At 42.9% G+C, this 111,840-nt stretch overlaps 5 protein-coding genes across 7 annotated transcripts; 2 read left to right on the plus strand and 3 right to left on the minus strand.

The window, feature by feature from the left end:
* Positions 1–395: 395 nt before the first annotated feature.
* LOC120020378 (armadillo repeat-containing protein 1-like) lies at positions 396–13,586 on the minus strand. Of its 2 annotated transcripts, XM_038963980.1 has the most exons (8): positions 13,266–13,586; positions 10,563–10,640; positions 9,821–10,020; positions 9,225–9,316; positions 6,137–6,323; positions 3,671–3,787; positions 3,097–3,171; positions 396–2,821 (listed from the first exon to the last, which is right to left on the minus strand). In XM_038963980.1, the coding sequence occupies exons 3-8, from the start codon at positions 9,980–9,982 to the stop codon at positions 2,630–2,632; spliced, it is 825 nt and encodes a 274-aa protein (XP_038819908.1). In that variant the 5' UTR covers positions 9,983–10,020; positions 10,563–10,640; positions 13,266–13,586; the 3' UTR covers positions 396–2,629. The 2 variants fall into 2 exon arrangements, with proteins under 2 accessions (XP_038819908.1, XP_038819909.1); XM_038963981.1 differs by lacking the exon at positions 10,563–10,640.
* Positions 13,587–19,443: 5,857 nt separating this feature from the next.
* Positions 19,444–50,897, minus strand: LOC120020379 (high affinity cAMP-specific 3',5'-cyclic phosphodiesterase 7A-like). Of its 2 annotated transcripts, none has more exons than XM_038963982.1 (13): positions 49,918–50,897; positions 30,048–30,108; positions 27,619–27,708; positions 26,083–26,237; positions 25,912–25,975; positions 25,494–25,589; positions 25,233–25,333; positions 24,822–24,953; positions 24,444–24,535; positions 22,162–22,306; positions 21,792–21,888; positions 21,582–21,662; positions 19,444–21,285 (listed from the first exon to the last, which is right to left on the minus strand). In XM_038963982.1, the coding sequence occupies exons 1-13, from the start codon at positions 50,053–50,055 to the stop codon at positions 21,059–21,061; spliced, it is 1,479 nt and encodes a 492-aa protein (XP_038819910.1). In that variant the 5' UTR covers positions 50,056–50,897; the 3' UTR covers positions 19,444–21,058. The 2 variants fall into 2 exon arrangements, with proteins under 2 accessions (XP_038819910.1, XP_038819911.1); XM_038963983.1 differs by having other exon boundaries at positions 27,619–27,705; positions 49,918–50,896.
* Positions 50,898–58,462: 7,565 nt separating this feature from the next.
* On the plus strand, positions 58,463–63,873 carry LOC120020756 (dnaJ homolog subfamily C member 5-like). The gene is made up of 4 exons (XM_038964499.1): positions 58,463–58,569; positions 61,103–61,316; positions 61,474–61,645; positions 63,788–63,873. The coding sequence occupies exons 1-4, from the start codon at positions 58,463–58,465 to the stop codon at positions 63,871–63,873; spliced, it is 579 nt and encodes a 192-aa protein (XP_038820427.1).
* Positions 63,874–67,720: 3,847 nt separating this feature from the next.
* On the plus strand, positions 67,721–73,361 carry LOC120020333 (E3 ubiquitin-protein ligase TRIM63-like). Its single transcript, XM_038963909.1, has 9 exons — positions 67,721–67,888; positions 68,230–68,405; positions 69,636–69,816; positions 70,152–70,247; positions 70,446–70,679; positions 70,938–70,960; positions 71,053–71,177; positions 71,361–71,740; positions 73,266–73,361. The coding sequence occupies exons 1-9, from the start codon at positions 67,721–67,723 to the stop codon at positions 73,359–73,361; spliced, it is 1,479 nt and encodes a 492-aa protein (XP_038819837.1).
* Positions 73,362–73,965: 604 nt separating this feature from the next.
* Positions 73,966–74,823, minus strand: LOC120020271 (corticoliberin-like). Its single transcript, XM_038963820.1, has one exon. The coding sequence runs from the start codon at positions 74,610–74,612 to the stop codon at positions 74,100–74,102; it is 513 nt and encodes a 170-aa protein (XP_038819748.1). The 5' UTR covers positions 74,613–74,823; the 3' UTR covers positions 73,966–74,099.
* Positions 74,824–111,840: the final 37,017 nt, after the last annotated feature.

The following is a 111,840-nucleotide window of genomic DNA, read 5'->3' on the forward strand; positions in this document are numbered from 1 at the left end:
GATTGCAGCAAAGATAAGTCTGTGGAAAGAACCGTAGCCTAAACCCATAAATGAGGCTCTTAGCATAATTCTCATCCTGTTCTCCTCTACAGGGCCCCACTGGTTTCAAATGTGGGAGGTTGGACATTTTCCAAGCCTATTGGGTCCAAAGTAATAGTGAGACAAGCATGCATTATGGGAAGGAGCTCAAAGACAAGGCCCTTTAGTAATGTCCCAGGGGAACAACATTCTGTTTGAATTCCCCAAAAAGTGAAGAGAAACACAAGCAAATCATACAGAGGGAAGTCAAGCAAGTGGGAAAGAAAGTGAAACAGTCAGACACTTCTCAGTAATGTGTAAAAGACATCAGTTGTCAGTAAAAGGGAAATTCATTCATTCATTGAAACCAAACCATGTTATATTGTGTACATTTTTAATTGTCATGTTGAACAAACTGTCATGTCCTCCATTCAAGGCAGTACCCTATCCCATCAGCATCCATAAAATGAACAATTGGACATTTCATATAATAACATTGTTTTTTAATATTCTTTTATATAACTCTTAGGAACATACAGCTCACTCACAATGGCCCATAACACTACAGACAAACTGACAGGCAGCAAACATCTCCGTGATGTGCATACATACACACAGAACATTCCTCTGTGATTGGCGTTCATACATTATCGGTGGAAAGAAACAACAAACATAAATAGGTTGTAAATATTTCATCTTTGGGGGTTAAGCGAGTGATTAGACCGTGGATTATATGATAGAAATTTCACCTGAGTCGAATAAAGCCGGCAAACAAAAAGGCTGACCTGATTAATGTTAGTTGATCTAATAAATGGTTTCTGGGGGGAAAGAGCGAGTCAATAACAAGACAAAGATATTAACATATTTCTAGTGAATGACTTTGTTGGTAAACAATGCACATTGATTGAGTGTGAACAACTATACAGTATTTGCAAATAGGATGCATTCTGCCCTGGCATGACGGTCACAATCTAGTCAGGTGTGATTGTACGAGGTGGGAGAGTCTATAGGACATGTTAACGCAAGCAACACATACAAGGAGAAGACAACAGTACATTTCTAGACAATTCTATACAATTATTTTCTCCCTCCAGAGACAGAAAATGACACTTTCAAGAAACACTTGGCAGAAACTGAACTTTTCCTTGAGGCAGTGGGTGAACTTTAAAAAGGGATTGTCATCTGTACTATAGGTGGTCCAAACTGAAGACTTCTCATGTGGAGATTTACTTTGAACAGTAATAAGCTCAGCAAAAACATTTCCCATTCATACACTGTAACATGCACTGATAACATAACCATTTCAGAGGCTGGGCAATGGCAAGTGATCCATTATATTGACCGAACAATCCAAAACATTCACTGTTCAACACTTACAGCTGACCCTGACAGAAAGCAGCACCCACATGAGCTCCTTTTAACCACAGGTTTAAGGACACTGCTGGCCAATCCATTTCCAATTCAAATCTAACACTGTGTATTTCCATCTACATATATTTAGAGAAAAATAATGTTAGGTTTAGCCTAATCTCAGTATGCCCAGAACTAAAATCTTGCGTAATTTGGTCAAATGCTCAACCATTAATGTTTATGTAGTCAATCTCTCAAAGACAATGTTTAGCCTTGTATTCTTTTTAACTATGCGCTAAATCATACAAGACATTGGGGAAAGGAATGTTGTTCCCAAAAAATGTCAGAGGCTGTACCTTAAAGAGGAACAATGCTCTTCCTTAGGAAATATATCCTAATATTGTTCTGTAATGAGTAATACTCAACATAAACCAAGCTAATAAAGCATGCCAGCATATTGTTCGAGAATACCACAGTGTTCAGACTGTGCAAAATATTCATGCTTTTACTGTAGATAAAACATCTCTTCTCCAACCAGCCACACAGTCCTTTAAACATTGCTCATAATCCTCCACATATATTTCATGAATGATTTAAGTTGGCATTGGAATTTAAAGAGTACCCACACGAGTTGATACAGTGTCTGCATCAGTAACCTTTGGTATATTAAAGTAAGGAGCCTTACAGGCTTCAGAACTAAAGCAGACAGTCAGTCATGCAAGGGTATCCATGTAAACAGAATGAAACGAAAGGCACGATAACTGGACACATGCTGATTACTGCATATTCTACAATACCCATTGAGAAAAGAGGGGAGGTCTGTTATTGTTCAAAGATCGGTCAAAAAGACCCATAATGATTTCAGATCCTTCAAATCATTCTAACTACAGGAACTTCATTTTGTGGCAACGTTTCTGATGGATCAAGTCCTATTAATGTTGCCACAATAAAGCTCCTCACAATAAGACATTTTGGTTTTCAAATACATGGCCCCATTTACATTTGCAGAAAGAATAGTCTAGCTCTCAATCAAAACCCAAAAGATAAGAAATAAGAATCCATTCCGGAAGCCGGTCCTCTCCCTCAATGGCTTGGTGATTCTGTATGGTGCCAGGTGGGAGTGTGTGTAAGATTGTGGGTGCGTGCATGTGTGTACTGCATACCGTTGGAATCATTTGTTGTTACACATTGCCTTTGGCAGTCCAGCTCTTTGACAGCTGGGAGCCTGATTCTGTCTGAAGAGGTGTAAGTGGTCTGGGAGTCACCAGTAGAAAGAGCGGGACAGAAAGTTAGCAGCAGTGCCTAGCCAGCCTGCTCCGTCCTGCCCTGTGCCCACGCGGGTCACAGCCTTGTCTGGCTCCTGGGATGGGCTCTCCTCCTCTGGAAGATAGTCTGGAAGATCCACATTCTGCTCCACTGCTACAGAACCATCCTCTGGGAATGGGATGATTACCTATACAGCAAAAGGAAGAGCTCAATTCAATGTGCACTACAAGATAGATGATATTCCTGGCATAAAAGGTCAAGGACCATGGTATTTGAATTTAGATTCTGATTAGATACCAAACTTCTTTTTGTAAGCTTTGTCCTTGAGAAAAGATCATTCCTTAATATTTGTAAAGACCTTCTCTGGGAATCAAATTGACAGACTAGAAAATAACAGATTCAACCAAGGCTCTGTTAAGACAACAGAAACATAAAACTGGAAATTAATTCAGAAAGACAAACCTCATTTCCATCCTCTCCCCTGACCACCTGTTGAGCTTTCATTACTTCAGTTGATGCGATGGCAGAACCCAGAGCCTACAGAGGAACCAGATATTTGATTTAACAACGACACACATCAGCCATGATTCCCTCCTCAGCGTGTGTTACAGGGCCGCAGGTGGTTTAACTCACCTTAAATCTCTTGTGGACATACGTTTAACATTTGTCCAAGGACTCTGGGATTTGATGAATAATGAGGAACAATTCTTCCAGTGTGCAGATTTTTCAAGGCTGGTTATTTGGATAAATCAAGATTTCTCAGGGTGTGCACCTACACCTGGCATCTTTCAACTTTGGGAAGGAGAGGGGACTTTTGCCCCATACACTTGCCCGAGACTTGCAGAGAGAGTTGGGTTGAGCTACCAAAGAGGATCCATCCAGGTTCTGACACTCAGTGTTATATCTCATATCTCCCCCTACCTAATCAAGCAGCTGCAAGATATTGGTTCTGGGTTGCCGAGATTAGACTCACCTCTGCCCTCCTCCATCTCCTCCCCAGAATATAATGTAATAGGACAGACAGAATGTGACTAACCTCTGCCTTCAAGTCTGAGCGGATTCTGATGATGCATCTCTTAACGGCCATCTGGAATGTGAAGCTGATGACACCTCGAATCTTCAACAGGGCCTCTTCACAAAGGCTCCTCCGGCTCTGGAGGAGATGAATGGGAATAACTGTATAAACTCAGCTTACATCAGGTAGTGGACTACCAGAACTGTCACCTTATCTAATAACTATAGCATAATGTATTACAGAACCCATCATTCTTTGTGTAACATATCAGGTTTATCTTAGTAAAGAAGTTACTGGAGCTAGCATGGTGTGCCGTTGATAATGGGATATATTTTAATAAATGATTAGAATATTACACTCTGAAACCATAACTCTGAAACCATATGATTGTATGAAATTGATTAGAATCATTAGATTATTTTAATGCTGTGTGTGGTTTTAGTCAGTAGAATAATACACTGCTCAAAAAAATAAAGGGAACACTTAAACAACACAATGTAACTCCAAGTCAATCACACTTCTGTGAAATCAAACTGTCCACTTAGGAAGCAACACTGATTGACAATAAATTTCACATGCTGTTGTGCAAATGGAATAGACAAAGGGTGGAAATTATAGGCAATTAGCAAGACACCCCCAAAAAAGGAGTGATTCTGCAGGTGGTGATCACAGACCACTTCTCAGTTCCTATGCTTCCTGGCTGATGTTTTGGTCACTTTTGAATGCTGGCGGTGCTTTCACTCTAGTGGTAGCATGAGACGGAGTCTACAACCCACACAAGTGGCTCAGGTAGTGCAGTTCATCCAGGATGGCACATCAATGCGAGCTGTGGCAAAAAGGTTTGCTGTGTCTGTCAGCGTAGTGTCCAGAGCATGGAGGCGCTACCAGGAGACAGGCCAGTACATCAGGAGACGTGGAGGAGGCCGTAGGAGGGCAACAACCCAGCAGCAGGACCGCTACCTCCGCCTTTGTGCAAGGAGGTGCACTGCCAGAGCCCTGCAAAATGACCTCCAGCAGGCCACAAATGTGCATGTGTCAGCATATGGTCTCACAAGCGGTCTGAGGATCTCATCTCGGTACCTATTGGCAGTCAGGCTACCTCTGGCGAGCACATGGAGGGCTGTGCGGCCCCACAAAGAAATGCCACCCCACACCATGACTGACCCATCGCCAAACCGGTCATGCTGGAGGATGTTGCAGGCAGCAGAACGTTCTCCACGGCGTCTCCAGACTCTGTCACGTCTGTCACATGTGCTCATGTGCTCAGTGTGAACCTGCTTTCATCTGTGAAGAGCACAGGGCGCCAGTGGCGAATTTGCCAATCTTGGTGTTCTCTGGCAAATGCCAAACGTCCTGCACGGTGTTGGGCTGTAAGCACAACCCCCACCTGTGGACGTCGGGCCCTCATACCACCCTCATGGAGTCTGTTTCTGACCGTTTGAGCAGACACATGCACATTTGTGGCCTGCTGGAGGTCATTTTGCAGGGCGCTGGCAGTGCACCTCCTTGCACAAAGGCGGAGGTAGCGGTCCTGCTGCTGGGTTGTTGCCCTCCTACGGCCTCCTCCACGTCTCCTGATGTACTGGCCTGTCTCCTGGTAGCACCTCCATGCTCTGGACACTACGCTGACAGACACAGCAAACCTTTTTGCCACAGCTCGCATTGATGTGCCATCCTGGATGAACTGCACTACCTGAGCCACTTGTGTGGGTTGTAGACTCCGTCTCATGCTACCACTAGAGTGAGAGCACCGCCAGCATTCAAAAGTGACCAAAACATCAGCCAGGAAGCATAGGAACTGAGAAGTGGTCTGTGATCACCACCTGCAGAATCACTCCTTTTTTGGGGGTGTCTTGCTAATTGCCTATAATTTCCACCTTTTGTCTATTCCATTTGCACAACAGCATGTGAAATTTATTGTCAATCAGTGTTGCTTCCTAAGTGGACAGTTTGATTTCACAGAAGTGTGATTGACTTGGAGTTACATTGTGTTGTTTAAGTGTTCCCTTTATTTTTTTGAGCAGTGTATATCCTGGAGTGTAGTTCTTAGTCAGAATTAATGTTTTGGTGACAATATGTCTAGTATCTTGATAACAGACTGTCTGAGCCAGATTCGGTGCCGACCTTGGCTGGGGCACTGAGAACTTCCCAGGTCTCTCCCTATCTTGGGGGAGGGCGGAAAGAAGCTATTCTCACGGGCTCCCCTAATCTCTGTCGGCTGGGTAGATACCTGATGTTGTGTGTGGAAGTATGTGTGTCACTATAAAATGAAGGTCTTTGTACTGTGCACGCCAGAACGTTCCCGTGAATAAACCTTTTTGACTATTTTAGCTGGGCCTCCGTCTGTTTCATTCGACCAGGATCTTACAAATTCTGGTTTGCAGACTGAGTAATATAATTAAATTGGGTTATGTACATTGAGAACATAATTCTCATAACAGCCGTCTCCTTATCAATATACTTATTGATCAGTATATGGGCACTCACAGAGTCATCCAGGCCATCTATGTGGAGGACCACTGTTTTGGCCTGCTTGTTGGTGGAGCCCAGGAAGAACTGGGACTTGCGTCTGCAGAAGGGCTCCTCTGGCTTGTCTGCATCCTCACTGTTAGAGGCCTGGAGGAGTTCATAGATTTCTGAGGCCAGCAGTTTGGTCTCTCCCGGGGTGGTTGTCCTAAGGGGGAAAGAGATGGAAGATTTTAGTCATCATCTCAAAATAGTGTTAACGTACTGGCTCTTAAAGGCCCAATGCAGCCGTTTTTATCTCAATATCAACTAATTTCTGGGTAACAATTAAGTACTTTACTGTGAATGTTTTTATAAAAAAATAAATAAAGACAAACATATTCAAAATAAATTGCTCTCTGCATAGAAGTGATTTAAGTAACACTTTTCCTAGGACTGTCTGGGAGTGGTCTGAGTGGGGAAAACTAAAAACATAGCTGTTATTGATATAAACATGTTATTCCTGTATTATACTTATGCTAAAATGTTTATTTTATTCTACTGAGCCATTTACTTTGTTGGTATTTTTATCTTTTTTTATTTCTTATTGTTTTTGCATTGTCAGAAGGAACCTGCAAGTTTTAAAATGTTTAAACCTTCAGACAATTGAGACATAGATTGTGCCTTTGAACACGGTATGGTAGTAGGTGCCAGGCGCACCAGTTTGAGTGTGTCAAGAATTGCAACGCTGCTGGGTTTTTCCATGCTCAACAGTTTCCTGTGTGTATCAAGAATGGTCCACCACCAAAAGGACATCCAGCCAACTTGACAACTGTGGGAAGCCTTGGAATCAACATGGGCCAGCATCCCTGTGGAACGATTTCGACACCTTGTAGAGTCCATGCTCTGACGAATTGAGGCTGTTCTGAGGGCAAAAGGTGGTGCCACTCAATATTAGGAAGGTGTTCCTAATGTTTTGTACACTGAGTGAACATTACAGCAAGTTATGATAGTCAATTGAAACAATTGCAAACTTCAGCGAACTCATTTAACTTCTCTAGGGTAGGGGGCAGCATTCAGAATTTTGGATGAAATGCATGCCCAAATTAAACTGCCTGCTTCTCGGGCCCAGAAGATATGATATGCATATAACTGGTAGATTTGGATAGAAAACACTCTAAAGTTTCCAAAACTGTTAAAATAGTGTCTGAGTGTAACAGAACTGATTTGGCAGGTGAAGACCTGAGAAAAATCCATTAGGGAAGTATTTTTTTTTGTTGGTTTTGTAGTTTTCTATTCAATGCCATTACAGTATCCATTGACTTAGGACTCAAATTGCAGTGTCTATGCCTTCCACTAGATGTCAACAGTCTTTAGAAATTGTTTCAGGCTTGTATTCTGAAAAATGAGGAAGTAAGAGCAGTCTGAATGAGTGGACCCTAAAGTGTCACCTTTTAAATTGACGACGTTATTGTCCGGTTGAAATATGATCGATTATTTAGGCTAAAAACAACCTGAGGATTGAATATAAACATCGCTTGACATGTTTCTATGAACTTTACGGATACAATGTTGATTTTTTTTGTCTTCCTGTTTTGACTGTTTGAGCCTGTGGATTACTGAAGAAAACGCGAACAAAACGGAGGTTTTTGGATATAAAGAGACTATCGAACAAAAGGAACATTTATTGAGTAAATGAATGTCTGCTGAGTGCAACCATATGAAGATCATCAAAGGTAAGGGATTAATTGTATCTCTATTTCTGACTTGTGTAACTGTTCTACTTGGCTGGTTACTGTTTGTAATGATTTGTCTAGTGGGCTATGTTCTCAAATAATCGTACGGTATGCTTTCGCCGTAAAGCATTTTTTAAATCTGACACCGTGGTTGGATTCACAAGAAGTTAATCTTTAAACCCATAAAGGCGGTTTATGGTCAAGAAATTAACATTCAATTCTCTGGCAACAGCTCTGTTGGACGTTTCTGCAATCAGCATGCCAATTGCACGCTCCCTCAACTTGAGACGGTTGTGTGACAAAACTGCACATTTTAGAGTGGCCTTTTATTATCCCCATCACAAGGTGCACCTGTGTAATGATCACGCTGTTTAATCAGCTTCTTGATATGCCACACCTCGCAGGTGGCTGGATTACCGGGCAGATGGCAGATGCCGTCGTGTAGGCGAGCGGTTTGCTGATGTTAACATTGTGAACAGAGTGCCCCATGGTGGCAGTGGGGTTATGGTATGGGCAGGCATAAGCTATGGATAACGAACACAATTGCATTTTATCGATGGCAATTTGATCTGTAAACAATTCCTGAAAGCTGAAAATGTCCCAGTTCTTCCATACTCACCAGACATGTCACCCATTGAGCATGTTTGGGATGCTCTGGATTGATGTGTACGACAGCGGGTTCCAGTTCCCGGCCAATATCCAGCAATTTCTCACAGCCATTGAAGATTGGGACAACATTCCACAATCAACGACCTGATCAACTCTATGTGAAGGAGATGTCTCACACTGCATGAGGCAAATGGTGGTCACACCAGATACGAACTGGTTTTCTGATACACTCCCTTACCTTTTTTTTAAGGCATCTGTGACCAACAGATGCATATCTGTATTCCCAGTCATGTGAAATCCATAGATTAGGGCCTAATTTATTTATTTCAATTGACTGAGTTCCTTAAATGATCTGTAACTGTGAAATTTTGCATGTTTCATTCATATTTTTGTTCAGCATATAAAACACAGACTGCACTGGGCCTTTAACTGTGAGACCCAAGCAAAATTGCAAATGCGTTTTTGCAACAAAAATACCTGTAGCTCTTACTCAGAATGTTTGTTTCTCTATTTATTTTATGCATACTCACTATGAGAAGACAGAACACACACAAAATGCTACTTAGAGAAACATCTGGGTCTAAGGAGATGAACTACGTAATGTTTGACATGAGTTTAGGACCTGTTGCATTTTGCAACTGTGCGTCTCACACGGAAAAAGAAGAGATGCAAAGAAACATTTGCAAATAATTAAACATATTTTCTATTTGATAATGATATCAACAGAGAAGATGAGTGAGACAAGACCATCATGATTTGGGCTTCCACAAGGGCCATATACTCACTTTTGCATGACATTCTGAAGACTTAATATCATCCCAAGCTCTCCTCTCATTTTCTCCTTGTTTTGATGGCATTCTGCGAGGTAGCGCACAGCCTGAAGGAGACACAATCACAATTTAGGAACATAAGAAATGCATTCATCCCACAGCAAAATTACATTTCCACATCCAAGGTTAAGGAGCATGGTATTTGAATTAAGATTAGAAACAGACAAGTCACTTCAGTAACCAGGTCATTGACCAGCTCGGCCCGACTGTCTGCAGTGCACTACTACTTTTTCAGGCACATTTTTTTCACGAGAAGTACTGCACCAAATAGTTTAGCTAGATGTAAAATTGCACGACTAAGACCTACCTGGCAAAAATGTCAAAGTTAATGATAGATTTCTTGATCTCATATTACTTCAGACTATTTTGAGGAAGTGTTACTGTGTTGCTGCAACGGTGGCTCAAGAGGGACAGTAATATTGCAGCTTTTCTCTTGTTATTCAAGCGAAAGTCTTTAGGGAGTATGCCTAGCCGAGATCTGCTAGTAGCAAACCAAACGTATGTATGCAGACACTTTTAGAACGCAATGCATCCGCTACTTGGGGCCTTACCAGGAGTGCTGAGTAGACAACCTGGGGGTTGGGGTGGTCCAGAAAAAGGATGAGTCCCGGTAAGCAACCTTGGTCCTGAACGATGGCTCTTCTGTTCATGGGATCTGCAGCAAGATCCCTCAGCTGGTTCACCACAGCCAAAGCGTCTGGCTCCCCACTCATGATGCTGCCTCTTACAGACCCATACAAGACTGAATCGACTGAGGGAGAGGAGAAGAGATGGAGGGGCTGACATTAGGAAACATGTCATCTGCTGCTGTTAAATGTCTTAGCTAACGCAATACTCCAGCTACTGTAACCCTAGTATGGAGCTAGATAGCTACATTCCCCAGAACAACAGCGTATGACTTACTGCAATATAAATAATGTGTGTTTAGTAGACATACAGTGTCTTCAGAAAGTATTCTCACCCCTTGACTTTTTTCACATTTTGTTGTGTTACAGCCTGAATTTGTAATGGCTTAACTTGAGATTTAGTGTCACTGATCTACACACAATACCCCATAATGTCACAGTGGAATTATGTTTTTAGAAATGTTTACAAATTAAAAGCTGACATTTCTTGAGTCAATAAGTATTCAACCCTTCTGTTATGGCAAGCCTAAATAAATTCAGGAGAAAAAATGTGCTTCACAAGTTACATAATACGTTTCATGGACCGACTCTGTATGCAATAACAGTGTTTAACATTATTTAATTTTTTATGACTACCCCCATCTCTGTACCTAAGACATACAATTACCTGTAAGCCGAGAAGTGAATTTCAAGCACAGATTCAACCAAAGAACAGGGAGATTTTCCAATGATTTGCAAAGGGCACCTATTGGTAGATGGGGGGAAAAAAAGCAGACATTCCTTTGAGCATGGTGCAGTTATTAATTACACTTTGGATGGTGTATTAATACACCCAGTCACAAGAAACCAAAAAAATACTGCCGCCCTTCTTAACTCAGTTGATGGAGGAATGAAATCATTCAGGGATTTAAAACAGAGTTTAATGGATGTGATAGGAGATTACTGTGGATGGATCAACAACATTCCACAATACTAACATGAATGACAGAGTGAAAAGAATAAAGCCTGTACATAAAAAAATATTCCAAAACATGCATCCTGTTTGCAATAAGGCACTAAAATAAAACTGCTAATAATGTGGCAAAGAAATGTACTTTTTGTTTGGAATACAAAAGCGGGGCAAATCTAGCACAACATATCACTGATTGTATCACTAAAATATTTTCAAGCATGGTGGTGGCTGCATCATGTTGGGCATGCTTGTGTAACAGTATAACTTTAGACCGTCCCCTCGCCCCGACACGGGCGCGAACCAGGAACCCTCTGCACACAACAACAGTCACCCACGAAGCGTCGTTACCCATCGCTCCACAAAAGCCGCGGCTATTGCAGAGCAAGGGGAAACCCTACTTCAAGTCTCAGAGCAAGTGACGTAACCGATTGAAACGCTATTAGCGCGTACCCGCTAACTAGCTAGCCATTTCACATCAGTTACACTTGTCATCAGCAAGGACTAGGGAGTTTTTTAGGATAAAAAGTGACGAACTTGGTTAAGTCTGCTTTCCAACAGAAACTGGGAGACAAATTCACCTTTCAGCAGGACAATTACCTAAAACAATGCCAAATATACACTGGAGTTCCTTACCAAGATGACATTGAATGTTCCTAAGTGGCCTAGTTACAGTTTTGACTTAAATCAGCTTGAAAACCTATGTCAAGACTTAAACATGGGTGTCTATCAATGATGAACAACCAACTTAACAGAGCTTGAAGAATTAAAAAAAAAGAATAATGAGCAAATATTGTACAATCCAGGTCGTGGTCTTAAAGACTTAACGTTACCCAGAAAGACACAGTTGTAATCGCTGCCAAAGGTGATTCTAACTCAGGGGGTTGAATAAGATATATTAGTGTTTTATTTTCCATTAATAATAAAAATAAAAAAATCTGAATTTTTCTTCCACTTAGAGTATTTTGTGTAGATCATTGACAAAAAAAATGAAATCAAGTTTATTCCAAATTTGTAATAACAAAATCTGGAAAAAAATCAAGGGGTGTAAATAATTTCTGAAGGCACTATACCTATGTTAACTGTTACTGCCAGGATCAAAGTTAGACAAGAAGAGCTCTTGGTAGCTAGCTATCTACCTAGCCCTCGACAACTAGGTGGCATTCTACATTCTCCCTACAGCTTTCAGCCATTAGTTCTCCTTCTTCGATGAGGTTTAACGGCTTCCAATAAATGTTGCATTACTGCCACCTACTATATTTTCTTTGCTTAATTTTTTCTCTCAAAAGAAAAAAAAATACAACAAATACCCTACCATCTAACACTACACTCACAAAAAAAATGTATAAATACCATACTATGCTATTTAAATGTATTTAGTCCTACTTCAGGCCAACAGCCTGAAAGGATGGGACACCACCACTTAACACACCCTGTAACTCTTCTGATTTTAAGTCTCGCATACCCAAATACCTCTCTGCAGCTGCCACCACAACCTCTATTTTCTGCGACTTACGTTCCATCCCTGCTGTGCAGTTGATAACTATTACTATAAATGCCAAAATTCCAATCTTACTGAAATATATCACTTGTTGGTTTATCCCTCTGTACTAGTACAGATCTACTACTCACCACTCCTCTCAGGATCCCTCCACCTTGACCCATCGTCTACTTTCTCAGCATATGACAACTTCTGCACTACTCTAACCCTGGAAACCTCAACCTGCCTCTCGCACGGGTCTGCCATTAGTTTCGCCCCCGACTACCTTATGTGAATTACAATCCCGAAGTTATGTTTTAACGTTTAGAAAACGTCAATAATCATTGCTTGGGTACAACATTCTAAACATATGGCCCGTATTTAAAAACAAAAACACTTACGTAGCAGTTTTGCACAGATCCATACAACTAGATGCCTCCATCTGATTAAACTTCCCATCCGCTACACTTGACGAGTTCATTAACACCCTCTTATATAAACAAGCACTGTAACAGAGATATGGCCGTGTGTGAACACTAACCCATTTGAAAATAATTTCTCGCTGATATGAAAGATCGTTCCTAATAATAAATGTTAAGATTGAGCATCGGTGCTTCTAACAAAATTCCCCCCGCACAGAAGACGCCTTCGTCCAATGAGTCTTAGGGCTAGCTACGTGTTGAGGACAGGCGAGTGTATTTATAACATATTATTGTGGAAAATATATCTAGCTAACGTTAGTACATTTAGTTACCTAGATACTGTTAACTATTGGCTGAGTGTAACTTAATTGTTACCAAGCTTGCAAGATTATTCACCATTGTTCTGCATGCAATTCCAACAGTATTTAGCAAAACAAGGGCTCAAATCATTGAACACAGCGAACATCTCTAGTTAGCATTGCCAGCTAGCTAACATTTTCTAGCAAAACAGCCGCATACCTTCAAATAAATGGCTCTTCCGACCAGCACAATGTGCACACAGCGCCCGAGAAAGACAGCATGAAGCAAATCCGACGGGTGAAATAACACATGTAGCCAAAAGCTTATTTTTTTGTACATGTTATTCCATTACAAAAATCTGGTATTCGGCAAGCCACAAACAGGACCTTTTTTCCTTGGTGAGCAGGGTCGTCAGTAGTTAACGCAACCACACAGTCATAAACCGTGCCTATTTTTTTTAAATGTATCTTCTTAAAATCTGATTTTAGAGCTAACATTAACCACACTGTTAACTTTAAATGAAGACCAAAAAGTACATTTTTGTTTTCATATTTTGTTTAAAGATATATACATTTTTACGGTATTTTGCCTTTGTTGACGTGTTGTCGAAGCGGCCACTCTCCACTATAAACGTCTCTGATTGGCGGTTGGAGGCGACATGCCATTCAGCTGCATTGTTCTTGAAGTGAAAAAGCCGACGCCCTGTGCTTGACGTCAGATGTTGGGCTTGTTGGAAGCGGATAGTGCAGCCGACTTCCGATGGACTAATCTGCGAATCACCTTCCATTATAAATAGCTACTAATTTTTATTTGTAGATCAGTCAGTCACATGATACATCTATATGCTCTCATTCAGTACTGTATGGTGCTGCCTGACAAAAATGCATACAGTTACACGTTTTTTAATGTTGTGACTATTGTAATCGGCTCAAGGAAAACAAGTGGGCTCAGACAGCGATTTTTTTGGGGGGGGTCCAAGGTTCCTTAAAGGATGTTCAAATCAAAGTTTATTTGTCACGTGCGCCGAATACAACAGGTGTACTAGACCTTACAGTGAAACGCTTACTTACAGGCCCTAACCAACAGTGCAATTTTTAAGTAAAAAAATAGCTATTAGGTAAACAATAAATAAGTAAAGAAATAAAAAAAAAAACAGTGAAAAGACTGATAAATAACAGTAGTGAGGCTATATACAGGCACCGGTTAGTCGGGCTAATTGAGGTAGTATGTACATGTAGGTATGGTTAAAGTGACTATGCATATGTGATAAACAGAGAGTAGCAGTATCGTAAAAGAGGGGTTGGTGGGTGGCGGGACACAATGCAGATAGTCTGGGTAGCCAATGTGCGGGGGCACCGGGTAGTCGGGCTAATTAAGGTAGTATGTACATGAATGTATAGTTAAAGTGACTATGCAGATATGATCAAGAGAGAGTAGCAGCAGCGTAAAAGAGGGTTGGGGGGGACACACAATGCAAATAGTCCGGGTAGCCATTTGATTACCTGTTCAGGGGTCTTATGGCTTGGGGGTAAAAGCTGTTGTGAAGCCTTTTGGTCCTAGACTTGGCGCTCCGGTACCGCTTGCCATGCGGAAGTAGAGAGAACAGTCTATAACTGGGGTGGCTGTAGTCTTTGACACATTTTAGGGCCTTCCTCTGACACCGCCTGGTGTAGAGGTCCTGGATGGCAGGCAGCTTAGCCCCAGTGATGTACTGGGCCGTACTGACCCTCTGTAGTGCCTTGCGGTCGGAGGCCGAGCAGTTGCCGTACCAGGCAGTGATGCAACCAGTCAGGATGCTCTCTGTTGCAGCTGTAGAACCTTTAGAGGATCTGAGGACCCATGCCAAATCTTTTTAGTTTCCTGAGGGGGAATAGGCTTTGTCGTGCCCTCTTCACGACTGTCTTGGTGTGTTTGGACCATTCTAGTTTGTTGGTGATGTGGACACCAAGGTACTTGAAGCTCTCAACCTGCTCCACTACAGCCCTGTCGATGAGAATGGGGGGGGTGCTCGGTCCTCCTTTTCCTGTAGTCCACAATCATCTCCTTAGTCTTGGTTACGTTGTGGGATAGGTTGTTATTTTGGTACCACCCGACCTCCTCCCTATAGGCTGTCTTGTCGTTGTCGGTGATCAGCCCTACCACTGTTGTGTCGTCTACAAACTTGATGATGGTGTTGGAGTCGTGCCTGGCCACGAGGTTGTGAGTGAACAGGGAGTACAGGATGGGACTGAGCACGCACCCCTGAGGGGCTCCAATGTTGAGGATCAGTGTGGCAGATGTGTTGCTACCTACCCTCACCACCTGGGGCGGCCCGTCAGGAAGTCCAGAATCCAGTTGCAGAGGGAGGTATTTAGTCCCAGGATCCTTAGCTTAGTGATGTATGTTGTATCCTTAGCCCCTAGTCTTGAAATTAAATCAGGGGGGCATCACAGATTATCTTTATATTTTGCCTCAAACCGAATATGGCGTCAAAAGTCCTACATGGGTGCCATAACAACATTTGATGTCGGGTAAACGATCTGTAAGTAGGAATTGTGTACACAAGAGGCATTTTTACAGAATTGTGTACAAAACACTATACACTCTTGGTATATCTAGGACCAGGAATGGCACGGCCATGCCTCCCTTGTTTGAATAACCAAAGCCAACTGGTTTTTCAATGCGTGTTCATATTTTAATCTCATTCACACACTTACAGCATATCAACAATGGGCAATTGCACAAAATATAATAAGCCTGTCATGACACAAGTATCAATCAATCAATCAAATGTAATTTATAAAGCCCTTTTTACATCAGCCTATGTCACAAGTGCTGTACAGAAACCCAGCCTAAAACCCCAAACAGCAAGCAATGCAGATGTAGAAGTACGGTGGCTAGGAAAAACTCCCTAGAAATACAGGAACCTAGGAAGAAACCTAGAGAGGAACCAGGCTCTGAGGGGTGGCCAGTCGTCTTCTGGCTGTGCCGGGTGGAGATTATAACAGAACATGGCCAAGATGTTCAAACGTTCATAGATGACCAGCAGGGTCATATAATAATAATCACAGTGGTTGTAGAGGGTGCAACAGGTCAGCACCTCAGGAGTAAATGTCAGTTGGCTTTTCAAAGCTGATCATTCAGAGTTAGAGACAGCAGGTGCGGTAGAGAGAGATTCCAAAACAGCAGGTCCGGGACAAGGTAGCACGTCCAGTGAACAGGTCAGGGTTCCATAGCCACAGGCAGAACAGTTGTAGCTGGAGCAGCAGCATGACCAGGTGGACTGGGGGCAGAAAGGAGTCATCAGTACACAGTAGTGTAACCAAGTTACAGGAAAGCAACCGTAATACAACAGTCAGCTACTCTAGTAGTGTATATGTACAGCCCTCTTTTAATCCACTAAAACTAAGTGTGAAAGGCTGATTTAACGTCTTTGAGGTGACCAGGACATGACCCACTGGGAAAAAACGGATAAAATCAATGTTGTTTCCAAAGAATTTCATCCCCCAATATTAAATGTGATGACGTTGAATCAACGTGGAAAACTGATTCGATTTTTTTTAAAGTAATCAATGTATGGGAATTCCGTCTTTTTTTAACCTACATCCAATGACATGGTGACATATTTTGTTGATTTCACATTGAATTCACGTTAGTTGACAACTTAACCAAATATAATCAAAACTAGATGTTGAACTGACATCTGTGCCAAGTGGGGAGTGTGTCCTATCAGGGTAGCCAGGGGTGGTTGTAGTTCTGGGGTTTGACCAGCTTGCACAGCTAACTGGTCATTCTGGGCAAGCTGCAGAAACAAGGGCAGTATCCTTCATGTATGACTGGATGGGTATTGGGGCTGTGGGGTGATCAGTTTCCATTTCTATAGTTCGGTATAGGCAGTTAGTAGATGCAGCTTGCATGCCAATGAGACCCATTGACCAACTGGAATGTTATCACAGCCTTAATTATGCTGGGGATACTCCAGTTGTGGAATGGTTGGTTGTCTGTTTGTGAAGGAAATTCTATGAAATGGCTGTCACAAACATACTTGCTTTTAGATCTTTCCAATGCCTAATGTGTAGTAACCTTTATTTAACTAGGCAAGTCGGTTAAGAACAAATTCTTATTTATGATGACGGCCAAACCCGGCCAAACACAGACGGCGCTGGGCCAATTGTGCGCCGCCCTATGGGACACGCAATCAAAACCGGATGTGATACAGCCTGGATTCAAATCAGGGACTGTAGTGATGCCTCTTGCACTGAGATGCAGTGCCTCAGACCACTGCGCCACTCGGGAGCCCTTATTGGCCTGTGAGTGGAGTTTTTTATGTTGAATGTGGCAAAAAGTCCTGCAGGTCACGTCCTACGTATTTCTTTATATTCCTTTGGAAGTCGGGTAGGATTATAATTTGGCCAATATTAATTGTGGGTGGTTGGCATTGATTACAGACTGGAGCACACCCAGCAGGAGATGTGGAGAGTGACAGAACCTGTGAGGGTGACAACAGGTTACTTAGAGGTTAGTTAGTGTAGCGAGGTCATATACTATGACTAAGAAGTGTTGGTTGTGAGGGAAATAGCACAGCCCCACACACATATACACTACCGTTCAAAAGTTTGGGGTCACTTAGAAATGTCCTTGTTTTTGAAAGAAAAGCAAATTTTTCGTCCATTAAAATAACATCAAATTGATCAGAAATACAGTGTAGACATTGTTAATGTTGTAAATGACTATTGAAGCTGGAAACGGCAGATTTTTTATGGAATATCTACATAGGCCCGTTATCAGCAACTATCACTGCTGTGTTCCAATGACACGTTGTGTTAGCTAATCCAAGTTTATCATTTTAAAAGGCTAATTGATCATTAGAAAACCCTTTTGCAATTATGTTAGCACAGATGAAAACTGTTGTTCTGATTAAAGAAGCAATAAAACTAGTGTTCTTTAGACTAGTTGACTATCTGGAGCATCAGCATTTGTGGGTTCGATTACAGGCTCAAAAAGGCCAGAAACAAATCATTTAGCAAACTATTTTTTGAGGACTTGTGAGTTGAGGACTTGTGAGGCGTCTGTTTCTCAAACTAGACACTCTAATGTACTTGTTCTCTTGCTCAGTTGTGCACCGGGGCCTCCCACTCTTCTTTCTATTCTGGTTAGAGCCAGTTTGAACTGTTCTGTGAATGGAGTAGTACACAGCGTTGTACGAGATCTTCAGTTTCTTGGCAATTTCTCGCATGGAATAGTCTTCATTTCTCAGAACAAGAATAGACTGACGAGTTTCAGAAGAAAGCTTTTGTTTCTGGCCATTGTAGAGCTAGGGAGAGTGTCACGAGTCCAGGGTTGGATTATTTTTCCTTTCATTGGAGCCTCCCAGTTGCCTCATTGATCCTCAAAGAAGCTTGTGACATGAAATGCTTGGACTTTCCATGCCAAGCAGTCTGTTGCCTTTTTATATATCTAGACAAAGATGTTTTGAGTGTATATGGTGGCCATTTTGGATTCCTAACATAGTTGAAGTACACAAAAATATTGAGTACAGGTACACACAACAAAACAAATCTAATTTAAAACATTAAAACAACCATTTAACAGTATTGTAGCAGCCATATTGAATTTAGAGAAAAATCTAATGGGGGCTCCTAACACATTTGCAAGACTAGGGGCTGAACATGTAACAATCCAGAGGAACCTTAGAATGAATTTGTTTTAGTTTTCAGTGTCTGAGCCCACTTGCCTTAGAGCTGATTGCAATAGCCACAACATCAACACGTGTAACTGTATGCATTTGTTGTCAGGGAGGACCATACAGCATTGAATGAAAGCAAAGTTCATCATAAATATTCATAGTTGATATTTACACCTATTGTATCTGTGTGCTTACAGGTCTATATTCCTAAAATGATCCATATTCCCAAAATGCTTAATATATCCTAATGCTGTGTGTATATCTATCAATTGAACCACTTTTGTAGTAAAATATTTGTTTACAACCATCCATTTCATATATATTCACAGTTCCTAGGCCATCATTGAAAATAAGAATTTGTTCTTAACTGACTTGCCTAGTTAAATAAAGGTCAAATAAAATTAAATAAAAAGAGAAGTTAGATATGGGAAAAAGTCAGACAAAAACTAAAGTCCTTTTTGAGGATGGATATCTAGCCTACTAGATCTGTATTAATGGCAGACCTCTACAAAGTGATATGTCGATACAATAAAACCACAGATCAAAGGGAAACCTTTATCAGTATCTTTAATAAAAAAAATCTAAATCGACACTATCAAAACCCAATCATGCCTTTGCACTCTTATTTATCCCTCCTCTATGCAAAACCCCAGAGAGAATAGAACATTCTTTGTAGAACTGTAAAGAATGGCTGGGGCTTTAAACTGGACAGAGGAAAATAAATCAAACGCATAAGTGTGACAAGTTGTTTTATTAATGAAAATGTAACTGCAACTGGCATGTATCAAAATATCAATTTGTCAAAGCTTTTCACAAAATAGTTTGCCACAAAAGTTCCTACCCAAAAATGACTTACATCAAAATGGTAAACAGTTTTATCAAACAGTCTTGCAATAGTAACCAGAAAATACACATTTTTGCCATATGAAAAGCACCGGTTTTCATTCGATATACTGAAAGTCCAACCAGAGACACAATCGTGTCTTGTGTACAGAATCAAAAAACAATACCAAAAATAAATTAAATATGGAATGTTATGTTATGACTGGATCACTGTCCAATCTACTAATGCCAAGTCATTTCCTTTTCACACCAGAGGCAAACAGTTGGACAATGCATTGAGAGAAGACGATCGACCTTATAAAAAAAAAAAATATTAAAAAAATAACTGGTTTGGTCACTTAGTTTTGTGCATAGTTTAAAGGTATCTTTTGCCAGTCTTAAAAGTTGTCTGTTTGCATTCTAGAAAGGGCTTCGACTCTCTAAAATAACATTGTAGATCATGGCATAGCCCTACCAGAGGCAGACCACCTAATATCAACTTGAATAAGTAGTCATGCTGTTTATACCCTCAACTCAGGTCATCTGTTACTAGTATGGAAGAGTGGTTATTCAAGTGTTGAAAGAATGTTAATGCCATAAAAAATAGAATCTAGATTCTATGGTTAAGGCCACACGCATGCCCCGTTTCCCCATTACAAAACATTGTTATTAGGCTACGGTTAAATCCCCAACACTGTACACCATATCAGTAAAGAAATACATTGATTTCATACCACATCCAATGGCCTTTTGTCACACAAGTAGTCTCTGAGCTGACTGACTATTGGGTCATAAAACCCGTTATAGTTCACAGTGCAAGGAGCAACGAACGGACCATCACAGTCCTTTCAGGGCATTTGTGTTGTTCTGCAATCAGATGTTTGTTCAGTGTGTTGTCAATAGGACAAGTACTTCATGTGAGTGGTTATTCACATACAGTATGAGCTTTTCTTTACAGAACCAATGTTTAATATGTGAAATGCAGCACAAAAGACGCTTGTAAACAGTCTTCAGAGGCACCAGTGAAGTGGGCTCGTCACATTTCTTGTACGAGGAAGTATTACTATTAGTCTGAAATGCAGCAACACACAGAAGCTTGTCTCATTCATTCAACATGAACCTCTCTCTTTGAATACAAGGTTTCCCCACTTTAAAAACATTAACAAAATGTTTGCAAATGGCACTTTAATCAGAAGGGTCTTGTTGAAAACATTCCCTTCAGGTCTCTGTTAAAAGGGTGACGTGTCAAATTAGTGATGTCAGAGCAGAACTACAGTACAAAATTAAATAAAAATACATACAGCAGAAGCAACATGAGGTATATATGTATTGCTCTATGTTAAAGTAAAAGGTCCAAATTCAATAAATTAAGTTAAATTACATAAAAAACAAAAACAGTGGTTAACCTAGATGCGGAGCGTGTGGCTGAGTTGCAGGGAGTGCTGGGTAATGTCGTTTCTGTCGGATGCGGAGATTCATTTCACTCTTTCTCACCTCACCGTGGGCGCCAGTCATGCTTGGCATGTCATGACCCTTTGCTTCCCTGAGGTAATACTTTGGAGTTTGAGTCTTTGGTGGGAGGAGTCCTCTGTTCCTCTGAGGCCCTACTAGAGCTAACCTCCTGCTTGTCCCTCCCCTCCTTCCAGCCGTGCTTGTTCAGGCTCAGGTGGCTCATCATGGTCTGGGACAGCCGTGTGTTGGAGAAGCGTGACCATTCCACAAACAGAGGCTCTACCACGTACGCCATAAAGCCTACAGGAGAAGACATCTCTCATTCAGAGCAAGTTCTGACAATAAATCACACAATGCTGCTAAGGTCAGAAGCAGAAAAACCCAACCACAAGCAAATGTATAAATATTAAGTAGGAGCACATTTGAAATCATTGTCAGTAGCCTTATCCGAGCCAGAATCGGCCAGGAGGATGACTGTAGCATGAGGCAGCTTGATGTACAAGTACACCCCTGGACAGGTCACTAAATCATAGTAAAATATAAATTAATTATATACTTAATCATATGCAGACTTAGATTAAGAGGGGTAACCTTACCAATCTGTATATTGGCAACCGAGTTGGATTGCCTGTCACAGAGTGGGGTTACTTCAAGATTATGTTTCCGCTCAATGTCACCTGATGAAAAGAAGGATTGGTTAATACTTAGTATATAAACCGCACTGTCACGCTTGTGTGCACTCTTAATAAACACCTGGATTAAGATCAGAGAGGATTAGCCCAGTACAGAGTTTCGGGGTATAGTACCTTGGTGGAAGAACTCCTCTGTCACTTTCTCGCTCCACTGTTTGCTGAGTTTCCACGGTCGGCAGGGGTTGCAAATGTCCGCACACTTCAGAGCCATCTTACAAGGTCAATGAGGAAAACAGAGTGGAGACTCAGGAAAAGGACAACATATAACTCAGTTTGTCTCGGTCTCTCTCTTTCCTCTCCATCAGCCTCAACTACATGGATGATTCACTTTTACTGTTTCAAGCTGCACATTTTGCAACACTTCAGTCCCTCAGAGATTCACATGATCTCTTAATGCCACAAATCACATCACAACAGTTCAAAAGGGTGATGGATAGTACAGTCATTTATGCTGCTTTTGTTTGGTGGGAAACACCTTGCTCACCTGAAGGATAAAGTGTCGATGTCCTCCGTTAGTGAGGCAGAGGTCTCCCTTGTCCAAGTGTGTCCTGAACTCTGAAAGATAGTCATTCTGCCTGCTGATGTCTGTAGCCAGAATCAGGGATCCAAGCCGCTCCTCCATGTTCAATCTAAATGACAACAACATCCAATCAATATTTATTAGTATATACAGTAATGAAACAGTTATTTTCATAAACAAACGAAAAGGCCTTTTTTACTGCAATGGGTGATTACACAAGTCTGAAGATACATTTAAATGAGCTAAATCTGGGACCCCATAGTTAGTATTACACTACCGGCAAAAGTTCCAGAACACCTACTGATTCAAGGGTTTTTCTTTATTTTTTAAACTATTTTCTACATTGTAGAATAATAGTGAAGACATCAAAACTATGAAATAACACATAGTAACCAAAAAAAGTGTTAAACAAATCAAAAGAGATACTTCAAATAGCCACCCTTTGCCTTGATGACAGCTTTGTACACTCTTGGTATTCTTCTCAACAAGCTTCATGAGGTAGTCACCTGGAATGCATTTAAATTAACAGGTGTGCCTTCTTAAAAGTTAATTTGTGGAATGTCTTTCCTTCTTAATGCGTTTGAGCCAATCAGTTGTGTTGTGACAAGGTAGGGGGTATACAGAAAGCCCTATTTGGTAAAAGACGAAGTCCATATTACAGTAAGAACAGCTCAAATAAGCAAAGAGAAACGACAGTCCATCATTACTTTCAGGTCAGTCAATACGGAACATTTCAAGGAATTTTAAAGTTTCTTCAAGTGCAGTCTCTAAAACCATCAAGCGCTTTGATGAAACTGGCTCTCATGAGGACCGCCACAGGAATGGAAGACCCAGAGTTACCTCTGCTGCAAAGGATAAGTTCATTAGTTACCAGACTCAGAAATTGCAGCACAAATAAATGCTTCACAGAGTTCAAGTAACAGACACATCAACATCAACTGTTCAAAGGAGACTGTGTGAATCAGGACTTCATGGTCAAATTGCTGCAAAGAAACCACTACTAAAAGGACACCAATAATAAGAAGAGACATGCTTGGGCCAAGAAACACAAGCAATGGACATTAGACCGGTGGAAATGTGTCCCTTGGTCTGGAGTCCAAATTTTTGGTTTCAACCGCTGTGTCTTTGTGAGACGTGGTATGGGTGAACGGATGATCTCCGCATGTGTGGTTCCCACTTTGAAGCATGGAGGAGGAGGTGTGATGGTGCTTTTCTGGTGACACTGTCTGTGATTGATTTAGAATTCAAGGCACACTTAACCAGCATGACTACCACAGCATTCTGCAGCGATACGCCATCCCATCTGGATTGGGCTTAGTGGGACTATCATTTGTTTTTCAACAGGACAATGAACTAACATACCTCCAGGCTGTGTAAGGGCTATTTGAACAAGGAGAGTGATGTGTTATTGACTGTACGTTTGTTTATCCCATGTGTAACTCTGTTGCTTGTGTCGCACTGCTTTGCTCTATCTTGGCCAAGTCACAGTTGTAAATGAGAACTTGTTTTCAACTGGCCTTCCTGGTTAAATAAAGGGGAAATAATACATTTTTTAAAAGATGGAGTGCTGCATCAGATGACCTGGCCTTCAAAATGCCCCGACCTCAACCAAATTGAGATGAGTCGGACCGCAGAGTGAAGGAAAAGCAGACAACAAGTGCTCAGCATATGTGGGAACTCCTTCAAGACTGTTGGAAAAGCATTCCAGGTGAAGCTGGTTGAGAGAATGCCAAGAGTGTGCAAAGCTGTCATCAAGGCAAAGGGTGGCTATTTGAAGAATCTCAAATATAAATACATTTTGATTTGTTTAACACTTTTTTGGTTACTACATGATTCCATGTGTTATTTCATAGTTTTGATGTCTTCACTATTATTCTACAAAGTAGGAAATAGTACAAATAAAGAAAAACCCTTGAATGAGTAGGTGTTCTAAAACTTTTGCCAGTAGTGTACATAAACTAAATGTCTTAGTGGATGTAGATGTAGTTTTAAATAGACTAGATCTGATCACTGGCAGTAATCACATGCATCTCATATATCCAAATCAAGCACATTACATAGCGATCCTAATCCAATCAAACTTTTTTCACGGCACACATCAAAACACCAGATTTGAGGAAACTAAATTCAGAGGATGGCCTCTCATTCTCTGTATCCAGTAACAAAACAAAAATGTCTCTCTCTCTCCCCCTAAGGGGACAAATAAAGTTAGAATTTAATATAGCAGGTGCCCTGTCTGAACTGACCGGTCTTCAGTGGGGAGGTGGGACAGCAGGTCTGATTCGCGGAGCAGGCCCACCGCAGACTTCCAGTGGTGATTCTCCAAAACTGAGCTATTCTACAAAAGGGCAAACAGAACCCCAAAAATACTTGTATTACTCATTACAGAGGTCAATATATTGTACATGGGCTAGTTGATGTCTGATGCCAGCTATTAACATGTACTTCAAAGTCATTCAACATTTGATGGAAAACTACATCAGCATTTTATCCATCAGACTCTCAAATAATAACGAGTAGAGAGAGAGTAGAGTAGTACTTTATTGACCCCAGTTTGGGAAATTGCTTAATCACCACAAGCATCAGCATTGAGCCCCTGTGTTATTTCCAGTATAGGGCCTTACCTTGTACAGTGCTGCTAGGTAATGGTCCGTTTTGATGAGGAAAGGCTGGTTGACACCTGGATGGTCCAGATCATGGGTGGCAGCAGCCAGCAGACCCAGCAGGAGATCACAGGAGGTCAGCGTCTCAGCAAGCTGCAAACACACAGAACCCTCCTCATCAGACTCCTCACGAAGAGTCACAGTTGGAACAAACCTCTCCAGGTGTACTTGTAGAGTCATATTATTTTACTGAAGGATACAAGCTCAAATGTCTTACCAGAATCTACACATCCTTCTACAAAAACAAACAAACACAAAAACACATACAGGGTTTCGAGTATCGATATACTTTATGCCCTTATTCTTACAGAGTATATAATTCAGGTGTAGATGAGCAATTTGTTAGTGGTAAACCATGTCATTTTTTCTCACCTTGGGCTCCTGCAGGTAACAATACATGGCCTGAGTCACATCTGCAGCGTGGACTGCATTGTGGTAGGGGTTCTGGCAGCGGTAGTCCTCTTGAATCATGACTAATAACAACACAAACACATTGGTTATTCAGTTCATTTGCAGATGGTTTCAACTACGCATCACCACTTCATTCAAGTAGACAATATTGGGTTTAAATAAATCCATGTCCAAATGCAATATGGTGCATTTAATCATTTCAAAATGTATTTATTTCCTTACCTAAAAATCTTCTAAGTTTAACCATGTCCAACTGGAAGAGCTCAATTAACCCATAAGTGTTGAATAAGTGAAAGGTCAGGTTGACGAGGCTGTTCCCTGTCAGAAAGCAGAACAGAAACAATGAATTAACAAATGCACAATAACACTAGTCTGTAATAACAGACAAGGAACACAGTCTTACTCTTCAATCTAAAGTTGAATTTCAACCACATATAATTAGTCTGACTAGCAAAACGCCATCCACAACAAAATCACATTTCATTCTCCAAATTTATACAAACTATTATGTTTCATGACTGAACATTTTCCAAATAGAGAATGGAGAGCAATGTGTCAAGGTGAGCCATAAAGCCAACATGTATTGCATCTGCTATTCTTAAACAGCAGAGGGCAACAATCACCTAGGAAAACACCGTACCGTTCGTAAGTCTGTCAAACAGGAAAATATCAAAGTTCCAGTTTCCAACCTTCTGCAGCATTAACTGAAACATATGAAATATTATACAGTTAGGCCTACTCAGTGATACTACAACACTAACATCTACAGAAAAGATGTACTGTTGCTAGAGAGATTGGCAGTGGCACTGACCTTGGCTTGACCTGTGAAGTCATCGTCAAGGATGTAGCCTAGAGGGTTGGAGGCTGGGATGCCGTGAAAGAACCGTGACGAGTGGAGGTACCTCTGAAAGCTCAGCAGCCTTCGGACATTCCTGGCAGACACAGGCCACGCAGCCTCAGGTCGGGCTATGGAAACATAAGTACAGAACCATTTACATTAGCTATGGTGAAATGCACCGACTCTCTTTTAAAGCTAAGCCAAGTTTATATAGCTAACAACTGAATCCATTTCAAGTAAGAGTAACATCATGCTTTGTTGCATTATCTTTCAAGAAGATTTCAGGAGATGTCCATATTTTCTTTCTTTTCCATAAAGTCTACTTTCAAGTTGCAGTTAGCTAGCTAGGTCACATGTTGTTAAAACAAACACCAGGATTTGTCTGTTGGCTTTTTGAGGTCTTGAACACTAAAAAGTTTTCAAACAAAATTCTATCACAGAATTCCATACTCTTCATCTGCTTGTAAAACAAAGGAATGTACACTCTCTGTATTAAAAGCATAGCACTGCATATCATTCAGGACAACGTAAAATACACACCAATACAATAAGTCAATAACAAATCGGGCTAATACTGTTAGTTGGTTTATTGTACTAACATCAATATACAACAGATGCATTTGACAGAGTGTGAATAACCTATGTTTACTGTGAAACTTGATGAAAAGACGAATGAAAACTACCAAGCCAATTCAAACAGTGAGTAGCCCTAAAACTCCATCTGCACGGACAGAGGACAAACAGAGGATTTGAGCCTGCCATACCGTGGCCACCCCCACCACTGTGACTAGTGCAAAGGGGTGTGAGTGTGCAGACATGCTGCTGACACAGCAGTCCATTCTCTAGCCAGCTGGCAGCCCACCAATCTCAGTCCTGCATTGTCAACGCTCACTCACCAACCATGGCAGACTAGCAAGCCTCAAAAAGCTTTTTGCAGCAAACTAGCATTCTAGAAAATGATTCGAAAGATCAAGGCACCTACAGACAGAGCCAGAACAAATTAATGTCTAATGTCTAACAGGCGATGGTCCCCAACAATTCTAAAATGCAATATCGATTGCTGGAAAATGTTGCACAGTCAGCAAACACAATACATAAGATCACATCAATAGGACAGCCAGCTGGATGGCTTCCATTTATCAATTTGTTAGAGACACTTTGAACAATGGTATTTTTAGACCTTTTCAGACAATTCAATTTGACAAGTGACTAATATCATAAATGCTTTCATTTCATTAATTCAAGCAGATGACAGTTTAAAAGTAGCAAGAATAACACTCAAGTTTCATATCCATTAGATGCACTACCTACATTTACATGAGTGATGTTTAGTGTTTACTTCATACAGTATCTGCCATTTAGTTCATACGTCTATGTATCAGACAAAGGGTTACTTCTATCATAAGAGCAACAAATCATGGATTGCAAAAAGGTTCAGCTTCTTTATTGATAGAAGATATTTCAAGGGATGGTGGCACATTGAAATGGGAGTTTTTGTTTCTTACTTACAGTGCAAAGTTCGGAAATCGACATATAAGTAGGGATGAGACCCTCTTCGCTCTGGTTCAAACCCCACCTGGCTTCTGACTCTCACATCTCCTAGAAGGAATGGGAAAACATAGTCCTCAAGGTACTTGCAATAATGAGGGGTTTTATTTAGTAAATCATTGGGCCTGTTAAGACTGAGGCTCTGTCCCAAATGGCACCCTATTCCCTATGCAGTGCACTACTTCTGACCAGGGCCCCAAAGGCATCTGATCAAAGGTTGTGCACTTTATAGGGTGCCATTTGGGAAGCAAAGGCTGAGGCGACACAGACAAAAGCTAAGCAGGAAGCCTGGCTGTGACACAGTGCCAAAGTGACTATTAGTATTCACACTGGTGTCAGTGTAGAGCTGGAGAAGAGGCAGGCCTCTCTATTCAGACTAGATCAAAACAGACTCTGCAGTTTTACCAGATAAGAGTTATGTAGTTAATAGGTAATACAATATGTTATCTAGTTAGGAGACATCTTATATCTTACATTCCTCACCTGTGATATAACATATATTTAAGTACTGTTATCCATACGGAATAAGAAAGAGTAAGTGTTTAAGAACCTGTATTCATAAGAGACCATGAATAAAGGATCTTAAAACAGAAACACATACCTAGCTATACTGACTGAGAAAGGGTAAGAATACCCACACGTCTTTCATTTCCAATCTTTTGTGTACATTGCAGCAGCAGAGAGATTGCTTACAGGGGCTTGCGAAAGTATTTACCCACCTTGGCATTTTTTCTATTTTGTTGCCTTACAGCCTGGAATTAAAATGTATTTTGGGGGGGTTTGTATCATTTGATTTACACAACACTTTGAAGGTGCAAAATATATATTTTTATTGTGAAACAAACAAGACAAAAAAACTGAAAACTTGAGCGTGCATAACTATTCACCCCCCAAAGTCAATACATTGTAGAGCCACCTGTTGCAGCAATTACAGCTGCAAGTCTCTTGGGGTATGTCTCTATAAGCTTGGCACATCTAGCCACTGGGATATTTTTCCCATTCTTCAAGGCAAAACTGCTCCAGCTCCTTGAAGTTGGATGGGTTCCGCTGACGCACAGCAATCTTTAAGTCATACCACAGATTCTCAATTGGATTGAGTTCTGGGCTTTGACTAGGCCATTCCAAGACATTTAAATGTTTCCCCTTAAACCACTCGAGTGTTGCTTTAGCAGTATGCTGAAATCTCTGGAAAACTGAAACAGGTTTCCCCTCAAGAATTTCCCTGTATTTAGTGCCATCTATCATTCCTTCAATTCTGACTAGTTTCCCAGTCCCCGCCGATGAAAAACATGCTGCCACCACCATGCTTCACTGTGGGGATGGTGTTCTAAGGTGATGAGAGATGTTGGGTTTGCGCCAGACATAGCGTTTTCCTTGATGGCCAAAAAGCTCAATTTTAGTCTCATCTAGCCAGAGTACCTTCTTCCATATGTTTGGGGAGTATCCCACATGCTTTGGGGAGTCTCCCACGTTTGCTTATTTTTTTCTTTAAGCAATGGCTTTTTTCTGGCCACTCTTCCGTAAAGCCCAGCTCTATGGAGTGTACGGCTTAAAGTGGTCCTATGGACAGATACTCCAATCTCCGCTGTGGAGCTTTGCAGCGCCTTCAGGGGTATCTTTGGTCTCTTTGTTTCCTCTCTGGTTAATGTCCTCCTTGCCTGGTCTGTGAGTTTTGGTGGGCGGCCCTCTTTTGGCTGGTTTGTTGTGGTGCCATATTCTTTACATTTTTTAATAATGGATTTAAATCGTGCTCCATGGGATGTTCAAAGTTTTGGATGTTTTTTTATAACCCAACACTGATCCGTACTCCTCCACAACTTTGTCACTGACCTGTTTGGAGAGCTCCTTGGTCTTCATGGTGTCGCTTGCTTTGTGGTGCCCCTTGCTTAGTGGTGTTGCAGACTCTGGGGCCTTTCAGAACAGGTGTATATATACACACTGAGATCATGTGACACTTAAATAAAGTCCACCTGTGTGCAATCTAACTAATTATGTGACTTCTGAAGGTAATTGGTTGCACCAGATCTTATTTAGGGGCTTCATAGCAAAGGGGTTAATACATATGCACACACCACTTTTCCATTTTTCATTTTTTGAAACAAGTAACTTTTTTCATTCCACTTCATCAATTTGCATTATTTTGTGTATGTCCATTACATTGAAATCCAAATAAAAATCTATTTAAATTACAGGTTGTAATGCAACAAAATAGGAAAAACTCCAAGGGGGACGAATACTTTTGCAAGGCACTGTATCTACTGAATAACAAACACACATCAAACCATTTCTTAAATAATCAATATCCTTATGGATGGTGAAAAGGTAGGTGAAGGTCATACGATATGTTAAAATATTCATGGAGTGCTAAAAAAATATCATACCATACGTACCGAGCATCCGAATGTAGAGAGCCGTTTGATCCTCACTGTCATAGGAGATCGCCCCTCGTCTCTGCAAGAAAAGGATCATTTAGACAAAACTCTTAGAATAAAACAATTGTTGGGGTGTTTTGTTCCCCTCTAGGAAAAGGATGACGCAAACGTTGCAAATTCCCCTGTATTTCAAAAGCCCTCCAAATGAATTTACATAACTTTAATGACGTACATTTTAAACAGAGGGGTGGTGGTAAAATAAGCAGGTTAGCATTTTTCGTCACGAATCTTGTTCTTGCCAGTCACAAGCTGGCACAGCCAAAGTCATAATCAGATTTTAAACCTAACCTTAACCACACTGCGAACCTGCATGTTAATTAAGTCAGCCCCCTGCACCTCTCTGATTCAGAGGGGTTGGGTTAAATGCGGAAGACACATTTCAGTTGAATACATTAAGTTGGACAACTGACTAGGTATCCCCCTTCCCCTTTAACCCTAATGCCTAACCCTAACCTTAAAGACCAAAAAGTATTTTTATTTTTTTTGCCAATTTGGACTTTTTGGCTGTGGAATCTGACTTTGTGGATGTGCTATCTAGTGGAAACCAGCACACCCCAGTCAGTTCCTCTCCGCTCTCCTCTCCCTCTGCAGCAAATGCTGGCTCAGTGCCACATCTGGGTGTCCCCAGATGGCATCAAATTCTAACTATGACGTCAATCTGCGCAACCTATTTGTATAAATGATATTCCTCCATCAGCCCATCCCTAGCCGCAAAAGTGTTGTTGAATGAAAAGGCATAAAAAATAAAAATGCCATACGGACTTCTATGGCCAGTGGCTGTATTTATACAGTCTTGCATGTGACCTTGCATTGAAGTTAGATTACAAGACCTAATATCAAATTAACTGCTGGGCTATACCATACCAGTATACAACTGTAAGCCAAGTCAAAAAAGATCAGAGAGGACTGACAGTGAGCAGGGGTGATTAGAGTAATATGCTCCAGGGGGTGACCATGGAGGGAGGCCGAGGAAGGTTGACCTACAATATAGGAGCTGGGCCATTCAACACAAGATTGGCCCAAGGATAATTATGATGTTTTGGATCTTCCTGAAATGAAATCCATAGAAAGACCATTTGGGGGAAGGAGGTTTGGCATAACTTTGAAATCTGTATCCAAAATAATTATTGAGAAATAACTAATTCAAGTTGGGAGATGTGACAATTTGGCCTGCTTTCAGACACTACAACAATGAGTCTGTATTTGCTTTAAAAATATCGTTTTGGTGTCATGTGAAACTTACCGTGTGCTCTGAAATAGGATTAGTGTTTAGATTAAGAATACCATTTCTGTACAAACATTTATGTATAATAAAAACTACATATACAGTCGTGACCAAAGGTTTTGGCATGCTGTCAATTAACTTCTGGGCCACGTCCTGACTGGTGGCAGCCCATTCTTGCATAATCAACGCTTGGAGTTTGTCAGAATTTGTGGGTTTTTGTTTGTCCACCCGCCTCTTGAAGATTGACCACAAAATCTCAAATGGGATGGGGTCTGGGGAGTTTCCTGGCCATGGACCCAAAATATCAATGTTTTGTTCCCCGAGCCACTTAGTTATCACTTTTGCCTCATGGCAAGGTGCTCCATCATGCTGGAAAAGGCATTGTTCGTCACCAAACTGTTCCTGGATGGTTGGGAGAAGTTGCTCTCGGAGGATGTGTTGGTACCATTCTTTATTCATGGCTGTGTTCTTAGGCAAAATTGTGAGTGAGCCCACTCCCTTGGCTGAGAAGCAACCCCACACATGAATGGTCTCAGGATGCTTTACTGTTGGCATGACACAGGACTGATGGTAGCGCTCACCTTGTCTTCTCCGGACAAGCTTTTTTCGGAAAGGGGATTCATCAGAGAAAATGACTTTACCCCAGTCCTCAGCAGTCCAATCCCTGTACCTTTTGCAGAATATCAGTCTGTCCCTGATGCTTTTCCTGGAGAGAAGTGGCTTCTTTGCTGCCCTTCTTGACACCAGGCCTGTGTTCTGTTACCCATAGATAGACTGGCGATAAAAAAAAAATCAATTTAAGGAAGGCCAGCATCCTGGAGTCACCCCTTCACTGTTGACGTTGAGTGTTTTGGAGGTTACTATTTAATGAAGCTGCCAGTTGAGGACTTGAGGCGTCTGTTTCTCAAACTAGACACTCTAATGTACTTGTCCTCCTGCTCAGTTGTGCACCGGGGCCTCCCACTCCTCTTTCTATTCTGATTAGAGCCAGTTTGCGCTATTCTGTGAAGGGAGTAGTACACAGCGTTGTACAAGATCTTCAGTTTCTTGGCAATTTCTCACATGGAATAGCCTTAATTTCTAAGAACAAGAGTAGACTGACGAGTTTCAGAAGGAAGGTCTTTGTTAGCTAACACAACGTGCCATTGGAACACAGGAGTGATGGTTGCTGATAATAGGGCTCTGTACACCTATATAGATATGTATTTTTTTATGGAATAAGAAAATCTGCCGTTTCCAGCTACAATAGTCATTTACAACATTAACAATGTCTACGCTGTATTTCTGATCAATTTGATGTTATTTTAATGGACAGAAATGTGCTTTTCTTTCAAAAACAAGGACATTTCTAAGTGACACCAAACTTTTTAATGGTAGTGTACATGTAGGTAGAGTTAGTGACTATGCATGGATAATAACAGAGAGTAGCAGCAGCGTAAAAGAGGGGGGAGGCTTATGCCCCCTCCCTGTTGCACACAACAAGCTTCCATTCCCTCTGTTACAAGGGGTCTTATGGCTAATTTAAGGTGAACACGTTAACCCTGTTAAGGTCAACTCTATTACTTTATTTGGCAGCAATTACTATAGCAATTTAACGTCGAGATGGGAAAATTAGTTTTTTAATGAAGTTTAATTCTATGACAGAATGTTCAAATTAGTTGAAATTAAAAGTTCTATATGTCCAAGTTACACTTCTCAAAAGGCATCGAATTGGTGGAACAACCCGAATACTGGCTGCGACCCCTCTCTGTTTGCAGAGTTGTTTTCCTATTGTGTTTATGGAGCAGCTAATGACAAAGTATATACTGACATGGATTGGACATTGCGCTGCTTCTCTACTATTTTACTGAGTGAGAGTAATCTATTCCATTGTCTGACTCATCCTATCTCTAGTTTATCATCCTCATTTCAAACCACATACTGCCAATTGCACAAGGTCTTAGTTTATGGGCAGACAATACTATAACACTGCATATTGCCTAGGCTATAGTTTTAAAAAAGCTAATCTAATATGAACTAAAACAGACAAAGCAGTATATGAAGCCTTGGTTTGAAGGCAGTATTTGTAGTACCAACAACACCATTGTTAACACAAATCAGTTGTTTATGGCAGCCAGAGCCGGGGTATATCAGGCCCTCACACAAGGGCTGTAAGACATCCAAACTTGCTGTGCCCAAATGTGCTTCAGACAAGCTATCCAGACAAGCAACTGGCATCTCCCTTTAAATGGCGCTATGTGGGCTGTGCCGGCTTGCCTCGCTGTACTGCAAACACTGTGGCGTCTGTCAGGCTGGGACGGACATATGCCTCCATTCCTCACGCCACTCGCTCCTGTTAAAATGCTTGACCTTAGATGCTACATTCACAAGTCAACACACAACTGCTGCTCACGACTCTGCTCTCAGCGTAATCTCAATGCAAGTGGACTGGCTTCATCATTCAATAAATCTCAGTACGTCATCGTGATTGATTACTTTTGACAACAATGGAATCAGACACACACAACATCCTTTCAAACACAGGGGTACAGTTTCTTCCAAAAACCATCAGGTTTGGTGAATGAACAGAAATGCACTGTTATTCCTTACTACTATTTCTGTTACTACACATACTACCACTGTATTACTACTACTACCAGGGATCTAAAAATCAAAAATCAAAATCGTTGGTAACACTTAAAAAGTTAGGAGCACCAGAAAATATATATATTTTTAACTGATTGAGATACAGCCTATATTAATTCTAGCTACTTTTGAAGCACATGTTGTGCCCTAGAAACTAATATGTAACCCTGTAAAGGCATTTGTTTATTATAAAAGGGTTTATTATTAAGGGTCCATGATTACAAGTTATCAAACCAGTTCACACAGTTGGTTAACTCGAGACACCTTTAGTGTCTTCAGAGTTAGGTAAATCAGCCTTTAGTTTTTCTGCTCTATATGTTTGGAATAATCTCCCCAAAACAGTACTCAGAGGCCTTAGTGTCCCTGGGACAGTTTAGAAGGTGGACAGAAGAATTTGAATGACGAATGTGTGTTAGTCGATTGTGTTTTGTACGAAAAGATTGTGCCGACAGATATGGCAGCTCTGCTTCTAGCTCCTAAGCAACGTTGCAGTGTTTTCTTGTGTGTGCTATTTCTTAAATCATTAGCCCAGAATGTTTTTGGTGTTATTACATACAGCCGGAATTAACTTTATATTTTACAAGCATTTTGTAACACCCGCAATAACATCTGCTAAATATGTGTATGTGACCAATAAAATTTGATTTGATTCATTTATGTTTGTCTGTGCAATTTGTGTCGTGCTGTATTTTACATTGTATTCGATTTTTTTGTTATAAAATTGTATATGCAGGACTCTTGAAAAAGAGACACTGGTTTCAATGGTGACTCCTTGCTAAAAGAAAATTAAAAAGAAAAGCTAAAATGTTGATACAAATACCTGTTCTTGAAATTACGAAGTAATTTGTGGAATATTAGGTTTCTACATTGTGTAAAAAGCACTGTTTCCTATTGAGACGTACTACATTGACATTCTTAAATTGACAGTGTACAATTTTCAAGTTTGTGTGTGATCATTGATCTCCTGAAGAAGCTATCCCTTTTCCATTATTTCTGTGCCCCCAAATGTTTGGATATACTGGTCAATTTACCAGGTTGCTAGCTAGCCTAATGAGGTAATATGATGGAAGAAGGTGTTAAAGGCCTGCGAGTAGTTTTAGAAAGGCTCACAACATGGTTTATAAATGTAAAATGTGGCCCACCAATGGAGATGCAAACAGCTCCAGCGCCAATGCGCAATAGAAGTAAAATAAAATACCTAGCGCCGGAATTATGGGACACAATTTTTGAACAGTTTGGGCTAGAAACAAGCGGTTTCCACACTGTAAACGAACGATATCCTTTAAGTTGAGCATAATAGTGCGTCCCCTGTCTATCGAAAGTTGATGTTGTTGCTATGCAACTTCTTGCTACCTTGTTAGCATAACAAATTACTAGCTAGACATTTTATGACTGAGTGTGTTCTTAAATTCAAATCTGGAGTGCCAGAGTGTACTCTGGGCGTTCGTAAATTCAGAGTGTTGTCAGATTGTCAGTTTGTAAATTTGGAGCGTTCAGAGTGCACACTGGACGCTCTGGCTGAGGAGTAGGGTTGATTTGAGCATTCTGACCTTACAACGGCAGTCAAGCTAACTGGCTAACTTTGGCTAGCTACTTCCAGACACAAATGAGAGAACACCTCACTCTGACCATTTTACCTGCTCTAGCAGAGCTGGTTAGGTAGTTTTCATGTTAACCAGAGTGTTGGTGACTGTAACTGTGCTGCTGGCAACAATTTAATTATGCTTTTTTGAAACATTTATTGACACTAGCAATATTCAACTGGTGTTGAGCGTTTGTAAATTCATCAGTTATTCTACGCTCTGGTACACTCAGATGAGACGAGGTGAAAAATCGGAGTAGATAGCCAGTGCGAATTTACGAAAGCACCCAAATGTCCATTGAGAATGCACAACAAATATACCACTTAGCTAAACTAAGAATGACGGGAATAATCAAGTCAATAAACATTGGGTAGTGGGTTAGATATCATATAGTTAATATACATGCAAGTTTGATGTATTAGTAGCCAACTAACATCAGGTAGCTAGCTAACTTACCGGTACATACTGCGGTAATGATATGCTATGTGGTTTGTAACGATAGCGTAGGTAGCCAATTGTCAGCCAACATAACGTGTAAGGTAACTTATTTGAAAAGTCATTACTTTATTACATTGCTCAACATTTTCTTAACATTTGTCATAATTAGTTAAAGCAATGAATTTGTATCCGCTCTTGTTGGACTTCAGCTGCATATTTTCCACCATTTTCTTAAAATCTGAAAAAGATGTGAAGCCATGCCCATTTTCTGAAGAATGGCATTATGGGGCCTAAAAGCACAGAAATAGTGTATACTTGTATACTTCGTATTTTGGCGAATGTAGTACAACATCTGGGAACTTATGGCATACTAACTATATCAATACTATGACCAATAAGCATACAGTTCTGGACCTGTTAGTTGTTTAGCACCCCCTAGTGGCAGTTTAAGCACAGCAGTGTAGCATTTACCCGTTTGTGTCATGTGACAGGAAGCAGTTTTCAGAAGTGAAGCAAAATGTAAGATGTGCAAGTGTGACAGAGTAGTTACAATTCTTCAACATCCTTCTTTATAAGCTTTGTATGACGCAATGTCTAAATACATTTGTTTATTAACACAAGGTAAATGTTTCACATAATTAATGTTTCTGTAAAAGACGAATAATCTAGTTAGCCGTTAGCTACTTTGCATTAGCTTCAATGCTCTCTCTCTCTAGGGACACCTAGCTGAGCAATATCAAGCATACAGTTGCATTCTAGTAACTTTATTTTATATTTGGCTCTAGATTGAGTACTCTTATTCCTTATTTCATACAGTTATTGTGGAAGACATTCTGTGCTCTATACTACTGTAACTGAAAACATGTACTTTTGTGTTTGTTGCAGTTACAATGTGATTCAAGTAAACTTCCAAAACGGCACCCTGCTTCTCAGAGTTATTTGAATGAGTGTTTAGCTAACTGGATAAGGGCTACTGTACATTTAGCGAGTGCAGTATAGTGAAAAGACAAGCACGGCTACCCGTAAGAGAGGAACCTCCAAGTGCAGCAGCAAGGATTAAAGAGTTAACAGGCTGTCATCTCGGCGCAGAGCAAGCCATCACGACAACGCCAGCTTAAGTCTTCCCCCTACATGCCACACTTCCCTCACATCATCATGGCAGAAAGTAGTAAGGAAAATGCTACGCAGCAACCCGAAAACATTAAAGAGAAACATGGAGCATTCGATGCAGTCTATAAGTTCTCGCTCTTACAAAATCAGTCAGTCCGAGGTCGTCAGCCAGTTCAAGGGCTAGTATAGTGGTCGCCAAAGCGAGAGCCAAAGCAGAAGCAGGCCAAGCAACTTATGTGAAGAGAGAGATAGCCATTAAGATTAAGAAGGCCCGCCTCGAAGCTACCTTGGATGCCCTGCAGGAAGAGAAAAAGAAAGATGCTGCTCTAGCTGAAGCAGAAATACTGGAGGCAGCTCTACAGGAAGTAGATATTGGTTTGGCCGGCAGGTTCTCACCCCCAGTCCCACGTCAGAAATGCCTCCAGCGCACCTTGGACTATGTGATACACGCTAGCCTTAGTTCAAGTCAGCAGTTCAACAGAGTGAGGGACAAAGAACCATGTGACTCTGCTGGCACAGTTACATCAGGTAACATGCAATGTGCCACCAACCAAACACACACAGATGAACAAACTACAGCAGGTCATACGACCCTCGCCAGCCCGAGTAAGGCCAACAACCAGAGGAATGGGGGGATAAAAGAAGAAAGTCACCAGCAGTTTCCTACTTGTTCCCATGGGAACCCCTGCAGAGCCTCTACTCAAGGTGAACATGGCCTAAGCCCCACCACCTATGACCTTGCCAAGTACCTTGCCCGCAGCCAGTTGGTCCCCACAGGGTTAACCACATTCGATGATGAACCTGAGAACTATTGGGCTTGGAAAGCATCATTCCGTAATACCACATCAGAGCTAGGCCTTTCAGCAGGAGAAGAGCTTGACCTGCTCATCAAATGGCTTGGCGCAGAGTCTTCGAGCAGGCACGTAGGATAAAGGCAGTCCATGCCAGACATCCGCCAGCTGTGCTGATGCTGCTCTGGAAGAGACTTGAGGAAAACTATGGTTCACCCTAAGCCATTGAAAGGGCTCTCTTTGCCAAGTTGGAGAACATCCCCAAGGTGGCAAATAAAGAACCCCAGAGACTCTGACCTTAGAGATCTACCATTGGAGCTCAAAGCTGCAAAGCAAGATGGCTACTTACCTTGCCTATTGTATCTGGACACATCCAGAGGGGTAAGCCCTATTGTAGAGAAGCTCCCATATGGCCTGCAGGAAAAGTGGACATCATACAGGTCAAAATTCAAGCTAGAAAACAACGTCACTTTCCCTCCATTCTGGGTGTTCACCAACTTCATCCGTAGAGAAGCCAAAGTCAGGACAGACCCCAGCTTCAACCTCTTTTCCTCCCATGCGGCACCCGTCAGAAGAGACAAGCAAGACAGACACGGGAAGACATTATCTGTCCACAATACACATGTATCTTCAACAAAGAACACGGGGGATCAGAAGAAACGAGTGGATTTGAATAAGCACTGCCCGATCCACAACAAGTTTCATCCGTTAAAGAAGTGTAGAGGTTTCAGAGAGAAGTCCCTGGAAGACCGCAAACAGTTCCTCAAAGAGAACTGTGTGTTTTCAGTGCTGAGCTCCAAACGCTTTGAGCATTTCTCCAAATGGAACAGTCTCATAAGGACAGTAGCACGCTTAATCCACATAGCTTAGATCTTCTCTCAGACTGCACAAGAGAGCAGCTGCCATGGATGGCATATCTGTCTGAAGAATCGCACTGAAGAAGAGCTAGAAAGAGCCAAAGTCCTGTGATAGAGTGTCCAAGACGAGTGTTATGCAGAGGAATTTAGGTGCATAGCAGCAGAACGCAGTTTTCCTACCTGACAGCAGTCTACGAAGTCTGCATCCCATCATTGATCGTGACGGACTGCTCAGAGTTGGAGGCCGAATCTAGCAATCTTAATTAGGAACAAACGATGGCAACCACATCATCATTCTAGTTCGTCACCAGCTGGCAACCTTGCTTGTGCGTCACCCCCATGAGGCCGTGAAGCATCAAGGGAGATATTTCACAGAGGGTGCCATACGAGCAGATGGATTCTGGTTGGTTGGAGCTAAGAGATATCAGCGGTGCACTCTTCAAGTGTGTCACGTGCAAGAAGCTCCGCGGGAAGACAGAACACCAGCAGATGGCAGAACTGCCAGCTGAGCGGCTACAGGTAGCACCACCTTTCGGCTACAGGCGCGGACGTTTTCGGCTACAGGCGCGGACGTTTTCGGCTACAGGCGCGGACGTTTTCGGCCCATGGGAGGTGGTCTCACGCCGCACCAGAGGAGGGCACGCCAATAGCAAAAGGTGGGCGGTGATATTCTCGTGCATGTGCACAAAAGCTGTACACATAGAAGTAATTGAATCACTAAGTGCTTCCAGCTTCATAAACGTCCTGAGAAGATTCTCCTCAGAGGCATAGCAAAGCAGATACGTTCAGATTGTGTTACAAACTTTGTTGGTGCTTGCCGAGACCTGAGGATGGATGGATCAAGCTCCAGTTCAGAAAGCGTGGAGAGGTACAGTTGAGGTCGGAAGTTTACATACACTTAGGTTGGAGTCATTAAAACTCGTTTTTCAAACACTCCACAAATTTCTTGTTAACAAACTATAGTTTTGGCAAGTCGGTTAGGACATCTACTTTGTGCATTACACAAGTAATTTTTCCAACAATTGTTTATAGACAGATTATTTCACTTATAACTCACTGTATTACAATTCCAGTGGGTCAGAAGTTAACATACACTAAGTTGACTGTGCCTTTAAACAGCTTGGAAAATTCCAGAAAATTATGTCATGGCTTTAGAAGCTTCTGATAGGCTAATTGACAACATTTGAGTCAATTGGAGGTGTACCTGTGGATGTATTTCAAAGCCTACCTTCAAACTCAGTGCCTTTTTGCTTGACATCATGGGAAAATCAAAAGAAATCAGCCAATTTGTAGACCTCCACAAGTCTGGTTTATCCTTGGTAGCAATTTCCAAATGCCTGAAGGTACCACGTTCATCTGTACAAACAATAGTACGCAAGCATAAACACCATGGGACCACGCAGCCGTCATACCCCTCAGGAAGGAGACGCGTTCTGTCTCCTAGAGATGAACGTACTTTGGTGCGAAAAGTGCAAATCAATCCCAGAACAACATCGAAGGACCTTGTGAAGATGCTGGAGGAAACAGGTACAAAAGTATCTATATCCACAGTAAAACGAGTCCTATATCGACATAACCGGAAAGGCCGCTCAGTGAGTGGTGAGGAAAGTCAATGTGAGAGTCGTCAAGGAGGGAACTATGAAAGTCTTCTCTCGGCCTGCTCCAAAACTGCCATAAATAAAGCCAGACTACGGTTTGCAACTGCACATGGGGACAAAGATCGTACTTTTTGGATAAATGTCCTCTGGTCTGATGAAACAAAAATAGGACTGTTTGGCCATAATGACCATCATTATGTTTGGAGGAAAATGGGGGAGGCTTGCAAGCCGAAGAACATCATCCCAACCGTGAAGCACGGGGGTGGCAGCATCATGTTGTGGGGGTGCTTTGTTGCAGGAGGGACTGGTGCACTTCACAAAATAGATGGCATCATGAGGGGAAAAAATTGTGGACATATTGAAGCAACATCTCAAGACATCAGTCAGGAAGTTAAAGCTTGGTCACAAATGGGTCTTCCAAATGGACAATGACCCCAAGCATACTTCCAAAGTTGTGGCAAAATGGCTTAAGGACAACAAAGTCAAGGTATTGGAGTGGCCATCACAAAGCCCTGACCTCAATCCTATAGAACTTTGTGTGGGCAGAACTGAAAAAGTGTGTGTGAGCAAGGAGGCCTACAAAGCTGACTCAGTTACACCAGCTCCGTCAGGAGGAATGGGCCAAAATTCACCCAACTTATTGTGGGAAGCTTGTGGAAGGCTACCCAAAACATTTGACCCAAGTTATACAATTTAAAGGCAATGCTACCATGCATGTAAACTTCTGACCCACTGGGAATGTGATGAAAGAAATAAAAGCTCAAATAAATCTCTACTATTATTCTGACATTTCACATTCTTAAAATAAAGTGGTGATCCTAACTGACCTAAGACAGGGATTTTTTTACTAGGATTAAATGTAAGGAATTTTGAAAAACTGAGTTTAAATGTATTTGGCTCAGGTGTATGTAAACTTCCGACTTCAACTGTATCTCCAAGAACAGAAATGTATCTGGGTGTTCAACCCACCTCACTCATCCCATATGGGTGGTGCATGGAAGCGGATGATTGGCATTGCATGTCGTTTCCTCGACTGCATGCTCCTCCAATGTGGATCTTCCCGCCTTACACATGAAGTCCTGACAACACTGATGGCCGAGGTCACTGCAGTGATGAATGCCAGGCCTCTCATCCCAGTATCTTCAGACCCGGAATCACCCCTCATCCTCACTCTAGCTATGCTCTTGACCCAGAACACTGGCGTCCCCCCTTCTCCACCAGGCAAGTTCGGGGAAGTTGAACTCTACAAGCAAGAGTGGAAGCAGGTACAAAGTCTAGCGGACACCTTTTGGAACAGGTGGCGGAGGGAGTATCTCTGCACGCTGCAGAGCCAACGCAAGTGTCAGGACAAGAGGCCAGATCTTAAAGAAGGGGATGTTGTCTTAATGAAGGACAGTCAGGCTAAAAGAAATTAATGGCCTATGGCCATCGTTGTGAAGACCCTTCCCAGCTGGGATGGGATGGTGAGGAAAGTCAACGTGAGAGTTGTCAAGGAGGGAACTATGAAAGTCTTCTCTCTGCCTATTTCAGAAGTGGTTCTCCTTCTTTCTTCGGAAGACCCCAGTGATCAGAGTTAGGTTTATGTGGGATCGTTAAAGACCCCAGGAGGGGAGTGTTCTGGACCTGTTAGATGTTTAGCACCCTTAGTGGCAGTTTAAGTGCAGCAGTGTAGAATTTACCTGTTTGTGTCATGTGACAAGAAGCAGTTCAGAAGTGAAGCAATGTGTAAGATGTGCAAGTTCTCCCTAGGGACACCTAGCTGAGCAATATCAAGCATACAGTTGCATTCTAGTAACTTTATATTTGGCTCTAGATTGAGTACTCTTACTCCTATTTTCATACATTTAGTTCAGTTATTGTGGAACACATTCTGTGCTCTATTCTACTGTAAGTGAAAACATGTACTTTTGTGTTTGTTGAGGTTTCACAATGTGATTCAAGTAAAAATCCAAAACGGCACCCTGCTTCTCACGGAGTTATTTGAATGAGTGTTTAGCTAACTGGATAGCTGGACAAGGGCTACTGTACATTTAATGAGTTCAGTATACAGTACATACTATATACTCAATTTTACATCACAAATAGTACGGTTAGTATGAGTATTCGAACACAGCTATAGTTTGATGCCCTTCCATTGGCTCCGTTCCAGCCATTATTATGAGCCGTCCTCCCCTCAGCAGCCTCCACTGCATGTAATGCACCCTGGACTGAAGAGGTAGACAAATAGGAGAAATGTGTTAGACCATCTATTAAATTACACATTTCTCGACATAGGAATATTGCAAAAATATTATCAAATGGCTCATTTGAGAGGAGACAACCTCCCACGTTATGACATCGGTCAGTATTGAAATCTGACATGTATGATAGACGTTTTCACCAACTAAAAGTAATTTTCCTATTAACTTCCAGTTTAGTGAGAGTGGCTTTATCGCAATGCTACGTCATACCGGCCAAATCTCTGCCTGCTTGAACGGCAATAGCTGAGAAACACATGAAAACATGAAATTACCCAGGGAAGTGATAGAACATCGCCCAGAGATGCACAAAAACAATACAACATTCAAAATGGGTGAATCGTTACTTTAAGTAGCTAATGGGATTTAAAGGGATCTGTGAAAGATTCCAGTACTGTTGGATAAACCCTTACCCAAGCTCAGTTTCAGCTAATGAAACAAAACACCGCTGGCCTGTGGGAAATTGCTTGCAGAGAGAAAGCTGTCTAATTAGCAGCAACAGGATTGGGTTTCAGGATTGTCCACTGGGAAAATCACACAAACCACATGGAGCAAAGAGAACCACTCAAATGTCACCACTCACTTTCCCACCACCCAAAGAGTCAATGACACCTCAATGATTTTGGACATAGAACTTTTGTCATTAAAGCCCCCATGCAGTATTTTTTAAATCATCACTGTGTATCTAATAAATCACTGTATGTATTTTTTATTGAAAATAACTCCAAATGTATTTTCAGCATTTATTTCCCTGAGCCTCCCTTTGCCATTGAAATGTTCAGTCTGATCATGTTGGCGAGTTGATACACATTTAAATATATTTACATACACAGCCCTGATTGGCAGATCGGTTCGTCAACACTCTAGAGAGCCTACCCCCTTACCACTTCAAAGTAGGAGGACACATACGCAAATAAAAGATGACTTGTCATTGGTCAGAATAATCAGATCAAATTGTAATGTTATGCTCTGGACCAAAAACTCCAAAAACTCCAAAATTCCAGACAAAATTCCTTACACTAAAATGGCATTATCATCATTTTCACAATTTCAGAGTATAATTTCGACCTCATAGTGTGGAAATATCAATAAATAAACAGGAAATCACTTCTGACAGCACTGCCCCATTAAATACTTAAATTATGACGGAACCCTAACATGTCCCCACTGGTGTACCTAAAAGATAAACATCAAGCACTACAACATTTGACCATACTACTACGAAAACTATTTCACTAAAATACAATGTGGTATTCTGCTTATACTGTACCATTTGAAAGTCTCAACTGTTCCTGATGAAACTTGTCAAAATCAAAACAAAATATCAGTCCCTGAGAATAGCAGACGATCACAGTGTGAGCTCATAGTGACACACCCCACCTCCTTTCCCAGTAAGGAAGTAAACAGACACACAGTCCATCTGTCTACGCTGGAGATATCCTTTTCAAAATCAAATCAGCTCAGTGTTGATAAAGAGGCAGCGATAGTTTACCTAGTAGTCCAAACTGACTGTCTGCTGGTGTCAGAGTCCCTACCGTACCTTGTGGGAAATCCACCTCATTAGAATCAAAACCAAGGACCAGATCAGTACAATTCCCATTGGACCTCGCGGCCGAGGATCATAGTCCCTCTCCCTGGCTGTACATGCGTGTGTTTCTGTGTCGTGGTTTCGGCCCTGATAAATATTAGCAGACACGCAGACGAAGGACAGCTCAAGGCCCAGGCAGGCAGGAGGGGACAGAGGGACAGACAGGGAGTAAGTGGAGCCTTGTGCAGCTGTCTTAGCTCCAGTGCTAGCTATCACCTGACTGACTGCCCACTCCTAACACTCCTGGGACTGCCTGACTGGCTTGCTGTATAGGGGAATGCACCAGGTCACCCAGCTGCCAGCCAAGCGAAGGGCTGGTATGAGCGTCACACACCACGCTCTCTCCCTTCAGCCCTGGAAGGACTGTTCAGCACTTTGGCAATAGCCAAACAACATCATAAACACTGACACAGACAAGGGGTGGGGTAGAGGAGCACGGTGTACATCACTCTTACACCTCTGTCAAACCCCTACGTCATGAATAACGTGACAAACTAAAAAAGTGCCAAAGAGATGACTGCCTAGCCTGGCTTCTACAGTATGTGTGCCTTTCTGTAAGCATGGCAATTTTGGGAGTTGGCATACAATCATATGAATACTCAACATGAAACATGGAGCACATAATGAGAGCTATGCTTTTAGTCAAATCAATCCAGTGTTGATAAAGATAGATTTTACCTAGTTGTCAAAAATCCACCTTGTGGAAAATCCACTTTGTTAGAATCACAACCAAGTACCAGATCAGTACAATTCCCATTGGACCATCTGGCAGAACATCATGAGTGTTCCCAGGCCTTACTGTACATGTACTTCATCTTGCCGCAGCAACATGAGTCCAAAATGATGTGCTGCCAAGGTTAAGACAAAAAGTTTATACTATGAGTATTTAACATGAGGGGAATGAGATCACTGACGTTCCCAAGTCTCTGTTTTACTATGCACTTAACGTCATCAGAACAATGTGGCTCCTTTCGCTACATAAAGAAAGATTCAGTTGTACTGTTAACATGTTACACAATACAAGTCAGTCTGGCAAGCTGTTGAAGAGAGAGAGACAAAAAGAGGGGAACGTTTCTCTGAGACGCTCTGGAGCTGTAGCCTTGAATAAGTTCAGTCCCAAAAGTGGAGGAGTTAGGTATGCCCTCATACCCAGGCAGTGCACAGCCCGAATTAGACTCCCAACCTACGTTGACATCACAGCTGATAAGTGTGGTGAACGGGGACCAGAATTAGAGCACCATCACAAGGCCTCTTACATAAAGAGCATCAGACCAGGGCTCAGACCCACAGCACTGCACAGGAACAGGAAGTCACATGTTCATGGCTTGGGAAACTGTACTCCATGCAGCAGCAGAGTTCCTGCAAGGACAGCTATGCAAACATTCCACACAAAAATAAAAAAGAGCTAACGGGACACTTGGGATGTTTCCTGATTATTCCCTCGACTTCAGCGTCATGGAGGGGCCACTAACACACGAGGATAGTAACGATTTCTCGACGATAAATGCTTATTCCTCTAAATGATTAATATGACAAACTCCAGACCTTAATGTTGAAAATGTCATATGTCAAAAGGTCAGTTGTTAGAAAAAGAAAAGTATAAAAGATGGCAGGCATTTGAAAGCAGGCCTAAATAGTAACCAAATGTCAGTTGTAACGTTAACTTCTTTTTCATATGTTGGGAATGGGAATACAAACACTACTTTTTCATAAGTGTGCTGTGTCCTACAAAAACAAACTGAGCAAGCTCTTTCAAAAGATAAAATGGAAATCCATTTAAGAGATAATAATCCACATAACACTTTCCAGGGTAATAAATGTGACGACAACAAACAATCTTATACTGGACGGGTCTCTGACTGCGTCCCAAATGGCACACTATTTCCTATATAGTGCTTTACTTTTAAACAGGACACATAGTGCTTTGGTCAAAAGTAGTGCACTATATAGGAAATAGGGTGTCATTTGGGATGTAGAATCTGTCCCTATAGTCACGTGCGATGATGATAAAGCCATCCGAGTGCTGGAAACAGCATAACACAGGTTTGTTTGTTTTTCCAGCTCATCATGTTTCTGTCTATATGATGGGGCGGTTGGGGAAAGCTACAATAACAAGATTTTAATACACGTGCTAGGCCATTCCATTCAAAGATTTACAAGGCATTTCATTCTGAAAGCATGTGTGAGCTTTGAATACAAGACTTGTTTGAAAACACATGTGAGCTCGTTTTAAAGAAGACTTGTTTGAACTTTAATTCCAGTTTGGCAGGACACAAACATGCAAATGAAACCAGGTAAAAAATAAGGTCATAAGACAAACTTTTCTTTATAGTGCTGGATTTAGTCAAAAGACAGATTATTGTGACGCAACCTGGGCTTGTGTTTAGTCCCCCCTTAAGCTTAAGAAGCTGTCAAATATCATGCAAATTCAGACTTCATGCAAACCAAACTTGACCATATATTCAAATCTGACAGGACACTGGTCCACGAACAGTGTGACAGGTAAATTTACCTGAAGCTTGAACAAGGCTATCCTATCAGCTACAGGCCCGTGGAATACTTAGGTATTGTATATTTGTAACAGACACATCACCATGTAGGGTACTGTCATCTCCCCCCTATTTTGCATAGAAGCTCAGGGTGTAGGCCACAACTGAAATGACCATTGCGCTGAAAGCTGAAATACGCTAAAAGCTGAAATGAATAATAACTTAACTAGAGACAGTACCTGTAGTCCAATAAAATTAAAAAATTGCTGCAGAGAACAGACAATGCAATACATGTGTTCAATGACTGTTTTTCATTCAGATCAGATTCCTTTGACATAGTTCAACTATGGACACATCACACAGTCACAGGGGCTTTGGCTCTAATGTCTCAACAGGCTCCCCAATTCTACACACGCCACTCAGACATCACTGGCCCTTCCCTACCCATTCAACAGCAGTCCCCTTATCTCCATCTGCATCATTCTTTATTATTCAAAGTTCTTAACACCTGAACAAGGTTTAGTATACGCTTACCTTAGTTACAGACCTATCTGCAACTGTGCCCTTGACCAAGGCACTTAACCCTAATTGCTCCAGGTGCACTGTACAATGCTGAACCAGGCTGTGACCCCAGTCCCTCTGGGTGTCTCAGGGGAAGAAATACAAAAAATAAAAATAAATCCATTACACATGTGTGTGTAACAGGACAAAAAAAAGCAAAATTATAAATATATATATATATATATATATATATGAAATATCAATTCTACTGGGCTGGCCGACTTCAAAGATGTAACCAATAAAGCTGAGTGAGGAGAAGGACAGAATGGGTTAACTCTCCCCTAGCCTCTGTGTCCTGTCCCCAAAACACATGCTGTCTCTAAGCGGTAGAAGGGACAAAAGCTAAAACTGTTCTAAGGTGCTTCACAAATTCAAAGCTTCCCCATGAATTGTGGCACTTCAGTGTGGAAAGCAGTGTGAGAATCTCCATATTCCTCCCAGTGGGTTGCCTGTAGTAAATCACACTTCAGACGGTGTGGACTGGATGGACCCTTCTCTTAATGGAACAGACCCCGGGTCTGGCTCAGGGAGGGCCATAAAAGACAATCAGAGATATAGGGGAAAAGCAAACAGTCTTGATGGTAGCATTCTAAGGGGTTCATAAAGTAATCACACAGCCTTACTGGCCTCTCACAGATCCCAGAGTGATGCAGGCCTGTGAAGTCTGTGTGAGGTAAGGGCCATCATGTCATGTCGGCCTCATGAATAGCTTCCATTTGGACTCTGTTATTATGTAAACATAAAACAAGTTAACATTCCTTTGAGTCATTACAATGAGGTCTTGAACAGTACAAAGTTATCTTAAAATGTTAAATAATATATCAGGTATTTCCAATATTCAATGCATTTCAGCAGCTCTGAATTTCAGCAGCAGAAACAGATAGATGTCAATGACCATAGCGGAAGCATTACAAGAGAATATCTAATTAACATCAGAAAACAACCCTATAAAATGTGTTAAACTGAAATATATAAACCCAAAGAAACTCTTGAGACCAGGCACCATACAGAATAATACAGTAGGCCTATGTTGTATTAATTACTGTGTTTAAAAAGTTGCCAAAATAGATTGCATGATGGCATCAAAACAACCCAAATCGCATAACGAGATTGAGTCACTCAACTCGGCCCCTAAGGCTCAGTCATTACCTCCTCTGACCAGAAATGCAAGGGTTAGGCTACACAAGTAAGTTGTGAAACACAAGTCACAAAACTGCACCTCCAGCATTCTTACCACATTGCACATTGACGACAGACTGACTAACTATCACAACCTTATCTAAACTAAAGAAAGATAATCAAACTAGAGTCTAGGGTTCTTTCAAAAGAAGTAAAACAACTGCTTGTTAAAATTATTTATCAACTACATATTACCTAATAATGAAGTCCCTATTAAAGGGATACTTCAGAATTTGGGCAATGAAGACATTTATCTACTTCCCTGGAGACTTGTGGATAGCATTTTTTTTGTCTGTGTCCAGTATGAAGGAAGTTAGAAGTAGTTTTGCGAGCCAATGCTGACTAGCATTAGCACAATGACTAGAAGTCTATGGTAACAGCTAGCATAGCACTATGACAGAGATAGATGTCCAGTCATTGCGCTAACGCTAGTTAGCAACTTCCTTCAAACTGCACGCAGACAAAAATGGTATCCACGAGTTCATTTGACTCTGGGGAAGACAAAGGGCTTCATTGCCAAATCCCAAAGTATCCCTTTAACTACTTACAGACCCTTTACAACCCCCTTAAAAAATAGTACCTTGAGGTAAAGTGTTACCCAATATTCTTTATCATGGCTACTTAGAACAAGCACCTTTGATTGAAATAATAGCTTTGTGTATACTGTGAGGTTATGCTGTGGTTATTATGTGTTTTTCCTTTTCTCTATGTTTGTTTGTTAAAGTGTCAGCAGGCTTCTACTACGGTATATCTGCCATATGCCTGCAAAGCATCCAGAGACATATGGGGCATAGAAACCTCCAGCGTACACCAGGCCATCCCAGCAAGCCTACCCAAGACATACCCCTTCTGCATGGATGGCTCAGCACCAATGACTGATGATGGATGATGGACTTGTTCAGCAGTTTACCGTGTCATCCTTACAAGTTATCTAGAGATGTTTGAGTTATACGGAAACTCTGTTCTCAAAAACTGTCTTGAAGGCATGAAAAACAAGGCCTCTACTATAAAATGTTGTCAACAGCCCAGACCAGACAGTACACTAAATATTGTGTATTTTTGGAGATAGATAAGCTGTTTTGGTTCACTTCAATCAGGTTTAATGGCTCAATCTCTATGCATTACATATTAGGGGGGCTTAAAACATTAGTACAATAATATCACTAATGTTTTTCATTGGTCATATTATTATGGATGAGGATTTTATCACACAGGTCAAGTCAGCCATCTCACTGATCTAAGAGACTTAATAACAAAGATTGATAAAGAATGTTAAAGAATAATAAATTAGTCCATTGTGAGCATTCCTGTGGAGGGGTCATATAGGTCAATATGAGGCCTAGTTGCTATAACACAATTAATTTGGTGGGCCACTCAAAATGTAAAAGAATAGCTACTTTGTTTCCATCAAAATATATCAATATTAAACTAATTATTGTAGAAATTTCCCAGCATCAAGCACTGCACAACCCCAACATTGATGTGATAGCTGAAAATTAAAACATCAAATTGCTTCCCCCCCAGATTGCTCTTTGCCTTGCGCTTACCTTGGACAGCTGTCTTGGGGCAGGTCCACCAAAAAGAGACGAACTGGAGCTGAAGCTAATGGCTCCCCTACGGCTGAGAACATGTTTAGGAACCGGCCTGTCTAGAGGCAAAACTGGTAACTGATAACATACTTCCATTGAACAGTCAAAGCTCGGTCCAGCTCAAATTGCAATAAAAAAGCAACATACAAATCATGTAAAAAAAAAACTAAAAAAAAAGTGCATATATGCTGTTGGCACAACTGCAAATGTGCCAATTACAACAGCACCCCTTCCCTTAATTTGAGTCAAATAGATTTAGTGATTGTGACTACAATGGGCTGTTCTCTTTTTTGATGCTTCAAACTTGCACGAAACGTTATCGAAAGCAATCCCACTCCTCTAATATTATGTTCCAATAAGTCCCATGATATCCAGATTTTATCCATTTGGGTTGTTTACCATTTTCCCCTATTGAACTCAAATCCGGCCTTGAAAACGGAAAGGCCTCTTTCTTTTTGGTATCTCTGTAATAAATAGCTTCCTCATATAAAAAAAATCCTTATTTCCCGGAGACAGTGTAACGTCCAAGCAACCAAAAATCAGATGATGAAAACGATTCGGAGACGGAAAAAATATATTCAGAAAATAAGATCTACAATGTTATATAAAACTTTCATTTACAACTAAACGTGTTTATTCTGTCCCTGCATGGAGCGGTGCCTTGGCGGTAGAGAAAGTAATCAGCTTGCATTCAGTCCATTTCCCCCTCATTGATAGCATAAATTACGGTAGCGCACAGACGGCAATCATTGTTCATATAGCATCACGGGGGAAATATGCGTTCTTCACCTCGAAACAAACAAGTAACCATGGGTCCAAAAATGAAAATTAAAGAAGCAAACGACAACAAAGGCTACAACGCCACCGTAGTCCGTCTATTTCGCTGTTCTACCCTCTTCCCAAACGTAAGTTCCCACCAGAGATGGAGCTGTCGACTATCTGATGAGCCCTGTCTGAAGCATCCAATTGTATTTACTTACGTGATGTTACCCTCTTTGGGATTGGATGAAGATGAACTGCATGTATAATAGATAGAAGTCTATTGGCTGAATGGAAAGCACAGCACACTCCCGTTGCATTATTGGGCTATAGTTCATTGCACATCTGTATTTTATACAATCTTTTGGCATTGACCGACTATAAACCCTTTTGTCACTGTACTGGGCAAAGACGTCAGATCAACGCCCAAAGTTGGTTGATATTTGATTGAGTTGTCAACACGTGTAAATATAGCATATTTGAACTAAACCTTGATTGAACCTTGTATAGGCTATTGGGGTTAAAGCTGTATGAAAGAAAGAAAACTATATAATGTGGACGTTTTGAAGATTCAATCAAAAAGCCACGATGATGCAAGTGAGTGATTACGTCAATATGGTGAAACTGCTTAGAAATAATGTTGACTCAAACATTTTGGTCTATTTACTCCCCAAGACCATATCTGATTGAGTATATCTTGATTGTTTACATAGCCCCAGCAGTAGGGTTTAGATTACCCCGTCACAGATGACCCTGTCACAAATATAATGTATTTGTATACTACATAGGCTTTTAAATGTTAAAATGCCAATTGTACAGTGTAAACTATAGGTAACATGATTGATGGATTATTGCAGAGATAACCTCTGCATCAATGGAGAACAGAATCGTGTAATTGTGGCTTACTTTGTCATGATAGTAATAGGAGTACTTTGGAACAAATCCAGATCAGATATGTGTTATTCTGGACACATTTTAGTTGAAAACTATTGTTTTTACTTCATTGTACTGTTGTTCTACATTGTTCAGATTCTAAATGCATCAAGGTGGATGGCCTGAAGGGAGTAGGGCTAGGCAACCTTCCTAAACAAATATGTCATTTGGATGATACACAAAGTAATTTGACTAAAGCACTAAACAGGAAATACGCCTGACTGAGCATTAAAATTTTGCCTCCATTACAAATGGCACCCTATATCCTTTTTATGGGCCCTGAACCTTATCCTCCCTGGTCAAAATTAGTGCACATTTCAGGGTATCATTTGGGACGCAGATTTTGACTTTGAGAGAGAGAAAAAAAGTCCCTCATCCAACCATGAGGTCTGGTGTGTGTGTGTGTGTGTGTGTGTGTGTGTGTGTGTGTGTGTGTGTGTGTGTGTGTGTGTGTGTGTGTGTGTGTGTGTGTGTGTGTGTGTGTGTGTGTGTGTGTTTGTGTGTGTGTAAGAGTGTGTGTGTGTAAGAGTGTGTGTGTGTAAGAGTGTGAGAGTGAGAGTGAGAGTGCTCCAGTCCAAAAGTAGGCCATGTATGGGAGCTCCAGGCCAGAAAAAGCAGGATATGGGGCAAGGATTTACATCTGCAGCTACACTAAACACCGTTACAGTGCTGATAAAGTACAAGCCTACAATACGGATGCTGCATCATGAACTCACTGCATATTCTACAGCCCTATGGCAGCCAGCTCGTATTCACATAGAATAAGTAAATATTCAGAGACAAGAGAAAAATAGCACAGGTCTTGTAGAATTAATAGAGGTACTCCATTTCACAAGCACAATTTTATGATTTAAAATAGTTTTAACGATTTTAATGGATTCAATTTAACGTTTTTTAATGGATACAATGTGTATTTACACATTTGGTTTCCCTGTGATTGTAATTTAAGCTTTACTACACCTGGTAAGGCCTACCACTGTGATGAGGCAAGTCAAAGGGCATCCATTTCAATTAATGATTTCCCCCAACAATGTCTACCCTGGGACACCACAGACTAGTCCCAGGGAAGACATTCTTATCATTGGCGGGACCCCTGAGGAGCCAGCCAGGAAGCCACTAATACAACACAGGTGAGCCTTTCCACCTGGGTGTTTCCTAGGAGACTCATGGCTGTGGTGTGTGTGTGTGTGTGTGTGTGTGTGTGTGTGTGTGTGTGTGTGTGTGTGTGTGTGTGTGTGTGTGTGTGTGTGTGTGTGTGTGTGTGTGTGTGTGTGTGTGTGTGTGTGCACTGTATGCTCAGTCACCACCACCACGTCATCCCACAGGGAGGAGTCCAAATAACAATTATGGCTCAGGGATTAGCAGAGGTGCACTGTAAACAGAATCAATGTTGTTGTTTTTTCCCCAAAGGAACATTTGCATTAACGTCAGAGGACATAGTTCATAAAACAGGAGGAACTAACTATTCACTCCTCCTGCCATATGTTCACTTTATCAGCCATATGCCCTATGTATTTTCATTTAAAATGTAATACTGTTCTAATTTAAAAAGTAATACTATATTTAAGCAATAAGGCCTGAGGAAGTGTGCTATATGGCCAATATACCATGGCTAAGGTCTGTTCTTAGGCACGACGCAACACGGCTATATACCACAAGCTCCAGGGTTGTCTTATTGCTATTATAAACTGTTTACCAATGTAATTAGAACAGTAACATATATATTGTTTGTCATACCCATGGTAGATTGTCTGTTATAAACTGGGTGGTTTGAGCCCTGAATGCTGATTGGCTGACAGCCGTAGTATATCAGACCGTATGCCACGGGTTTGACAAAACATTTATTTTTACTGTTCTAATTACATTTGTAACCAGTTTATAATAGAAATAAGGTACCTCGGGGGTTTGTGGTATATGGCCAATATACCACGGCTAAGAGCTGTATCCAGGCACTCCAGGCACTCGTGCTTAAGAACAGCCCTTAGCAATGATATATTGGCCATATACCACACCCCCTCGGGCCTTATTGCTTAAATATATATCAGCATTCAGAACCCAAACTACCCAGTTTATAATCTAATTTAAAATGTGATACTGTATATGTAACTGGCATTACGTTATATGTACAACGTTATATTGGCATTACAATTTCATTTTGTCTATGTTATTCAGTCTCCTGACCTACTGTACTCTACTGCACTACAGTGACAGTGCACCAAAACATTCCTGTGTGTTTGTCACCACCCTGCGATGAAAATATGCTATTACATACAGTTATATTAAAAAAAGTGACAGTAAGTTACAACAAACCTTTGCACACTGGGAAAATGAGTTTTCACAACTATCCTCCACTACCCATGTCCATGTGCTAGGTGGCAGTATTTCCTTTGAAATGGTGAATATAAGCCTTAGCTAAAAATATTTTAATTTTGTAGTTAAATAATTATACATATATTCCTGATTTCCTCTTCATGCAAGTGCTGGATTTTCACCCACAGCGGTCAATCCACCATTCATTCTGTTCTTAACTCCAACCCTCCGATGTCCACAGATAACCCATCTTTCCCAGTATAATACAATTGAGCTTTTTCATTTATCAAATCAAATCAAACGTTATTTGTCACATGCGCCGAATACAACAAGTGTAGACATTACCGTGAAATGCTAACTTAACCAACCCTTAACCAACAGTGCAGTTCAAGAAAGAGTTAAGAAAATATTTACCAAATAAACTAAAGTAAAAAATAATAAAAAGTAACACAATAAAATAACAATAACGAGGTTATATACTGGGGGTACCGGTACCGAGTCAATGTGCGAGGATACAGGTCATTCGAGGTCATTTGTACATGTAGGTAGGGGTGAAGTGACAATGCATAGATAATAAACAGCGAGTAGCTACAGTGTACAAAACAAATGGGGGGGGGGGTGATCAATGTAAATAGTCTGGTGGCCATTTGATTAATTGTTCAGCAGTCTAATGGCTTGGGGGTAGAAGCTGTTAAGGAGCGTTTTGGTCCTAGACTTGTCGCTCCGGTACTGCTTGCCTTGCGGTAGCAGAGAAAACAGTCTATAACTTGGGTGACTGGAGTCTCTGACAATTTTTTGGGCTTTCCTCTGACACCGCCTAGTATATAGGTCCTGGATGGCAGGAAGCTTGGCCCCAGTGATGTACTGGGCCGAACGCATTATAGTGCCTTACGGTCAGATGTCGAGCAGCTGCATACCAGGGGGTGATGCAACCCGGTCAGGATGCTCTCGATGGTGCAGCTGTAGAACTTTTTGAGGATCTGGAGACCCATGCCAAATCTTTTCAGTCTCCTGAAGGGGAAAAGTTGTTGTTGTGCCCTCTACACAACTGTCTGGTGTGTTTGGACCATGATAGTTCGTTGGTGATGTGGACACCAAGGAACTTGAAACTATATACCCGCTCCATTACAGCCCTGTTGATGTTAATGGGGGCCTATTTGGCCAGCCTTTTCCTGTAGTCTACGATCAGCTCCTTTGTCTTGTTCACATTGACGGAGAGGTTGTTGTCCTGGCACCACAATGCCAGGTCTCTGACCTCCTCCCTATAGGCTGTCTCATCGTTGTCGGTGATCAAGCTTACCATTGTTGTGTCGTCAGCAACCTTAATGATGGTGTTGGAGTCGTGTTTGGCCACAGAGTCGTGGGTGAACAGGGAGTACAGGAGGGGACTAAGTACAGTCGTGGCCAAAAGTTTTGAGAATGACACAAATATTAATTTCCACAAAGTTTTCTGCTTCAGTGTCTTCAGATATTTTTGTCAGATGTTACTATGGAATACTGAAGTATCATTATAAGCATTTCAAAAGTGTCAAAGGCTTTTATTGACAATTACATGAAGTTGATGCAAAGAGTCAATATTTGCAGTGTTGACCCTTCTTTTTCAAGACCTCTGCAATCCGCCCTGGCATGCTGTCAATTAACTTCTGGGCCACATCCTGACTGATGGCAGCCCATTCTTGCATAATCAATGCTTGGAGTTTGTCAGAATTTGTGGGTTTTTGTTTGTCCACCCGCCTCTTGAGGATTGACCACAAGATCTCAATGGGATTAAGGTCTGGGGAGTTTCCTGGCCATGGACCCAAAATATCAATGTTTTGTTCCCCATGCCACTTCTTTATCACTTTTGCCTTATGGCAAGGTGCCTTATGGCATCATGCTGGAAAAGGCATTGTTCGTCACCAAACTGTTCCTGGATGGTTGGGAGAAGTTGCTCTCGGAGGATGTGTTGGTACCATTCTTTATTCATGGCTGTGTTCTTAGGCAAAATTGTGAGTGAGCCCACTCCCTTGGCTGAGAAGCAACCCCACACATGAATGGTCTCAGGATGCTTTACTGTTGGCATGACACAGGACGGATGTTAGCGCTCACCTTGTCTTCTCCGGTCAAGCTTTTTTCCGGATGCCCCAAACAATCGGAAAGGGGATTCATCAGAGAAAATGACTTTACCCCAGTCCTCAGCAGTCCAATCCCTGTACCTTTTGCAGAATATCAGTCTGTCCCTGATGTATTTCCTGGAGAGAAGTGGCTTCTTTGCTGCCCTTCTTGACACCAGGCCATCCTTCAAAAGTCTTCGCCTCACTGTGCGTGCAGATGCACTCACACCTGCATGCTGCCATTCTTGAGCAAGCTCTGTAATGGTGGTGCCCCAATCCCGCAGCTGAATCAACTTTAGGAGACGGTCCTGGTGCTTGATGGACTTTCTTGGGCACCCTGAAGTCTTCTTCACAACAATTGAACCGCTCTCCTTGAAGTTCTTGATGATCCGATAAATGGTTGATTTAGGTGCAATCTTACTGGCAGCAATATCCTTGCCTGTGAAGCCCTTTTTGTGCAAAGCAATGATGACGGCACGTGTTTCCTTGTAGTTAACCATGATTGACAGAGGAAGAACAATGATTCCAAGCACCACCCTCCTTTTGAAGCTTCCAGTCTGTTATTCGATCTCAATCAGCATGACAGAGTGATCTCCAGCCTTGTCCTCGTCAACACTCACACCTGTGTTAACGAGAGAATCACTGACATGATGTCAGCTGGTCCTTTTGTGGCAGGGCTGAAATGCAGTGGAAATGTTTTTGGGGGATTCAGTTCATTTGCATTGTAAAGAGGGACTTTGCAATTAATTGCAATTCATCTGATCACTCTTCATAACATTCTGGAGTATATGCAAATTGCCATCATACAAACTGAGGCAGCAGACTTTGTGAAAATATTTGTGTCATTCTCCAAACTTTTGGCCACGACTGTACACACCTCTGAGGGGCCCCAGTGTTGAGGATCAGCGTGGCAGACGTGTTGTTGTCTACTCTTACCACCTGGGAGCAGCCCGGTCAGGAATTTCAGGATCCAGTTGAAGGAGGTGTTGGAGGTGTTTAGTCACAGGGTCCTTAGCTTAGTGATGAGCTTCGTGTGCACTATGGTGTTGAACACTGAGCTGTAGTCAATGAACAGCATTCTCACATAGGTGTTCCTTTAGTCCAGGTGGGAAATGGCAGTGTGGAGTGCGATTGAGATTGCGTCATCTGTGGATCTGTTAGGGCGGTAGAGAATTGGAGTGGGTATTGGGTATCTGGGAGGATGCTGTTGATGTGAGCCATTACCAGCCTTTCAAAGCACTTTATGGTTACCAATGTGAGTGCTACGGGGCGGTAATCATTTAGGCAGGTTACCTTCGCTTCCTTGAGCACAGGGACTATGGTGGTCTGCTTGAAACATGTAGGTATTACAGACTTGGTCAGGGAGAGGTTGAAAATGTCAGTGAAGACACTTGCCAGTTTAGCAATACATCCCTCCCTTTTACTGTGATGTCAAATGAGGGTCTTGAACCTCCCTATTTGTAACATTTATACCAATATTGGCTTAAAAATTAATACTTTACCTAATAGTATAATGTTGATTGACGGATTGTGGTTTTTCACATCGCTTAACAATACAGTTTGCAGTTCAATCTGAACCCTGATATTATGACATGAAAACCATTCCTGGGCCTGGCTCCAAAAACGAGCCACCGATGGACAGTACCAGAAAAGATGCTCTATTGATTCTGTTTCCTCATGGCAGAGTCTGCACAGGACTGACTGTTCAATGCCTCTTATATATTGAGCATTCTTTTTGTAGCAAGTATTTTATACAACAGCTTCAATCGAAACAAATGGATTGATGTGTCAATTGTTATTTTATCTACTGTACCAGTTCATAGACCCGATGCCAAGGTATTAGGACATCAAAGACCTGTTCTCAACTCACTGGAATTGTATGCGGCATTGAGGTCAAACCTTTTGAGTTGAAGTGAAACTGATATATTTATACTAATCATTCTCTCAGACCCTTACCAAGGAGTTGTCATGCCTACCTTCAGTCTCACACAATACAAGCAGCAGACCGTCTCAGCTGAAACCTGATCAAGCCTACACAGGCGTGTAGAGTAGACCCATTGGTGGCCTGGGAAACTCAAGACCTCTAGTTTATGAATGTTTCATTTCACCGCACCTCATGTCTGACAAACAGTTGCTAGCAGTCCAGTGCAAGTCCATCGCCACCATACACCTCACCAGGTAGGAAGAGGACTTAAACTGAGGACTTTGATACCATAAAGGAATAAGAAGGATAACTGCTGCATAAAATTAGGGAAGCCAGGTATTTATTTTGTCTCCTTGGATGATAATTTATTTTCTGTCAAAAGAGAGTTTCATGGTTTGACTGAGCGTGTTTTTTAATGGTTGTACTGGTATGAATCTAATTCCCCATTGTCCGCCCTCTTTCTCCAGCAGGTAATGGTGGTAGGATGTCTGAACCAAGGCAGCGCTCTCTGTCCACCTCTGGAGAGTCTCTGTATCAAGTGCTTGGGCTAGAAAAAGGCTGTACCCATGATGACGTCAAGAAGTCCTACAGGTGGGAAATAAGGCACAAGCAATTCACATCTATCTATCTATCTATCTATCTATCTATCTATCTATCTATCTATCTATCTATCTATCTATCTATCTATCTATCTATCTATCTATCTATCTATCTATCTATCTATCTATCTATCTATCTATCTATCTATCTATCTATCTATCTATCTATCTATCGAGGATTCAGAAAGTTTTCAGACCCCTTGACTTTCTCCACATTTTGTTACGCTACAGCCTTATTCTAAAATCGATTAAATAAGTAAACAATCCTCATCAATCGACACACAATACCCCATAATGACAAAGTGAAAACAAGTTTTTTGAAATGTTGCACATTTATTAAAATTAAAAAACAGAAATACCTTATTTACATAAGTATTCAGATCCTTTTCTATGAGACTTGAAATTGAGCTCAGATGCATCCTGTTTCCGTTGATCATCCTTGAGATGTTTCTACAACTTGAATGGAGTCCACCTGTGGTAAATTCAATTGATTGGACATGACTTGAAAAGGCACACACCTGTCTATATAAGGTCCCACAGTTGACAATGCATGTCAGAGCAAAGAAAAAGTCTAAGGAATTGTCCGTAGAGCTCCGAGACAGGATTGTGTCGAGTCACAAATCTGGGGAAGGGTACCAAAACATTTCTGCAGCATTGAAGGTCCCCAAGAACACAATGGCCTCCATCATTCTTAAATGAAAGAAGTTTGGAACCACCAAGACTCTTCCTAGAGCTGGCCACCCGGCCAAACTGAGCAATCGGGTGAGAAGGGCATTGGTCAGGGAGGTGACCAAGAACCCGATGGTCACTCTGACAGTTTCTTTGTGGAGATGGGAAAACTTTCCAGAAGCACAACCATCTCTGCAGCACTCCACCAGACAGGCCTTTATGGTAGAGTGACCAGATGTAAGCCAATCTTCAGTAAAAGGCACATGCCAGCCAGTCTCCCAGTCCCAGGCAGGGACTGGGAGACTAGTCAGGATCGAGGGAAAGATGAGTGGAGCAAAGTACAGAGAGATCCTGGATGAAAACATGCTCCAGAGTGCTCAGGACCTTAGACTGGGGAGAAGATTGGAGAAGGTTCACCTTTCAACAGGACAATGACCCTAAACACACAGCAAAGACAATGCAGGAGTGGCTTCGGGACAAGTCTCTGAATGTCCTTGAGTGGCCCAGCAAGAGCCCAGACTTGAACCCGATTGAACATCTCTGGAGAGACCTGAAAATAGCAGTGCAGTGACTCTCCCCATCCAACCTAACAGAGCTTGAGAGGATCTGCAGAGAAGAATGGGAGAAACTCCCCAAATACAGGTGTGCCAAGCTTGTAGCGTCATACCCAAGAAGACTTGAGGCTGTAATCGCTGCCAGAGGTGCTTCAACAAAGTACTGAGAAAAGGGTCTGAATACTTACATATGTAAATGTGAAATGTACGTTTTTTATCTTTTATAAATTCGCAAAAATTTATACGAACCTGTTTTTGCTTTTGTCATTATGGGGTATTGTCTGTAGATTGATGAGGGGGGAAAAAACTATTCAAACTATTTTAGAATAAGGCTGTAACGTAACAACATTTGGAAAAGGTGAAGGGGTCTGAATACTTTCCTGAATGCACTGTATATCTATCCCATCTACTGTACATCACTATCATATCTATTATCTATCACTATCTACATCATCTATATCTATCACTATCTATATCAACTATATATATCACTATCTATCACATCTATGTCTATCACTATCTATCACATCTATATCTATCACATCTATATCATCACTATCTATCACATCTATATCTATCACTATCTATATCTATCACTATCTATCACATCTATATCTATCACATTTATATCTATCACCATCTATCACATCCACGTGTATATCTATCAATCACATCTACATGTATATCTATCACTATCACATACTGTATACACTGACTATACCAAACATTAGGAACACCTTCCTAATATTGAGTTTCATCCCCCCCATTTGCCCTCAAAACAGCCTCAATTCGTCGGGGCATGGACTCTACAAGGTGTCGAAAGCATTCCACAAGGATGCTGGCCCATGTTGTCTCCAATGCTTCCCACAGTTGGCTGGATGTCTTTTGGGTGGTGGACCATTCTTGAAAAACACGGGTAACTGTTGACCTTGAAAAACCCAGCAGCATTGCCCTTTTTGACACAAACCGATGCGCCCGAACTGGCACCTACTACCATACCCCGTTCAAAGGCACTTCAATCTTTTGTCTTGGCCATTCACCCTTTGAATGGCACACATACAAAATCCATGTCTCAATTGTCTCAAGGCTAGATCCATGGCTAGATCCAGATAAACAAGTGTGTGTCTAGATAAGTCAAATAAATGACCATAATGAAATCCATAGAGAACAGAGCTGTATGGTAAACACTAAACAGACAATACAGCCTTTGTCTTTACACACCATCTCACCCAGTTTCTGAAACCACAAAGGAGAAATCCATATTTTTGTGTGTTCATTTATTTACTTTTGAATTACTTTCAGAAAATTAGCTCTGAGGTACCACCCGGACAAGAACCCTGACAACCCAGAGACGGCAGAGAAATTCAAGGAGCTCAACAGCGCCAATTCCATTCTGTCAGACGTCACCAAGAGAAACATTTATGACAGCTACGGCTCCCTTGGCCTTTATGTGGCCCAGCAGTTTGGAGAGGAGAATGTCAACACCTACTTCATGCTGTCTACCTGGTGGGCTAAGGTGAGCTTTCACAATCATCTGGAATCCCTGGATTGTTTTATTGTGCATGGAGGGGAAAGATTGGTGCGAGCTGCTGCGCTTGTGTTTGAGTCTGTCTGCGTGAGTGCGTGCATGTTTTTGTGTTGTGTTAACCTATAGTATATCTCTCTCCTGTCAGGGTCTCTTTGCCTTGTGTGGCGTGATAACGGGGTGCTACTGCTGCTGCTGCCTGTGCTGCTGCTGTAACTGCTGCTGTGGGAAGCTGAAGCCCATGCACCCCGCAGAGGGAACAGACAGCTTTGTCTCCCCTGAAGACCTGGAGGAGGAGATCCGCCACGACAAGGAGACTGGTGAGGGGACACAGTCAGTGGGTGAAGACACATATACAGAGACACATATACACACACACACACACACACACACACACACACACACACACACACACACACACACACACACACACACACACACACACACACACACACACACACAGTTGAAGTCGTAAGTTTACATAAACTTAGGTTGGAGTCATTAAAACTCGTTTTTCAACCACTCCACAAATTTCTTGTTAACAAACTATAGTTTTGGCAAGTCGGTTAGGACATCTACTTTGTGCATGACACAAGTCATTTTTCCAACAATTGTTTACAGACAAGAGTATTTCACTTACAATTCACTGTATCACAATTCCAGTGGGTCAGAAGTTTACATATACTAAGATGACTGTGCCTTTAAACAGCTTGAAAAATTCCAGAAAATTATGTCATGGCTTTAGATACTGGAGGAAACAGGTACAAAAGTATCTATAGCCATAGTAAAACGAGTCCTATATCAACATAACCTGAAAGGCCGCTCAGCAAGGAAGATGCCACTGCTCCAAAACCGCAATAAAAAAGCCAGACTACGGTTTGCAACTGCACATGGGTACAAATATCGTACTTTTTGGAGAAATGTCCTCTGGTCTGATGAAACAAAAATAGAACTGTTTGGCCATAATGACCATCGTTATGTTTGAAGGATAAACGGGGAGGCTTGCAAGCCGAAGAACACCATCCCAACCGTGAAGCACGGGGGTGGCAGCATCATGTTGTGGGGGTGCTTTGCTGCAGGAGGGACTGGTGCACTTCACAAAATAGATGGCATCATGAGGGGGAAAAATTATGTGGATATATTGAAGCAACATCTCAAGACATCAGTCAGGAAGTTACAGCTTGGTCGCAAATGGGTCTTCCAAATGGACAAAGACCCCAAGCATACTTTCAAAGTTGTGGCAAAATGGCTTAAGGACAACAAAGTCAAGGTATTGGAGTGGCCATCACAAAGCCCTGACCTCAATCCTATAGAACTTTGTGGGCAGAACTGAAAAAGCGTGTGCGAGCATGGAGGCCTACAAACCTGACTCAGTTACACCAGCTCTGTCAGGAGGAATGGGCCAAAATTCACCCAACTTATTGTGGGAAGCTTGTGGAAGGCTACCCGAAACGTTTGACCAAAGTTAAACAATTTAAAGGCAATGCTACCAAATACTAATTGAGTGTATGTAAACTTCTGACCCACTGGGAATGTGATGAAAGAAATAAAAGCTTAAATAAATCATTCTCTCTACTATTATTCTGACATTTCACATTCTTAAAGTAAAGTGGTGATCCTAACTGACCTAAGACAGGGAATTTTTACTAGGATTAAATGTCAAGAATTGTGAAAAACGGAGTTTAAATGTATTTGGCTAAGGTGTATGTAAACTTCCGACTTCAACTGTACTAGCATGTTATCAGATACCCATAGACTTCCAGACTTTGCGCTAACGCTAGTTAGCATTGGATCGTGAAACTACCTCTAACTTCCTTCATACTGGGACATACAAATGGTATCCACGAGTTCATCTGACTCTGGGGAAGTAGATAAAGGGCCTCATTTGACAAAATACGAAGTATCCCTTTAAGAAACACATAGGCTACTCTTGCCCTACGATTTCAACAGCACAATATTTATATAACATCCATGTTAGAAAAAAGATCCCTGCTTAAAAATTCACTGTTTTACTTTGAATGGTAGTTAGAGGTTTATTACATGTTTACAAATGTGTGGTAAGCAGTGTAGACAGATAAATAGCTAATTGTTTCTGCCAACGCATCAATTATGAGAAGTTGATGGGCAAATTTGTACAATGAGTTCATGTCTCTGGAGATTCAACAACAAGTAGTTGTGATGGCTTTGCGTTGATGTGATACATCATCTTTGTGCCATTCAGAAACATTTCTTATAACATCTTGGTAGAATAATAGAAGATCAAATAATTTCTAAACATACCTTTACATCTTCTGCAAACAACAAACTAACTATACCGTTAAGTAGTGAAAGCAAAGTGTAACATCAATGAATGGAACGAGAGAAAATACAACAATAAGATTGACAAAGGTATCTATGTTGATCATTTGATATTGTAGGGAATTTTTATTGTCATTATTCACAATGTTGTTGTGTAATCCTAGATGTGGACACTCCGGTTGTGCACCAGCCAACTAATGCCAGTGAAAAGACACAGTTGATTGGGGATGGCCACCGAAGCTACACCTGAACCTGGACATCTACAAACCGTAGAGAGGCACTAGACTACATAAACACTACACAGTCCATTTCTATGTCAATGGATGTTCCCACACTCTAACGTCATTACATTCTCTGTAAATAAGTGCTTTTGGTTGTTTTTTTGTTTTTTTAAATCTTGATTTCTGTTTTCATTGGAGGTAGTTGATGTCATTGTTCTCCTGCAAACTAAATCCATCATCTCCTTTCACTTACCTAAACACTCTGGAGTGCATTGGCTTCACTTGTCACATAGTACAAATAGCTCAGTGTGTAAATATTAGAGTATGTGTATGTATAAAAATAGAACAAAAGTATTTTGTTGAAAATAAATGTATGATTTGATCTGTCTATACAATCAACATGAAATGGTATCTGATTTATTGGTATGAGTGTATATATATAGGGTATATTTGTTTTAATGCTGTAGGCTGATGACAGGTTCAGAATCAATGTGTGTCTGGGGAATTGCTTACAGTATCAGCATAGCTGTAACGATCGTCTACTTCGTTCTCCTCCTCAGACGAGGAGGAGCATGGATCGGACCAAGATGCGGAGTGGTAAGTATTCATGTTTTAATGGAAAAACAACAAACACTACAAATTACAAAACCCAACAAACGTGACTAACCTGAAACAGTCCTGTGTGGCCCAAACACTGACACAGGAACAAACACCCACAAAACACAAGTGAAACCCAGGCTGCCTTAGTATGACTCTCAATCAGGGACAACGATTCACAGCTGTCTCTGATTGAGAATCATACCAGGCCGAACACAAAATCCCAACATAGAAAATCAAACCTAGACCAACCCACCCAACTCACGCCCTGACCAACTAAAACAAATACATGACAAAGGAAAACAGGTCAGGAACGTGACAGAACCCCCCCCCTTAAGGTGCGAACTCCGGGCGCACCAGCACAAAGTCTAGGGGAGGGTCTGGGTGGGCGTCTGTCCACGGTGGCGGCTCTGGCGCTGGTCGTGGTCCCCACCCCACCATAGTCAACCCCCGCTTCCGTGGCCTCCTCCCAATCTTCACCCTCCATGTCAATCCCACTATTCCAAAGGGCAGTAACAGACTGAGGGGTAGCAGCTGACTGAGGGGTAGCAGCTGACTGAGGGGTAGCAGCTGACTGAGGGGTAGCACCTGACTGAGGGGCAGCACCAGGATAAGGGGCAGCACCAGGATAAGGGGCAGCACCAGGATAAGGGGCAGCTCCGGACTGAGGGACGGATCCTGGCTGGATGGCGGATCCTGGCTGGACGGCTCATGGCTGGCTGACGGATCTGGCTGCTCATGGCTGGCTGACGGATCTGGCTGCTCATGGCTGGCTGACGGATCTGGCTGCTCATGGCTGGCTGACGGATCTGGCTGCTCATGGCTGGCGGAAGGCTCTGGCTGATCCTGGCTGGCGGAAGGCTCTGGCTGATCCTGGCTGGCGGAAGGCTCTGGCTGATCCTGGCTGGCGGAAGGCTCTGGCTGATCCTGGCTGGCGGAAGGCTCTGGCTGATCCTGGCTGGCGGAAGGCTCTGGCTGATCCTGGCTGGCGGAAGGCTCTGGCTGATCCTGGCTGGCGGAAGGCTCTGGCTGATCCTGGCTGGCGGAAGGCTCTGGCTGGTCCTGGCTGGCGGAAGGCTCTGGCTGGTCCTGGCTGGACGGCTCTGGCTGGTCCTGGCTGGACGGCTCTGGCTGGTCCTGGCTGGACGGCTCTGGCTGGTCCTGGCTGGACGGCTCTGGCTGGTCCTGGCTGGACGGCTCTGGCAGGTCCTGGCTGGACGGCTCTGGCAGGTCCTGGCTGGACGGCTCTGGCAGGTCCTGGCTGGACAGCTCTGGCTGGTCCTGGCTGGACGGCTCTGAAGGCTCGGGACAGACGGGCAGCGCTGGGCAGGCAGACAGTTCAGACCACGCTGGGCAGGCAGACAGTTCCGGCAGCGCTGAGCAGGCAAGCAGCGCAGGCGGCGTTGGGCAGACGGCCGACTCTGACCTGCTGAGGCGCACAGTAGGCCTGGTGCGTGGTGCCGGAACTGGAGGCACTGGGCTGGAGACACGCACCACAGGGAGAGTGCGTGGAGGAGGAACAGGGCTCTGGAAACGCACTGGAAGCCTGGTGCGTGGTGTCGGCACTGATGGTACAGGGCTGGGGTGGGAAGGTGGCGCCGGATATACCGGACCGTGAAGGAGGACACGCGCTCTTGAGCACCGAGCCTCCCCAACCCTACCAGGTTGAATGGTCCCCGTAGCCCTGCCAGTGCGGCGAGGTGGAATAGCCCGCACTGGGCTATGCAGGCGAACCGGGGACACCGTGCGCTCCATCGCATAACACGGTGTCTGACCAGTACGACGCCCTCTCACTCCACGGTTAGCCTGGGAAGTGGGCGCAGGTCTCCTACCTGCCCTCGGCCCACTACCTCTTAGCCCCCCCCCCAATAAATTTTTGGGTGAGCCTCTCGGGCTTCCAGCCGCTCTGCCTTGCTTTCGCCTCGTAATACCTCCTCTCCGCTTTCGCTGCCTCCAGCTCCGCTTTGGGGCGGCGACACTCCACTGGCTCTGCCCAGGGTCCTTTCCCGTCTAGGATTTCCTCCCAAGTCCATTCCTCTTTTCCCCATTGCTGTTGTTCTTGCCTTCCCTCTCCACTCCGCTTGATCCTGTTTTGGTGGGTGTTTCTCTAACGATCGTCTACTTCGTTCTCCTCCTCAGACGAGGAGGAGCATGGATCGGACCAAGATGCGGAGTGGTAAGTATTCATGTTTTAATGGAAAAACAACAAACACTACAAATTACAAAACCCAACAAACGTGACTAACCTGAAACAGTCCCGTGTGGCCCAAACACTGACACAGGAACAAACACCCACAAAACACAAGTGAAACCCAGGCTGCCTTAGTATGACTCTCAATCAGGGACAACGATTCACAGCTGTCTCTGATTGAGAATCATACCAGGCCGAACACAAAATCCCAACATAGAAAATCAAACCTAGACCAACCCACCCAACTCACGCCCTGACCAACTAAAACAAATACATGACAAAGGAAAACAGGTCAGGAACGTGACAATAGCGTAATGTATTCAAGGTTACATACTGGTATTTGCTTTTAAAATTAGGTGACCAATGTTTCGCAATAGATTATGTTTGTCATTGGGATATGGACTGGCCTCTTTTGACATTGATCGCAATCATTTCACAGATGTAGGCCAACTTGAATGTTTTCTACAAAAGCATTATTGCATTATAGGGCAATTATTGTTTATTGATTAACAACTCTAAACGAAACGGAGTTATAGCCCACTATTGTTCAAGAGTCAGAGCAGTGACTTGCCATCGTGAGTTTGTTTGAAAGGCTCTGTCCGGGGGGAAGTCTAGGTACAGATCTAGGATCAGCTTCCCCTCCCCCAATCCTAACCTTAACTATTAGTGGGGGAAATGCAAAACTGACCCAAGATCACTGTCTAGGGGCAACTTCAGCCCACTCTGTTTGATAGAGGTATGGGCTTACCCCTTCCTGTTTCAGAGGTGGTAACAGCTGGACCCCCTAACCCTTCTCGTGACATTTTCATATATGGGCAAGTAAGCATGGCAACCCTTGACGTGGGGGTTTCTAAAAACAGCCTGTGACACTCAGTGGATTGCCAGCTAGGGAGCAATGCGACCCGGTCGAAGGAACTTTGAGGACAGCAATGAGCGCCTAAGCAGGCCCAGTGACTCTGCATTGTTCTAAAGGAGTAGACATCTTTAATCTTTGCCAAGTCAGTTCTTTAGGGATTGAGGGACCGTTGGGGGACTGTTTGTTGGTATCCCTAAAGACAGCAGTAGTGGGGGGTTTTTTCCACTGTGCAATGAATATATCTCTGGGGTATCCACATTCCACAAAGCAAGACAGCACCATGGACAGCTTGGAGAAACAGCTAATTTGCCCCATCTGTTTGGAGATGTTTACCAAACCGGTGGTGATTCTCCCTTGTCAACACAACCTTTGTCGAAAATGTGCCCAAGATATTTTCCAGGTAGGTTGGTTATTTTAGAGCTGAACTTTTAACCTTTAACCTTTACTGCTGTCTCTTAAAGGTTTATCCATTCATATACATTACATGTACAGAATTCTGACATTGTAGTGAAGGTATTGCTCATCCTTTAATTGTCAGTATTCAATTACCACTCATTCCATAATGCTGAAAAGAAACAACGTGTTTCCTCTTGACCCATGCCATTCCAGAATCAACTAACACACATTTTAACCAGTAAACAACGCAAATACTACTAACCAATATTAGACAACGGTAGGCCTATATTTAAACATTTCCACTGGCTTTATCTAACGCCATTGATACACTGATGTCCTGTGTAGGCCTCAAACCCTTATCTATCGACCAGAGGAACCACGGTATCTTCAGGGGGACGTTTCCGCTGCCCGTCCTGCCGACATGAGGTGGTCCTGGACAGACATGGAGTCTATGGCCTGCAGAGGAACCTGCTGGTGGAGAATATCATTGACATGTACAAACAAGAACAGGAGTCCTCAAGGTGAGACAATAAATGCCTAAAAGAAGACAGCAGGCCTAAGACAATTGGTCTGAGACAGACAAAATATCATTGATATGTACAAACAGGAGTCCTCAAGGTGAGACACTACAGGCCTTTTTAAAAAGATTGGCAGACAATTTAGTCCGAGGCACGCAGCAGCAGTCCTATGTATATCTGGCCAATTAGACAAACAGCAAACCCTCACACCAACAAATCTGGACATCAAGAAGACTACATACTATCCTGAACAACATATAGAATGAATCGGAAAACTACTGATGAGAAATGGAAAATTGAAGGAGAATATATATTTGTTTTTTTCATTGTGAAATTGGGTTTTACTCATGGGTGGCTGGACATATTGCCCATTAGTTAAATTTTGTTTTTATAATGTAGGCCAGTGAGGCAGCAGTGAGTTAAGAGAGTTCTATTTTTATTCCAATTTGAGCCGCACTACATTCTCTAGACATCAATATAGTATTAGGTCTGCTTTTAGGAGAGATAGACAGTACACAAGTAGTTGACAAAAATAGTTGACGTAGGAAAACCCAATGTTTTTAAAATACAACTTCTGTCATTAGCTATCCATAGTAGATTATCTGCAACAGCTACATGTAAATTCACTTAACTACATCCTAATAAACCAAAACAGTAGATCTCTGAAAAGACGTCATCTGCTCCTGCCTTTTTAGCATATCATTTTTGCACAATCAATTTAAAGTTCTTGAGTAGATTACCGGGACAAGACAAATACAATTTTCACATGGACCTTTTGCTTGAATCTGGGAGCTAAGTGCAGAATGCGTTTTAGCCACAGTGGTGTGATAGGCTCATCAAGCAACTGTGGATTAGGCCTACGTTACGCAAGTGGACTATTAAAAACAGTTATTCAAAATGTTAGCATACTCTTGGTTGCCAAATAAACATAAATTATGGCTATTCTGAAATGCTAACATTCCATGAGGAGAAAGTATGTTTGTCTGTACTACATTTGTTCACTTACTTTGATGTTATAATATTATGGCTTGAACATTTTAGGCACTGTGGACACAAAGGTGTTTTTGTGACTTGCCAGTGTGACTGACATTACTGTGCTCGATTAACAGTATAGCTTCCTCGCTCACAAACTCTCACTGGTAACTCGATTTTTTAAAAAGGTCTCCAGGAAGTCTTTGTCCAATGTGTGGTGTAAACAGGATCCCTAAAGTATAACTGTCACCTGTTCTGTAGCAGCAAGCCTGAGCCTGAGCCTGCCAAGTGTGACCAGCCCATGTGTGAGGAGCATGAGGGTGAGAAGATCAACATCTACTGTGTGACGTGTGGCGTGCCCACCTGCTCTCTCTGCAAGGTGTTCGGAGCCCACAAAGACTGTGATGTGGCCCCACTCAACACTATATTCAATAAGCAAAAGGTTAACTTGTTTATTTTACATTTATATCTGTTTATTTCCTTTTTCATAATGATGCTTTACAGGTATATCAAATTGAAGTCAAACTTCCCCTTTTTCTAATGAACAGAGTATCAGAGTTGGTACATAAAATGTCATTTAAAAAAAAAGTTATGCTGGACCTGTGTGTGTGTGTGTGTGTGTGTGTGTGTGTGTGTGTGTGTGTGTGTGTGTGTGTGTGTGTGTGTGTGTGTATGTGTGTGTATGTGTGTGTGTGTGTGTGTGTGTGTGTGTGTGTGTGTGTGTGTGTGTGTGTGTGTGTGTGTGTGTGTGTGTGTGTGTGTGTGTGTGTGTTCCAGACTGAGTTGACTGACTGTATAGCCATGCTAGTGGGAAACAACGACAGGATTCAAGGCGTCATGAGTCAACTGGATGAGACCTGTAAGACCGTTGAGGTAAAGCATTCAACCTTTTGTCCTTTCTTATGTTTCATCTATAACAGCATTTACACATTGTATAAAACTTCAACAATATTGATGGTAAAAAATGGTATGCTTAATTTTTATGCGCCCTCATTTTTGCTACTGACAATATCCATATGACCTAGTTATTTGTCAGTTTAACCTTACAGTACAATCATGGCTGTCTAACAGGAGAATGGCAGGAGGCAGAAATCCAAAGTGTGTGAAAGTTTCGATCACCTTTATGCCGTCCTGGAGGAGCGGAAAGGAGACATGACCCTGAAGATCAACGCAGAGCAACAGGAGAAACTGGACTATATAAACGGCCTCATGAGGAAGTATAGAGAGCACCTGGAGAACATGGCAAAGATCGTGGAGACAGGGATACAGACAATGGAGGAGTCAGAGATGGCTACTTTCCTGCAGGTGATGAAAAACATAGTTTTTGTCCAGAAAGGACAAATTACTACCACATAAAATAGCCATGTAAGCATCTGAAATTCTGTGTCAGTGATAAATCAATATCATAATTGGTTATGTACCATGTTAGAATAAAAAGTGTAACATGTTATTACAAACATGTTGCGCAATGTCTTCCGAGATGTTTTCTCAGAAGACATGTTGTGCAATGTCTACATCAGAGTTTTCTGAGAAGTCATTCCTTTCTCATCTTTGCTCCCACAGACTGCAAAGCCTCTTCTACAAAAGTGAGTACACATACCCTTTTTTCCAGTTTCAGACTATAGTTCTGGTCCTCAGAAACTACAGTGTAACTGTGATCTCTCTCTCGGTCTACCAGCCTCATTGCAGGCACTAACATCTCCCACCTGGACAAAGTGGAGCGTGGCTATGACAACATGGATCACTACACAGCTAACTTTGAGCGGGAGAGGAGGGTACTGCTCACTATAGACTTTGTGAAAGGTGGGGAGTATTGAGTATTGAGTGTGACGTTGGCATTTCAATGTTCTTTCACAATGTCCAAAATCACTTCTTCCAGTCCCACAAAAGAAACTATGCAAATAACAATTTCAAGATCAATGTAAAACTGAAGTAAAATTAAACAATTTACTATTTTCGTATTTTGAATTCTTGGTTGTTGTTCAGATGTTGAAGAAGATGAAGATTTTGAAGATGGAGAAGAGGAAGTAGAATTGAGGCGGATGACAGGGGAGACCCGTACAGATGTCTCCCCCTCTGCTGCAGGGCCCTCTGTCGTTAAGGCCAACCCTCCACAGCCCCAGCAGCAGATAGCACCCCCACCCCTTCCTCAGAGACCTATTGAGACCCTAGGTGTCATGGCTACCCTGGCCAACCCACAGGGCCCCGCCCGTGCCACAACCCCAGTACAATTCCCATCCCTAACCCCAACACCAACTGCCACCGCACAGGCCAGCCCAGTCCACTTCCCAACCCCAACCACAACCCCTGTTCAGTTCCCAAACACAAATCTGGTTAACTTCCCATCAGCGGAGCCACCGACACAGGTGAGAGGAGCGTCTATGATACACTACAGCCTAGCCGTGAAATTGACTGAAAATGTCTACAATACATGATAGAATAATAACTCATGATCCCTGGCTAACTCCATCCCAGCAGCTGTCTAGTGCAGTGACAGTCAAGGTCACATTTGAGTTCACAAACCATATGGATATTTTTAAGTATAAAATGAAAATTATTATTGCTTGGCTTTTATCTCCCGCCCTCTGTATGTGGTTATTGAAACCAGTCAATATCCAATCTGTATCAGAATAGTTCAGTCATTGTTTAAAGCAGCTGTGCTCTGCTCAACTCAGAGTGGGCCTGCATGGGACCTGGCCTGTGTTACGGCAGTGGCTTTCACCTCAGCAGGAGGCTTTAATGATGAGACACCTGCCTGCTCTCTGGTTGCCGTAGCCCTGCGTGTGTTAGGGGTGAAGCAGGGAGGGGGACGCTGCTGTTTTCATAGGGATAATTATCAACCACTCTGTTACATGTCATCACCATTGAGTTTCATTTGCATGTGGAGTGCTAATTTGAATGAGCATAGAGTTTACACCAACATAATCATGTGGATTCAATTGAAAAGGGAAAAACCACCTGGAACAGTTTGTATTCATTCCAGAGGGAAAAAAATGAATGGCCTACAGATTCATAGAGGCGTTTACCAGAAAGGGTCTTCGTGTGTGTGTGTGTGTGTGTGTGTGTGTGCGTGGCATGTGCATAACCTAAAATCATCACTTGCATAACCTAAAATCATCTTGCTTACAAAAACTCTTATAATCCTGAAGAAATAAAGCTTGGTTGTTTTGTTTCCTCACAGGAAGTGGCTTTCTGTGTCACAGTTGTGGCTTTGTCTATTTTACTGCATCAGCTTTGGAGTCTGATAAAGTCTACCATTAGGATATGTTTATTTCTTCATTTGTGCACTGACTAATACTTAAGCACTCAGTCTATCACACTTAAAAGGTTACCCGCTTTAAATTGAAAACATGAGAAGTTTCAATTTAGTGCAATTTCAGGTCAAATTGCTGACTGATCTTGTATACGCTGAGGTTATTGTATGGATGTGGATATGGTAATTCAGGACATCATATTGATTGATACAGGACATATTGTGGGTGTGAGCAGGTGGGTATTAGTGTGGTGAGATAAATATGGTATACATTTCTTTTTATGTTAGAGTTATTTTGTATTTGGTATCTCAAAGAAGCTCTTTAGACTCTACAAAATATTTGATTTCCTTGTGTTAAATTAGTGCTTTGGAATATGTAAGCAACAATATTTTCTGTTGAGGCATGTCAGAATTCCTCCTTCATTTGACTTCTAATTTTGCATGGACCTTAAGGACATGCTACAGATAACATAAATATTTCTTTATATTCTCTCTAAATTATACTTGACTTATTCAGTATGCATTGCGAGTTTTAATTTGATCCCATTTACAAACCCAATTCTGAACAATTTATACAACGAGTAGCTTTGCAATAGTTTGAGGGGACCTCTAATGTTTTTGCTCTTTGTTTTTCACAGATGACTTCTGATACGGCATCAAGTCAGCAAAACACAGATGACAAAGATGGAACCAAACACGTCTTCTCTTTTTCTTGGCTGAACAACCAGAAGTAGCTGTTAATTTTACCTCAAGACTATGACATTGTTGTAATACTAGGTATTGTTTTGGTTGAGTCAGCATCCCGCTGCAGGCACGGTTTAAATAATTACTATGTTACCGTTATATAACTGTAATTTATCTGTAAATCCTCTCTAGCATTTATATACTACCGTAAAAACAAATGTCATTGGGCAGATTTCTAGCTTGAGAAAGCCGTGCGTAATTTGGCACACCTTTTGGCAATAGATTTACGCGTGAGTCAGAAAAACGTCTCAATGTATCAAGACACTCAATTTAGTCTACACAGCAATGAAGCAATGAATATAACTTTCGAAACTTTTTTTATTACAAATATAAATATCAGACATTCTCTTGCACAACAAATATGATTGGTTGCTGATAGTCATATGATAGGCCTATTTTATTATCAAACTTGAAGCAGTTGTACAATGAGAGGGAATTCCAGAGAGAGAAGATGAATGTTTGGACAATATATACAAAATACGTTATGCTTGAATACAAGTTAAGAACATTAAAGGATATTTGTGTTCACCATTTCAACTGGCCTTGCCTATTTCTCATCACACAATGTAATAACTACAAAGCGAATTACAACTCGATTTTACAAAATAAAAAATAATAACTGAAAGAACGAAAGTTAACCAATTCAAGAGTAAAACAAAAATGGAATAGTAACGTACAGTTTATGTAAGATGTACACAACTTATTTGGTAAATGTATTTCTAACACTTTCATTTCCCGAATATGTCCATCATTTTCCGGTTACTATATGCCTGCTGAACTAATTGCTCGTCTCGAGCCATTTCTAGAACTTCCCTCAGCAGATGGAACGTCAGGTCCAATGAGATCGGTGGCTCTTCGCCCGGCCAGGTCCTCTTTCCTCTCTCCATGGAATCATCCATCTGGTTAGCGTAGCTGTTCAGAAACCGATTGCTGTTACCGACTTTACCTTGCAGAAGACGCTGCGTAAACTGAAGTAAAGCCCTGTTGACCGTTGTTGACCGCGCAGCAGCTCCAGGAGATGTATTCGACAATGAGGACTGGGGCGAATTTTGATTGGAGTTGTCAAGCCGAATGAAGTACTCCTCTCCTAGTCGCAGAAGAATAGGGAGTTGCTGTTGCAGCTCTGCCTGAAGATTGTGGAATGAATCAAGTGCTCCGGGGGTTTCAATAGCTCTACATTCATAGCGGGGTTGGAAGGCACCAAGTAGAGCCACAGCGGAAACGAAGACATTCAACTTCATCTCAGGAGATTAGGATGAATCTGAGAATTAAATATAGCCTCATTTTCTCATGTTCATAATCACAATTAAATTAATTAAAGTGAAGATACATGTTGAGTAGCCTAGGATGTGGGTGACACTTTGACACATTTATTTTATTTTATCTGTATTGTATTTGCATTTATTGCCATTTGAAATCGAAAAACTAAATAAAAGCAGTTGCTTATGTTGTAATTGCTTATTTAATTACAATATTGTATTATTAACTTTTATGTTAACTATTACCACCTCATTGAATAATAGTTAATAGTGTATGAATCAACAGCTAAGTACTACAATTTATAGTAACTAGGATACATTTCTATCAATAATAAAATTATCTGCACACAACACCACAATTACTTCCCTAAAAGAAACAAACAATTCAAGTTTTTGTCAAATACCTGAGTTTAACTGTGACAGAAGATGTTCCTCTGAAGTTGTAACAAAAATTATATCCTATTCTACAGTTATTTTGCCTTCCAATGAGCCTGTAATAGTGCGTTTTTTAAAAAAGCATCGAAACAACACTTATATATCATAGACCTGAGGCCATGTCATCATGCTCTGACATGATGGTCTGCGCAAGCAGAGGCATCATGCCCGTAGGGGGCACAGTGGCATGTGCCCACTCATATTTGTCCTGTAAAAAATACAAATACAATATTTTTTTAATGTATTTTTTATTTTTGTTGTTTGTCTGTAATACTACTAGCCACCTAGCAATTTTATGAAGTTGGCTTTAGCTAGCCTAGATAGGTTACCAATCTCCCAACCTCATAACTACTAAGAAGCCATTTCAGGCTATCAATCAAGTTAGAGTAGCTAGCTTGTCTAACTATCTTAGCTGTCATGCCTGCTAGCAAGGTTGGTAGTCAGGAGGATATAGACAGCTCAAGACATGCAGAAAAATAGACATATCTTTGTTTAAACATAGAATTAAGCATAATGACCATGGCTCTAGATTGCAGGAAAAAGCTGTTTCAGGTGTTTGAAAAATGTTCCAATTGATGGCCGGGGCCTAGCCCCCCTGGACCACCCCCCAGCCATCCTCACGTACTTTGTGTCCCCTTCAATTTTTGGGGTGCATGACGCTCCTGTGCCAAAGCGCTAATATAAAGAAGACAAGGCAACACCAGAATATGAATGGGGAGCCTCCCTCAGTCCACAGTGGGGTTAATATCAGATGAGTCAAACAGTAGGTCTAATTGTGATGTGTTGTTTTCCGAAATCTAGAGTGCCATTGTTCAACTAACTATGGATGTGGCCTTGTTCCTGCATTAATTAATTAATTTAATTAATTAATGTTATGGACAGTGGTACAGGGTCAATAGTAAAATACAATCTTCATCATCTTCACCACCACCACCACCACCACGCTCTAGTAAGAGTCAACCAAGCATCATACATTGGATGTCATGAATGTACATTTTCCCCCACAATAAAGTAAGGAATTTATTTTTAATTCGCTGCAGAGATCGATCAGAAATATTGTCTTTGCCCAATATTGTTTGATTCAAAATGGGTACCAAGTACCACTGTTATTTTTAAACAACATGCAGTTTGGAAAGGGTCAACACAACGGCAAACGTCCAGATACACTTACCTGCCTGCCAAACTGGCAAGAGAGGTGGGTGGCCTGCACTTATGGAACACAGGAAAGACACCTGTGACCTTTTCCAACAGAAATTACTTGGATTGAATCACTAACATTTCAGACAGGACGACCTGAAATAGCAGAACAGATTACAAGGGAGAAGTAGCATTTCTGAGGGAGAAAATATGATATATATTTCACAGAATCATATTATCGCCCAGAGTAGGTTATGAATATAGTTCATTCATATACTATATAATGAAAGATATGAACTTGTAAGGCGTGCGTCCTGGCAGAAGAGAAGTCAGGCGCAGGAGAGCAAAGAATGTGTTACAACGGTGCAGTTTAATGATAAAAATCACAGTGAAAAAAAAACATATAAACAATGGGACAAAAACCCCAGACATAACGTGCACAAGCACTTACAATAAACAATACCGGACAAGGACATGGGGGGAACAGAGGGTTAAATACACAACATGTAATTGATGGAATTGAAACCAGGTGTGTGGGAAGACAAGACAAGACAAATGGAAAATGAAAGGTGGATCGGCGATGGCTAGAAGACCGGTGACGTCGACCGCCGAACGTCGCCCGAACAAGGAGAGGCACCGACTTCATAGGAAGCCCCCCCCCCCCCCCCCCTTGACGCGCGGCTCCAGTGGCGCGTCGACACCGGCCTCGGGACGACCCGGAGGGCAAGGCGCAGGGCGATCCGGACGAAGATGGTGGAACTCCTGCAGCATTAAAGGGTCCAACACGTCCAAGACCGGAACACAGCACCTTTCCTCCCGCGCCCCTCGCACGACACCTCGAATCCAGTATGGAGCGAACAGAGTACGCCGGAGCCCCCTCGATGTCCAGAGGGGGCGGAGGAACCTCCCGCACCTCAGACTCCTGGAGCGGGCCAGCCACCACCGGCCTGAGGAGAGACACATGGAACGAGGGGTTAATACGGTAATCGGGGGGAAGCTGTAACCTATAACAAACCTCGTTCAGTCTCCTCAGGACTTTAAATGGCCCCACAAACCACGGACCCAGCTTCCGGCAGGGCAGGCGGAGGGGCAGGTTTCGGGTCGAGAGCCAGACCCGAACACCGGGGCCTCACTGCGAACACCGGGGCCTCACTGCGGTGGCGGGCTGCGTTCTCCTTTTGGCGCAGCGCGGGCCGCTGAAGGTGAACACGGACAGCTTCCCATGTCTCCTCCGCGCACCTGAACCAGTCGTCCACCGCAGGAGCTCTCGGTCTGACTCTGATGCCAAGGTGCCAGAACCGGCTGGTACCCCAGTACGCACTGGAAGGGAGAGAGGTTAGTGGAGGAGTGGCGAAGCGAGTTCTGTGCCATCTCGGCCCAGGGCACGAACGCCGCCCACTCCCCCGGCCGGTCCTGGCAATAGGACAGCAGAAACCTGCCCACATCCTGGTTTACTCTCTCCACCTACCCATTACTCTCAGGGTGAAACCCTGAAGTAAGCCTGATCGAGACCCCCAGACGTTCCATGAACGCCTTCCAGACCCTAGACGTGAATTGGGGACCTCGATCAGACACTATATCCTCAGGCACCCTGTAGTGCCGGAAGACGTGCGTAAACAAGGCCTAGGCAGAGTGTAGGGCCGTAGAAAGACCGGGCAGAGGGAGGAGACGACAGGACTTCGAGAACCAATCCACAACGAACAGGATCGCGGTGTTACCCTGTGAGGGGGGGGGGTCGGTTAGAAAATCCACCGACAGGTGCGACCAAGGCCGTTGTGGAACGGATAAGGGGTGTAGCTTCCCTCTGAGCAGGTGCCTAGGAGCCTTACACTGGGCGCACACCGAGCAGGAGGAAACATAAACCCTCACGTCCTTAGCCAAGGTAGGCCACCAGTACCTCCCGCTAAAACAGCGCACTGTCCGACCGATCCCAGGATGACCCGAGAAGGGTGACGTGTGGGCCCAATAGATCAACCGGTCATGAACAGCAGACGGGACGTACAGACGCCCAGCGGGACACTGGACGGGAGCGGGCTCTGCATGTAACGCCTGCTCAATGTCCGCTTCCAGCTCACACACTACCAGCGCCACCAGGCAGGAGGCGGGGAGTATGGGAGTAGGATCCATGGGCCGCTCCTCTGTGTCATACAGCCGGGACAATGCGTCTGCCTTCACGTTCTGGGAGCCTGGTCTGTAGGAAAGGGTAAACACAAAACGGGTGAAAAACATGGCCCACCTTGCCAGGCGAGGGTTCAATCTCCTGTGTGAGGGTGACATTTGAATGAACTGGTCTGTAAGACCTTTCATGCATCCCTTCAAGAGCAAAGTTTCCTAAAATGTTCTTAGCACTAAGATCCTAATTAGAGCTGTTGAATGATTCTCTTCCCACAACACATACTGTAAGTCCAGGTTGTGTCCCAAATGGCACCGTATAGTCCACTACTTTCGACTAGGGCCCATGGCGCTCTGGTCAAACATATTGCACTTTAATAGGAAATAGAGTGCTATTTGGGTTGAATTGCAATATTCATATTGTATCAGACTATTGATTCAGCAATTACAGTCATATTGGCTCAATTGGGAACAAGACCAAGACATACAAACAGCTGTTTAAACAAAATGTTCCACTAGATCCAGGAAAATAAATAGACAGGAATACCATTAAGGTAATACATGAATATGAGTGTTTCCAATTCATCATCTCTGCTTTCTCCACTCAGCTTTTCAAGACACAATGTTTCCCTCCCTACAACTTTCCACTCCCCTATCAGAATCGTAATCAGCTCCTTAGTTGCTGGACCGCCACTGGGCACAGATGGGGGAATGGATTTGTACGCTGTCCAATATTTATGTGTAACTATTTATGATAACAAGATAGATACAACATGTATTTTTGGTATCTCTTATCCTCGTACTACATTCACAAACAGCTTTTCAAACACCTGCTTCATAGTGTGAGATTGAACAATATAAGGGGATGTGTTCTTTTGCTTTGTGCTGATGTGGGATTACAAATAGATTTTATGCTAAATTTAAGGGCATGGTCAGAATAGAGAAAATGTTCTGGTTAAAATCAATTAGTCTTTTGTATGTGCCTCATTCATTTTGAAGTTCCCTTTTGAAGGGTAAAATGTGGATGTCTCAGGAAGGTGTGTAAACCTACTTTGACCTTTTAGTCGGGAGTCTGATTCACATGCACAAACCACAGGTTCCTGATGTTGGTAAATTGATGCAGTGGTTTCCTAAGGTTCCTTATCCAAAAAACCCAATGAACAAGACATGTCAACCAGCACCACAACATGGTGGGTAAAAACAAACACACTCTGGGAAATCATTTCTCTGGTATATTCTATAATATTAGCTACGCCAAATGACGTCTCTCAAAATGTAAGATATTTGCTGTCTTAAAAAGTCTTAAAAAGTCCAGATGATTACGGCTCATATTTTTTTCATTGTCTTTTTTATTTATTTGAGCTTAATAATTGCATTCCAAGGGTGGCGGTGGCAGTCAAGGGAAAACACAGGCTGTATCCCAAATGGCACCCTAGTGTGCTACTTTTGACCAAGGCCCATGAGTAGTGCACTATATATATGGAATAGGGTACCATATGGGACTAAACCATAAACGTACATTTACGTCATCACCAGGGGTTGGTGCCCTCTGGGCCGAATCCTAAGAGTGGAACCAGCTAACGATGTAGCCAGGAGGCACCCTGACAGTTAAGGTTAGTGGTGAGAGAAGACTGCTCATTTCTCTGTCATTGCCCTCCTGATAATGCTCTGGTATACACACACACACACACACACGCACGCACGCACGCACGCACGCACGCACGCACGCACGCACGCACGCACGCACGCACGCACGCACGCACGCACACCACACACACACACACACACACACTGAGTGACACGGAAGGTCACATTTGTTGTGTCACTCTATTGACCAGTAGGAATCCTTATGTTGACTACCTCACTGACATTGTCACTCTGTCTGTGGGGTCATGTCCAAGAGACTCAGGATGCGTCCCAAATGGCACCCTATTCCCTATATAGTGCACTACTTTTGACCAGAGCCACCCTATGGGACATTTTTAGTATTATGTACTGTACATCGGATGGAATATTCAATTTAAATACAAGATTTGAATTACCTGGTGGGTGAAGAACTGGTAGAAGACTCTTCTAGTGTCCATTTGTCCATCAGACAGAGGTGGGATCAAGTCCCTATTATTTGAGTAAGTCTCAAGTCACAAGGTTCGAGTCTCAAGTCGAGTCCTAAGTAGAACAGGTCAAGACTGGAGTCAAGTCCAAGTCATGCATTCTGAAAGCAAACAAAAACTAAATCTATAAATGCAATGACTTGTTCAGCTACAAATCTTTGTCTATTTATTGAGTCTACCAGACAGCCCTTTTCATTATTTTGTCTATTTGAATCTATTAGACAGCACTTTTCATTATTTTGTGTAAATGTAAAATAGGGACCTTGTATCAGTCATAAGGTCATGAAATCAGCAGAAGGCAAGCAAGGCAAGATGACGTGCTCAGAGTGTACATTTATTTATAGATCTTGGTGATCCAGTGGTGAAAGCACCATATCATATAAAAAATACAAGTAGCTTTACCAAATATACGCAAGAATTGCCCAAAAGAAATAGCCTCTGTATCATGCTTAACATGTCCTATCTGAACAGACACAGGTAGAGGGAAAGACTGTACAGCCTCCTCTTGAGAAATTAAATTGAATCTGTCTAACAGGAGCTCAAACAGGTAGGCCTACATAATACACTAAACAAAAATATAAACGCAACACGTAAAGTGTTGGTCCCATGTTTCATGAGCTGAAATAATAGATCCCAGAAATGTTCCATACGCACAAAAAGCTTATTTATCTTGAATGTTGTGCACAAATGTGTTTACATCCCTCTTAGTGAGAATTTCTCCTTTGCCAGTATAATTCATCCACCTGACAGGAGTGGCATATCAAGAAGCTGATTAAACAGCATGATCATTACACAGGTGCACCTTGTGCTGGGCCACTCTAAAATGTGCAGTTTTGTCACACAACACAATGCTACAGATGTCTCAAGTTTTGAGGGAGCATGCAAATGGCATGCTGACTGCAGGAATGTCCACCAGAGCTGTTGCCAGTGAATTGAATGTTAATTTCTTTACCAACGTTTTAAGGAATTTGGTAGTACGTCCAACCGGCCTCAAAACCGCAGACCACATGTAACCACACCAGCCCAGGACCTCCACATCTGACTTCATCACCTCCGGGATCGTCTGACACCAGCCACTCGGACAGCTGATGAAACTGTGGGTTTGCACAACCAAAGAATTTCTCAGGGAAGCTCGTTTGCGTACTTGTAGTCCTGACCTGGGTCTTGACCTGACTGCAGTTCAGCATCGTAAGCGACTTCAGTGGGCAAATACTCACCTTCGATGGCCACTGGCACGTTGGAGAAGTGTGCTCTTCAAGTATGAATCCCGGTTTCAACTGTACCGGGCAGATGGCAGATACAGTATATGTATGGCGTTATGTGAGAAAGTGGTTTGCTGATGTCAACATTGTGAACAGAGTGCCCCATTGTGGTGGTGGGGTTATGTATGGGCAGGCATAAGTTACAGACAACAAACACAATTGCATTTTATTGATGGCAATTTGAATGCACAGAGAAACCGTGACGAGATCCTGAGGCCCATTGTCGTGTCATTCATCCGCCGCCATCACCTCATGTTTCAGCATGATAATGGACAGCACCATATCGCAAGTATCTGTACACAATGCCTGGAAGCTGAAATTGTCCCAGTTCTTCCATGGCCTGCATACTCACCAGACATGTCACCCATTGAGCATGTTTGGGATGCTCTGGGTCGAATTGTACGACAGCGTGTTCTAGTTCTCGCCAATATCCACTAACTTTGCACAGCCATTGAAGAGGAGTGGGACAACATTCCACAGGCCACAATCAACAGCCTGATCAACTCTATGCAAAGAAGATGTGTCACGCTGCATGATGCAAATGGTGGTCACACCAGATACTGATTGGTTTTCGGATCCACACCCCTACCTTTTTTTAAAGATATCTGTGACCAACAGATGCATATCTGTTCTCAGTCATGTGAAATCCATAGATTAGGGCCTAATGAATTTATTCCAATTGCCTGATTTCCTTATATGAACTGTAACTCAGTAAAATCTTAAAAATTGCTGCATGTTGATTTTATATTTTTGTTCAGGGTACTTTGATCACTCTTTTGTTGCTGAGAATTTTCCTGCACTGCAGGAAATGCAGATTTATATAAATTCTTTGTGATTTATATAAATTCACTGAAAACTAGTGATGGGGGAAATAGATATAGTTACATATCAGGCTATTATTTTTAATGATACATCGTATTGTTTTGACAATATAGCAATATTATTTTTGCGCTAGTTGGCTGTACCTGTACCAAAACCCCAGTATTTTCCTTCATAGCGTGTTCTCCAGCCTCTTTTCCTATATCTGTATTTCTAGGTAGCGATTCATCCACTACATCCACCCCTCAACCTCCTCCTCACGAGACAATTGCTACATTTGTGCATAATGACATTACAGAGTTCCAAATGGCACCCTATTCCCCACATAGTCCACTACTTTTAACCAGAGCCCTAGTAGTGCACTATATAGGGAATAGGGAATAGGGTGCCAAGAGGCAACGGTCATTCAGTCTTGATGGGGTCCTAGCTGAAAACCTTTATTATAGGCTAGAATGCGTATGCGGCTACCTTGGACAGAATAATTGCTGAATTGTTGCCAAATCCCCATGACTGTTTGTGAAGAATTGCTAACCACCAATATTATCCTGATACACGTGACAAGCATGACAAAGTTATGTTATAGTAATATAAAGTCACAAAAATAATCAAATGTCAATGGAAAAGAAAGGCATGGGGGATTTCTAAGGAAAGGTGCTGTTATCAATTCGGAAAAAAACGAATCCAAAAAAATCTACTACTGTAGTCGAGCCAAGATTCAGATGGCAGATTTCTAGTCCAAACTTATTTATTGGCTTGCTTGATGCAACTAAGATTTTACTTTTCTCAAAATTGCTCATACCTCATTGGCTGTGACACACAATAGAATTAATCTATTATCAAGCATAACCCAAAATTGTTCATATGACAAAGTGATAATTATCTTTATGGCCCAGAAACTATTAAGTGATAATTAAGATGTTTTGTGATGATGATATTTTAAATGAATGGTAAAAGTAAAAACACTGTCACGTTCCTGACCTGTTTTCTGTTAGTTTTTGTATGTGTTAGTTGGTCAGGACGTGAGTTTGGGTGGGCAGTCTATGTTTTCTGTTTCTATGTTGGTTTAAAGGGTGACCTGATATGGCTCTCAATTAGAGGCAGGTGGTTTTCATTTCCTCTGATTGAGAGTCATATTAAGGTAGGTGTTTTCACATTGTTTGTGGTGGGTGGTTGTCTCCTGTGTCAGTGTCTTTATGTTACGCCACACGGGACTGTTTTCGGTTTTGTACTTTCGTTCTTTTATGTAGTCAGTTTTCCTGTTCTTGCGTTCTTCGTGTTTCATGTAAGTTCGTGTCCAGGTCTGTCTACATCGTTTATTTGTTTTGTTAGTTATTCAAGTATAGTTCGTTTTTTCGTCTTGTTCAATAAATCAGTATGTCATATTCCAACGCTGCATTTTGGTTCAATCCCTGCTCCTCCTCTTCGGATGAAGAGGAGGAGGAAAGCCGTTACAGAACCACCCACCAAATTACCAGAACCAAGCAGTGTGACTACGAGCAGCGACCAAATAATCAGGACTCGTGGACCTGGGAGGAAGTATTGGAGGGTAAAGGACACTGGGCACATATTGGGGAATATCGCCGCGCTCGTGAGGAGATGGAGGCAGCGAGAGCCCAAGAGCGGTGGTATGAGGAGGCAGCAAGGAGACGTGGCTGGAAGCCGGAGAATCAAGCTCAAGACCGGAGATATGAAGGTACGCGGCTAGCAAAGAAGCCCGAGAAGAAACCCCAAAAATTTATTGGGGGGGGGCTAAGAGGTAGTGGACCAAGGGCAGGTAGGAGACCTGCGCCCACTTCCCAGGCTAACCGTGGAGAGCGGGAGTACGGGCAGACACCGTGTTACGCAGTAGAGCGCACGGTGTCTCCTGTACGTGTGCATAGCCCGGTGCGGGTTATGGTGCGGGTTATTCCACCTCCCCGCACTGGTAGGGCTAGATTGAGCGTTGAGCCGGATGTCATGAAGCCGGCTCTACATATCTGGCCACCAGTACGTCTCCTTGGGCCGGCTTACATGGCACCAGCCTTACGCATGGTGTCCCCGGTTCGCCTACATAGCCCGGTGCGGGTTATTCCACCTCCCCGCACTGGTCGGGCGACGGGGAGCATTCAACCAGGTAAGGTTGGGCAGGCTCAATGCTCAAGGGAGCCAGTACGCTTGCACGGTCCGGTATTTCCGGCGCTACCTCCCCGCCCCAGCCCAGTACCACCAGTGCCTACACCACGCACCAGGCTTCCAGTGCGTTTTCAGAGCCCTGTTCCTCCTCCACGCACTCTCCCTATGGTGCGTGTCTCCAGCCCAGTGCCTCCAGTTCCGGCACCACGCACTAAGCCTCCTGTGCGTCTCCAGAGCCCTGTACGCACTGTTCCTTCTCCCCCTACTTGTCCTGATGTGCGTGCACTCAGCCCGGTGCCACAAGTGCCGGTACCACGCACCAGGCCTATAGTGCGCTTCGAGAGGTCAGTGTGCCCTGTCCCTGCTCCCCGCACTAGGCTTGAAGTGCGTGTCTCCAGTCCGGTGCCTCCAGTTCCGGCACCACGCACCAGGCCTACAGTGCGTCTCAGCCGGCCAGAGTCTGCCGTCTGCCCAACGGCGCCTGAACTGTCCGTCTGCCAAGCGCCGCATGAACTGCCCGTCTGTATTGAGCCTTCAAAGCCGCCCGTCTGCCATGAGCCTGCAAAGCCGCCCGTCTGCCATGAGCCTACAGAGCCTTCCGCCAGACAGGAGCCGCTAGAGCCTTCCGCCAGACAGGAGCCGCTAGAGCCTTCCGCCAGACAGGAGCAGCCAAAGCCTTCCGCCAGACAGGATCAGCCAGAGCCATCCGTCTCCGCAGCGCCATCTGAGCCATCCGTCTCCGCAGCGCCATCTGAGCCATCCGTCTCCTCAGCGCCATCTGAGCCATCCGTCTCCCCAGCGCCGTCTGAGCCATCCGTCTCCCCAGCGCCGTCTGAGCCATCCGTCTCCCCAGCGCCGTCTGAGCCATCCGTCTGTCCCGAGCCATTAGAGCCGCCCGTCTGTCCCGAGCCGTCAGAGCCGTTAGTCAGTCAGGAGCCGCTAGAGCCATTCGTCAGTCAGGATCTGCCAGAGCCGCCAACCAGACAGGATCTGCCAGAGCCGCCAACCAGACAGGATCTGCCAGAGCCGCCAACCAGACAGGATCTGCCAGAGCCGCCAACCAGACAGGATCTGCCAGAGCCGCCAACCAGACAGGATCTGCCAGAGCCGCCAGCGAGCCATGAGCGTCCAGAGCCGTCAGCCCGCCATGAGCGTCCAGAGCCGTCAGCCAGCCATGAGCGTCCAGAGCCGTCAGCCAGCCATGAGCGTCCAGAGCCGTCAGCCAGCCATGAGCGTCCAGAGCCGTCAGCCAGTCATGAGCTGCCCCTCAGCCCAGAGCGGCCATTTATCCAGAACTGCCCCTCAGTCCAGAGCTGTCTCTCTGTCCGGAGCTGCCCTTCAGTCCGGAGTTGCCCCTCTATCCTGAGCTACCTCTCTATCCTGACCTACCTCTCTGTCCTGTGCTATATCTCTGTCCTGAGCTACCTTATCCCGGTGCTGCCCCTTGTCTCGATGTTACCCAAAAAATTAAGTGGGTGGAATAGGAGGGTGGTCAGTCGTAGGGGGAAACGTAAGCTGGGATTGACTATGGTGGGGTGGGGACCTCGCCCAGAGCCTGAGCCACCACCGTGGTCAGATGCCCACCCAGACCCTCCCCTAAACTTTGTGCTGGTGCGCCCGGAGTTCGCACCTTAAGGGGGGGGTTATGTCACGTTCCTGACCTGTTTTCTGTTAGTTTTTGTATGTGTTAGTTGGTCAGGACGTGAGTTTGGGTGGGCAGTCTATGTTTTCTGTTTCTATGTTGGTTTAAAGGGTGACCTGATATGGCTCTCAATTAGAGGCAGGTGGTTTTCATTTCCTCTGATTGAGAGTCATATTAAGGTAGGTGTTTTCACATTGTTTGTGGTGGGTGGTTGTCTCCTGTGTCAGTGTCTTTATGTTACGCCACACGGGACTGTTTTCGGTTTTGTACTTTCGTTCTTTTATGTAGTCAGTTTTCCTGTTCTTGCGTTCTTCGTGTTTCATGTAAGTTCGTGTCCAGGTCTGTCTACATCGTTTATTTGTTTTGTTAGTTATTCAAGTCGAAAGCCGTTACAAAACACATGTTTGAATCATCGCTGACATTCTTTGAAAAGAATGCTGCCATGAAATTGAGCAGATCTGAGTTTGTGAAAGCTAACAAAAAATAATTACTTTTATATCTCTCATCAACCCTCAGACATTTTACGCCCTTCTTACTAAAAACTATTGGGCGCAACAATCCGTTCACTGTCAGCAGCATAGAGGTGCTTCCCTCTTTCTATTGCTCATTGACAGACCACTTTAGACAGTGACTGTGAGTGTGATCCTACTGTAATGCTTTTGCGTTGTCACACTCCTCATGTAGGATTTTTATTTGAGCCAGTTTGGTACAGCAGGAAGATAATCCTAAAGCAACAGAAAAATGTGAATTATTATGTGGATTATAATTAAATTGACATTTTTGTAGTGGTTGACACATTTTTCGTAAGGGAAAATCAAGTCAAAGATTTCAAGGTGGAAATTACAAACTTTAGAAGCCTTTTTAAACCTCAAATACACTACAAGTTTTACATTTCCTGCACTGCAGTAAAATTCTCCTGCAACAGGTTGATCAAATCTGTAGATCCTACATCTGTAATTGATTACTCATAGTCACCTGGGGAGGGAGATACAGTGATAGGATCACTAAGAGAAGTAGTAGCCTAGCTCAATACAAAGGACAAAGCTATGGTTGCATCCCAAAAGGCACCCTATTCCCAAAATAGCACCCTATTCTCTAACAGCAAAAGTTGTGCACTATGGTGGTACTTGGGATACACAATGCCACTAACTCTTGAGTCTAAGCACATGAAGACAGCGGGCCAAAATAAACTGTGTATGGTGGTGGTCATGCCCCTGAAGCAACCAACACATTTCTTCAAAATAGGTCAGTGATCTGACTATTTTTATAATACAAGTAATTTATATCATTCTAGGACAGCGTGTTGACAGGAGTGTTTCTACAAGGTCCCTTGTCTTTTACCCTCTCTCCACATATCTCTCTCCATATCCCTGTCTCCCAATCCCTCTGAGGGGTTCATGGGATATAGGTTGCCTTGATGAGTATTCAAACCCCCTGAGTCAATACTTTGTAGAAGCACCTTTGGTAGCGATTACAGCTGTGATCATGTCTGGGTAAGTTTCTAAGAGCTTTCCACACCTGGATTAATGCAACATTTTCCCATCATTCTTTTCAAAATTCTTCAAGCCCTGTGAAAATGTTTTTTGATCATTTCTAGACAATAATTTTCAGGTCTTGCCATAGATTTTCAAGTAGATTTAAGTCACTGTCTTTTTGGTAAACAACTCCAGTGTAGATTTGGCCTTGTGTTTTAGGTTATTGTTCTGCTGAAAGGTGAATTCATCTCCCAGTGTCTGATGGAAAGCAGACTGAACCAGGTTTTCCTCTAGGATTTAGCCTGTGCTTAGCTCTATTACGTTTATTTTTTATCCTGAAAAAGTCCCCAGTCCTTACCGATTATAAGCATACCCAATAACATGATGCAGCCACCAATATGCTTGAAAATATGGAGAGTGGTACTCAGTCATGTGCTGTATTGGATTTGACCAAAACATAACACTTTGTATTCAGGACAAGAAGTTCATTACTTTGCCACGTTTTGCAGTATTACTTTAGTGCCTTGTTGCAAACAGGATGGATGTTTTGGAATGTTTTTATTCTGTACAGGCTTAATTTCACTCTTTTCACTCTGTCAATTGGAAGTATTATGGAGTAACTACAACGTTGCTGATCCATCCTCAGTTTTCTCCTTTCACAGCCATTAAACTCTGTAACTGTTTTAAAGTCACCATTGATTGGCCTCATAGTGAAATCTCTGAGCGGTTTCCTTCCTCCTCGGCAACTGAGTTATGAAGGATGCCTATATCTTTGTAGTGACTGGGTGTATTTATACACCATCCATAGTGTCATTAATAACTTAACAATGCTCAAAGGGATATTCAATGTCTCCTTTTTTTTTTACCCATCCACCAATAGGTAAAATTCTTTGCGAGGCATTGTAAAACCTCCCTGGTCGTTGTGGTTGAATCTGAGTTCTAAATTCACTGCTAGACTGGGGGACCTTACAGATAATTGTCACGTCTACTCCCGCTCCCGAGCTCCATCCTGGCAACCCATCATTATGCACACCTTTGCCCCATCATTAGGCACACCTGGACTACCTTGACTATTAGGCACACCATCACTACCTTGATTACTTCCCCTTTATCTAGCACTCTGTTGTATCACTCATCAGGCAGTATTGTTTCTGTTTTCATGTTCAGACGCTACTCCTGTTTTTGTATTCACTCTGTTCGTTCCGATGAAACTCACTGACTGCACCTGCTTCCTGACTCCCTGCGTCTTCGTCACAGTATACTGCCTCACAAAATGGAAGCAGCAGCCAACTGAGACATCTCCCAGATGGTTGACTAACAGGAGGACCTACTTTGCCAACACCACGACCAGCTGGCGCAACTGGGGACGGCGATGGATGAGGTCCTCCGTGTTATTCAACATCTAGATCTTCCTCAAGGGGCGTCACCCCCAACGAGCGGAGGATCCTCTACCATGAGTCGACCCAGCGAGCCAGCACCTCAGCCCATTCAGCAGTCCGCCCAGGTCAGCGATCCCTCCCGGACAAATATGACGAGACTCCATCCAAATGCAGTGGCTTCCTCCTCCAGTGCTCCCTCTATATCGCTCATCAGATGGGAGCCCCCACCACAGAGAGGTCCAAGGTTTCCATGGTTATTTCCCTGCTGACCGGGCGGGTGTTGGAGTGGGCTACGGCCCGCTGGGAGAGAGGAGAGGAGGAGCTGGGTTCCTATGAGAGGTTCATGGCTCTTTCAGAGGAGTCTTCGATAATCCACCGGAAGGCAGAGAAGGGGGTGAGTCCCTACTCCAACTAAGGCAGGATGGCCAGAGCCTGAACCAATGGAGGTAGGGGCCACACACCACCCCGCGGCTGAGCAACGCCGTCGGAGACAGATGGGGCTCTGTCCCTGTTGTGGTTAGGAAGGGCACCAGCTTCAACGGTGTCTTCCACGTCCCAACCCGGGATTCACTACAGCAGAGGGACGGCCCGTGATCATCTATCTCCTGGGGTAGGCATGAGTATTCCATCTTCATCACTTTCCGCCGAACCCTTTTTAATACCGATTTCACTAGCTGGCTGTCCCTCGTGTGTTGTTTCTACAGCTCTAGTGGACTCTGGTGCCGCAGGGAATTTCATTGACTAGGCCCTTGCCTCCTCCCTGAACATAACCTCATACCCGCTCTCCTCTCCGTTTCTGGGTTCAAGCACTGGATAATCGACCACTGGGATCTAGGACAATCACACACATCACAGCACCACTCACCATCACCGTGGGACCCCTGCACCAAGAAAGCCTTCCCTTCCTCATCATCGAGGCACCTGTACATAAAGTCAACCTCGGCCTACCGTGGCTCCAACGCCATGACCCCACCATCTCCTGGTCGAGGATGGAGATTACTGCCTGGGCCCCCGGATGTTGGAACACCTGCTTTCCCTTACCCTGTGGTTCAACGTTGGTTGAGAGTCCTGTGGTTGCCTTCTAGGCCGACATCCCGGAGGTTTCGCTTACTAAAGGGGCGTTTCACTTCCGCCCTGTTGCTGAAACACCCAAATCCTACACTGCCCTTCGTATTGGAGGTGAACGCCTCAGAAGTGGGTGTGGGGGCTGTCCTGTCACAATGCTAAGGTAACCCACAAAAATGTTATCCATGTGCATACTACAAAAAAATAACTGGCTCCTGCAGAGCTATGATGTCGGCGTCCTGAAGATCCTGGCAGTGAAGTTGGCACTAGAGGAGTGGAGACACTGGCTGGAGGGCGTCAAGGACCCATTTCTCCTCCTCACCGACCATCGGAACCTGGAGTACATACGGACAGCGAGGCGACTCTGCAGAGATAGCCTACAGAGTTCTGTCATACTATCCAGGTCTGTGCCCAAACAATTTGAGCTTCTACTTTTTAAAATCCACCTTTCCAGAAACAAGTCTCTCACCGTTGCCGCTTGTTATAGACCCCCGTCAGCCCCTAGCTGTGCCCTGGACACCATATGTGAATTGATTGCCCCCCATCTATCATCAGAGTTTGTACAGTTAGGTGACCTAAACTGGGACATGCTTAACACCCCGGCCTTCCTACAATCTAAGATAGATGCCCTCAATCTCACACAAATTATCAAGGAAACTACCAGGTACAGCCCTAAATCCATAACCATGGGCACCCTCTTAGATATCATCCTGACCAACTTGCCCTCTAAATACACCTCTGCTGTCTTCAACCAGGATCTCAGCGATCCTGAATGTGTAATGGGTCCGCGGTCAAACGACCACCCCTCATCACTGTCAAACGCTCCCTAAAACACTTCAGCGAGCAGGCCTTTCTAATCAACCTGGCTCGGGTATCGTGGAAGGATATTGACCTCATCACGTCAGTAGAGGATGCCTGGTTGCGCTTTAAAAGTGCAGAGAAGGGAAGGAAGTGCAGGGAAGTCAGGAAGTGCAGAGAAGTCAGGAAGCAATTTACTCAGTCAGTTAGGAAAGTTAAGGCTAGCTTTTTCAAACAGAAATTTGCATCCTGTAGCACAAATTCCAAAAGGTTTTGGGACACTTTAAAGTCCATGGGGAATAAGAGTACCTCCTCCCAGCTGTCCACTGCACTGAGTCTAGGAAACACTGTCACCACCAATAAATCTATGATAATCAATCATTTCAATAAGCATTTTTCTATGGCTGGCCATGCTTTCCACCTGGCTACCCCTACCCCGGCCAACAGCTCAGTGCCCCCTGTAGCAACTTGCCCAAGCCCCCCCCCCCCGCTTCTCCTTCACCCAAATCCAGACATCTGATGTTCTGAAAGAGCTGCAAAATCTGGATCCCTACAAATCAGCTGGGCTAGACAATCTGGTCCCTCTCTTTCTAAAATGATTTGCCGAAATTGTTGCAACCCCTATTACTAGCCTGTTCAACCTCTCTTTCATATCGTCTGAGATCCCCAAAGATTGGAAAGCTGCCGCGGTCATCCCCCTCTTCAAAGGGGAAGACACTCTTGACCCAAACTGTTATAGACCTATATCCATCCTGCCCTGCCTTTCTAAAATCTTCGAAAGCCAAGTTAACAAACAGATCACCGACTATTTTGAATCCCACCGTACCTTCTCCACTATGCAATCTGGCTTCCGAGCTGGTCATGGGTGCACCTCAGCCATGCTCAAGGTCCTAAACGATATCATAACCGCCATCGATTAAAGACATTACTGTGCAGCCGTCTTCATCAACCTGGCCAAGGCTTTCGACTCTGTCAATCACCACATTCTTATCGGCAGACTCAATAGCCTTGGCTTCTCAAATGACTGCCTCGCCTGGTTCACCAACTACTTCTCAGACAGAGTTCAGTGTGTCAAATCGGAGGGCCTGTTGTCCGGACCTCTGGCAGTCTCTATGGGTGTGCCACAGGGTTCAATTCTCGGCCCGAATCTTTTCTCTGTATATATCAATGATGTCGCTCTTGCTGCTGGTGATTCTCTGATCCACCTCTACGCAGATGACACCATTCTGTATACATCTGGCCCTTCTTTGGACACTGTGTTAACAAACCTCCAGACGAGCTTCAATGCCATACAACACTCCTTCTGTGGCCTCCAACTGCTTTTAAATGCTAGTAAAACTAAATGCATGCTCTTCAACCGATTCCTGCCCGCACCTGCCCGCCCGACTAGCATCACTACTCTGGACGGTTCTGACTTAGAATATGTGGACAACTACAAATACCTAGGTGTCTGGTTAGACTATAAACTATCCTCCAGACTCACATTAAGCATCTCCAATCCAAAATTAAATCTAGAATCGGCTTCCTATTTCGCAACAAAGCCTCCTTCACTAAATGCTGCCAAACATACCCTCATAAAACTGAATATCCTACCGATCCTTGACTTCGGTGATGTGATTTACAAAATAGCCTCCAACACTCTACTCAGCAAACTGGATGTAGTCTATCACAGTGCCATCCGTTTTGTCACCAAAGCCCCATATACTACCCACCACTGCGACCTGTATGCTCTCGTTGGCTGGCCCTCACTACATATTCGTCGCCAAACCCACTGGCTCCAGGTCATCTATAAGTCTTTGCTAGGTAAAGCCCCGCCTTATCTCAGCTCACTGGTCACCATAGCAACTCCCACCCGTAGCACGCGCTCCAGCTGTCACGACTTCCGCCGAAGTTGTTCCCTATCCTTGTTCGGGCGGTGTTGTCAGGTCGACGTCACTGACCTTCTAGCCATCGCTGATCCATTTTTCATTTTCCATTGGTTTTGTCTTGTTTTCCATCGCACCTGGTTCCAATCCCATCAATTACATGTTGCATATTTAACCCTCTGTTTCCCCTCATGCCCTTGTCGGTGATTGTTTATTGTAAGTGTATGTGTACGTCTGTACTGAAGTGTGTCGGGTTATGTTACCCATTGATTTTTATTATGTTTTCCGGTGTTTGTTTTGTAAATAAACTGCGCCATTGGAAACACAGTTATTTCTCTCCTGCGTCTGACTTCTCTGCCGCCAGTTAAACACCCCTTACACCAGCAAAACAATACCACAAACATACATCTAAATATGTCCACGTCTACCAGTGGAGTTTATACAAGCAGGAATAATTCATTGGTCATACCCAAAGCCAACACTTCTTTGGCCTCCTTTCCTTCCAGTTCTCTGCTGCCAATAACTGGAGTACTATATCTCCCTCTCTAACTTTAAGCATCAGCTGTCAGAGCAGCTTACCGATCACTGTACCTGTACACAGCCAATCTGTAAATAACTACCTCATTCCCATATTGTTATTCATCCTTTTGCTCTTTTGCACCCCAGTATCTCTTGCACATAATCATTTGCACATCTATCACTCCAGTGTTAATGTTAAATTGTAATTATTTCGCCTCTATGGCCTATTTATTGCCTTACCTCCCTACTCTTCTACATTTGCACACACTGTACATAGATTTTTCTATTGTGTAATTGACTGAACGTTTGTTTATGTGTAACTCTGTGTTGTTGTTTTTGTCGCACTGCTTTGCTTTATTTTGGCCAGGTCGCAGTTGTAAATGAGAACTTGTTTTCAACTGGCCTACCTGGTTAAATAAAGGTGAAATAAATAAAATAAAATAAACTTACATACAACGTTAGCTAGCTTAGCTTGGCTTCACTCATATGAATCACTCGGTCAAAGCACTTCAAAATGACCAGAAAAGTCATCACAGTTTAGATAAACATGTTATCTCTAGATTTTGAAGACGAAAGTGTGCTTATAAATGTTACAAACCTGAAAACAGGATAGATAAGGAGACAAGGAGAGTTGGCTTCTTTTCACTGGGCTTCTCTTCCAAAACATGAGGTAGAGAGGCACGCACGCGCCTGTGGCAGTTGACAATTTATGTGATGTGCACGGTCCAGACATTTCGAGAAACGTATTAATGCATAATTGGAATTTACTATCCCAGAAATTCCTGTATCACGCAAGTGTTTACGGATGTGTGTAAGTCTACAGCAGGGAAATTCCAACCCACGACCACGCACCTCCAATTTCATGGGATTATAGCAGATCCGATTAACCCAAGAAACTCTGCTTTTCATTCAGTGTATGGCACACTATTTTTGACCAGGGCCAATTTAAGCCCTGGTCAAAATTAATGCACTACATGAGCAATAGGGTGCAATTTGGGTCACACCCTCAGTGATTCATTAATCACGACGGTCTGCTCTCATCCAAGGTGCCACCAGTCACAAGGTGTTACAATGCCATCATTTGTGGCGGAAGACATTTTCACCCAGGAGCTGCATGTGACAGCTTGACCTTTCGCGGAGCTATCGACTCTCTCCTTCCTCTCATTGCTCATCCAGAGAGAGAACTCATGCTTGGGAGAAACTCTCAGGCCATGCATTCAAATGCATGTTATTACTACTCATTCATTAACTGCGTCAATTCACTTTAACACACTTACTTGTGTCAATTCAAATCAACTGAACATTTATGTTAATTACAAGATGAGCACTTGCATGGAGACTCCCTTCCATATTCTCACTATTTTGTGATATTAATATTGCAAATGCATCATGTGGCATGTCTATCCAATTAACATTGTTTCTTGTGATCCGTCTCATGTCAAAGGCCCTCCACTGACCAATAATGCACCTCTGTAATTAGATCCATGATAGTGTGATGGAGGGAACAAGACGTGTGTATCCCGTAGTGATAATCTTCATACAGTATGGATATCATTATCTGTGTTATAAAATTAAAAGCTGTAATGATTAATTAAAGGGCCTCATACACTATTCAGCCTGATATAATCATGTATCTGATAAGAGGAAGGAACGAGTTAATCATATATTTCAATGAGGGGAACAATAGCGCTGAAGTATGCTCAACTGCATAAAAAATATGTATGAAAACAGCTATTTCAAATTCAAATCAATTATTGGCCAAATGCTGCTCAAGAACGCCACACCACAGAATACTACTCCAATAATAATATACTTTAATTGTATTTTTTATTCTAAGGCACTCATTTGTTGATCTGCTAGGTGCCCATAAAAAGGGGGACCCCTCCAGCTGCAGCATGTTGGGACTGTGATACTGTAGCATTGACACTGTGTGTGCATCCCAAATGGCACCCTATTCCCTATTGACCCTGGTCAAAAGTAGTATGTTATATAGGGAATAGGGTGACATTTGGGATGCCCCCCGGTATCACAGTCTCAGAGAATTGGTGTTGGCTACCCCACGCTGATCCTGAAAGGGCACAGAAGAATGTATCTTTTTAGAGCTGGCTGAGGACATGGACTTTCTTTCGCTGCCTGGCTAGTCTGTCCACTCTGATAGCCATCATCACAGCTCAACACGGATCTCCCCATACCCTGGTTAACACTGGTCATAGCTGACACATGTAGTGTAGCTGTGCAAGTGCACACAGCACAGGTACTAAATCAATGTGAGTCATTTCGGTGAAAACCCATCCAGCTGAATGAAATGATAAGAGTTAGAGGTAGGCAGGTAGCCTAGTGGTTAAGAGCGTTGGGCCACTAAACGAAAGGTCGCTGGCTTGAATGCCAGAGTGTACTATGTGAAAAAAATATGATGATGTGCCCTTGTGCAATGCACTTAACCCTAATTGCTCCTGTAAGAGTGTCTGCTAAATAACTGAAAGGTAAAATGATAGATAGACTGAGGTCCTTTACAAGACAGTTACTACACAGAAAAGACTAAAGGGATCCTTAGGATGTCCCCTCTGATGTCACCCCTTTGTCTTAAAGTCTATTTTTAGTCCTTTATCAATTTAAACTGACTTTCCACTTATCATTAATTTAGTTACAGTAAGTAAATACTGTAAGTCTTGTCCAAGCCAGAACTGTCACGGCTTTCTAACGTAGAACCCAGAAGCAGACCAGGCAGCCCAGCCTCACATTCAATTCGCGCATATATGTACAAAATGTATTTCAGCAGATTTCGTGCGTTTTTGTGCATTTTTGGGGTGGTTCAATTCGTTTGAAAATACACGAATTTCTGTGCTACTTAATTCGTGCGAAAATACACGAATTTCTGTGCTACTTAATTCGTGCGAAAAGACACGAATTGAACCAGTAGGCGACACACAAGCCGTTGCAACAACCATAGACGCGATCGCCTGTATTTATTTATTTTACGTTATGAATATATAGATATTTTGTCTTTTTTTAACCATTTAACCATAAGAGGTTATATATATATTGTCTTTATTTAATCCCTATTAAAACATTGTGGTTTTATGCCTATATGTACTGTTTTCGATTTTTTCTGAACAGACTTTTCAGGATAGAATGAATGTAAGCAATGCATGATGGTTAATGGTGTTTTATTCGGTTGTAGTTCCATGTATTTCTTAAAAAATAAACGTGTAAACCATTTTTATTGAACAGAATGTAACTGAAAATACAATGGCAGCCTTGCCATTGTCCATCAATAACAAAACATTTTTTTTTCGTATAACATTTGGGGAAACGTATGCAGTCATTGTAGTCTTACATTTTGTTGGCCAACCAAAATTACCAAAACGTTAACCCGTAATAAGGCTAGGGTGGCTGAGTGTAAATACATGGCTCTGAGTGTAAGCACCTTTTCACTAGAAACGTTCTTGTGTTCAAATTACCGTCAGTGCGAAATAGCTAGAAAGCTTTCATATTTCCACTTGGCTGCATCTACGGTTACGATAACGATAAATCAAGTACAATACCTGCGTCGACCTGTGTCGAGCAGCAAAACACCGGAAAGCTTCTAGCCTACCGGAAAGTTACAAGAAGAACAAGAATAGTTACCTCATCCGGTCATGTGACACTCTGGATGCCCCCTAAAAGCAATTTCAACCGTTTTGAAAAATGACGCCTGGTAACCCCCAAAAAATACCAGGTGCATGAAAAGTTTGGACTTAGAATATTTTTTGAAAACCTCCATAAATCACTCAGGCCAGCACCCATTGATTTTGGGCGGTAGTATAGCGCTCCCAGAGCGGGTATGGAAGTCTGGATCCCCCCTAAAAGCATTTAAGGCTCTGTGTGTCTTTAAGCACCATACTTTTTCACTCCATCCTTGCTGTGTGTGTGTGTGTGTGTGTGTGTGTGTGTGTGTGTGTGTGTGTGTGTGTGTGTGTGTGTGTGTGTGTGTGTGTGTGTGTGTGAGAGAGAGCTTTTCTTTGACATCTGTTTAGCGAAATTACTGATTTACAGTTCATGAGGGTTGACCGATTCACACATTTAAAGTTTTGGAAAGATCTGACTTTTTTAAACCTTCGAAACAGCACCTATGACCCAATTTTAAGGCACTTCCGGTTGGCACAGGAAGCTATAAGTAAAGACATATCCTGATCGGGGTATGCTTTTACAGAATCCTGAGTTTTAAGTCTATACGTTAAGAACTGACTGATTTACACAGGGTTGAATGCACTATATATCACAAACTGCTGGTTGGGTATGGCAAAACACTTTTAGGGTGATTTTATCACTTCCGGTTGCTCCAGGAAGCTTAGAATCAACACAGGTAGACCTCATAGTGGCTTGATGGATTGTCATTGAAGACAGGTTCATAAGACATTCATAACCCACATAGGCTTCAGGTTGAATTTAGGGGTGCAGGCAATGTGTTCCTATGGGGTGAGATGTCATTGTAAACTGTTTGATGTAAACACCTTCTTTTAACTGTTAAGGGTTAATGCCACACGGTCAATGTTAGGCTTGCACAGAGACCTTAGGAACGTTCCTGAGGTCAAATTGTGCTTCTAAACCTTAACAGTTCTCTCTCTGTCTCCCAAAAGCAAAAGACTTGAAATGTAGGTCAAGGGTCATCTTCTTGTCACTGTCGCTGCGCTCAGACCGAGCAAGCTACGGTCAAGCGGGGCATCTCGTTGAACTCGGCACGGCTATGGTGATGTCATTTTTAGTGGTGATTTCAGAATGCTATTTTGGTGGTTTTTCACTGTTGAAACATATTGCAAATGCACAAAAGTCAACTAGCAAGTCAGTGTCCATCAGCTAATTAGATATTTTCAGACACCAAACTGATACCATCTGACTCCAAACTCACTTTTTCCAACTCGTTTAGAAGCCAACTATCACATATTTCAGAGCAGGCCCAAAATTCACAGCGCCTTCCATTTAAACCATAATAAAACAAATAATACGTAGTTATGTTCTAGCTGCGGGTCCAGTTTTCACATTATGTTTAGCCCTATGTGAGGCGACCTCGAATCCCAAGTTTCGGCTCGATAGGTCATTCGGTGCCCGAGCAAAACCTTAATTGGTGCTGAAATTCCACTTTTTTCCATGCCTTGCTACGGGGTCCTTGAATGAGCTATCGGACAGAAATGTCGGGGTCCGTCTCTATGGGCCGAGCCGGTTTCAATGCACCTAGTCTTGCAACTCTGGGACTTTTCTAAATGTCACCATTTTGTAATGCTCAAAATGAATTGAAGTCAATGCAAATGCACCGAGGCTTTTTATCGGTCCGAGAACCTTCTAGAGCCACATAACTCACCGTGCTTAATCGACCTGAGCTCTAGAACAGGTTTGTAAAGTTTCAGAACTCTAGGTCTGACGGTTCTTTAAAAGTTCAAACAAAAGTAACTATTGCAGGTACTGTCTGCCTCTAAGCCCCTCAGTGTGTCACTCCATCCTTTCTGTGTGGGTGTGTAAATTTTTCCTTGAAATCTGATGGGATGAATGACTGATTTACAGTTCATGAGGGTTGCCTATTCACATATATTAAGTTTTGGAAAGATTTGACTTTTTTAACCCTTCGAAACAGCCATTTTGACACCAATTATGGCACTTCCGGTTGGCACAGGAAGCTGAAAGTAAACACATATCCTCATTGGAGTGGGCTTTTACAGAATCCTGAGTTTTAAGTCTATACGTTAAGAACTCACTGATTTACATAGGGTTGAATGCACTATTTCTCTCAAAATGCAGGTTGGGTATGGCAAACACTTTTAGGGTGATTTAACCACTTCCGGTTGCTCCAGGAAGCTTAGAATCGACACAGGTAGACCTCATAGTGGCCTGATGGATTGTCATCGAAGACAGGTTCATAAGGCATTATTAACCCACATAGGCTTCAGGTTGAATTTAGGGGAGCAGGCAATGTATTCCTATGGGGAGACATGTCATTGTAAACTGTTTGATGTAAACACCTTCTTTTAACTATTAAGGGTTAATGCCACACGGTCAATGTTAGGCTTGCACAGATCGGGAGGACCTTAGGAACGTTCCTGAGGTCAAATTGTGCTTCTAACCTTAACGGTTCTCTCTCTGTCTCCCAAAAGCAAAAAACTATGAAATTGAGGTCAAAGGGTCATTTGGGTCCTTCTTCTTGTCCCTGTCGCTGCACTCAGACCGAGCTAGCTACGGTCAAGCGGGGCATCTCGTTGAACTCGGCACGGCCTGGAGATAATGGCAATGCCATTGCAGGCTTTGTGTGTCTTTAAGCACCGTACTTTTTCACTCCATCCTTTTATCCCCTTTTCTTCGTGGTATCCAATCGCTAGTAATTACTATCTTGTCTCATCGCTACAACTCCTGTATGGGCTCAGGAGAGACGAAGGTCGAAAGCCACGCGTCCTCCGAAGCACAACCCAACCAAGCCGCACTGCTTCTTAACACAGCGCGCCTCCAACCCGGAAGCCAGCCGCACCAATGTGTCGGAGGAAACACCGTGCACATGGCCCCCTTGGCTAGCGCGCACTGCCCCCGGCCCGCCACAGGAGTCGCTGGAGCGCGATGAGACAAGGATATCCCTACCGGCCAAACCCTCCCTAACCCGGACGACGCTAGGCCAACGGACCTCCCGGTCGCGGCCGGCTGCGGCAGAGCCTGGGCGCGAACCCAGAGACTCTGGTGGCGCAGCTAGCACTGCGATGCAGTGGCAGAGCTTCGAGACCCACTTAAAAAATGTTCGTCTGAACACACTGCAACTGGATCTGTAACTTTTTTTTTTTTTTTACTCCTTTTTGTGAACATGACCAATTTGTCAATGTACGATTTCTCTTAAATTACGATAGATAAATGGCTGGTTCTTTTTTTCCTGACACCGTATGCTTATGTACTTTGACGTGAAGCGGTCAAATTAGCACCCTACTTTACGTTTTTGACCTTTAATCCCAGAAAAATGGCCATAACTCAAAAAGCGTTGAGGCCTCGACGCCATCTTGTTCGGGGCCAACTGTCCATTACGTCTTCGAAATATTTTCCGTTTAGGAGAAAAGGCCACATGCATTTGCAATGTGCTTGTGCATTTGCAATATTATTTATTTTCCCTCTGGTGGGAATTTCCTAGACTGCGGAAAAATGACCAAAATGTGTTATTTTTATAAAACGGAAACCGAACGTCCGAGAGATTTAGTTTGATGACTTCCTGAAAGATCTCTCCCCCGCGCACGGCCCGACGCCGTCCGCGAATTTTAGAAACGTTGCAGGACGTCTAGTAAGGGACCTTACATTTGCAATGTGGCGTTTCTCACTAACCATATGGCGAGTGCTAAAATGTTCCCTTAAGGTATGGAAAGGCCTTGGAAAGGCCATAAGTGTAAGCCAACATAATTCATTATTTTACATTAACATGTAATACATGCATTATGAAGAAAATTGTGTAATTTAGGCTCCAAGAAATATGAAATGGGTTATGAAGAAAATCGTGTATGGTTGCCTACATGACAAAAAGGCGTTCTGATTACAAGTGCACCAGTATCCAAAGTATTAAGCGAAATCAAGCACAGAAAACAGCATTGGCATTAATAAAACAATATTTCCCACGAATTAAGTCGCAGGTAAATGTGCGTCTTTTCTCAAATTCTGTTCAGCAAGTCTAAAACAGTACATAGGCATACAACGACACATTTTAAAACATGGTTAAACAAAGACAACATTTCTGTATATTCATGACGTTGAATTAGCCATTAAGAAGAACAAAAATGAAATACAAATTATCGCGTCTACATGGTTGTTGTAACGGCTTGTGTGTCACCTACTGGTTAAATTTGTGTCTTTTCGCACGAATTAAGTAGCACAGAAATTCGTGTATTTTCAAACGAATTGAACCACCCCAAAAATGCACAAAAACGCACGAAATCTGCTGAAATACATTTTGTACATATATGCGCGAATTGAATGTGAGACTGTTGGACCAGGACAAGGAGAGTAAGACGAAGGTAAATATTTATTTACAAGTTTAAGTGTAGAGATAGAAAGATCCAGGTAGCGGAGCGGGCAGCGGAGTTGAGTTGATGGGATTGAATTGGCAGATCCAAGGGAGTAACAGAAGCCACCGACGACCAGGTAGGGATGGAATGAGTGTTCCGGGGGAATGACTGTAGACAGAGAGAACGGAGGTAAGTTCAAGGCAAGCAAGACATACAAAACAACAAAACAAACTCTATCAAAATGGAGGCTGATACGCTGGCACGACTTACTGTTCATGGCTAACGATCCGGCAGGGAATGGATGTCAGGTCAGTGCTTATGAAGTGGAGGGGTGATGATCAGGACCAGGTGTGCAGATAGCGGATTGGAAACAGGTGCGGTAAATCAGAGATCTCCCAACCAGCAACGTCGCCCAGCAACCAGACAGGGTGCGTTCCAGGACACCGGAAAAAACACTCCAGGACAGAACACAGGCAAAAACAGACTCAGGAAGCGGGATTCGTGACAAGAACATCCCATTGGGCAGGAGCCTATCTGTTTCTGTAGCGAGGCAGCTTGATGTACAATCAAGTCGAGTTAAGTCAAATCTAGTCAAGTTTATTTGTCATATGCACAGGATACACATGGTGTAAACACTACAGTTAAATGCTTACTTGCAAAAAATGAAAGCTCAATAGAATAAAGTAGAATGGATTTAGCAGGAATATAAATATAAGGTAGGCTATCACATGATTATTATGAGGACAGCAACGATGAATGGGTTTTTCACGGCCTTTTCACTTTCTAGTGACAAGCACAAAAGATGTACTGGCAGCCTACTGTATGTGGTAGGGCAACTTTGAGATGTTTTGGGGTTGGCGGTCCGTACTCTGCATCTTTTGCGTGAGGCCAGCCGTCTAAAGTGCTCTTCCTCACATCACTTGATGTACATAGTGAGTGACACGCCTGAACGTCACTCCTAAGGAGTATGGGACATAGATGCTTTAATTCATTGTTATTCATCAAAGTATGAAAACTAGGATTCAGTTATAGTTTAAGATTTGTAGTGAATTAATCTAAGCCCCCAGGAGACAGGTTGTGTATTCAGCTGCCAGTTATCCTCCTTTTCTTATTATGAGTTGAACTTGATATTAAACATTCATATTTTGCCTACACTCATTTATATTGAAGGCCATCTTTCTCTTTGTGAACTGTACCCTACTGCCTGTTATGTTGTTTTCCTCATCATGATTAGGTTATGCAAAACGTGAGTGGTAGAGACTTGGGTAGACCTCATAGGCCTTATATGACCCCTGTGCTATATCTCATATATCTATATTACATTCTGTGTGGTAAGGGGCGCTCATGTACCAGTTCAAACTCCAGACTTCGACCCCCTTCGAGTTGAACCCATAAGTAAACCCAAAAGCCGAAGGTTAAACACTTGGACATGGCAGGACTCAACAGGATTGTGCATTTGCTCAGGCAACTTGAAAAAAGCAGCATAAGTTGACTCCTAATCGCGAAAATGCACAAGATTGTTAAATGCATGTAAACTTTTGATAGTTTAATATCTAACTTACCTAACTTGTTATCCAGTAGCCAGATGGCAGTGCAGCATCGACATTAGCCCAAGATGTACTCTTATGGAGCTTACCGTTACTCCTTAAGGTCCAAGAACCTTATGTTATTTTCAGAGGTAGACTTGCTCTGGCAGGCAAAGCAGCCAAATACTCCATATAAACGTGAATCGATTCTCAATTGCAATACGGTTCAAGAAACATAAAGCCCTTTACTTTCATATCACATCAAAATCATTTCACACTGTTTAACCTGCTTTATCCCAGTTGCAGCCGACAGTATTTTTCAGTGACAACACATTTCTGGCGGCCTTCTTCCATTACACACAGGTGTTCAGTGCACGCTAGATAGCTAATTAGCACAGGTGGTCCCTCTGTCTCCCATCTGTCTTCTGTAAACACGCGCTGTAACATGGAGATATGAACATGTGGGAACCCTAACCATTCGAGGCTCTTAACAAAACTCCCCCGTACAGAAGACGCCTTTGTCCAATGACTCTTATGCGTAATGTAATGCAACTGAGAGTCAAGATCAAGGGCTACATCGACATCAACCCAACCTCATCGCACTAGGGTGTTTACTATGCACCATCAGGATAGGCTATTTACTTGTACTGATTACACAATGCTTTTTTCATTTACAGGTGCAGATGCCCTGCCCATTCTCATACATTCCATCAATGTAGTACTTGGATAAAATAAAAATAAATATTGTTACAAACAGCATTCTTGTTAATTAAGTACATTTTAAATTGTAACATCTAACACAACTTCAGGTACAAACACTCTCACCTGAACAGAAAGGGGTGCTTTTATAAATGTGATAATCTGTACCACTAAATAGGCTCCCCTGGGAAAACATGGACTGAAACTGTGGTTTCTACCCTTGGTTGTTTTAAAGATGTAATGTTTGTGCTCTAGCTTCAGGACATGACAGTGGGGAAAAAAACGAACTACGCATTTGTGGTAACTAGAATTATTAAACCATATTTTAAATCATCTGAATTTGAAGTGGTTCACAGAAGCTTTGCATGATAAGCCCTACAAATAGGCAGACACAGGTTACTCATGTATGATGAGGATAATTAATTAAACGCAATAAAAACAAAAACTGTCATGAGGCTCACCATATAACACTCTTAAAAATAGGGTGTGTCTGCAAGTGTGCACTATTTTCTAGGGCAGGGATCATCAACTAGATTCAGCCGCGGGCCTATTTTTTTCTTGAATGGATGGTCGGGGGGCCGGAACGTAATTACATATAATTTGTAGACTGCAAACTGACCGCAAGAAGCCCAAACAGATATAATGCTTGACTAAAACATAATAATTTCAAACCTTGCTTATATTTGTGTACGATCACGTGTCCCTGTATTATGCATGGGAATTAATATTATGCATACTTCTTAAATTAAAATGACTTGGAGCTCATTTCCTGGGGTTTTTACAGTCTTTTATGTCCAACAATGAAAATATATATTTTTATATATATACAGTTGAAGTCGAAAGTTTACATACACTTAGGTTGGAGTCATTAAAACTAGTTTTTCAACCACTCCACACATTTCTTGTTAACAAACTATAGTTTTGGCAAGTCGTGAAGAGGCGACTCCGGGATGCCGGCCTTCTAGGCAGAGTTGCAAAGAAAGAGCCATATCTCAGACTGACCAATAAAAAGAAAAGATTAAGAGGGGCAAAAGAACACAGACACTAGACAGAGGAACTCTGCAGAAAACAATCATTAAAGCCTCCAACTTTCTCTTGCTATTATGGTCTTCAAGACTTCAATTTATGAATTTCTCTTCATATACACGTATTAAATAATACGTGCTAATGGAGCACATTCAGAATAAGGTTTTTACATAAAAATATGTAAGTATGGTAAGAACCAGTTGTAATGAGTATGATGGGACACAGAGTGCTGGTTTCAAGCGCAGAGCGCAGCAGGTGTTTATTTAGTAAAGGACCACAGGGGGAAGCAGGTAGCAGGTTCCAGGGACATGCAGAAGGTCATATACAGGGAATCCAAAAAGGTAATAGTACAGGCAGGGAAAAAAGCTAATAACGTAGTCCGGGAGATCAGGCAAGAGGTTGATGACAGGAAATCTGATAGGCAAAAGTACAGGCAGGGAATAGGCAAAAAACATTGTTTGTGAGGATGGCCAAAAACTACGCTACACAGGAGGACTAAAACAGAAATAAACAGCGCTCCGAATAGAATGTGTACAAAAACAAACAATACCTCACAATGATGGGGTGCAAAGAACTGAACTAAATAGTGTGTGTAAATGACATACAGGTGTGTGAACAGGTGATCAGAATTCAGGTGATTGGGATCTGGAGAGTGAGCTGCGTTCAGGGGATCTATGTGTTTGAGAGTGTGAGCTGGAAAGTGGGCTGGAAAGTGAGCTGCGTTCAGGGGATCTATGTGTTTGAGAGTGTGAGTTGGAAGCAGACGTTACACCAGTATGTAAGTACCAGTATGGTTCATTGGCTACATGTGGTCATGTAATTTTCCTATTAACCTCTAAGCAAAAACAGACAAATAAAAAATACAGGTGGTTGTTTTGTGTAAAAATAAAAGTAGGAAATCTGATGTTTTCTACCTACAGTAAGATTGCCTAGTAGTATTATACATCTGGGTAAAAATTATCTGAGTGACTTTTAGCTAGCTTGGTCCCAGATCTGTTTGTGCTCTCTTGCCAAGTCCTATAGTTAGTGTCAAGTCATACATCACAAACAGTAGGACCAGGCTAACTGTTGAGGTCTTGTCAGAGCACCAAGGTCCTGTAAGCACAGCCAGGTGTTTGGGAGCTGAGGAACTTTCTGCCCTGCTCATCTACTATCATCTGGTCATCAGTCTTCCCAAATACCACAGCCTCACACTCACACTCACAGCTCACCTGAAACGATGATACATTTGTCAGTGTTTCTGATGGTAACTTGAATACTGAATGATCTTCTCACTGATCCTCTCCTCTCACATTGAGGTGTTCTTGGGAGTAGAGTTGAGCACTGGCAGTCCTTACTCCAGGGTTCCACAGCCAGGGATTTCCTAACTCTCCTGGACGATGCGTCAACCTGGGTTATAACACATGGAATGGACAGAACCCTCATTTTATTTTATTTCCATCTATGTTTTATACTCATATATTTGTTGGACGGCACTTTGAAGGTATTACCTCTCATGTTCTATTTAGTCTGCTTGTTTTTTGTTGAATGTGTCTGAAGCACAGCTATAACCCTAACATAATTGCCCTAAGGGGACAAATAAAGTTACTTGAATGGAACACACACACACACACACACACACACACACACACATGTCATTAATGTGTTATAATAAACATACCATAATTTTCAACGGGCCCTGCATCTTTTCTTGGGTGGCCGTGGCAATCTTGAAGGGCTTTTGAGTTAGTGGCATGGAAAGCATGCTTCGGATGTTGGAATGGGGGCCATCCTGTCCCAGTGATCTGCCCAGGACCAGAAGCCTCATCCCTGTGCCTTCCTATCCCATCGTCTCAATCCTGCTGAAAGGAACTACGATGTTGGCAACCGAGAACTCCTGGCGGTGAAGATGGCGTTGGAAGAGTGGATGCACTGGCTGAAAGGAGCAGAACAGCCATTCCTGGTCTGGACCGACCATAGAAACCTGGAATATCTCCGTACAGCCAAGCCCCTCAACTCCAGGCAGGCCCGGTGGGCCCTCCTGTTCACCAGATTTAACTTCACCATCTAATACCGCACACGGTTAAAGAATGTGAAGCCTGATGCCCTCTCCCGCCTATACAGTTCCTCTGCCACACCATCGATCTCTGAAACCATTCTCCCTACCTCATGCCTTGCTGCCACTGTGGATTGGGGTATTGAGAACCTGGTCTGCGAGGCACAACGCTCCCAGCCTGGACCTGGAGGGGGCCCGGCTAACCGGCTGTTTGTCCCTAATCCAGTCCGGTCCTGGGTCCTGTAATGGGCTCATTCCTCCAGGCTGACCTGTCATCCAGGGTCCTGTCGTACACTAGCCTTCCTCCGACAATGTTTCTGGTGGCCCACAATGGTCCCTGACGTCTCTGCCTTTGTCGCCGCATGCACAGTGTGTGCACAGAACAAGACTCCATGGCAAGCTCCTTCTGGCCTCCTTCAGACACTACCGGTCCCTCATCATCCCTGGTCTCATATATCTCTGGACTTTGTCACTGGGCTCCCTCCGTCTGATGGCAACACTGTCATTCTGATGGTAGTCGATCGGTTCTCCAAGGCCGCCCATTTCATCCCTCTCCTCAAACTACCTTCTGCCAAGGAGACGGCCCAGATTATGGTGCAGCATGTCTTCTGGATCCATGGACTCCCGATAGACATGGTCTCCGATCGGGGTCCTCAGTTCTTGTCTCAGTTCTGGAAGGCATTCTGCACCCTTATTGGGTCATCGGCCAGTCTGTCATCCGGATTCCATCCCCAAACTAACGGTCAGTCGGAGCGAGCCAACCAAGACCTGGAGACCACCTTAAGGTGCTTAGTCTCAACCAACCCCAATACCTGGAGCCGTCAACTTGTCTGGGCGGAGTATGCCCAGAACGCCCTTCCCAGTTCTGCCACGGGACTCTCCCCTTTCGAGTGCTCCATGGGATATCAGCCTCCACTCTTCCCGGAACAAGAGCAGGAGGACAGTGTACCCTCGGCCCAGATGTTTGTCCGCCGCTGTCGACGTACCTGGAGAAGAGCCAGGGTGGCTATTCTCAAGACCAACTCCAGGTATCGTCAACAAGCAGACCGTCGCCGGACCCCAGCTCCCCGCTACCGCATTGGGCAGAGGGTATGGCTTTCCACTCGAGATCTGCCACTTCGGGTAGAGTCCCGCAAGCTGTCTCCTCGGTTCATTAGTCCTTTTCCCATCTCCAGAGTCCTGAGTTCCACTGCTGTCCGTCTTGTGTTACCCAATTCCCTCCGTATTCACCCTACCTTCCATGTGTCTAGGATTAAGCCCATGTGTCACTGTCCTTTGTCTTCTGTCTCCAGGCCCATCCCTCCCCCCGGATTATCGGTGGCAAGAGAGCGTATATGGTGAGACGCCTCCTGAAGGTTTGACCACGGGGCAGGGGTTTCCAGTACCTGGTTGACTGTGAGGGTTATGGCCCGGAGGAGAGGTGCTGGGTCCCGGCTAAAGACATCTTGGACCCGGCCCTCATCGCCGATTTCCACCGCCGACACCCCGGTCTGTCAAGTACGCGCCCTTGGGGGGGAGGGGGGTACTGTCACGCCTTGATACAATGAGGTTAGGTTAAAAAGAATCCTAGAGTGTCAGCTAAAGACTTACAGAAGTATCTGGAACATGCTAACATCTTTGTTGACGAGTCTACGATACGTAAAACACTAAACAAGAAAGGTGTTCATGTGAGGACACCACGGAAGAAGCCACTGCTGTCCAAGAAAACCATTGCTGCATGTCTGAAGTTTGCAAAAGTGCACCTGGATCTTATTCTGAAATAAAATATTCTGTGGACAGATGAAACTACAGTTGAGTTGTTTGGAAGGAACACATAACACTATGTGTGGAGAAAAAAAGGCACAGCACACAAACATTTAAGTCATTTAGCAGACGCTCTTATCCAGAGCGACTTACAAATTGGAAAGTTCATACATATTTTTATCAAGACAGGTCACAACAATATGTCACGGATCCCTCCGGAACTTTCATCACGCACACCTGTCCCCTATTCCCACTGATTAGTACTTGTATAAGTGGGCCCTTTGGTTTCCGTTGTCTGTCGATTATTGTTACAATGTCCGTTGGTGCGTGTGAGTACCTCTGCTGTGTGTTTTGGGCTTTCGTGCCCTTGTGGATTTCGCAGATGATTACGGGTCTCGTCCCGTGTGATAATCATTGTCCGTTGGTGTTATTTATTCGAGGTACTCCTCGCTCTTTTGTTTGGGTTTCAACCCTGTGTTTTTGTTACGTGTTTGTTTGGTCTTCGTCCCTGTGCCCTTACACGGTACGCTGTAATTTGAGCTTAATAAAAAAAAATATTACGCATTCCTGCATCTGTCTCCCGATCCTTCATGCCAACGTGACACAATAGACAAACACAGTCTGCTTAAACTAATAAAACACAAACAATTATACGTTTTTATGTCTTTGTGGAACACACCGTGTAAACATTCACAGTGCAAGGTGGGAAAAGTATGTGTACCCTTGGATTTAATAACTGGTTGACCCTCCTTTGGTAGCAATAACCTCAACCAAACGTTTTCTGTAGTTGCGGATCAGACCTGCGCAATGGTCAGGAGGAATTTTGGATCATTCCTCTTTACAAAACTGTTTCAGTTCAGCAATATTCTTGGGATGTCTGGTGTAAACTGCTCTCTTGAGGTCATGCCACAGCATCTCAATCGGGTTGAGGTCAGGCCACTCAAGAAGGCATATTTTCTTCTGTTGAAGCCATTCTGTTGTTGATTTACTTCTGTGTTTTGGGTCGTTGTACTGTTGCATCACCCAACTTCTGTTGACCTTCAATTGGCGGACAGATAACCTAACATTCTCCTGAAAAATGTCTTGATCAAGACAATAAAAGCTCTTACAATATTAAATGATTACATTTTTCTAAAACAGGCTATAGGCTACATGTGCACCACCAAGTCATACCAGTAGGCTAAATTATGAGGGGAAAAGGGACCAAATTATTAGGGTGAGGCACATGGGCTACTAACAGCATACTACACAACATACACTTAGCATTACTTTCTTAGCTACAGTATACATATCTCCCTGGCATATTAAATCATTTATGCAGTAGCATACGGGACACTTTTGGACTCGCCTTGTTGTGCTGTGCTCACTTGAACAGGAAGGTGTCATCAAAGTCTGGCATTCTCAGGATTTTTGGCTCCCGAGTGGCGCAGTGGTCTAAGGCACTGCATCTCAGTGGTAGAGGTGTAACTATAGACACCCTGGTTTGAATCCAGGCTGTATCACAACCAGCTGTGATTGGGAATCCCATAGGGCGGCGCACAATTGGCCCAGCGTCGTCTGGGTTTGGCCGGTGTAGGCCGTCATTGTAAATAAGAATTTGTTCTTAACTGACTTCCCTAGTTAAATAAAGGTTAAAAAAATGTATCTTCATTATTTCTCTTCATATGACAAATATTAAAAAGGATTTGCCAGTAGATTGTTGACTTGATTCATGATGACAGCTAGCTTGCTAGCTAAAATTTTGAAAGTATGATGTTGACATGATCAGTCCATTCAAAGCTACTGTAGATGTAACGTGGTCAATGACCTTGAGCCTTCTTGGATGGGCACTTCTAATGTAACTCTATTGCAGCACCCAAGGGGCTTAAATTTTCTAGCTCTACCCGTAGATTTTGCGGTGACATTGGGTCCCCATGAGTGACAGAACACTGAGCCAATCACGGCGCAACTAGAGAACATTACCAACCACTACGCTCCTTATTTTCTGCTGTCTACCCAACCATCACAGAAGGCACTGAGCTAGGCTGAAACATTTTGGAACTGCCTTACTCAAGAGAGCAAAAACGAGACCAAGTTTGTATGCGGCTTTATTAACTCAGTGATTTTTTTTTTTATAGATTTTTTTTAAACATTGTTTGCAAACTGATGTGACACGTATTAATGCCAAAATAACATGCAAAACAAGCAAAATAATAATAATAATTTTTAGCTAAATAGGTGCGGCTCAAAACAGGTGACCTGCCCTGAATGACACTGCATTAAATACTCTTTTCTCAGGAGTTGACAAGACAACTCAGTCAGTGCAGGTATTACCTCTTCCCTCGACTTTCTGTAAAGGCTTCTTGGGACATCACCTCAATGCAGCCATGGGCATCCCCAACATCCATGAGAAAGGAAAGACCAATAAGGTTAATATTACAAGCCAGGAGATGATAATAATGTTCACAGGCGACAACATACACCTCAAACATACCAAAAGTATCGACTTCGTCTGCTGCAACTGGCCATGTTCAAGTTGTTTTATTTATGGAGAAAGCGACAAGAAGCATCTTATATTGATTAAATGTAGTTTTCTGAAATAAGAGATCAGTTAAACTAGCTATGAAGTCATCAATTGTATATAGACTTATTTTTCACTGTATTATTGACTGTATGTTTGTTTTACTCCATGTGTAACTATGTGTTGTTGTATGTGTCGAACTGCTTTGCTTTATCTTGGCCAGGTCGCAATTGTAAATGAGAACGTGTTCTCAATTTGCCTACCTGGTTAAATAAAGGTGAAAAAAAAAAAAATGTAGCTAGTTAGCAATAAACTAGCATGTTAGCTAGAAAGTTAGCTACAGTAGAGAACTAATCTGTCTGGCTATCTAGCTAAAACAAGACAGCTAGTTACTATACACTTTGCTAGCTGAGCGAATACAATTCTTTGAGGTTATTCATGTGGTTGAGTTTATGACTGATGATCAAAATCGATTCTGTATTCTGTTTCCAGCTAGCTAATATCTTCATCTTGCCACTCACATCGCATCTCCTTTTGACAGCTCCATGGTACGAAAGATACTGGTAGCTAGTACTGTCTCTTTACGGGACACTTATTCAGAAATGTGTATATACCACCGATTCTCGCGCCCACCCCCTTAGAGAGGTGCTTGGATCTGCAGCCACACGCAGACTCTCTTCCCATTGTCAAATATATCAAAATCATTTTCAGGCAGCCAGGTATTTTACAAAGCCCACGACAACACCTGTATTTTTAATTGAGCTGTTGGTCACCAAGTCATTCATGAAAATCTTACAATTACATTATGACAAGGGATAGATGGAACGTGGAATGTTTCTGATATTTGAAAGTTGAAGCAATGCTACCATCTGGTGGACGACAGATAACAGAGCCCCATGTCCGTACGCCACAATGCAGTGACCCATCCCTGGTGAAATGAAGATATACCCGTC

Source organism: Salvelinus namaycush, chromosome 25, assembly GCF_016432855.1.
Source record: "Salvelinus namaycush isolate Seneca chromosome 25, SaNama_1.0, whole genome shotgun sequence".
NCBI lineage: Eukaryota > Metazoa > Chordata > Actinopteri > Salmoniformes > Salmonidae > Salvelinus > Salvelinus namaycush.

Excerpts from the sequence above, each read along its gene's own strand:
- LOC120020756 (XM_038964499.1), top strand. The coding sequence starts at position 58,463 with ATGTCTGAACCAAGGCAGCGCTCTCTGTCCACCTCTGGAGAGTCTCTG. Across the intron at positions 58,570-61,102 it reads GACGTCAAGAAGTCCTACAG|AAAATTAGCTCTGAGGTACC; the intron begins GTGGGAAATAAG and ends AATTACTTTCAG. Across the intron at positions 61,317-61,473 it reads TGTCTACCTGGTGGGCTAAG|GGTCTCTTTGCCTTGTGTGG; the intron begins GTGAGCTTTCAC and ends CTCTCCTGTCAG.
- LOC120020379 (XM_038963982.1), bottom strand. The coding sequence starts at position 50,055 with ATGGAAGTATGTTATCAGTTACCAGTTTTGCCTCTAGACAGGCCGGTT. Across the intron at positions 25,976-26,082 it reads ACTTCACAGGTCAAGCCAAG|TTAATGCTGCAGAAGGTTGG; the intron begins GTCAGTGCCACT and ends CATATGTTTCAG. Across the intron at positions 25,334-25,493 it reads TAAACTTAGAAGATTTTTAG|TCATGATTCAAGAGGACTAC; the intron begins GTAAGGAAATAA and ends TGTTGTTATTAG.
- LOC120020378 (XM_038963981.1), bottom strand. The coding sequence starts at position 9,982 with ATGAGTGGGGAGCCAGACGCTTTGGCTGTGGTGAACCAGCTGAGGGAT. Across the intron at positions 6,324-9,224 it reads CTTCAGAATGTCATGCAAAA|GACAACCACCCCGGGAGAGA; the intron begins GTGAGTATATGG and ends TTTCCCCCTTAG. Across the intron at positions 2,822-3,096 it reads GGGGAGAGGATGGAAATGAG|GTAATCATCCCATTCCCAGA; the intron begins GTTTGTCTTTCT and ends TTTGCTGTATAG.
- LOC120020333 (XM_038963909.1), top strand. The coding sequence starts at position 67,721 with ATGAATATATCTCTGGGGTATCCACATTCCACAAAGCAAGACAGCACC. Across the intron at positions 67,889-68,229 it reads GTGCCCAAGATATTTTCCAG|GCCTCAAACCCTTATCTATC; the intron begins GTAGGTTGGTTA and ends TGTCCTGTGTAG. Across the intron at positions 69,817-70,151 it reads CTATATTCAATAAGCAAAAG|ACTGAGTTGACTGACTGTAT; the intron begins GTTAACTTGTTT and ends TGTGTGTTCCAG.
- LOC120020271 (XM_038963820.1), bottom strand. The coding sequence starts at position 74,612 with ATGAAGTTGAATGTCTTCGTTTCCGCTGTGGCTCTACTTGGTGCCTTC.